Below are 131,870 nucleotides of genomic sequence, written 5' to 3'. Positions count from 1 at the left end.
TTGTTTTTTGTGATGGCCGCTGACTTAAGAGAAGAGCTTGCGACTGTGAAATCTTGCTTCCTGTTTGGGGAAAAGGCTGCAGAAAGTGCTGTGATCTTGAACACGGCTTAAAAGGACAGCACTGTGGGGAACACGCAGTATAAGAGTGGTTTTCTTGTTTCAGAAAAGGTGAAATGTCGATTGATGACAAACCTTATTCTGGATGCCCGTCAATTTCCAAAATGGACAAAAATGTCGACTCGTGGGGCATCAGTAGTTCATTCCACCAGGTCAGACTGGTAATCACGCTTTCTATTTAGAAGTTCTGAAAAGATAGCATGACTCTGTGCAACCAAAAAGGCTTGCTTCATGGCACATCCAGGACTGGCTTGCCACCACAACAATGCACCTGATCCTGCAGCCATCTCAGTGTGCTAGTTTTGGACCAAAAAGCAGCATGCCTCTCGCCCCACACACTTGACTCACCTGACCTCACTTCGTGTGATTTCTTTTTGTTTTCGAGAATGAAGAGGAGCATGAAAGGACAGTGATTTGACGACATGGAAAAGGTGAGGGGAAAGAAACAAAAAGACGAAGGAGGGGCTGTCAACCCTCCAAATAGATGAGTTTGAAAACGTTTCCGAGACTGGAACCACAGATTTGACAAAGGTATTAAAGATAATGGAGAGTACTTTGAAGGTGATAAGGTTGTTTTGTGAAAATAGATTTAAATACATAGTCTTGAAAAAAATCTGGGTTGGTGGGGGGGGGTACCTTTTTGTAAATCACAAACACACAGATGCGCCCAAGAACAGGTGACGTGCACACAGAGTCCTGAAGTTAGCAAAGCACTTCCAACCTGCAGTAGGCAAAATGACCCCCCCAAGGTGCACATTGTTTAATCCCTGGCAAAATTAATGCTATGTTACAGAAGATATAATTAAGGTTGTTGTGAGCATGAGTAGGTATTTGGAGTAGCTCAAGATGGCTTGTAAGTGTCCTGGCTCCAGCCAAGAGCTGACTCCCACTCCTAACAGCCCTGAGCATCCGATGGAAACTGAATTCACTCTTCAGATGGACATCACCAGGCCTGAAAGAGCTCAGCTATGGGTGCGCTTGAACCTCCAGCCTTTATGTTAGAAACTGACTGCATTAATTGCTTATACCATCATGATTTCCTACTTACATTGTGCTCTAATTGGTGGCTCTTCTTTTGAATATAAGTTTATATCCTCCATGGCAGTGGTTCTCAACCTTCCCGGTGCCACGACCCTTTAATACTTTTCCTCACATTGTGGTGACCCCAACCATAAAATTATTTTCATTGCTACTTCATAACTGTCATTTTGCTACAGTTATGAATCAGTCAACCCCTGGGAAAGGGTCATACGGCCCCCAAAGGGGGAGCAACCTTCAGGTTGAGAACTGCTGTTCTATGGGCTTAGTTCATTCAATGAATTTCTTAAGGCCAAAGACACATGGCTTACGACATAGAAAAGCAGGTACTAGGGTCAGCCCTAACTCCAAAGACCTTTCTTTGCCCGTGTGCTGCCACATTCAAACCCTTCAGCAGCACATAGGGGGAGTCTGCTCTGACTTTCACAGGCGCCCAGTGCTCATGGCACTGTTAAAACTCCCTGCTCTCCTCTGGAAGAGTTTCTTATTTGCTTGTTTGTTTGGCAATGACGACTTTTAAAACAAGAAGTTATTTATCAATGGCCCTCCAACCTCACCTTTGTCTGAAGTCCAGTATTATGGATTGGCTTTCAATACGCCAGTCGAGTTCCCATGGTGCTTGGGTGGCAGCGAGGAGAGAACTGCTAGAGGCCTGAGGGAGAAGGCAGGAGCGCGCTGGAGATTGGTCGTGCCTGTGTGATGTCACAAGGGCTGAAGAGGAATGGAGCGTGGAGAACAGCCCCTCCCTCCCTAGAGGAGCCAACTCGGTCTTTCTACCTGAAATTCTTCTTGACTCAGCCTTTTATTTACTTAAATTAAACATTTGTCTCTAGAAGGCACCTATTAAGTTGTCTATTCAGTAAACATTGAGTGCACCCAGCCATGATTCCTAAACTCCTGAGAGAACAGGAGCCTGTCGGGGTATCTTTTAAGACTAAGGATCTTCAATGTGAAAAATACATACACGTGCAAAGTTTTAATATAATGTCAAGGATTTCATGGACCTATGCGAAAGAATACCTTGCTAAACTCATGCCATGGCTCCTGCTAGATGTCAGACAAGTGGCTCGCTGCTCTAGGAGGTCTCACCGCTTAGAGGAAGAAATGTCAATGGAGAAAACAGTCGAATCAAATGAGCCCCAGAGCGACATGGTTGAAGCAGGTGTTGTTCCCAGTTTGCAGGGATAAAAACAACACGCAGGAAGTCAGGAGCTTAATCAAAGGTTACCTAAGATTCAGAGCACAGATACCCTTGAGATGGAGACAGAACAATTGTCAGGAGACAATTCCATTTAACAACAAGAACCTGGATCCTTCATTCCTCTTTTCTATCCTTCTTCCCCAGCCCCCCAGCCCCACCCCATTGTTCCCGAACAAGAATGCTTTGAAAGCATCAGATCCAGTGCCACCCCAGTCCCTCCTCCCCGCCATCCTGCTGAGCTCATGCGCTCCCTGCAGGAAGGGCTCACACCTGGCTCTGTGCTGCACTGACGTTAGAGGCTGGCTGCACTGTCCAGCCAGGGATTTACACATCTACCTCCTTTTCAAGAAAGAAAACCCTGAGAGAGCACAAAACACATCCGTTGCTGCCTTGTGTAGCAGATTGTATTTCAACAGACTCGCTGATGTTGTTTTTTATCACCGTTATTTCTAGTCACCCAGAGATCTTTCCCCATGTGGGTAGCTAATGTGGTCTTGAGTTTATTTGTCTCTTTTTAGTTTCAATACACTAAATAAACTAAGAACAAATAAAACTATGGAAGAATGCCCCACCCATCTGCCATTATGTCATAGCGGCAGCTTGCTGTTCCCATGACGCTGGAAGCTAGGTCATTAGTAACTCAGATATCAGCACAATCACCACGGTGAACAGGTTCCAGTGGAGTTTCTAGACGAAGAGTGAGAAGAAAGGCCTAAGGATCTCCTTACAAAAAAATAGCCCACTAAAAGCCTTACGGGTCACAACAGAACACGGTCCAATTTTCTTGCTTTGGACACTAGGGGAAGTGTCCATAAAGATCAAATGCTGAAGGTATCAATCATGCTCTTCAAAGTAACATTCTCACTTTCAAATACTCTAAAGAGGCCTGTGCAGCATATCTTCCCAGCGCAGCTCTGCTTCTGATCTCTTCCCTGCTGCTTCCATGAGCATGGATTGTGGATCCAAGCAAGATGAAATCCTTGACAACTTCAGCTTTTTCGCCATTTATCAGGATGTTATCTATTGGTCCAGTTGTGTGGACTTTGGTCTTCCTTATGTTAAGTCGTAATCCACACTGAAGGCTGCAATCCTTGTTCTTCGTCAGCAAGTGCCTCAAATCCTCCTCACTTTCAGGAAGCAAGGTTGTATCATCCACTTAGCACAGGTTGTTGATAAGCCTTCCTCCAATCCAGATACTGAATTCTTCTTCATAGAATCCAGCTTCTCTGACGATGTGCTCAGCATACAGATTGAATAAGTATGGTGAGAGGATACAACCCTCTTGTGCACTTTCCCTGATTTTAAACTATGCAGTATTCCCGTATTCCATTCTCACATCTGCCTCTTGATCCGTGTGCAATTTCCTCAGGAGTACCATGAAGGGTTCTGGAATTCCCATTCTTCACAAGGGTATCCATTGGTTGTTATGATCCACACTGTTGGATGCCGTGGCAGAGTCACAAGAACACAAGCAAATCTCTTTCTTGTCTTCTCTGCTTTGAGCCAAGGTTCGTCTGACATCAGCAATGATACCCTTGTTCCTTGTCCTCTTCTGAATCCAGCCTGAACCTCTGACAGCTCCCTGCCAATGTACCACGGCAACATTTGTTGGATGGTCTCAGCAAAAGTTTACTTGCATGTGATATCAGTGATGTTGTTCTATAATCTGTGTATTCTGTTGGGTCACTTTTCTTTGGAATAGGTACAAATATAGATCTATTCCAGTCTGCTGGCCAATAGCTGTCTTCCAAGTTTCCTGGCATAGAAGAGTGCTCCCAGTGCTGCATTGGCTTCTTAACCACCAACTGCTGTAGCCTTGTTTGTGGCTAGTGCTTTCAGCGTGACTTGATCGTCTTCCTTCAGCACCATTGGCTCCAGTTGTGTCATCAGCTTGTTGAAACATTTCAGTTAGGATTCCACCAATTCCTGGGGCCTTGCATTTGGCTAACGTTTTCATTGCAGCTTGAACTTCTTCCTTTAGCCTCCCAGCCAGGGAAAGGATGGAGGGAACCAACAAACCCAGGGAGAAGGGAACAACAAGCGACACAACATTGATGGCAAGGAGGACGTAGGGTTTGATCAAGTGCAATGTAGTTGAGAGGAATTACTGTGAGAATGAAGGTCGAACGATAGTGGGAATGATAGTGGGACAGGAGGAAAGTAAAAGGAAATAGAGAAAGAACTAAGAGGCAAAAGACATTTCTAGAAGTATAAATATGGGCACGTACATATGTAAATATATTTATATATAACTATAGGGATTTGGGCCTATGTACATATATTTATATGTTAAGCACTACGGTAACATTGGGCCTCTTCTCAAGTAATCCCTCAATGCAAGAACACTTTGTTCTAATAACCTGCCATTCAGTTATGCTCACTGTGTTAATCTAGGTATTTTAGAGAAACAAATCCACAGAAAATCATATGTAGAAGAGAGACTTTTATATAAAGGGTAAGGGGACATCAAGAAAACATTCCAACCCAGTGCTGCCAAGCCCACAAGTCCAACATTAACCCATATGTCTGACACCAATCCACAAAGTCCTTCATTTCACTCAACACATGCAATGATGCCGACTACAGGAGGAAAGCGAATCAATGTGTGTGTAAGCATCACGGCATTGCCAGGAGTCTCCACACGGCTGCTCCAGCACCCAGGGCAAGTTGTTCTCCAGTCTTATGGAGAGGATTACATAACAAGGAATTAAGAGCAGACTCTGGCCAGCAAGCAGTGAGGAGGTGAGGGTGACAGTCCCCGGGCTGTAGGAAGCTCACCCTAACAAAGACCATGTGGCTAGGAATGCCCTGTGCTCACAGTCTTGAGATGGCAGCATTTAGTTGATCGACACTTGAGTGCAGCCTGTGAAAGACCCAGTGACTCTGAGCTCAGATGAGGGGCTGCAAAAACTGCAACATAACATGCAGACCGAGAAGGCTAAGGGGGGATGAGGAATAAGGAATGTCTAGAAATAGACTGGTGGTTGTGGCCTAAAAGAAGCAAGAGAAGATGGCGATCAGAATTCCAAAAGGAAAATATGATCTATTTGCAAGAACTTAACCTTCACCCCTCCCCTATTCACACTGCTAATGGGATGAAAGAGCATGAGGTGCAAGGATAAACTAGGAGGAGATTTGATTCATACTTTAAGATATTGAACGCAAAGTTCATGGCATGAAATGTAAACCTCCACCTAATTTATCATATATATTTTATTTATTTATTTAATGAGAGAGAGAGAGAGAGAGAGAGAGAACGGTAGGTGTTACCTCGTGGTCACCTTGATTAAACAGAGTGTCACCAGGAAAGCACTGCGTAAGTGAAGAGGTGTACCTGGCAAAACTGGAGTTTGAGTCTATGATGCTCACCTTCCCAACACAATCGCTGAAGAAAACGTGGGTGTATAAGCAAGTGTGGTGAAGAAAGCTGATGGTGCCCGGCTAACAAAAGATATAGCATCTGGGGTCTTAAAGATTTGAAGATAAATAAGCAGCCATCTAGCTGAGAAGCAACAAAGCCCACGTGGAGGAAGCACACCAGCCTGTGTGATCATGAGGTGTCAAAGGGATCAGTGATCAGGCATCAAAAAACAAAAAAAAATCATATTATTGTGAATGAGGGGGAGTGCAGAGTAGAGACCCAAAGCCCATCTGTAGGCAACTGGACATCCCCTTACAGAAGGGTCCAGGGAAGAGAGGAGCCAGTCAGGGTGCAGGGTAGCAACGTTGAAATATATAACTTTCCTCTAGTTCTTAAATGCTCCCCCACCACCACCACCACCACTCTCATGATCACAATTCTACCTTACAAATCTGGCTAGACCAGAGGACATATACTGGTACAGATAGGAACTGGAAACACAGGGAATCCAGGGCAGATTTTCTCTTCAGGACCAGTGATGAGAGTGGTGATAACCAGGAGGGGGAAGGGGAAGGCGGGGGAGAAAGGGGAAACCGATCAAAAGGATCTACATATAACCTCTCCCTGGAAGATGGGCAATAGAAAAGTGGGTGAAAGGAGACATCAGACAGTGTATGACATAACAAAAATAATAATAATTTATAAATTATCAAGGGTTCATGAAGGAGCAGGGAGGGACGGGGGAAATAATGAGGAGCTGATACCTAGGGCTCAAGTAAAAAGCAAATGTTTTGAGAATCATGAGGGCAGCAAATGTACAAATGTGTTTGACACAATGGATGGATGGAGTGTGATAAGAGTTGTACGAGCCCCCAATAAAATAACTTAAAAAAAACAAAACTGGAGCGTGGTAACCAGTAGCACCTCCCCACCATCCCTGCATCTCAGTTGAGCCCAGGGCTGGAAAACAGTCATCCACATCTAGCACTAGCCACAATGACAGGGGGAAAAGACTTTATATGGTTCACAGAATGTTCGGTACATCTTTAAAGAAGGAGGCAAGGAAAGCAATTGTAACTGCAGTAGGCCAGTCCCATCAGGCTGTGCCCCTACAGTCTAAAACCCCTGCCTGAATGACCAGTTGCCTGGGGTGCCCTTGACTCTTCGCACAAAACCCCATTACCATGAGCCTGTGTATTTCGCTTTGCACATTGTCCTTCCTTCCCATGTGTAGCAGATTGAAAAAAATCATCACAATCTTTCTCCCCTCCCTGTATCCATGGCCCCTGGGCAAGGTCGCGCCTTGTCGTGCTTCTCACCAAGAGGAAGAATCTACCTCCCCAACTCCTGGAATCTAGGCTTAATGTATAACTGAAGGCTCACAGAATGTGGCAGGAACAATGCGCTTCCATTTCTGAGGCTTTGCAGCCCTTGGAGTCCTGTAGCAGCCATGTGACCACTCAGAGATTGGACGGTTGCGGTGGGAAAGCACACAGAGCAGAAGAGCCCCTGAGCTGAGGTGTCCTGAGGCAGCCAGTCCCAGCCACTTCAGCAGCTGACCAGGGACCTACAAGTGAGCTCATAGGAGGCCAGAAGCTCCCAGAGAGCCTCAGCTCAGTCTGCTGACCGGTAGAAGCAGGAGCTGAGACTACATATGCTGGTTTTCCTAGCCTCCTTCGCATGCAGGGCACGAACACAGGCAAGGCTCCTGTATAGCCAGCAGCTAAGTGCATGGTGTATCTGGATTAGTGTGCGGACGCACGGTGCATGTGACCCTAGAAACCTACTGCCACACAGACTCTGCGTAGGAAGCTCGCCACCCGCAGAGCCAGCAGCTCCGCCAGTCTCCCCAGCCAGCCTGACAACAGCATCACAGCGCTGAGCCGCAGACGCCTCCCCGCCAGAGCTAGCGTTCACCACGGTTTATGGGCTTTGTTCCCATCTGTGTGGCATTCAAGGCAGTTTCCTGGTCTCTCTAAAATTCCTGTGAACTCCCTAAAAGCTTTCCCTAGGTTCACTTTCTGCTCAAATGACCTCCACTGGGATTGTCTTTGTGCTCTATGGCTCAGAAATGCACGCTCCCCACACCCCCTACCCCCCATCCTGAGGTTCAGATCCGTGAAGAATTGGATAGTCCAGCTTGAACCACCAGCCCCTGGCACTGTGAGCCTTACTCGTGGATGCTGAGCACGCAGGAACGCAGTGGGGTGGGGGAGTTCCCAAACCAGAAAGAGGAAGCCATCCATCGTCTGAGATGTGGCAGACCGTGTGAGAGAGACTCGGGGTGTGAGGGAGGCGGCAGAATAAGGATCCGGAGCCACACAACATGGCATCGGGACACTGATGTCTCCTAGCCCTTCAGCCTTCAGTGTGCTGCCGGGAGAAGTCACGCCCCATCTTTGCTGTCAACAGAACGACCGGTTCTTTTCTGGACTGGCCTTTTGTTTGTCTGCCCTCGGTAAGTGGTAAGTGCTGCTGCCACGCCAGCACACTGGCTGGGCCCTTCGGGAGGAAAACACCCCAGGAGCGTGGCTGCGGTGGGACTGGCCCCAGTCCCTCCTTCCCCATCTTGGCCTGCCCTTTGTTCTTTGTCTGGCTCATTCCCTGTCACTGCAGCTCTAGCTGATCTCTCTCTCTCTCTCTCTCTCTCTCTCTCTCTCTCTCTCTCTCTCTCTCTCTCTCTCTCTCTCTCTCTCTCTCTCTCACACACACACACACACACACACACACACACACCGAAAGAATGCCTGTTGGCTGGCTGTGGACAGCCACATGGTTGGACCGTTTAACCTGCCTTGGGACCAAAAGGCCTTGCCACCTTCCCTGTGGGTGCTTGTTGCGGCTGCACTTCTCTTTCCTGCCGCTGGATGGCAGTATGGAAACACAGATCCTCAGACACCTGCTGGGCAGCCCCAGGCTGTGTCTCAATGCTCATCTGTCTCAGCCCACGCTTCACGGAGGGCTCTGGAAAAAATATGTACACCAGCTTCTTGGTCATGCCTCAATGCAGCACCTAATAAATCCCGGGTCTCTCCTCAGCTAAACCATGTCCCTCATACTTTGAAAATCAGATTTTACAATAGGCCTCTTCCTGGGGAAGTTGCTGAATTAAATTAAGGGCTTTATGTCCAGTCGTTTATGTTTTACTCCATTTGCTTAAAAACATCACATACCTATAAAGGTATTTGCCAGGTGCAAAGTAAAGTTATGCCTTTCTTGTGCTTAACATGAACACAAATCCTTCTAAATATAGCATCTGTCACACAGGAAGCTACCAGGAAGGGTTGTTGTGGCAGCTGATCTCCTCGCTAATTCCACGGAGAATCTGCAGCGCTACATGAAATCACAGAGGCGTTTTCTCCCAACCGCCTCGTTTCCTACAGGGAGAGGGCAAGACCCAGGGAGGTGAGAGGATTTAGGCAGGATGGTACAATCCCCCTACAGAACAACTGAGGAGAAGGCGGGTCTGCACACTTCCCATCAGTGCTTCCTCTGAGACACCAGGGCTCCTCCGGTGCACCTCCTTTTTAGGTTTCAGCAAATTTCACCATAAACCAAAAGAGGAAATAGTTCCGGGGCGATTGATTGAAAGCAGCTCCCTGAGCTCCCTGGATTCATCAAGATGCTGTTGAAGTTCAAACCGTAGGACCCCTTCATTGCCTCCCTCTTCCAAGGCCTTACTGTCATCACCATGTATTTTTCCCAAATACGACTCCCAAAGTATATAAGCTTCACACACCCAGGCAACCTGGCTGAGGTACTTAGTTTATTGTGCCAACCTGGCCGATAAACGCATGTGGGGTTAATTGAAGGGCAGAGAGATAAATAGCTCAGTGAGCCTCGCCTTTCTAGTTCTCGGGTCTCTTGCTTTCCCGTGGTTGGACCAGGGTGCAGCTACCTTAGCCAGTTCCCTGCTTTAGCTGGCAAGGCTCACTTCCTGCAAGACATCCCTGAGGAGAAGTCGCATGGACCTACCCCTATGCAGCTCTGGGTGCTGGAGCAGCTGTGTAGAGACCCCTGCCAGTGCTGATGCTTACACGTTCACTGACTCAGCTTTCCTCCTGCCATCTGCAACTTTACATCTGTTTTGTGAGATGGAGGAGGACTTTGTGGACTGGTGTTGGACATATGGGTAAATGGGTTAATGTTGGACTTGTGGACTTGGGCAGCACTGGGTTGAGATGTTTTTTGATGTGCACTTACCCTTTATATAAAACTTTCTCTTATTCATGAGTTTCTGTGGATTTGTTTCTCATAAAGTATCCAGACTAACACTGACTCTGCCTCTGAACTTTGGGGGATAGAGAAAGAAACTATCCAGTCAGAGGCAAGGCACTGGGGACAGTTAATGAGTCGATCAGGACAGGTGTCATCCCTATCAGAGCCTGTCTGCCTGGTAATGGTTCTCCCTTCCCTAATACCTTGCCTGCCTCCATGAGCTACCAGTGGCAGCTCCGGCAGGAATCTGGACGGTTTCTGCTTTTGACCCTTCTCCTTCCCTAACCTTGCTCCAGCACCTAGAGAATTCTCCCTCCTCTCGAAACTGTTCCTCTGACATCTGTCGTCAACAAGCCCTCTTCCTTTCCAATTACCGTTATTAAGCAATTGACACTGACCTTTTTTAATGATTTGCCCTAGCATATTTGGGTATAAGAGGGGAAAAGAGGAGTCCCAAAGATTCTGATACAGTTTCTGTGTGTGAAACAAGGGATAATATCTGTTTCACTAAAGAGAACCACTAGGAAATGTCATAGAAGCTGTGAAACAGCGTTGGTCAAGAAAACAACTCTGATCGGTTATTGTCGCCACCTTCTACTGAGGACTGACCGTGTGTGGTGCTGAGTTGTGCTAAGGGATGACAAGCTCACAAGACCTCACTGAAGCTGACATTCAAGAGGTTTAAATAACAGCTGAAGTCATGCAGCTAACAAACGCCTTTGTCCCATCCCGGAGCATGGCCGGGCGCTTTGATGAGCCGATGAAACAAATGGCCATTTGCTTGAGGTGCTCCGTGAGGGCGTGAGATTGCTGTTGGAGCAGGGTCAGGAGAATGGAGAAGACAGACAGCAGTCTGTGGGCTCCTCGACCCAGGCCATGGCCTCCTTGATGAGAGCCCTGACAAGAGTTGCGTAGATGAATTCAAGGAACCTCTTGGAGGAAGAGGGTGAGAGTAGTGCTTCCTTGGCGACACCGTCATAGACAACACTGGCTGTAGGAGAGGGACACATACCTTGCCTCTGCAGAGGCCTCACAGCTGAGCTGCCTCTCCAGGGCTGTTGGCTTGGTGGACAGGGAGAGAAGGAAGGTCTCTCTGTGGCTTCACAGACGGTGGATATCCCCATTAGGAGGAAAATCAATGGCATGGCATGGACAGAAGCCTATAGTGTGGCCTGTGAGCGTGTGAGACATTCCAGAGTCAGGAAGCATCAGTGGAACAGGCTTGGTGCCATCAATGCATCCTTAAGGATAGAAGCTCTTTCCTGCATTGGGGGCTGCATGTCATTCAGCATAAGGGATGCTGTCAACCTCTAAATAATTTACACACCTCTTTTAGGGAGAAGGAGCTAGAAGGAAGGCAAACTCCTCTGGACCCGAGTTCTCGCTCTCCTTCCTTCCAGCTCAAGGGACCCAGCCCGCAATGAAACAGGGAAGGGGGAGAAGCTGGTCCGGGGTTGGCCCTGCCCCCTGGCACTCCCTCTCTCTAATTTGATTCTCACACTAACCTACCCTCCCACCCCATTACACCTTTATCCAGAAGAGCCTCTTCTCTCTTCGCCTGCATCGAATTGGCCACACTTGGACATTGTCAACATGTTTAATGTGTAGACTTCCATGTCTATTTCCAGTCTGTGGATAAAATCTCACAATTCCAAAGACATGTTTAAGGGTATTTGCTGGAAGAATGAAGATTTAGAAACAACTTAAGTGTTCATCAAACAGGGAGCACATAAAAAGACTACAACGGAGCTGTGCTATTGAATACCACGTGGCAAGGTGAAAAAGAGGCTCCAAGACCTTGCTGTTAATGACAGGCATAAACCGAGTAATAAGACATACCTCGTGATAAACTATAAGGTTATTTTAAATTATTCTATATGTACATATGTGAATACCTGTCTACACACATATAGATATGTATGTTCATACATAAGTATATGCAAATATCTATGCATGTGTATACATGTGTTTGTATGCATACAAATGTATTTTTTAAGGCTCCCAAACGGGGGAAAGTCTTGGTTAAAGAAATGGGGGTAAAGAGCGATTTTTACTTGGTGCACTACATAATTATGTGTCATGTTCTATGTCGGCAGTTGGAAACCACGAGCTGGTCCTTGAGAGAAAGACAAGGCATTCTACTCCCATGAAGAGTTAGTCTCAGAAACTCACAGGGGCCTTGGCTATCGGGTTGCTATGAGTTGGCAATGACTTGATGGCAGTGAGTGTGAAGGTTTGAATCTAAATATTCTCACATTTTCTAGGAGCTGACACAAGTCACAAGAGCAAGCTGTACATGTCTGTGCCTTGCGTTCCATGTTCCCAAGGATACGCCAAATGAAACGAGGTGGTAGTGGAGTGAAGGGCACAAGAGGGAGGGTCTGTTTCCTCATGGGCAGCTCAGATGACTCTCACAAAGGCACAGGGAGCAGGTGGAGCTCAGCAGGTGACAGACCAGGACTCAATGTACCACTGAGACCCTGGCAGAGTTGCCCTCCCCTACAAATAGCCTTTTCTCCTCCAGAAAGCCATCCTCCTGATACTGGATGGAGCTCCTATGTTGGCATCGCTACCATTCAAGTATGATAGAATCCAAAGCAGAAGACACTTAAGAAATGAATGTGGACTGGAAGGCAACATGGATGGGAGAATCAATGTATGCAGTAACTTCTAAGCACTAAAAGTATATAATCATGTAAAATTTCATTTGAAATATTTTTAAACTGGCAATTTTTATTCGTTTGTTTTTAACTTATATGACCCTTTGCTTTTCTGCTTTTGTATTACACAATGAATTATACTTGGTTTGCTTACAGAACTTCTCTATCCAGCTGAACTGAATGCATGCTAGATACAAGATAGCTGAAGAACCTGTTTGCTATGGCCTGCCAATGAGGTCACTAATGAAATCCATGAAAATCTCAATAAACAGCCATCAAAACCATGAATGGCCACAGGTATTCCCCTACAGATAAGCTAGCTAGTTGGTTGGCCGTGGCTATAAGGATGCTGACAGAAGACACAGACTCTTCGCTCAGAGAAAAGAACTTTATTACTCAGCGTAATCACGGTAGCCAGACCACCACCAGCTCCCTAAGTCCTAATTCCTCCATGTTTTCACAAAGAGGAACTGGTATTGACGACATGTGTGGCGTGTTGGTTACAAGAAAAGACCGTTGAGCTTAGGTAGCCTAAAACTTTGCTCATAGACAGGAACGTGCGGACCGCCCCTTTTTCCTGAGGAAATATTTTTATGCTGCTTGTCTTCTGATCTACTAAGGAGGAGACATTTTCTCTTCCAAAGCTGGAAGCAAACCTACCCTTTACTATGAAGAGGTGCACCACCTCTGTCCCTTAAGGCTCTTTGCCATCCAAACCCTCTTGAAAGGACAGTCCAGGAAAAGTGACCGTCAGTGCCTCACTCACAAGACACACCGAGACTCAAAAGACCTTCAGAGCACCTTTCTTCTCAGTCCACCTCTACTTCCCCAACTGGGTTTCCTTTGGATGTGCCCCAGGGTGGGGTTTCTTCTTCGAAAGCTGAAGGTGTTGGGATGCTGTTGTAACAAAAAGAAACAGAAGTGTGGATTCTCTGGTAGGTTCCAAATGGTTCCCAATGACCCCCATCTGTATTCCTACCCTATGTATCCCTCTCCCTTGACGTGTGGGCTGGAACTAGTGACTTGCTTCTAATGATTAGAATGCAAACAACAGATCTTGGGAAGTCACTTTCCAGACTAGGTTATGAAAGTGTCCTGCCACCACTCCTCTCTGGCTCTTTGTCCTAGCCACTAATGAAGCCAGCTACCACCTTGTGATCTGCCCAGTGGAGTGGTCCATGTGACGGGGAGCTGAAAGTGGCCACTGGCCAACAGCTGGGGGGGGGGGGAAGCCCTTGAATCGAGCAACACATGAGGAATGCATCGTGCCAGCAGCCACATGAGTGACCTTGACAGCAGACCCCTCCCACTTTGGCTGTATCTGGTAAGAGACTCGAGGGTCTTGCCAAGCCGGGACAGACACAAATTCCTGACTGACAGAAACCAGTGATTGACTTCTAGTGATTAGAACACAGAGATAAAAAATATTTTTATTTAAAACGATTAAGTCTTGGAATAATTTTATAGATAATAACTTGCAATACAGAGAATACCTCACAATAGATAGCTAAAACAATGATTGAAAAAAGTAAGAGGGAAAATGACAGCACATACTCAGTAGTAAAGTACGGAGAATCCTTTCTGTTTCCTAACATCTGAGTGTTAAAAGAAACCCACAGTTTTTACTTGGATGATAGTGAAAAGGAACCTAAACTTAATGTGATTTATAGAAACATTGGCCAAAGCTAAGTGGGTTGTTCTCCATATGGAAATTAAAAGGATGACAGTAATTTAAGACCAACTACCATCCTTCTTGCCTAACTACTGTAATATTTAGAGACCGCACCATTTGGACACAGGCAAGAGCTTCGTGGAAGAGCAATTCTGAGTAACACTTGTGTAATGAACATTTGGGCTACAAGACAGATAATAAAACTTTACTTCTCCAGAAATAGCAACCAACAGGCTTTTTTGGTTTTTTCCTTTAAGCATACACCATTTTCTAAGGCTTAGAAACTCAGACCTTTACTGACTGAATCTCTTCACTTTTGAGAGAGAAACGATGCTATCGAAACCATTCCGCTCCCTCCGGATGCACAGCTCCCTGGCTGCCGTCACTTTCTGGGGGACAGCACTGTTCATAATGCCACGAAAAGCCAGGATTCCACCAGGCCGCTTTCCATTGACCATTGGCACCGGCTCACACATTCTCCTTGTCAAATTCACATATGAAATACATGGTGATGTGGCAAGCCACGTCGTTCCAGCCCCCGGAGGCCACCATTTCCACACAGTCCTCCTCATCGTAGGCATTGTTGGGCTCGCCATTCCGCCACTTGCTGAAGGTCTGCATGGGGGACCGGTCAGAATAAACAAAAGTGCCCTCTTTTTCCAGGTCATTGATCCCAACGAACACGCGGGCGAGGCCTGCTTGTGTGATGTACGTGGCAAGCAAGCCATTGGAGGTCTCATCTTTGGGCATGCTCAGCGTCCCTCCTCGCCCTTGGCAGGACAGCTGGGCATCCACATACCTTTTCTCCTCCTTCACCAGCAGATAGATCTTATTATCTGTCTCTCGCACACCAGCGACAGCTGCAGGGGAGGGCAGTGCTGAAAAGTGAGCACTTGCATTTCTATAAACAAACTCAATGCACACCACATCCAAAAACAGACACAGATATCGGAGAGGTGGGTAATACGGAAAGATCATTTAGGATACATTATCGGCGGGGGGGGGGGGGGGGGGGGGGGGGGGGGACGGGACTAGGGTGCGGGGAAGGCAGGCACTAAGGGGAAAAGGGGAAAGCACTGCAGAGAACATACCATTTTTTATGAATTGTAACTCGGTTGTCAGTTGAGTGACCTGGTTATCCATCTCCCCAATGGCCTTCCTCAGCTGGCTGCACTCACACGGGATCCCTGTGAACATCAGGGTCGTTGTCGCATAAAATGGAACCAAGGAATGGGTTTCACGAAGAAGTCGATACCTCTTCCCAGAATGTATACATTTTATTCAAGATAACATGCAGATCTTTCAGGCCATGATGATGGATTTGGGAATTTATCCTAAAAGCAAGGAGAAGCTATGACTATGAGAAATTACATAGATTTTTTATTTTAAAGAATCTTTCGGCTAGCAGTGTAAAGAATGAATGGAGGTTCAGGGACAAGAAAGGGCAGACAGACATCACCTGAGGAATTCTTAAAGTAATTGAGACAGTAGTGTTAATAGCTTGCATTAGAGTAGAACTGGAGAGGGAGTAAACTCAGAACTGTTTATAAAAATGATGATGTAGAGTCCGCATGATTCTATGATTGTTTTGAGTCAGGAGGTGAATTGAAAGAAGTTGAAGACACCCTAGTATGTGTTTGAGTAACTCAGTGGAAGGTGGTACCATTTATGTGTAGTGGCTTGGGGAAGAGGATGATGTTGAGCTAAAACTCACTAGGAAACACCCAAATGGGGAATTTGAAATGACCAACTGTGGGGCTCTGTATGAGAGCTGGGGCCGGAAATGGACACCAAGCTGAAGCTAGTGCAAACAGTGCTGCTGCGTGAGGGGACACTTGACTGTCTGGTCTCTTCCCAATGACTGTTCCTGGGAATAGAGGTGCTATTCCCAGGAAATGTCTCCCTCCTCACTGAACCCCGTGGTGTAGCACTGTGTCTGTACCGAGCCCCGTGGTGTAACACTGTGTCTGTTCTAAGCCCCGTGGTGTAACACTGCGTCTGTACCGAGCCCCGTGGTGTAACACTGCGTTTGTACCGAGCCCCGTGGTGTAGCACTGCGTCTGTACCGAGCCCCGTGGTGTAGCACTGCGTCTGTATATCCTATAGAAAGTACTTGTCCTTGCCCTTTGTAAACTATATTTGAACTAAGCTAAGACTAAGGAGAGGACTGGGTCCTTGAGGAAATGTGCCCCATTTCTGGGAAGAAAACTAGACACCAATGAACACCAAGCACATGGGAGAGCGAAGGGACACCATGGGACGGGAGGAGGGGGAGACAGGGTCGCCAAGAGGTGGGTAAGTCCAGACTCCAGCCAGTCCTGAGGTAGGCACTGCTTCAAGTGCTCTTTTTAGAAAAAGAAGAAAATCAAACAACAGGGTGGGCAGGGGCGGGTGTCCCATTTATAGACAACATTGTAAGCATACACGGTTTACAATGCATGTGCTTCCGTCTGATATTTGCATGTGTGTCTGTCTGTCTAGTTGGTCTTAGGACTGGATCTCAGAAACTTTACTCTCCCATTACTCCACCGACTGCCGCGCCTCTGGAACAGCTGGCAGGACTGGGTCTGAGCCATGTGGATGTGAGAATGTGCATGTATGTACGTGAGAAGTCTGCAAAAAATCAATATATTGGGGTTTTATTGGGCTATATGTGTGAACAAATGAGACGAGACCATTTAAAGCAGCCCCTGCAATGCTCCACAGTCACCCTGATTGAGTGGATACTGCTACACAGGTGTTCAGCCATCCAGTGAACATGCATGGCCAAGGGGACTGGGGGAGTTGTCTGTGTTTAAGAAGATGATTTCACTTCTGCCAGAGGCTAAGGGAAGAGGCTTGGCCTTGGAGAACGCACTTGACATGTATTTTTATGGAACCCCAAGACGGAGAACATAGTACACCCCATACTATATAGTTATTTTTAACCAAATTCCTTTTCAAGCATTGTTGACCCAAGTCCAATACTATCTGAACTTTGGATTTAGTCTTCTTCAAGTGTGCTGCTGTGACACAGGCCGCATCAGAAGGACCTGAGTCAGAAAAGGACTAAGTGAGCCACCCTTCCCTAACCACCTGTTGCAGATTAAAGGAGCTGATATATTCCTTGGGAGTGATCGCTGAGAGAAGAGAAAGAGGACTGCTAACCCCCAGGTCATGGATTTGGAAGTCATTGGACTTTCGTTCAGACCTCTTGCTCTTGAGGTTGTCTAATAATAAGCAACTTAAGACTACCATATGCTGCCACTTTCACATTTTCTTCATTTTTAAGACAAGTCTTAGTTCTGTAGACATAGTTCTGCCATAATGAGTATTATTGAAATATATGTCCTGTACCTAATCCTCACTGTTTGCTTAAACAGGATTCAGTCACTAAAGTTGTTAAATATGTATAAGTGATCATCCCACGTATTTTAGTCTCAAAAGCTTTCCAATATATGAATATTGCCCTTATCGCAATAGTATTTTAAATCCTATTTCATTGATTAGTTTAATGATACTATTATTAAAATTACCAAAGATCCTGTAGCTACTTACATTCTCTCTCTAAAAGCTGATTAACCTCCACTAAAGCATCAGAGCTTTATATATATATATCTTAGATCGGTGAATGATTTTGAGCTTGACCATAAGCCCTAACCCAAGAACAATCATTCTTATAATGTGGTCTTGCTTGATACTTATTCTCATGAAGGGATCGTTGAAGGTATGGAATGGTAGAACAAAATGTGGTGAAGGAACTAGATGGTTGGTGCCCAGTTACCAGAAAGAATAGAGTCTAGAGTCTTAAAAATGTGTCTTTAAAAAGCAGCCACCTAAGGAAAGTGCCGGCTAAAACCCACAAGGAAGAAACAAAGCAGCCTGTGTGAGCCAAGGATTGTAAACCATAAGCTCTCAGATCAGAGGAGGGAATTGTATTTCAGCTTAAATTCTGAGAACCCAGTTTGCAGAAGGCTAGGGATGTGAGTGAAAGCCAAAATTCCATTTGGCAGCAACCCCACAAGGATTAACCCTTCATTGAACTACTCCAGGCCATTTATCAGAGATGCAAATAGCTTTGTCCTATCACAAGTGAATGAATGCAAGTATGATTAGGTCAAAATTTAACACCATTTGTTTCTCCTTTCGACCCATTTAAAATTTATTCTATTGTTTATTATATTCTACTTTCTTTTGGATCAAGACTTTTTTCCTGTTTTATTATGTAACTATATCTACAGTAGTCCACTTTCTAATGCCCTCTGAAGTGACAGCAAAGCTCTTCACATCCCTTGACTATGGTCAGAGGGAATTCACCCGAGGCTTGATATCCGTGTCAAACATGCAAATAAATTTTGGATTTCCACTGTCGTCCATAGTCTTCTGCAAAGCTGGTGTTCACAATTTAAGCTCTGACACCATTCCCTCCTTCAAATTTGAAATATATTATTTACAATTCTTGGATCACACCGCCTTAAAGACCACAAACAGTATTCTGTCTGATAGCCAGGCAACATCTAGTTTCCTCACCAAATTTTGCTGTAGCACCCATATCTTCCAGGATCTCTTCATGAGGGTGCATATCAAGCAGGCCCATCATATTTCCTTTTAAATAAAAAATAAAGCAGCGCAGAGAATAACACCAACATACAACGGGTGAAGAATGGGCCGGTGATGACATTAAGGGAATGGGGAATAAGTGGTATCATATAAACCAAGAAGGGAGCAAGTCTCAGGAAGGTAGAGAGGATTTAGTCCACAATACTAACTGCTATTGAAAGTCAAGTAAGAAGGAAACTGAATACTTCCATTTGGTTTGGCCACAGAGAAGTCACTAGGACTTTTCAGCAAGAGCCATTTCAGTGAAGCGGTAGGGCAGAATCCAGTAGCAAAGGGGCAGACAGAGACACTGAGTAAGCCCGCACTCCTGAAATCTATATATGAAGCAGAGAACAGGTGTGAAAGTAAATGGCTTAATTGGTTCTGCCCATGGTTTTTTAATTCCCACCAAATGATTGGATGGGAACTCACAAATAGGGTGTGTGAAACGCTAATAGAGGGAATGAACCAGTTTTGCCATTCCTCTGTGCATAAGAGAGCCACCTCAGAAAAAGAATCCTGGGCCAATCAAGAAAGAACCGCCACCAGTAGAGTACATGTGAGATCCTGAGCTGAACCAGCAGAAGCCCTAGAGGCCACAACGTTGAGACCAGAGACCATGAGCCTGGAAGGTAAATCACCAGGCAAGTTTCCTGGCCCACAGAGGCTAAGGACAGAAGTGACATGCCTGACAATATGACTGAGAAGAGATGCTGTGGACCAAATGACTGTATCACTACTATTTTAAAACCTGTTCGTTTCCCTAATACACCCGCTTTATCATGGGTTCAATTTGGTCTTTACAATGAATTATCAGACCCAGAAGAGAGTGCCATGGGAGGGGTGGTTTGTAAGAGTGAGGTAAGGAGGAATTGAGGCTGGAGGCATGTCTGTAAGATTAAGGTAAGAAAGAACTGAGGCTGGAGGCATGGCTGACTCTGTTTTGTGACCATCCATTATTCAGAGGCCAAAGCATATCCCTCACTGCCCACACATAGGGATTTTCTTTTCCTATTTGCACATTTGAAACTTTTTGTCACTTGGAATTTTTAAAAATTATTTCAGTAAAAATTTTACCTGATTTAAATTTTCCAAAATATATTTCATCATCCGATTCACTGAGCTTTGACACGGAGAGAGGTTTTCTGGAGAGGCTCCCTCCAAATAAAGAGCAGTGGCATTGTTTCCTCATTTTCCTTTTGAACTTTCTGACATCAATTGGCCTGACAGACCCCCTCACGACTAGTAATGGACTCTTATAAAAGGAGCTCCCTCTCCCGGCCATGACCTTAACCTGACACTGAGTTCTTGCAGACAGAGAGAGATCTCTAGACTTTCCCTCATTTATTCTGCCTTGCTAAGTATCTCAAGATGGTCCCAAATGAATGATGCTCTGTCATCTCCGGTGACTAATGGGCTGATTTTTAGTCATATTTTGCATTAAAAGAGACTCATAAATGAAATCCAAGGGCCAATGATAATTCCAGTGTCACCATTCCTCCTCATCATCTCGATGGTGCATTATAGAACTCTTTAATTAGAGAGTATTTTATTCAGAAATATAATGACGCTTCTGGCTGGTTGTCCAATTATTGAATCTTTGTCAAGGAGCACTTTTGTAGTGGTACTATTAAAATTAATCCACCACTTGTCTGTCAGGTTGTCGTACTGTAGTGGCTTGTGCATTGCTGTGATGCTGAAAGCTATGCTCCCAGTATTTCAGATACCAGCTGACTCCCCCCACGTGAACAGGTTTCAGCAGAGCTTCCAGAATAATAATGGACTATGGAAGAAGGAACCAGCTGTTCACTTCTGAAGAACTGGCCCCCCCTGAAACCCTATGGACAGCATCAAAGCATTGTCAGTTACTGGAAACCTAATGAATAGAAGCAAAACAGTGTCAGAGAGAGTGGCAGAAGATGTGCCCTCCAGGTCAGAATGCAATCAAAGTATGACTGGGGAGCAGGGGCCACTTCAAGGCCTTCTCAAAGGACTCGGAGCACAGGCCACCATGTGGAGCAGAGCCTTCTGGACCTCCATCTGCCAATGGGGAGCAAATGAGAAGGAAAGGTTGCAAGCACCAATTAACAAGTGCAACATGGAATGTATGAAGTATGACTAAAAAATCGGAAGTCATCAAAAATGAAATGGAATGCATCAAGCTTGAATCCTAGACATTAGTGAGCTGAAATGGACTGGTATAGGCCATTTTCAATCAGAAAATCATATGGATTACTATACTGTAAATGAAACAATCAAGAGAAATGACATTGCTTTAATTGTGAAAAAGGGTATTTCAAGATAATGAAGTACAGTGCCATCTGTGACAGAATAATATCTATCTGCCTTCAAGGAAATCCAATAACAAAACTATTATTTAAATTTATGAACCAACCACTAAAGCTAGTAATGAGGTAATTGAAGAATTCTACCAATGTCTTCAGTCTGAAATTGACCAAATATGCAATCAAGATGCATTGACAATTATTGGCAATGGGAAGGCTAAGGTGGAGAACAAAGTGAAGGGAACAGTAGTTGGTTGAAGATATCGTTTTCATGATAGAAAAGAAGCTGGTGATCAGATAATAGAACTTTGGAAGACTAATGAATTGTTCACAACAAATACCACTTTTCAACAACACAAGTGGCAGCTATACAAAAGGACTTCTCTAGATGGAATAGACAGAAATCAAACTGAATATCTGTGGGAAGAGACTATTGAGAAGTTCTTCAATATCAGCAGATAAAACCAGGTCAGAGGCCAATTATGGAACCATCAATTGCTCATCTGTAAGCTCAGGGTAAAACTAAAGAAAGTTAAAGCAAGTCCATGAGAACCAAAATATGACCGTCAGCATATCTCACCCGAATTTCAAGAACAGATTTGAAACATCAAACACTAATTTAAAAAGACCTGATGAAGTATGGCAGGCCCTCAAAAACAACATACATGAAGAAAGCAGTCATTAAAAGGACAAGAAAGAAAGAAAAGATCAAGGTGGATGTCAGAAGAGACTCTGAAACGTGTCCTTAACCATGGCATACTTAAAGCAAATGGATAAAATGAGGAAGTCAAAGAGCTGACTATGTCCAACAGCAGCTCAAGCAGATAAAATTAAATATTATAATGAAACGTGCAAAGACCTGAGATGCAAACCCAAAAGGGAGAACAGGCTCCACAGGTTTTAGACTGAACTAAACTCAAAATTCGCTTCAAGTTGTAATATTGAAAGGATCAATGAAGAAAAAAAAAGATTCATGTACAAAATATTGAATGATTCGGGAAGTATCAAAAGAAGATGGGAAGAATGCACAGAGCCACTGTAGCAAAAGGCACTCGTGGACTTTCGGGAAGAAGTTCAGCTGCAGTCCAGCTGTACTGAAAAGATTAGCCAAAAACGGAACTCCAGGATTTGATGGAATACCAATTCAGGTGGTTCAAAAAGCTAGAGCAGTACTGAAACCCTCACTGGTCTATGCCAGGAAATGTAGAAAACAACTACTTGGAAAACTGACTGGAAGAGATCCAGATTTGTACCCATTCTAAATAAACGCTACCCTATAGGATATGCAAATTATACATCATTGATAACCACATGCAAGTGATGTTTTGCTGAAGATTATCCAACAAAGTTTCCAGCAGTTGTTCCAACTGGATTCAAAAGAGATGTTGGAACAAGAATATCATTGCTGATGTTAGATGGATCTTGGCTGAAAACAGAAAATACCAGAAAGCTGTTCACTTGTGCTTCATTGACAATGCAGAGGCATTCCACTGTGTGCATCATAACAACCTGTGGCTAGCGTGGAGAAGAATGGGAATTACAGATGCTTCATTGTGCTCCTGGAGAACTTGCTCATGGAACAAGAGGCAGTTGAGCGAATGGAACAAGGGAATATTGCATGGTTTAAAACAGAAATTGTGTATCTTCTCACCATATTCAATCTGTATATGCTGAGAAAATAATCCCAAAAGTTGGATTATATTTTAAAAATGCAGTATTAGGATTGGAGGAAGACTTCTTAACAACCTACCCTATACAGATAACACAACTTTGCTTGCTAAAATTGAGGAGTATTTGAAGCACTTGCTGATGTGGAGCAAGAATTGCAGGCTTTTATATGAATTACAACTCATTGTAAACAAAAGTAAATTCTCACAACTGGACCAATAGGCAAAATCATGAAAAACAGAGGAGAGATTAAAGTTTCTTAGGATTTTGCTTGCTTGGGTCCACCATGAATGCTCCTGGAAGGAGCAGCCAAGAAATCAAATGGTGCGTTGCATTAGATAAACCTGCTGCACAGGGCCTCTTTAAAAGGGTTGAAGAGCAAGGATGTTACTTTGAAGACTAAGGTGCACCCAACCCAAGCCATGGTGTTCTCAATCTCATATGCATGTGAAAATTGGACATTAAATCAGAGAGACCAAAGAAAAGTCAATGCATTTGAACTATGGTGTTGGTGGAGAATATTGAAAGAACCATGGACTACCAAAGAACAGACAGATCTGTCTTAGAAGAAATAAAGTCCTAATGCTCCCTAGAGGCAAGGATGAAGAAACTTCATCCCACGTATTTTGGACATGTTTTCAGGCAAGAGGAGTCCATGGAGAAGGACACGATGCTTGGTAAAGCGGAGGGACAGTGAAAAAGAGGAAGGGCCTCAAGGAGATAGATTGACACAGTGGCTGCAACAATTGGCTCAAATGTAAGAACAATTCTAAGGATGAAAATGACACAAGACTGGGCAGTATTTTGTCCTGTTGTACACAGGGTCACTATGATTTGGAACCAAATTGATGGCCCCTAACAAGAGCAACATAAAAATGAATAAGATCAAACTAAAATACAATATGTAAGAGATAGATTAATGTTAGCAAGTACAATGCAGGATGTTTTCCACAGGCACATCAATCTAGTTATAGGAAAAGGATCAATAACTAGCTACCCATTGGAAACATTGGATTTAACTGATTTTCTGCTGGACCCTAACTGGTGAACTTATTAGTTGATGGTGGAAAGGAAGGTTGGCATATGAACAAAAGAGTATTCTAGTTACATAAACATGATATCTTGTGATTCAATTTAGTATACTCAATTGTCTTTTGTGGTCTATCTTCAGTATGGTCACCTAAAAAATAAGTGACATAAACGCTGAAGACGAATGTGTGCATAAGTAAGTGTGGTGAAGAAGGCTGATGCTGCCCGGCTATTGAGAGATATAGCATCTAGGGACTTAAAAGCTTGAAAGTAAACAAGCCGCCATCTAGCCCAGAAGCAACAAAAGCCCACATGGAAGCAGCACACCAACATGTGTGATCATGAAGGGCCAAGGGGACCAGGTTTCAGGCAACAAAGGCAGGGGGAAAAAATCATATCATCGTGAATGAGGGGAGCGTATGATGGGGACCCAATGCCCATCTGTAGACAACTGGACATACCTTGCAGAGGGGTAGGGGGGAGGAGATGAGTCACTCAGGGTTCAGTGTAGCAACAATGAAACTCAAAACCTCCCTCTAGTTCTTAAATGCTTCTTCCCCCACCCTACCCCACCCCCAATTATCATGATCCCAATTCTACCTTGCAAACCTGGTTAGACCAGAGGATACACAGTGGTACATTTGGGATCTGGAAACACATGGAATCTAGGACAGATGAACCCCTCAGGACCAGTGGCGAGAGTGGCGATACCGGGAGGGAAGGGGGTGTAGAAAGGGGGAACCGATCACAGGGATCTACATATAACCTCCTGTCTGGGGGATAGGTAACAGGAAAGTGGGTGAAGGGAGACACCTGACAGTATAAGATAAGATAAAATGATAATTTATAAATTATTAAGGGTTCATGAGGGAGTGGGGAGCAGGGAGGGAGGGGAAGGGAAAAAGGAAAAGTGAGCTGATTCCAGGAACCCAAGTAGAAGGTGAATTTTGAAAATGATGAGGGCAACGAATGTAAAAGGGTGCTTTACTCAATTGATGTATGTATGGATTGTGATAAAGTTGTATGAACCCCAATAAAATGATTAATAAAATAAATAAGTGACATGTACAATTGGACTTCTCTTCATAGAAAATTCAAGTACACCTCCGAGATAATTTTGAAATCTATTTTCTAATGTTACTTTATTAACCCAGGTCTTCTTGGATTGTGCTATCATGTTCCACTAGAAAGTAGTCCCAGTGATAAGACTAGTATGTGGCCTTAGGATGATGGATCTAGGGGAAAGTATGCATGGGTTCTAGTTCTGAAAAAAATCACTGACTGGATTAATTATTTTGTCACTCATCCTTCTAGCATCCTCCTTAGTTAATAAATATGCTCATATAGTTGTTTAAATATGTTCATATAGTTTTATTTAACTGTTGCTAAATAAAAATGTACATTTTGTACTATTACGAACACATTTGAGTATCTACTATGCACATAGTTTTTTATTAAATCATTTAATGATATTTGAATCTCTTAACCCATTATGTGATACAAGTGAAACCACATGGCCACATTGTTAAAGACATCATTCAGTCCTTCAGAGCATTCTTTTACCGCCAGACATGTGCTAGAAGCAAGTGATAAAGGCATACTGGTAAATAAAATATAGATCCTGTCTACAAGGAGGTCACGGTCAAGTTGAAGGGTTTTTATGTCACACTTGACCATCACTTTACGAAGCCCTGGTGGTGTTGAAGGTTAGGAGTTGGGCTGCTAACCACAAGGCCAGCAGTGGAACCCCCCAACTTCCCTTCAGGGGAAAAAGAGGCAGTCATCTGCTGCCATGAAGAAGGGAGCACTAACGTATTCTGAGTCAGAAGAGCCCTGGCAGCAGGAGGTGTGGTGCAGGGCTACATTCATAGTTTAGAAAACTTGCACATCCATTATCCCATTTGCTCTCTCCCCAGAAACCTGCCAGAAGTTCAAACCACCATTAGGTAAGGCACAAGAACTTAACCATTGTGGAGATAGATTACCTGGATTCAAAGCCTGGCCATTCTATTCATCTTGGGCAAATTGCCTCACTAGTTTAAAACTCAGATTTCTTATCTGCAAAATGGAATGGTAATAGTTCTCTCAAACAATTGTGGAGAGAATTACATCCGTCAAAGACCTACCTGTAAGACACTTCAATTCATGGTTCCCAGTTCTGGCTAAAACTAGAATCACTTTAGGAGCTTTAAAAAATACATGCTCAGACCTAGGCCCACACTACCCCCACCCCCACTCCCCAAAAATATCCCAAATTAATTGTTCTGTATCAGCAGCTTAACCAAGCCCATAAGTACCAATGACTCTACTGTACAGTCAGAATTGAGGAAATATCTGGTACATGATAAATATCAACAAATATCATTAGAGATGGAGTAATAGGGAAAATGTATTGTAAAATGAAGAAGCGTTAGAGTATGATTTAATAATCTGCCTGAGACAAAGTGAGAGCCTGAATCAAGGAGGAGATGGTGGAGATACGGGGGGAAAGGATAGAGTTGAGAGATATTTTAGTAGGGTTAGCAAGATAGCTGAGGCCGAGAAGGAAGAGTCCTCAGTAGAGCCTCACTTTTGTGTATAGGAAAGGAAAGTGCCAATGTGGAAATGTGGGACATTGGGGTCCAGGGGTCTGGGGAGAAAGAGGAGGACTAGTAGTCCTCCTGATGCAAATGCCATCAGATAAATAGGTCTGTGAGATGGGTGTTCACAAGGAGAAATGAGCTAGCAAGAGCCATATAGGCTTCCACCACATGAAGATGATGGCTAAAGCCAAGAGAACGGGCTATTATATATATGAGGAAAAGGAAAGAGCTGCAGACTAAACTTTGCAAAGAAAGGAAGAGAACAGAAAGGAGACAGAAAGAGCAGCCAGCAGCGAGAATGAGGAACTCCACAAGCATCCTAGTCACATCAACATCAGGAAGGGCTGTCAAGTAAGACAAGCAGTCAGAAAAATGGCTGTAGCAAACCTGAACAAGAGAACCTGTGCTAAGTCCATTTGAGATGACTTAAGAGGTGACCAAGGAGGGACAGAAGCTTAAGTGGAAGGGTCACAAGGAGAGTCCAGCCAGAAGGATGTAACATGAGTTTAAAATTCCAAAAGCATTGTGGTAAAGATTGTACAACTCCTTTGATATAACTGGACTATACAACTCTATGTGGAATGGTGCCAATGAAACTGGTTTTTTTTTAATCTGCAGGTGCTAGACCATAGGGCAACCCCATTTTGAGACAAGACATCCCTCACTGACCCATATCGCTACCGGGGACAACACTGGAAACACACTGTGGGAACTGTGCCGAATCTGACCCCACCACACTGAGGTGAGACACTAAGGGTGTGCAACAGAACAGCAAGGGGAACAGAGCAATGAAGTACCCAGGGAATACCAAAAATAGACTTTGGGGCCAGGGTGTGGCACCCCATCAACTCAATCGGAAAATACTCCTAAAGGTCAACAAACAGACCTTGAACTATTTACAAGCTTTTCTTTTTTTGTCATAACTTTTTTCTTGTGGGTTTGTTTTGCTCTGTCTTCATTTTTGTGCATATTATTATCTCTGCAGGTCTATCTAGAAAAGTTAGACTAGATAAACAATCTGGAGGAGAAAACAACTAACTTATGGTTCTGGGGGGACATGGGAGAGGGAGAGGATGGGGAAAGAAAGTGGATGTTAACAAACCCAGGGACAAGGGAACAACAAGTGATCCAAAATCAATGGCAAGGAGGGTGTAGGAGGCCTGGTAGGGCTTGATCAAGGACAATGTAACCAAGAGGAATTACTGAAACACAAATGAAGGCTGAGCATGATAGTGGGACAGGAGGAAAGTCAAAGGAAATAGAAGAAAGAACTAGGAGGCAAGGGCAGTTATAGAGGTTTAAATATAGGCGGGTATATATGTAAATATATATATATATGGATAGGGAAATAGATCTTGGTGCATATATTAATAGGTATAGTATTAAAGTAGCAGATGGTAAGTGGAGAGCAAATGCTTTGAGAATGATTGGGGCAGGGAATGTGCGGATGTGCTTTATACAATTGATGTATGTATATGTATGGATTGTGATGAGTTGTATGAGCCCCTAATAAAATGTAAAAAAAGAAAAGGGGAAAAAAAGAAAATGATTAGGGCAAAGAATGTACAGATGTGCTTTATACAATTGATGTATGTATATGTATGGATTGTGATAAGAGTTGTATGAGCCCCTAATAAAATGTTTAAAAATAAATAAAAAATAAAGTAGCAGATGGACATTGGACCTCTACTCAAGTACTCCCTCAACGCAAGAACACTTTGTTCTATTAAACTGGAATTCCATGATGCTCACCTTCCCAATCATAATCGCTGAAGACAAAGCAGGTACATAAGCAAATGTGGTGAAGAAAGTTGATGGTGGCCGGCTATCAAAAGATATAGCATCTGGGGTCTTAAAGGCTTGAAGACAAGCCCATCTAGCTGAGAAGCAACAAACCCACATGGAAAAAGCACACCAGCCTGTGTGATCACGGGGTATTGATAAGAACAGGTATCAGGCATCAAAGATCCAGAACAAAAAAATCATATCATTGTGAATGAGGGGGAGTGCGGAGTGGGAACCCAAATCCCATCTGTAGGCAACTGGACATCCCCTAACAGAAGGGTCTCAGGGAGGACACATGCAGTACAGCACCAATGAAACATACAACTTTCCTCTAGTTCTTTAATGCTTCCTCCCCTCCCACTATCATGACCCCAATTCTACCTTACAAATCTGGCTAGACCAGAGCATGTACATGGGTCTAGATAAGAGCTGGAAACACAGGGACTCCAGGACAAATAAACCCCTCAGGACCAATATCGAGAGTAGCATTACCAGGAAGGGAAGGGGAAGGTGGAAGGGAGATAGGAGTAACTGATCACAATGATCTACATATAACCTCCTTCCAGGGGGATGGACAACAGAAAGTAGGTGAAGAGACACTGATCAGAGTAAGATAGAAAAAATAATAATAATTTATAAATTATCAAGGGTTCATGAGGGAGAGGGGAGGAAAGGAGAGGGAGGGGAAAAAAGAGAAACTGATATCAAGGGGAAAGAAAATGTTTTGCATATGATGTTTGCAACAAATGTACCAATGTGCTTAACACAATGGATGGATGGATTGTGATAAGAGCTGTACGAGCCCCCAATAAAATGATTCTTTAAGTAATAAATAAATACAGATATATTAAGATATAGTAGTCAAACAGACTATAATCTTAAGATCATCAAGGGTGTATTTCAGTTCCTTAAATCTGCTGCAGGTAAGTTTAAGGTAAAGTCTAGTTCATTTAGTGGGGTTTCTGATTAAGATCCCTATTTGTATCTTATTGATATTAGCTTATGGAACTAGTATATAATGATTTACACTTTTTAAAAAGTAAAGTGTTTAATACTAAAGAGTGTCTTAATGTTTGCCCTCTCTATGTTATACCTGGCTCTCCATTAGGACCAGGGGGTCCTATGTCACCAGAATCTCCTTTTTCACCTGAAAAAGAAAAGCAACATGAACGTTACCATGTGGGGGTCATCATGCTCTATTGGTTGAAAGATGTCAAGGTTAAAAATGTTCATTATATTAATATCCTAGGGTTACTCCTAAGCCTTATTGGCTCAGAATCATAGAGGATTGTGTCCCATACAGAATCATTCTGGATAAGCTTAGATGATAAATGCATATCATTGAATTTTGGGGATTAGCAGATGATCGATCATAAATTACTTCTGAAAAGTCTGCTGTACTTCATAGGACACTATAGATATCATCTCATGCATGAATTTTTTAAATCATGAGAGAAGTGGCCACTAATTCTGATGACAGCTCTACATGCCCCTCGTCACAGTGGAAAATTCAAGCTGGGACGGATGTTAGAGATTATTTAATGCAAAGCTAGTCACCATGTTTATAGTATCACGCTGAGATCAAAGTCCTTTTTAACCTAACTCTTAGAAACAGCATGGCTTACTAGAAAGTTCCCACACTGGGGAGACCGGAGTTCTGTCCTGCCATTAGACCCAGCCACCTGTTCAACAGAATCCTATCCCTCATTTTTCTCAACCTATAAAATTAAGAGATCGAATGAAGCCAACAAAGCTTTCTACTTACTCCAAGACTAAACCACAAATATATACATATATTTAAGTCACCATGAAAACATTATTTTTCTTCTCAGTGAGAGAACCTAAATCTCTCAACCAACATGAGATCGTGAATGGACAAACAAGACCACATCTGTGGGTTCATACTTTATTTACCAAATTAAATGATTTTCACCTAACTGGTTCCTTTATGCTCTTGTTGTTCTCCCTTTTCCCAAATGTTATTTTCTTGTTGAGTATATACACAGCAAAACATACACAGATTCAACAGTTTCTACATGTACAATTTAATGACTGATCATATGCTCATCTTTTCCCAAGTTTCCTCCTCATTAACATAAAATTACTGGACCTAAGGCTACTATCTACCCCTTTGAGATGCTGCTGTCAACTTTCTCCCATACAGATAGTTCTTGAAAGAGGACAATGCGCATGGCACGCTTTTTACTAATTGTCATGGATTGGTGTTGGAAGAAACAGTGTTGGATTTTATATAATGCTTTCTTTTCCATCCATAGAGATGATCTTATGGGTCTTTTCCTTTGTGCTAGTGATTGATTTTAATATATTCAACCATCCTTGCTTTCCTGGAATACATCACACTTGGTCCTGACATGTGACTCTTTTAATAAGCTCTTGAATCCTGTTTGTAAATATTTTGTTGAAGATTTGTGCATCTAGCTTCATGAGAGAGCTTGGCCTGTGGTTTTCTCTTCTTGTGGTGTCTGTGTGTGGATTTGGTATCGGGGCTATGTTCGCTTTATAGAATGAATTAGGGAATACTTCTTCTCCACCTTTTGGAAGTGGTTAAACAGTACTCATGTTGGCTCTTCTCTAAACATTTGATAGAATCTTCCATTGTGGCCATCTGAGCCACGATTGTTGCAAGAGTTTTGTTCATGTTACAATAGCCTCACTTGGCATAGATCTGTTCAGACTTTCTAGTCCCCCTTGAATTGATTTGGGTAGATTCTTTCATGTTCTTTTTTCACTAACTTTGGTGACTTGAGAAATTATTGGAAGTCTAGCTTAACAAAGTCAATGACAACTCATAGTCACCGTGTAGGACAGGGTAGAACTGCCCACGTGAGTTTCCAAGACTAACTCATTATGGGAGTAGTAAGCCCATCTTTCTCCCACAGCAAATCAAATATGGATCTTCTTAGCAAGTTTCACTTCAGTAAATATTTAAATTTATCCAGAGCATATGTTTCAAATTAAATGTATAAGTATCTTATTTCAACATGAAAATTCACATGTACGTTTAATATATCCATGCATCAGGAGGAGAGTTGGTTCATTCTGATTTCCCAGGCAAGAGACATGTTTCAGTTGATCTGATCACACTCAGAGTCAGCTCTTTAATTATAGAACTCTTGCTGCCAGGTGGGACCAAGGTGCAATTGAATTCTGTCGCCATGGAACAGCACAAATGAACTGAATTCATTCATAGGCCAAACTATGACCTTGGTGAAACAGCTCCTGGGTGAACCTACTCGATGGCAGATTAATCGAGTGTAAAGAACCTAGGCACCAGCATCAGGTAGAGGCAAAGTCCACGTCCGCTTCCAATTTTCAGGGTAACTTTGTACCAATTTCTAATCTTTTCCAGAAGTAGCTTCCTAATTTCTAATACCCATAAACAATTTTTTAACAATTGCCATCAAGTGAATTCTGACTCATGGTGAAAACTTAAGTTTCACAACAGAGTGCTTCCATAGGTTTTTCAATGGCTGTGACCTTCCGGAAGTAATTTGCCAAGACTTTCTTCCAAAGCTTCATTATAATGAATTCAAACTGCCATGCATTTCAGTTTGTGCATCACTCGTGGGCATTTGCGGTGTGTTTATTATAATACTTATACTTGTGAGGAAGTTTTAATAAGGTAATTTATTATGAATTTGGTGATTCCCGGTTCATTGCCTTCCTTAGCACCTCACTGTGTGGTCATCATTCTAGAATCTATCACAGGTAAGGAAAAACCAGGTCTTCAGAAACTGCCTGTTGATTGGATCATGAGGAGAGGCGCATAAGAGCATTGCAATTTTGAGCAATCCCTGAAGTATCCAGCGCCTAAAACTTCATCAAAGGAATAACAGGCCTCACCAATAATACAGCAACCATCTCGTCACCTCACCAATAATACAGCAACCATCTCGTCACCTCACCAATAATACAGCAACCATCTCGTCACCTCACCAATAATACAGCAACCATCTCGTCACCTCACCAATAATACAGCAACCATCTCGTCACCTCACCAATAATACAGCAACCATCTCGTCACCTCACCAATAATACAGCAACCATCTCGTCACCTCACCAATAATACAGCAACCATCTCGTCAAAGGTCGGACAAGTCAAATCAAGTAGCACAGATGAAAACAATCTGAAAGCCTCAGGAAGTAGCTGAATCCAGGCTACTGTCGAGCCTAGTGAGGCCGCTTACAGGCTTGTTGCTGCCAACCTGTTTCCTATTCTCGTGGAAAATCCTGCTCTCTCCTCAGAATGTCTAAGAAAAAAGCTGGAGATCAACACAGTGCTTCTTGTGCGGGCTTTATCAGTTACTTAAATGAGGCTCTAATTATGTTATTACACTTGTTAAAGAAATTGTAGTTGCAAAGTCAAAGTCTTCCTCAAGCTCCCCAGGGAAGTCCTCAGTTTACAGCTCCTGACCTCAGGCCCTGTGGGTCTATGTACGCCTCTCCTGAATTGGGATCACTTTTGTTCCACTTTAATGGGAACAAAGCGAACAGCTAACTCTGATAATTCACAAAATGCAAACACTGTCACAGAATTAATCATATATATTGCACATGCAAAATATAATTAAATAAAAACACCAGAGACTTTGGCTTGGTTTTCCATTATTTTTCCCCCAGAGTATCCTGAGAAGTAATATAAGGCAAGAATTGAATCACAGATACCTTTAGAACCAATGGGACCAATTTTTCCATGGCGACCCACACTGCCTTTCTGTCCTTTGTCGCCCATGTCCCCTGTAGAAAATAAAAGTTAATTAATGCACCTTTTTTTACACCATACATGCATGCATACATAAATAAGGAGGGGCAGACACAGCACATGTTGATGAGACTGTGGGGAGATTAGAATGCTTATCCATGGTACTTTCTCAAAAAGAAAAAAGAAATGGAGCTACCCAAAGTTTCAGCACTCCTACTTCTAGGTAAAAGCCCTCAAAAACCAAAACCAAACTCACTGCCATCAAGTTGATTCCAACTCCTAATGACGCTGGGACATAGAGCTATCCCCATGTATTTCCACGGCTCTAGCTTTTATGGGAGCACAGTCTCATCCTTCTCCCCGCAGAGTGGGTCCCATTTACTTGCAATATGGAAGAAATAAAATGTCCATCGACAGACGCATGGATAAGCAAATTGGTACGTACATATAGTGGATTACTGAACAATCATAAAGAAACATGATGTTCAAAAAACATCATGCCCGAGTGGACCTGGGGGGCATAAGGCTAAATAAAATAAAAGTTCCATACCAAATGAATATTGCATGCTTCCTCATAAGATGACAAGAAAAGACAAATAGAGCTAATGTTCACTGATAATAGAAACATGACTGGGTGGTAAATGTATAGCATATAGAGACTAGTTATTTTTTGGTGATGGAAACAGTGGCCCTGATTCTGGGTATAGTGAGTATAGAGAAGTAATAAGGAGTGGGTCCATATGGATAAGATAAGGAAATTTGGCATGTGGAGATATAGATATACATATATATTCATATGTATATATGAATAAACATTCTTTATCACTCACTGCTATCAAGTTGATGCCAACTCATAGAACAGGGTAGAATTGCACCAGTGAGTTTCTGAGAGTGTGGCTGTCAACAGGAATAGAAAGCCCTATCTACTGCAGAGTGGCCAGTGGATCACAGCCCCGGGAAAAACCACTATACGACCAGTGATCCAGCGTATAGCTACTTAAAAGTATCTACAGGTACATGTGAATACAAATAAATTAGTACAGGCACATAGGATACAGATATTCTTCAGACATAAACACCTTGGTTTTCTGGGTTGGAAACTTGAGATCACAGTCTCATGTGGAAACTTAGTCAATGTACATAAAGCAATTCATAAAAGTCATGGTCTCCATCTTACTGCTGTAGGGTTTTAAGAGCTTGTGAACAGCTAGCACACAGTACAGAAATCCATGTCTAGGAACAAAGGAGTAAAAAGGTAACCAAAAGCACAGGGAAGAAAAAAATCTACAAGACCCACAACTTCAGCTACCTTGAGGCCAGAACTAGACGGTACCCCACTACTACCACCACTGACCTATTCTGATGGGGTCCAAAATAGTTAGTCCCAGATAAAATAGGATAAAGTATAAAGGATTCACTTTTTTATTTAAAAAAAATATAGAGAATAGCGGGTCCCTCCCACCACTGACTACTGCCCTGAGACACTCTTTAAACCTAGACCTAGTATATCCCCTGAGATCACCTTTAAGTGAAATTGCAGTTGCACAAATATACACCCACTGCTCACTATTGACAAAATTCTAAATACCAACTCATCATTGTGAAAGTTGGCATTCTGCAAAAATGGCAAATAATCACATCAGATCACAAAATGGAGAATAACAACAATGTAATACAATTGTCACATTATTACAACACTTACAAATCACTGAGAATTCTGGCCTTGTCAAGTTGACACAAAATTCATAACCTTCATCATCATTGCCAGGGCATTGTACTTGCCTCACACATTGGCATTCACTACTATACATATGCATTGTTTTGTGTTGTTTTTTAATTTTTAATATTTTATTGAGAGATGCATTGTTAATGTACAAAATAGTGAGATAGCAGAATTTTCATAATTGTCATAAATGTCAGATAATGAGAGGTAGTAGGAGTGGCCATACCTGTAAGATTGGTACTTAGACCTTCAGTATGAGATCAAAAAGCTATACATTTCTGAAAAGCAAAGATGTTAAAAAATAAGGAGACAGAGAAGTAAGGTACTAGAAAGGAAAAGAAAAAAAATTTAAGACAATAATGACTCATCATGAATATTGAGCAATTTAAGATTGTAAAATTGTCGAATGAAACCTAACTTGCTGTGTAAACTTTCATAAAAAAACAATAAACATTTTTAAAGAGAAATTTACAAGTTAGCAGATGAGTAATGGACTAAGATAGATGTCAAGACACTTGGAGAGCACCAAGCCACCATGAAGCAGAAGCGGAACAGACAAGGACTCTCCTTCAGACCCAACAAAGACTCCCCATAGTGTGGGTACCATGAATTCATACTTCTCACCTGAAACTGAGAAATGATATTGCTTAAAAAAAATCATTCCCTTGTAGTAGCTTTGCTAGAGCAGCAAAAGATAACAACGACACACCTCCAGTGTTTGTACTAGTTGCTAAAGCAATCCATCTTTATTTCCTCTAATTATTAGAAAGGTGTTCCTTCATGGACTTAAGAGAAATCAGTAGCTTACACTCTAGTTTCACACAAAACTCCTGGTTTTGCACTTTGGAGTGCAGTGAAGTAAAATTACTTGGTATGACGCTTCCTTTTTAAAATCATTTTATGGGGGGCTCTTACAACTCTTATCACAATTCATACATACATTGTGTAGAGCACATTTGTACATGTGTTACCCTTATCATTCTCAAATCACTTGCTTTCCACTTAAGCCCCTGGCATCAGCTCATTTTCCCCCCTCCCTCCCCACTTCTCCCTCCCTCATGAGTCCTTGATAATTTATAAATTATTATTGTGTCATATCTTACACTGTCCGATGTCCCCCTTGACCCACTTTTCTGTTGTCCATTCCCCAGGGAGGAGGTTATATGTAGATTCTTGTCATCGGTTCCCCCTTTCCACCCCACCTTCCCTCCTCCCTCCCAATATCGCCACTTTCACCACTGGTCCTGAAGGGATCATCTGTCCTAGATTCCCTGTGCTTCCAGTTCCTATCTGTACCAGTGTACATCCTCTGGTCTAGCCAGATTTGTAAGATAGAATTGGGATGATGATAGTGGGGGTGGAGGGGGAGGAAGCATTTAGGAACTAGAGGAAAGTTGTTATGCTTCATCATTGCTACAGTGCACCCTGACTGACTCATCTCCACCCCACGACCCTTCCATAAGGGGATATCCAGTTGTCTACAGATGGGCTTTGGGACCCCACTCCAAACTACCCCTCATTCACAATGATATGATTTTTTGTTCTTTGATGCCTGATAACTGAACCCTTCAACACCTCATGATCTCACAGGCTGGTGTGCTTCTTCCATATGGGATTTGTTGCTTCTGAGCTAGATGGCCGCTTGTTTACCTTCAAGCCTTTAAAGACCCCAGATGCTATGTCTTTTGATAGCTGGGCTCCATCAGCTTTCTTCATCACTTTTGCTTATGCACCCATTCCATTTGTCTTCAGCGATTGTACCAGGAATGTGGGCATCATGGAAAGCCAGTTTAATAAAACAAAGTATTCTTGCATTGATGGAGTACTTGAGTGAAGGCCCAATGTCCATTGCCTACCTTAATACTAAACCTATAAATATATGCACATAGATCAAAATCCCCATATATATACATACATACATACATACATACATATATGCATGCCTTTATTTAGAACTCTATAAATGCCCTTTGCCTCCTAGTTCTTTCCTCTATTTCCTTTCACTTTCCTCTTGTCCCACTATCATGCTCAGCCTTCATTTGGGTTTCAGTAATTCCTCTCGGTTACATTACCCTTGATCACGCCCCACTAGACCTCCTACACCCTCCTCACCTCCAATTTGGATCACTTGTTGTTTCTTTTTCCCTGGGTTTGTTAACACCATTTCCTTCCCCCCCACCTCCCTCTCTCCCATGCCCCCCCGCCCCAGAACTCATTGTTTTCTCCTACAGAGTGTTCATCCAGCCTATCTTATTTAGACAGACCTGCGGAGATAATAACATGCACAAAACAAGACAAAGCAAAACCAAGCAACAAAAGAATACAGAGCAACAACAATAACAAAAAGCCAATGACAAAAAACAACAACAACAAAAAAGAAAAGGCTGTTCAAGGTCTGTTTGTTGGCTTTTCGGGGTGTTTTCCAGTCGAATCTGATGGGGTGCCAAGCCCTGGCCCCAAAGTCTACTTTTGGTATTCCCTGGGGACTTTGTTGCTCTGTTCCTCTTGTTCTGTTGCATGCCCTTAGTGGTTCACCTCGGTGCGGTGGGATCAGATTGGGAGGAATTCCCACACTGTGTCTTCAGTGTAGTCCCCCACAGGGCTATGGATCAGTGAAGGATGTGGTGTCTCATAGTGGGGCTGGCCATATGGTCTTCTCTGTGGATTAGCTGCGCTGAGCAGGAATATCATCCTCAAGGATTGGTGAGCCAGGATGTGCTCCACTCTCTCTTCCTCTCCCTTCATTTGCTCCCGTATGCTCTGATCAGACATGACCCTCTCCCTGAGGTGCAGCTTCAGTGCTGTACTCTGAAAAAAATTCTTCTTGGGAGAGGGGCAGGTGTTCACATAGTTAGGATTGGACCTGGCCCTTCAGACCCCTCCACTGGTTCCCTACTCCATGCCGGCATGTTGCATTCACATCTTGGGGCACTGGGTTGAAGTCTAGTCCCTCTTCCCTGTGAAGAAATAAACAATATACTCTCCCCTTAGGTGGGTTAGTGCCCTGTTCCCCCATACCTATTTCTTTTTGTTTTTCCTTGCCTCTTAATGTTTAGTTGGCTAACATATGTATCCCTGGACTTGGTCTGGCCCCTGCCATACTACCTGGTCTTCACCCCAGGAATGTTCTATGCAGTCTTTGTAACTACCAAATGACTGGGTAGCCTAGTGTAAATAAGATATAGAAGACTGTAAACAAGAGGACTCGTCAGTTTTGCTGTTTCACTGAGTATAAGCGAGCCATGTATGAGCAGGAAAGGAAATCACATGATCATGAAGAAGAGCCACCAGTGGAGTGTGTGTGAAGTTCCTGTCTGAAGAGGCAGAGACACCAGAGGCTGCAGTGCCAAGACCGTGAAATACAACATAGGAGCTACACTGAGACCATCAGACCAAGCAGTGGGTTTCCTAGCCTATGGGGCCAGTGAACCTCCATGCCCTTGGCAGGTAGCTTGGTTGCAGATCGTGTGCCTTTGGCTACTCATCAGCTTTAAAGAGCTTTGTGACACCTGCCACAGGAAAGGAGCGGCAAAGGGGCCTGTGGCTGAGAGACTGTGTACCTGCTGGCCCCACCGAAGAGGTCCTGCAGATGCAGGGACTGCATGCTTAATGTTTTCTGACCCTGACTTGTGGTAACTTGTTCATCTCCTGAGTAAAACCCCCAAATTATGAGTGCTCTGTGTTCATGCAGCTGATCATTGAATCCAACAGAGAAGTTGAAGGAGAGTTGTGTCAGGATAGGGTAAAAAAAGGATAAGGAATGGAGGTATGTCTGATTTCTGCCTTGTAGTAATCATCTTAGACATATATGGAATTGGATTCTCTTTCCTATTCTGGCCAGAGGAGGTCAGATATGCCCCCCAAGCCATTTCCTCACAGAGCTAGTTGGATCTGCCTTCTACAAGGCGATATTCTAATATCTTAGGGGTCTTATGAGTTGGAATTGACTCAATGACATTGAGTTTTTGTTTATTTATCTCTGAAATCTTCCCTTCCCCTGGCTAAAATCCCATACTCACTTTCCCATTCTGCCTGCCATTTCCTCTGGGCATCATCCAATCTGCTCTTCTGAAGGAATGAGATCCAACCTACTCTGAATGCCCCAGTCAGTTTGGCCACCAATCCTCCTTTATTCTGGACCTCTTCTGTCTATGAATGTGGTCTGAAGATAAAAGATTCTTATAGTACTTCTACCTACCGCAGGGGTCAAAATCCATCCTTAATGGACGTAAAAAGTGGTTATTGTTGTTTAGTGCCATTGAGTTCGTTCTGACCCATAGCAACCTTGACAGCAGAATGAAATATCACCTTGTCCTGACCATCCTCACAATTGTTCTTATGTTTGAGCCCATCATTGCAGCCACTGTGTCAATACATCTTGTCAAAGGCCTTCCTCTTTTGGGCCTCTGCTCCACTATACCTAGCATGATGTCCTTCTCTAGGGAGTGGTCTATCCTGATACATGTCTAAGTACACGAGACGAAGTCTCACCAGACTTGCAGCCCAGGTACTTTCTTGCTGTACTTCTACCAAGACAGATCCATTTGTTCTTTGGGCAGCCCATGGTACTTTCAATACTCCTCACTGACACCATAGTTCAAATGCATTCGTTTTTCTTTGGTTTTCCTTATTCACTGTCAAACTTTCACATGAATTTGAGGCAACTGAAAATATCTTGGCTTGGGTCAAGTATGCCTTAATTCTTAAAGTAACCTCCTTGCTTTTCAAGACTTCAAAGAGATCTTGTGCAGCAGATTTACCCAATGCAATGTGTCCCATGATTTCTGACTCTTCCTGTAATTCTGATTTCCCTCCACTGCCTACAGTAGCCCCCTCACATAGATCCTGAGGAGTGGAGCATTACTAGTGAACATTCTGACAGCTAAGATGGGGCATCGCCTCAGTGCTTGATGCTTTTCTTACTGTTGCTAGTAGTGCCATTGAGCAGACTCCGGCTCGCAGCCGCCCATGAGCAGAAAGAGACCTTGGCCAGGGCTGCCCCCCCATGTATCACTAGTTTTCTCGAGTCTGTTATTAAGGCTATTACATATTTTGAGTGCCTTTCAGTCAAGGGGTCATCTTCGTCCAGCACCGCATTGGACAATACCCTGTGGTCCGTCAGGCTGTCACTGCTTGAGTTTCGGAAGTTAACCACCAGGACGTTGTCTCCCAAGTTTATCCCAGTGGAAGCTTCATTGAAGCATGTCGTCATGGGCAACCCTGTTGGTATTTTACATAGTGGTGGTTTATGACACCGTGTCCTAACATGGAAACCACGGCAGAACAGATGGCAGTTCGTATGTTCATGTCTCCTCACAACTTGTGGTGTGTTTGCTTATTTTAACGCTGCTCACTCATTGATCAACTGACAGTCTGCTGTGACACTGCTGAATGGTGTCCTCTTCCCCCAAGACAGCTTACATGAAACAAATACCCAATCTAGCACTTTCACAAAATCAGTGAACCTGCAGGAGAAGAGGAGGCGGTGTTAGAGACCATATAATTACCCATGCTTCAAAAGGGATACCCAATGGTCAGCGAAACGGACTTATTCACATTCCTGCAGCTTCTTTCTGTCAGCGCTGGTACTCAGAGCCATCCTCGCCCTGTCCCGGCCGGCCCCTGGTGTTCTACAATCACAGTGCCCTGCAGCAGCTCTCTGAGGCTAAACTAACTGGTGCTTCCCAGCACCTCCCCTGAGAAGCATAATTGTGTGAGTCACCATTACCCCAGATACTGATGGATTATCAAACCGGCCGAGGAAAGGGCCCAGAGCCTCGAAAGTGAATGCCAAAAGTTCTACCCTATGACTACTGCCTCTCTTTGCAAAAGCCTAGGTACTACGGGACTCTGAGAAGCTCCTTGAATGAGATCTGATTTAATCTGATCAGGGACCCATCATTTGAGGCTATTTGCTGAGAATATTCCACGGGAAAAGATGCAACCATTTACAGAGCCCCCTACCACCCTGAGATGCTAACAGAGACTGCGGACTTGTTTGAGAACTGAGGTGAAGAGAAACAGGGCAGAGAACCCTGCAGAGAGGACTCAAAACAGATCCCTGCCCTTTCTTGCCCTGCTCTCCCATGCAGACAGCTCCTCGCTGGAGGGAAAGACCTGGCCCCAGACAGACAAGCAGACAGAGAATAATGAGACCATAGAGGAAACTGTTGAGGAGAAACACCTGCAATCATGAATATAATTGGTAAGGCGTGGGGCTTTTTCCCCTCAAATAAGATTTCCCACCTTAACAGAACTATTAATTAATGATTCATTCCATCAGCTGAAGGATCCGGGAAGAGTCTAGCACACATCCTGCTGTTGTTAAATAAGTTATAACCTGAAGATGATTTGAGAGCACTTGGCTTTTGGCCCATCTCTAACATTTTCACAGCTAAGCGTTCATACTAATTCAAGGTTGTTGCTGACACCGAGACCTGTCTGTGCCCTTAATCTGTCTTTTTGGAGTGGCAATCACCAGCCAGGAACTGTGCACTGCTCCTGCTCTTGGAGAAGCATCGGGCCTCATATTTATCTTAAGATGGTCTGAGAAATCCAACATAGGAGAATTCCATATAATATAAGACAATCAGCAACTCATCTAGGGTTTTATGGGCCAGTGATTTCTGAACCCAGAGGAAGCAAACAGTGCCAAGTGGGTTAATTAATCTAGGAGAGCCGCTCTCTCACTCGGGAGAGCATCAGAATTCCCAGAGGTAGTTTGTGGAAGCATAAATGTGGGCCCTGCCCACAGAGGCTACGAATCAGTAGGTCTGGGGTGAGACATCTCTCAAAAATTCCCAAGTGATACTGATGCTGACAGTTGAAAAGCCATACTTGAGAGTCGTTGCAGTTTGCAATATAAGGAGATTGAAGGAACTAAGAGGACATATGCACGAAAGACAGGGCTTTGGAAGGTCTAGGTTTAAATCACAGCTCTGGTCTTGAAGAGCTAAGTGATCTTGGGTGAGCTATTGAAGCTCTAGGTGCTCAGTTTGCTCATCTATCAAAAATGTATCCTAGGGTAAAGGGCCTCATGAGATGGCCTGCTGTATGTAGATGAAGGTCTCCCACATAGTCCTTGCTTCACTCCGGGGCTACGGCTTCTCTATGACTTCAGGCTCAGAATGCTGCTTTGCCCTACCCCCAACGAAGCAGCAGTAAAGCCTGGGGTTCAGTGCACAGACCCTGGGTTCCATGTTTACTCATGTAGCTGTGAGACTTCTGTGCCTAAATAGTGTCACCTCAATAGGTTGCTGTGGAAAATACATGGCAGCCATTCAGGGCAGTGCCTGACACATAGGGGGTGGCACGTGTGTTTTTGGTTTCTTGTTTTGTTATTTTTTTTTTGGCACATGTATTCTATTTGCTATCACTGTTATTATTAAGACAGGAACACTCAGAGTTGGGACCGATCTACGGCTTCAAGTGTAATCCTATAAAACCGGAAAATAGACATTTCCTGGGTGCTGAAACTCGGTGGACATGCAGAACCTTGGGCCTCATCCCACAGTTAGAGAATCAGAATCTACATTTAAACACACTCCCTGGTTGACTATCACGTGCAGGGAAGCACCAGTCTGAATTCTACAGAACCTAATTGAAACCATTTGGTTAAGAATATGCCATGGAGTTAAAGGGCAATTCTGCTAGTGTCTCCATCTTCCAGCTTGAGATTAACACTTCATTGTGCCACAAAAGCACTTTAATATTTATTCATTGATGTCAGCCTTACAATGCTATTCCAAGAGAAGCAGGAATTCAGAGAGGGGAAGTGATCTGCCCCAGCTAACACAAATAGGAAACATATACTATCTAGGATCTAGTTTTCCAGCGCTACCATCATAAAACGCCACAGGGAGAGATTTTAACAAATGAATGAAGTTCCTTCCACTTCAGGAGGTCCCAGGTTTTCTTTCTCTTTTGACTCTGGAGAAAGGCCTTTGCCACTTCTGAGTTTCTGCTCCTGTGTGATCTTCATGTGGCTTCGCATCGGTCTCCCCTCATATCCACTCTTCCCTTGTTTCGTCCTTTTTTGGCTCAAAAGAGATGGACTCGCACATGCTACACTAATCCTGTCTCATTCAGAGAACAAATACAATTCCCAAATAGGTCTACAGCTACAAGTATGCCAAGATTTACAATACATTTTGGGGGAGACATAATACAATTCACATCATCAAATGATATGTCTCTGCCCAAATCGCCAAAATATCCACCTTTGTAACCTTGGACAAAACACAATTTTTCTAAGCCTCAGTTTCCTCCTCTGCAAAATGACATGAGAATGTTTACTTCAGGAGTTAGAAGGACTAACTAGCATGCTAAATATAAAAATCAGACCACAGGGCTCGCACACAATAATGGGGATTTGGTTTAAGCCTAGCTCACCTGAATTGGGAGTCAAAGATTCCAACTCCTACCCATCAGCTATGGAATAATGGACTGCCGCGAGTCTCTGTTGCCTCTTTGCGGGTCTTGGGTTTTGGTGGCTCTAGTAGTATTACCATCAAAAAACAATTCTCCATAAATTCAGGGACAGTGCAGGATTATCTAGTGAGTCGATACTTACAGAAAGACACGCATGCCCCCTCCTGCAACCCAGAAGACAGGTAGCTGGCGGTGAATATCAGGTAAGGAAAAGCATTCACACCAGTCAGAGTCCCACGGAGTCTGCTTACCTCGTTGGCAATAATTAGGTCACTTTGGTCAGTGGTGAGCGGAGAAGGTGGTGGGGTCGCTGCACTTTCCTAATCCCTTCTCATTCACTGCCATCGCGGTTTCCGTCTTTGAACCCCACTCCACAGCCCGTACAAGAAATGAGAAGACATGCTCCACGTCCTCCCATTGTCCACAAGAAAGCCCTTTGTGAGGAAGAATGTGGGCACTGCAGACAGCGGGGCCTGGGAGAGCTGCATGGAGATTCCATCCACTAAGGAAAGCGCCTCCCTCTTCACAGCTCCCACCTCGTGACAGTCCTACTGATCCAGCTGCCATGCTTGGTGCGAGGCAACACACACACATACATATACTATTGCACACATACATATGTGCCTATGCTACATACACAAATATACATATACTACAAAAACACATATACATATGCCTATAGACATATACTATATACACACACAAGGCAATATACACACACAGGCATAACAAGATTAGTGGGGAAATTCTGTCATGGATTGAATTGGGGTCTCCGAAAATGTGTGTCAACTTGACTGGATCATGATTCGTCGTAGTTTGGCAGTTTTTTTATGATCCCCATGACGGGTTTGGATGTGATAAACCAGGATGAGGATGGGAGGAGAGGGCATGGAGCCCGGGTGGTCCTGCGGCACGGTACTGAGCTGGTAAGCACAGGCGAGGCAGAGAAAATCCACTAGCCACTCTAAGGGAGAAAAATGAGATTGTCTGTGCCTGTAAAGAGTCCGTCTCAGAAACCTTATATGAAGTTGCTATGAGTCTGAATAAATAGGAATCAACTCCATGGCGATGGCAGTGGTTAGGCAACATCCTTAATCCCATCAGAGCCCTGATCTGATGTAAGGAGAGTTTCCTTGGGTGTGTCTGCAACACCGTTTCTATTACAAACCGTAAAAGACGAGAAAGGGGGACAAAGAGGGCTCTATTATCACCAAGAAGAGCCAGAAGAGCAATAAGGACACAAAGACCAATCACAAGAGCTGACAAAGAAACAAATTAAAATGTTGACAGAGAACTAACAAAGAAAGGTCCTTCCCCTAGAGTTGGCTCATTAATTGGACTTCTAGCCTCATGAATGGTGAGAGAATAAATTGTTACAGCCACTCGCTTGTGATATCTCTGCGACAGCAGCATGAAGTAGCTAAGACAAGTGCCATTATCTTTCTATTCCATTTTCCATGAACGTTTTGAAGCCCCCTTGTGTGGATATCTGTGGATACGTCCTTCTTACCCTGCTACCACTCAACCTTGTGTGGATATCTGTGGATACGTCCTTCTTACCCTCCTACCGCTCGACCTTGTGTGGATATCTGTGGATACGTCCTTCTTAACCTCCTACCGCTCGACCTTGTGTGGATATCTGTGGATACGTCCTTCTTACCCTCCTACCACTCAAGGTTGTAAAGCTGATGATGTGGGAGAGCAGGGTTTGAACCTAGGTGAATTACTCGGTTGTCCTGCTATTTTTGTGAGCTATTGTTTAATAGAAGTAGTACAGCTTTTAAGTGTGTTGGGTAGAAGAAAAGAGTGAGAGTCGTTAAAACAGATCAAGCTTGTCGATATAATCTCTACTGTATTGGGTAGTAAACTGGATTTAACTTGAAGACATTTCTTGGAAACAACCCTTGGGCAAAAAAAAAAGTAATGTTCCTAACCCAGAACTCCTCCAAGAAGGGGGATTAAAACAAGAGATCTATTATCTATTTTCTATTTCCAAGAAGGTCTTTTTTCTCCTCCAAATGGCAATAAACATTTGGCAAAAGGCAAACAAATCTTCCTCCCCCTGATTTTATGAGATGATTGGAAAATGCACTAGAAACAATTATACCCTTTCCCTTTAAGTTTTAAAGAGCTTTTGGTTGAGGCACCCCAGAGTGCTCTGAGCTGATCTAATATACCATCCTCACATTCCATTACACTAATGAGAAGCGGTGAAAGGCTTACATTTGTCCTCTAGACACGCACAAGGAGCATGAGCAACTCACAGCAGGAATGTAATTCTTATTAATTTTAATGAAGATATCATACAGTCCTTTAAAGTAGAGAAGGGGCAAAAAGAGGCACTTGAAATTCAGCTTCCTCAGCGATTTTTAATGAAGGGTAATGGGCACATTATAAAGCCTAGAAATCCCATCACTGAAGTTAACAGTAACCCTCCACCTTCCCGTGCCAGGAGAATCCCAGCCTTCTGTGATGTAGGCACCCCGGCAGTGTTTCTCCTCTTGTCTCGGCGGTATGTTCAGGGGACTATGTGCCTAGAAAGCTGAGATGACACACTTTGAGTTAGTCATGTCAGCAAAGGCCTTCTCTGTACTATTTTTCAGCCAGCAGTGTAGGTGGGAAATATGGAAATTACTCTTATTTCAATAAAGGACAAAGGAGAGCAGGATATATCTGCTGGACCCGTTTGTTTATCTACCATTATTTCAGAAAAAGCAGTCCAGCGAGCGTCGTGCGTGCTTTCTCCTACAGCTGTTTGAGTTCCCCCAGTAGGGGGGCTGTTTGGTTTGCCAACTGGAGACCCCATACACACCAGGCATTAGCCAATTAGCATTGCCTCCCACCTGCAAACCAGGTTCCATGTGGACACAGGTTGTGTTTTGCTGACACTGAGGCAAGAAGAGCACCTGGATGGAGCATGTCTAGATCTTTGGGACCCAACATGTGGTCTGCAGACCAGCACCATCAGCATCACCTGGGAGCTTATTGTTAGAAATGCAGAATCTCAGGCCCGCCCTTGAATCACAATCTGCATTTTAGCAAAATCCTAACATGATTCATGTGCACATTGCTGTTTGAGAAGAGTCGGTGTAGGCAAAGCTTTCAATTCAGTCAGACAAACAGCGACTGAAACTGAGCTTGGCATGGCTGAAAGTCTTAGGCCCACAGTCCTATTCTTAAAAACAGGGGAAGTAGCTCCCTTGTGGAAGGATCTGCATGTATATAGGTGACCTGGAGCCTCCCAGCAGTCAACAGAAAACACCTACAGATTTCAAAGATGTGTTTCACAGAATTAAGGGCTTTCCATGTGTCAGGTCCTGTGCATACCTTTCCCGGTTTGAAGCATGCAATATTCCCTTGTTCTGTTCAAGATGCAAAGGTGTTGGAGCTGCAAAGACAAGAATGCCATGACCTCTGCCCCAAAATTGGCTACAGTTTGGCAGGAGAGGAAATATATAAATAAATGGGGACAATGTGCCAACTACCATGAGCCTTCAGCCCTTCTGTTACAGTTATGCATTAAAGGCCACGGTTTGCTGCAGTGTCTGCGTCTCAAAGGCCCAAGGAGAAAAGTCTCTCTGGCCTCAGTGCCAGGAACAGCTCTGTGTCCTAGGCACAGATGAATTCTGAGTCCAGTAACCTGGAGGATTTCAAATCCCATGCTCTTCAAAGCCCGACTTGTGCAAGGAGGCTCAGAGGGGGTCAGGAGGTGGCAGGGAGAGGAAGGCTCCATAGATGACTATAGGCACACTACTGTGTGTTTCAGCAATAGTAGTGCCGTTTTTATCAATTTTGTGTACATATGGCTTCTAATAAGAATACTAGAAATTATTAGAAATGTTTTACTGACTATGCCAAGGCATTAGGCTTCGGATCATAACTTTGGACAGCCTTGAGAAGAATGGGAATTCCAGATCGCTTCATTGTGCTCTTGCAGAACCTGTACACAGATCAAGAAGCAGCTGTGCAAACAGAACAAAGCACTACGGCATGGTTTCAAATCAGGACAGGTGTGCATCAAGGTTGCATCCTCTCACCATACTTACTCAATCTGTATGCTGAGCAATTCATTTAAAAAGCTGGATGATATGAAGATGGTGGCATCAGGCCTGGAGAAAGGCTTCTTAACAGCCTACAATATGCAGATGACACAACCCTAATTGCTGAAAGTGAGGAGGGCTTGAAGTATTTGCTGATGAAATTAAGCATTGCAGCCTTCAATATGGATTACAACTCAATGAAAACAGAGACTAAAATTGATGTGGGGGTGATTGTACAATTCTCTTGATGTGATTGAATGAGGGAACTATTGAATTATGTGATATACAAATAACTTTCCAATAAAATTATTGGGAAAAAATAATTTTTTTAAAAAACAGCAAGGATGTTACTTGGAAAACCAAAAAGAGAAAGAAAGAAAGAAAGAAAACATCCTCACAACTGGACCAATAGGTAACATCATGATAAATGGAGAAAAGGTTGAAGTTGTCGAGGATTTTGTCTTGCTTGGAACCACAATCAATGTTCATGGAAATAGCAGTCAAATGATCACTAAAGACAAAGCGAGTGCATAAGCAAATGCGGTGAAGAAAGCTGATGATGCCCAGCTATCAAAAGACATAGTATCTGAAATCTTAAAGGCTTGAAGGTGAACAAGCGGCCATCTAGCTTAGAAGCAACAAAACCCACATGGAAGAAGCACACTAGCCTGTGTGATCACAAGGTATTGATGCAATCAGGCATCAAAGAACAAAAAATCATATCATTGTGAATGAAGGGGAGAGCTGAGTGGAGACCCAAAACCCATCTGTAAGCAACTGGACATCCCATACAGAAGGGTTACAGGGAGGAGTCAACCCAGTCAGGGTGAAGTATAGCACCGATGAAACATACAACTTTCCTCTAGTTCTTTAATGCCTCCTCCCCCACTCACTATAATGGTCCCAATTCTATATTACAAATCTGGCTAGATCAGAGGATGTATACTGGTACAGATAAGAGCTGGAAACACAGGGAATCCAGGACAGATAAACCCTCAGGACCAATAATGAGAGTAGCTAAATCAAGAGGAGAGGCAAAGGTGGGAGAGAAAGGGGGAAACCTATCACAATGATCTACATATAACCCCCTCCCAGGGAAGCAGACAACAAAAAAGTGGGTATAGGGAGACATCAGACCATGTAAGACACTAAAAAATAATAATTTATAAATGATCAACAACAGTTCATGAGAGAGGAGGGTTGGGGAGGGAAGGGGATAAAAATGAGGAGCTGATACCAAGGGCTTAAGTAGAAAGCAACTGTTTTGAGAATGGTGATGGCAACAAATGTACAAATGTGCTTCACACAATGGATGGATGTATGGATTGTGATGAGTTGTACGAGCCCCCAATAAAATTTAATTTTAAAAAAGAAGGAAGTAGCAGTCAAAAGATCAAAAGATATATTTCATTAGGAAAATCTGCTGCTGCACAGACCTCTTTAAGTGAATAAGGACGTTCCTTTGAGGACTAAGGTGCGCCTGATCCAAGCTATGGTATTTTCCATTGCTTCATATGCATGTGAGTGTTGGACATTGAATAAGGAAGACTATAGGGGAATTGGTGGATTTGAACTGTGGTACTGGGGAAGAGTATTGAAAATACCAGGTACTGTTAAAAAAGGACAAACATATATGTCTTGGAAGAAGTACAGCCAGAGTGTTCTTTAGAGGCAAAGATAAGGAGAATTCATCTTACATATTCTGGATATGTTGTCAGGAGAGACGAGTCCCTGGAGAAGGACATCATGCTTGATGAAGTAGAAAGTCAGAGAAAAAGAGGAAGGCGCCTGATGAAATGGATTGATACAGTGACTGTAGCAATGGGATCGAGCAAAGAAACAAGTACGAGGGTGGCCCAGGACTGAGTAGTGTTTCATTCTGTTGAGGATAGGGTTGTTGTGAATCAGAACCAACTCGATGGCCTCTAACAGCAGGGATTCTAAGAAGGAGCCCTGGTGGTGTTCGGCTTATGAGTTGGGCTGCATTGGGAGGTCAGCACTTGGAAACTACCAGCCACACCTTCGGAGAACGATGAGGCTTTCTACTGTCATAAAGTTCCAGTTTCAGAAATCCACAGGGGAAGTTTTACTCTGCCGTCTAAGGTCATGGTGGGTTGGAATTGACATGATGGTAGTAAGTTTTAAATTTCAATGGCTTCTACTACATAAAAAAAAATTTTACAAATCACTGACAACTATTTTCTTTCTATAAGTGAGAGCTCAAAGTCACTTTAATAGATCACCCCAACCAAGTGGGCAGATATCTTTCATTTAAATAAGTATAGAATTCCCTTTTTTATATAGATTCTTTCTTCTACTCAAAATTGTCTGAGTTGAATGCAATTTGTAGCATTTTAAACAGAGCAAGGGGGAAGAGAATGAGAGCTGGAGGTAGAGAGAGATGCAGGGAGAGAAGGGAGAGCAGGGGGTTGCCGGAATGTGGAAGCAAACGGAAATCAAAGCAGCCATGGACGACAGTGGAGGCACCAGGAGGAAAGGTGCAGCTGTGCTTGGGAGAGTCAGCTAAGAACAGGTAAATCTTCAGAGCAGGAGTGGGGAGGGAGGAGGTAGAGGAAATCTGTGCTTTCTGCAGGCGTCCTGTTGGTGCCATGCATTAAACACTATGTTGCTTATCAGTGATTCACACCCGCTAACGGCTGCTCTGTGGGAGAAAGATGGGTTAGAAACAAATTGGTGGCCATGATTCTGGTACATTCCACACGTTTTGTCTGTCAGCCTGAGATGGCTTTAGAATACAAAGTGTTTTTTAAAGGATAATTAGAAGCTGGAGATAAACTTAACTATAAATTTGATTCTTTTGCAGCTGTTAAAGAAGATGAAGCAAAGATAGGACAGCCTCAAAAGCCACTCGTGAGCTAACTGGTTGATGCTATGTCAGCATGAGAACCTATTTAAGAATGGAGTAGAAGAATCCACTGCCTACTCGCTCGGGATCATGCACCTCTAACCCGAGATGAAGAATGATCTCGGGATATACGGAATCCAAACTGGGTAAGTGTCAAGTCTGAGGGGTAGTTTCAGAACAGAGATTCTTAAGTAAAACTGTGCATCCATATAACAGGAAGTCTGGGATGATCCAGGGTCATATTTGCTAACAGAAAACATGGCATTCTGGCCCCTTAATGCTGAACTCCAGGGCATTCTGCCCTGTGCATTGGAGAGCTCATCAGGCATTAAGCTCACACAGCTGCAGCCTGTTTAAAACTGCTGCAAGGACGTGCGTTTGGGGCACCCAAATAGCTGTGACAATCAGCCCTTCCCTTCGTCGTCCCCAGAGATGGGTGCGTGTTGAAAAGAGCAATCAGTGGTAACCACAAGGCACCCAGCACCACAACAAGCAGGGTTTGGAGCAGAGTATTCTATGATTAGGAACTTCCTTGAGGGAACATGAATATCGAATCGGGAAGAGAGAAGCACAGCAGTGGATGTTTGAAAAAGAGTCAACACAGAGGAAACTGAAATGTGTAGAAATTGAGAGATTTGAAGCTGATGAGAAATTGTGACAATAGAGCAATCTAGAAATATCTGAAGGGAATTTCTCTACTTTGCTCATAAACTAGCAAAAGGAGCAACTAATTTATTTCATAATAAGTATAACTGGTAGAAATACCAAATAAAATCAGACTGAGTGAAATTTTGCCACTAATTCAAAATTAATGGAAGAATTGTCTCTTGCAAATTCAGGGGGTGAGGGGAGTGGGAAGTTACCAAAAAATTAAATCTGATGGAAATAATGACACAAAAGAAAACTTAGAACGGCCGAAGCTATCATTAGTAAAATTCGATTTAAAGTAAAAAATCTGCTTGATGAATCAGGTAAAAAACACAGGGAAAAATTATTCCAGTGGAAATAATTTAAAAAGAAATATTTACAAGTATCCATTGTTACCTACAGGTAAACATAAACATGATTAAGGATTTCGGTTAGCTTCATGTAATTTGCTGAAGAAAATATCAAAACATCCTTCATGTCTACATGATCACTTCGAAGAGATTTTCAGGTAACTTTAATGTGTGCCTTTGGTTAGAGACCACGGATTGAAAGTGTGTGAGGGAACCCAAGTTTGTGTGTACTCTCAAACTCAAACTGAAGATAGGGGAAAGATGAACCTGGGTAAAATGAAGCAATAAAAGAACGGGGAAGACGGCATGATCGCTGAAGACAAATGGGTGCATAAGCAAATGTGGTGAAGAAAACTGATGGTGCCCAGCTATCAAAAGATATGGCATCTGGGCTCTCAAAGGCTTGAAGGAAAACAAGCGGCCATCTAGCTACAGAAGCAACAAAGCCCACATGGAAGAAGCAGACCAGCCTGTGTGATCAGGAGGTGTCGAAGGGATAAGGTATCAGGCATCAAAGAACAAAAAATCATTGTGAATGAGGAGGAGTGCAGACTGGGGACCAAATTAGGCAACTGGACATCACCTTACAGAAGGGTCTCAGGGAGGAGATGAGTCAGTCAGGATGCAGTGCAGCAACAATGAAACACAACTTTCCTCTAGTTCCTAAAGCTTCCTCCCCACCCACTATCATGATCCCAATTCTACCTTACAAATCTGGCTAGACCAGAGGATGTACACTGGTACAGATAGGAACTGGAAACACAGGGAATCCAGGACGGATGATCCCTTCAGGACCAGTGGTGAGAGTGGTGATACCAGAAGGGTGGAGGGAGAGTGGGGTAGAGAGGGGGAACCGATTATAAGGATCTACATATAACCTCCTCCCTGGGAGATGGACAACAGAAAAGTAGATGAAGGAAGACATCAGACATTGTAAGATATAACAAATAATAATTTATAAATTATCAAAGGTTCATAAGGGAGGGGGAAGGATAGGAAGGGGAAAAAATAAGGAGCTGATGCCAGGGGCTTGGGTGGAGAGCAAATATTTTGAGAATGATGAGGGTAACAAATGTACAAATGTGTTTTATACAATTGATGTATGTATGGATTGTGATAAGAGTTGTATGAGCCCCTAATAAAATGATTTTTTTAAAAAGGAAAGGGGAAGAAAAACAACTAATATTTACTCAGCACCTCTTATGCACCAAGCTTACCATACCTATTTATCCTTTAATTAATATAGTAGACAATAATACTTAATAAATACAAGGGTGTTGTGGTAGTCACCTAATGTGGTGTCAATTTGAGGATTAAGGGTGTAGGGGGTGGAGTCTAGCCTGTCAATCTGGAGATAGCCAATGAGACCTCTGTGTGGGTATAGCCTTCTCCTGAGAATTCTGGGGAATCGGGTACTTCCTCTTTGGAAGTAGGAGACATTCTCTCTCTGACACTCCCTGAGAGACATAGCAGCTGACAAGACACATGGACCCACCCTGATGGAGAGACCCCTGCCAGCGCTGAGATGTTTCCAATGCCACTGGATCCAAAACTTTTCTATCCACTGCCCTGTGATCTTCTACATTCTGTGTCATTACATGTGTTTCATGAGTCTGAAGAGGACTTTATAGATTGGTATCAGACATATGGGCTAATATCGGATTTATGGACTTGATCTGAACTGGGCTGGGATGTTTTCTTAATGTACAATTAACCTTTATATAAAACTCTCTCTTATATACATATGCATGTTTATGAATTTGTTTCTCTAGTCTGCCCAGACTAACACAGGTATTTTAGAAAGTCTGAGAAAATAGAATTCAAAGAAATTTTTCCACAAATTGTTAACCCTTTTGCTTATTATTTGGGTTTTAGGGAAACTGTGGCTTAGAGCAGTGAGAGCTGATAAGTGTCAAGAGTTGCATTTTAACGAGCGCTTCAACCCGGTTCACTCCAGTCCTCCCTGCCCTTGCCCCACCCACACACCCTGAGAACATGCATTTCCACCCCAGATCTCCTGGATCAGAATCCACATTTTTAACAAGGTCCTCAGTCACATGGTGTGATCCGTTCACTACATTTGGGATGGAAATTCAAATTCTCAGCAGGAAGTTGGACTAGAAAAAACTCACTTGGAACTTTGGTGGCCTGTAAGGTAAGATTGTGGCTTCTAACATCAGTGTCAACAGTTCAGAACCACTAGCCAGTCACTCCTCAGAAGAGAGCTGAAGCTGTCTGCTCCCATAAATACATACAGCCTTGAAAATCCCACATGGGGTCGCCCTGAGGTGGATCCAATTCCATGGCTTAGAGGTCTTCAGACCCCTGCCCTTTCAGCTCACGGGCCTGGCCTTTTCCTCAGAGACTTCTCTTCAGAAAGCACTTTGACATACACCCAGATTCACCCCACTGTCTCATCAGTGAAAATGGAATCACCTTTCCCAGTTTGCTAAATCTGAGAGGGCTCCCTGGAAGCCAAAATCAGGAGAGACTTGGTCCCCCAAGGTCCTGTAACCATCCTCGTTCACCATGTGCAGTCTCGGCTGGAGCACAGTGGTTTGGAAGCTACAGCTGCCGTGATTGAATGTAATCTCACCAGAGAACAGGTGCACCTGTGAAATTGCTGCAGTCAGCTAAAATGCACCATGCGGAGCTAGCAACGGGCCTCTGTGGGAAAGAGGGAAAGCAGGGATGATGGGCTGGGAGGAGTGCAGAGGAGAAATCTGAATCACTGAAGGTTTCCAGCTCAATGCTGCAGAGAGACATTCCTGTGAGAATCTTCGGCAGGTCAATGTTGTGCTAAGGTCGAGTTTCCCAGCACATCTGAGCTCAGACCACAATTGGTCCAGGCACCACTTACAGTGCTGACCTACAAGGCAAGCGGCACAATTGCAGAGAATGAACTCGGAGGCACGGTGGGGAGTGTGCCGGGCACATGCGAGTCTGAATGTCCAGCCGAAAATGTCTGTGGAGCTCAGTCTGGTGAGTCTCATCGCATCACTGGGCTTGAAATAAAAGTTATAAATTACTCCCATAAATATCACATAATCCATAAACATATTACATTCTCTCTGTATGACCTGCTGTCCTTGAGAATAAACATCCAGGATAGAGCTCTTATCATTAATAGCTAAGTGACAAAAAGAGCTATTATCAGAACAAGTGACTATGGAATCCAGGAAATCATGCTATTCTTCCATGAGTTCTCCATGTGCAATAGCAACCGTCAAGTAACCCACTACAATCAAGTTTATTCCAACTCTTAGTAACCCAATACAGGGGGTTTGCAGCTATGAATCAATATGTGATTAGAAAACCTCAGGTTTCTCCGGAGAAGCAGATAGAGAGTTTGAACAACCAACCTTGCAGTTAGCAGGCCAATGTTTACTGAATGAACCGCACCACCAGGGATCATTAACCCTCAAATCTCAAAATTATAAAATATTTGCACAAGTTTTCCTATATGTGAATAATACATAACAGGAACTGCCACAGACTGAACAGCTGCCGAGTCAACAACATTTTCCAAGTGTTCCCTTACTAAATCTGCCAATATTCCTTTGAGGTAGGTAGTACCCCCCAATTAACAGATAAGTTAAAATGGAAGTACAAAAGGATTAAGACATTTGAATAAATTTGGGGAGCTGGCAGACAGTGGAACTAAGATTCCAATCCAGACCTTTCTGGTTTTGAACCCTTATGCTTTTTAGAACCCCATTCAAGACAGTGACCATATCCTTCAGTCTCCATTTTCTCACTCACTGTGTGACCATCGGCATGGAAGGGGGCTTATTATCTTCCTTCCAGATGCAGGTGAGACAGCCTTGCTGAGTGTGGACTTGAAGGACATGCTGATGAAGATCAAGCATTGCAGCCTTCAGTGTGGATTACAACTCCATGTAAAGAAAACAAACATCCTCACAAGTGAACAATAGTAACATCATGATCCTGGAGAAAAGATCGAAGTTGTCAAAGATTTTTGTCTTGCTTGGGTCCACAATCGAGGCTCATGGAAGCAGTGGTCAAGAGATTGAATCATGTATTGCATTGGGTAAATCTGCTCGACAAGACCTCTTTACAGTGTTGAAAAGCAAGGATGTTACTTTGAAGATGGAGGTGCTCCTGAACCAAGCCATGCTATTTTTCAATTACCTCACATGCATGTAAAAGTCGGATAGTGAATAAGGAAGAAGGAAGAGTCAATGCATTTGAATTGTGGTGCTGGAGAAGAATATTGAAAATACCTTGGGTGGCCCAAAGGACAAACAAATGTCTCAGAAGTACAACCAAAATGCTCCTTGAAAGCAAGGAGGGCAAGACTTCACCTCACATACTTTGGATGAGTTATCAAGAGAGACCAATCTGTGGAGAAGCACACCATGCTGGATAAAGTAGAGGGGCAGAGAGAAAGAGGAAGGCTCTCGAGGAGCTGATTAACACAGTGGGCTGGGTCATAACAATTTTGCAAAGCGTGCAGGACCAGGCAATGTTGTGTTCTGTTGTTGGAATCCTCAACAGCACATCACAACCCATGGCCATGGGCCAGGGGGTCACTTAACCTTACTGAGCCTTAGGTTCCAAGTAAACAAAAGGTGAAGCCCCAGCTTGGTCAGTCTATGAATCTGTTTCCATCCACACAGAACATCTACAGCTGCAGAGTTCTGGTCAGAAGTTGCTGTAACTTACTTCACTGTTGAATGAAGTCAGAACAATCCCCACTTGATGACAGAAAAATTGATGTGCGTGTTCGTAAGCGCAGTCAGAAAGTGGCCGAGTCTAGGTCCTCCGTGTGAAAAGTGAGTTGCCATCAATTCAATGAAACTACAGTTAACCCCACGTGTGCCAACCTAGGACTATACTTCTAGGGTTTTCAGCGACTGTTTATTCAGAAGTACATGTTGCCAGACCTTTCCACCACAGCATCTCTCAGTGCACAACCAGCCTTTCAGTTAGCAGCCAAAATCGAGTATTAGCTATTGCCTCGCCCAAGGACTCCCCTGTGCTCTTAAATCCAATGATATTCGACCTGAATGTCTGAGTGCAAGTCTCTCTTACATGTTCCATGATGGAAATGTCTTCCCTGACTTTTTGAATGTCGATGGGGGCCTTTTCTTTCTTACCCATTACTTGTGATTTTTTCCCAACAGTTTTATTGGCAAGTAACTTACATATCATATAATTCAATAGCTCAAACATTCAATCATATCATGGAGAATTGTACTACCAGCCCCACATCAATTTTAGAGCATTCCCGCCCCCCACTGATCCCCTTAAGATGATTTATGCAGGTAGTGGGGCAGGAGGAAAGTCAAGGGAGATGGAGGAAAGAGCAAGGAGTCAAAAGGCATTTATAGAGGTCTAGACAAAGACACGTACATGCAAATATATATATGAGGATGGGGAAATAGATCTATGTGTCTATATTTATAGGTTTAGTATTAAGGTGGCGGAAGGACCTTGGGCCTCTACTCAAGCACTCCCTCAATGCATGAATACTTTTTTTTATTAAATTGGCACTCTACAATGCTCACCCTCCTGACACAACTGCTGAAGCCAAAGCGGGTGAACAAGTAAATGTGGCGAAGAAAGCTGATGGTGCCCAGCTATCAAAACAGATAGTGTCTGGGGTCTTAAAGGCTTGAAGATAAACAAGCGGCCATCTAGCTCAGAAGCAACAAAGCCCACATGGATGAACACACCAGCCTGTGTGATCACGAGGTCCCAAAGGGATCAGGCATCAAAGAACAAAAAAATCATATCATTGGCTGCACACCTCCATTACACGATCGCCAAAGACAAACGGGTGCATAAGCAAATTTGGCGAAGAAAGCTGATGGTGCCCGGCTATCAAAAGAGATAGTGCCTGGGGTCTTAAAGACTTGAAGGTGAATCAGCAGCCATCTAGCTCAGAAGCAACAAAGCCCACATGGAAGTAGCACACCAGCCTGTGTGATCACGAGGTGCTAAAGGGACCAGGTATAAGGCATCATGCAAATATATATATATATATACCATAGTGAATGAAGGGGAAGTGCAGAGTGGAGACCCAAAGCCCATTTGTCGGCCACTGGAGATCCCCTCATAGTGGGGTTTAGGAGAGGAGATGGGTCAGTCAGGGTGCGATATAGTACCAATGAAGAACACAGCTTTCGCCCAGATCCTGGATGCTTCCTCCCCCCCAACTACCATGATCCGAATTCTACCTTGCAGGACTGGATAGGGCAGAGGTTGTACACTGGTGCATATGGGAGCTGGAGGCACAGGGAATCCAGGGTGGATGATACCTTCAGGACCAGGGGTGTGAGGGGCGATACTGGGAGAGTAGAGGGTGAGTGGGTTGGAAAGGGGGAACCGATTACAAGGATCCACATGTAACCTCCTCCCTGGGAGACAGACGGCAGAGAAGGGGGGGAAGGGAGACTCTGGATAGGGCAATATATGACAAAATAACAATCTATAAATTATCAAGGGCTCATGAGGGAGGGGGAAGCGGGGAGGGAGGGGGAAAAAAAGAGGACCTGATGCAAAGGGCTTAAGTGGAGAGCAAATGTTTTGAAAATGATTAGGGCAAAGATTGTACAGATGTGCTTTATACAATTGATGTATGTATATGTATGGATTGTGATAAGAGTTGTATGAGCCCCTAATAAAATGTAAAAAAAAAAAAAGATTTATGCAATCACAATCCGTTCTAGTGCCCCCTCCCCTCTGCTGCCTTCATTGGTTACCCCTGAAATCCCCTTTCCCTCCCTATCTTCCACCCCACCCCCATCTCTGTATTCCCTTTATCCCTTTTTAGCCATTACTATTATGTATCCACCCTTCCTGTGCTTCACAGCTGGGAGACCCAATAAAAAACAAAATCGTGCTAAAGTGGTAAGGGTAACAACATAATATTATACAGACAAAAATACTAATATGGCATATGAAGGGAAAGACCATCAACAATAATCAAAAAGCCAGGGAAGAAATTTTTGCCATGGAACCAATAATAAATACTTGTACACAGAACAAATTCAAGTCCTGTCTATAGGTTGGTCAACTAAGCAAGTGTTGAGCTCAATCCAGCATAATCAGCATTACAATGGTCTCTACCTGGTAGTAAGGCTGATGGAGACTCTTGCCTGTTGCTAGAGTGGTCATTATTTTAATTTTGGCCTTTATATTATTATTACTTTATCTTTACCACCTTATTTCTATTTTGTTTTTATTGTTTCTGTTGGTTCCAGTGTGTAATATACAGTAATAATAACTGATAACGGGTTGATAGGAGATGCAGGGGTAGGGGTGAGTGGTAGGGAGGGAAAGGGGATTTCAGGAATTAAAAAGGAAGGCAGGAGTGGGAAGGGAGCACTAGAACTGACTGAGATTGCACAACCCATTTTAAAGGCGTTTTAAACCCGGGTGGGGGGAGATGTTCTAAAATTGATAATTATCACACAATTCTCCTTGATATGATTGAACTATTGAATTGTATGATATGTAATGTAAATTATGTGCCAATAAAACTGTTCTTAAAATTCAAATGATATTTCCACTCACCAAAGCTGGCTGCTGCATTGTCAAAAGCCACATTTACAAGTGCCTCTTAAACTTTCCATGTCCCACCCTATTTCAGAAACCTGGAACAGACCAGCAACCTCTTAAACCCTTGCTTCAGGCTGAGGCTCTGACCCTACACCAGTGGTACTCAACCTCCTAATGCCATGACCCTTTGATACAGTTTATGTTGTGGCGACCCCCAACCATAACATTATCTTCATTGCTACTTCATCACTGTCATTTTGTACTGTTATGAATCGTGAGACCCCTGTAAAAGGGTCGTTCCACCCCCCAAAGGGATCGCGACCCTCAGGTTGAGAACCGCTGCCCTACCCTACCACGGAGCTGTAGGGAAGCTCTCTTGGACAGGTGCTCTCTGCCACATCCTGCACTTGGGCCCACTGTCTGTGTCTGCTCCTCAAAACAGCACCCCTCCGCAGGGCCCTGCGGGCCTCCCAGAAGAATGTGAAGTCCTGCCCCACACTAGATCCCAGGACTGACCAGGCCTGCCTGTCAGCCTGCCCTTACAAGTGTAAATTGGCCGCAGTCCCTTCTTTTGAGCCCCGTGATTCCTGCAAAAAAACGGATCGGCTGGGCTGCAGGGCCTGAAGGTAACACTACTCCCCCAGCGCCAGCATTGGAGGATGAAGATGGAAGGAGGCGGGACGCAGAAATGTCTTCACAACAAAAGCCTTAGTTGACAGTCTCATAATAAACCTCTTCAGTGTCAATATTCCTGGAGGGGGTCTCCTCTTTAGTGTAGCCATCCAAAGTCAATGACTCCCTAAGTGTAACAGAGTCACATTTCATGCAAACTTGAATTATGCAAATTTGTGTATAATGCAAAAACATTAGTAAAATCCTATTAACTGGGTGAAGCCTTCCCATGTAAACCATTTGTTAATTATTACTCGCTACATTATTTCAAAGCTGGTGGGCCCAGATTACATTTATACCATAGCCACAGGCAGCACCACGGTGACAGGGTACAGAGAGAGTCTCCTCCACCCTCTGCCAGGAGAGAGGCTGCTGTGTGGCTGCGGCCGCACCCAGGGTGTCTGCCAGTGGCTGGTTTCCCAGCACCCCCAGGTTGTGAGTGGGAATCTCTCCAAACTATGTCTTTAAGTAGAATTTGTAGGTGAGTCAGAGCAGGTGCATGCAGTGCTTATGTGGACTATTTTAGTGCCTAGCAGGTGAAAGAAGGGACTTTCTACTCCCATAAAGCATCAGAGTCTCAGAAACTCACAGGGGCAGTTTTACCTGGCCCTATAGGGTAGCTGTGTTAGTCCAGGTAGACTAGAGAAAAAAATCCATAGAAACTCATATGTGTATAAGAAAGAGTTTTATATAAAGGGCAATTGTACATTAAGAAAGCATCTCAACCCAGTCCAGTCCAAGCCCATAAATCTGTTATTAGCCCATATATCCGATACCAATCTATGAAGTCCTCTTCAGACTCACAAAACACATGCAATGATGCCGAATGCAGGAAGATCACACGGGTCAGTGGGTAAAAAGTCTTTGGAGCCGGTGGTGTTATAACCATCTCAGCGCTGGCAGGGGTCTCGAGGTGGCTTCTCCAGCTTCAAAGGTCTGGTTGCATCAGGGTAGGTCCATGTGGCTTCTCCAGCTCAGGGCACTAGAGTAGTTCCATGTGTTTTGTCAGCTGCATTTTCTCCCAGGGAGTGAGCAGAGCGAGAGGGTGGTATCTCCTGCCTCCAAGGAGGAAATACCAGAGTTCCCAGAAGTCTCAGGAGAAGGCCATCGCCACACAGAGGTCTCATTGGCTATGACCCGATTGACAGACTAGACCCCACGCCTGCATTCTTAATCCTCTGAAGTCCCAAATTGACACTGTTAGGTAGCTTAGTCTAGGGAATTGGGAAGTCCATTTACGCATGCCCAGGAGAGCCAGCAAAAGACAAAAGCTGGATTTTCCTGCCGGTGGGCTTGGATGGGCGTTACATCTGGAGCAGCCCACCTGGGCCGGGTGATTGCAATTCAGCCAATGGGATCGACCTGGGGTCGTTCACCACACCTCCCCCAGGAACCCTTGAAAAGGCAGGGACCGGAAGGGAGAGGGGCTCTTGGGCTCTTGGTCTTGGCTTGCTTGTGCGGTCTGGTGGTCTTCGTGGGAGGGGAGAGATCCTTGCGTGACCCGGAGCAGTCTCTGCCAGGCCGCATGGTCAAAAGAATCCTATGGGTGCCGCGTAAAACCTGATGCTTCTTTGAGCTTTCATTAAATTCACTTGGATCACGAGCCCGGCTTCAGCGTGAAATCTTTCCCGCGCAGAGCCAAGGACGGAGGCTGAGATTTAGGCCGGAGAGAGAGAAACCTAACAACACCACATTATGTAACTACCGCAGTCACCATGGGTCAGAACCGACTCAATGGCAGGAAGTTTGGTTTATTTGGGTATGTTTCGTTTCATTTCATTTCATTTGTTTTAGTGCCTAGGTTCCCAAATGTAGCTGATCATTAGAATCACCTGGACATTTGGTTAAAACTATAGATCCATAGGCTCCTCCCCATAGAAATGCTAATTCATTAGGTTGAAAATAGAATTCAGAGAATTGTAGTTTTGCCAAACCCTTAGGTGATTCTAATAATCAGCCAAGTTTGGAAAAGTTGGCTTTGGTGCAAGGCTCAAAGCCCTTTCAATGATTTTAAAGCTGCATGTGCAGCAATGAAGGTGGTGGTGGTAAAGAATTTGTTGTGGGGGAGGGAGCACTCTCTAGAACTGATTACACAATTCATTTTAAAAGTGATTTAACCATAGGGTAGGATGGGAGAGAATTTGTTGCTAGTCCAGGTTCAGTCAATCATTTCAAACCAAATATCAGAAACCAAACCCATGGCCTCTGATCAGATTCCACCTCATAGCTACCTGATAAGACTAAGTAGAACTGTTCCTTAGTGTTTGAGATGATAAATCTTGATGGAGCAGCCTATTTCTCTTCCTCAGAGCAGCTGGTAAATCAGAACCACTAACCTTGAGGTTAGTCACCCAATGCTTAACCCACTGCACCACCAGTGTTCATACTAATTTCCAAGTGAGTGCAAATGACCTTAGCATTAAAAGGTAAGTTGGTAATTCTATCCCCAATCTATGAAAAAGTAGTTCCGTTTTTTTAAAATTAGTTTTTATAACACGGCCCTATTCAATGCTCCCCTCATGAAGAGCTCACTGAAGACACAGGTGTATAGCGAAAAACCAAATGGTGCCCAGCTGTCAGAAAGAATAGCCCCTGAGGTCTTAATGGTTTGTCTTAAAACAAGCAGCCATCTAAGTGAAGCATCAACTAAGTACACATGGAAGAAGCGCACCAATTTGTGTGGCCCAACGATTGTAAATAAAACCCATAACGTAAAACCTAAAGGAGGAAATGGTATGAGAGCTTAACTTGTAACCAGCTGGTTTGACAAAGCCTACGGGTGGCAGTGGAAGCCCAAAATCCATTCACAGAGCCTCCATGTGGATTCAGTCTGGCAAATCCCCGCCGACCATAGTCCAGAGATGTGAATGGCCTTGCGATCAGACGAGGAGCATTATGGTCAGGTGAGTTATGGCTATATCACTTCATCTCTGTTTTGACTCACTGTAAAGTTCTTTCAGTTTTAAATATTTTCTGTTTTCTCTTTGAAAGCTTTCTGTGGGGTTTTTTTTCTAGTCATTGTTGGGTTTGTTTGCTTCTCATTTTGTATGGTGTGTGTGTGTGTGTTAGTCTGGGCAGACTAGAGAAGCAAATTCATAGACACTAATATGTGCATGAGAGAGAACTTTATATCAAAGAGCAATTGTACATTAAGAAAGCATCCCAGCCCAGTCCAAGTTAAGTCCATAAATCCGTTATTAGCCCATATGTCCATTACTAGTCTATATTTTTTTCTTTAGACTCACACAGCACATGCAATGACACCGAATGCAGGAGGAAAGGTCACAGAGCAGTGGGTAGAAAGTCTTGTGGATCCCATGGCAATGGAAGCATCTCAGTGCTGGTGTGGGTCTCCACATGGCTCCTCTGTCAATGTAGCACATCTGGCTTGTCAGCAGGAAGACAAAGCAGGGAGCGTGTCTGATCTCCAGTGAGCTAGTTTATCTCCTTCCACCTCCATATGAGATCATCAAGCTGCTACCTGATTAAGAGGCTAGACTCCACCCCTTCACAAGTTGACAGGAGATTATGTAACTACCAGTGTGGTAATAATTTTTTTATAAGCATATGACCAAAATGGTCCCAAGAATTTGGAAATTGAAACAGTCCAATAGTCCAATACTTGCAAGCCCAATACTGCTCCATATTTCTCCCACTCCTCCCCTGAATATATTCCCTCTCATCTCTGGGTTCTGCAAATCACTGCGGTGTCCCACAAAGCTCACACTAGTTCAGGGAAATGGCTCACACGGCGGTGGGTGGAGTTCGTACAAAGTTTGGCCCTGGACTGCATCTTATATATGTACATATTACCGAGGGCCTCTTGCACGTGGTTTCCAGTAGACATTGGCCTCCGATTAATCTTAATCAGCCAGGTTTTTCCCAAGCCACAACAGAAACCATTTTCTTTCTCCTCTCAGCTGGAGCATATAATTATTTACATCCATTGTAAGTAATAGGATCTAAGACAACTATTAAACAAAGAATGTGGTCTGATACACACCCTCTACTAAGGCCAGAACTCAATCTCATCCTATTCCTGTTTGCTACCAGATAAGGCCCTCCAAAATCATGGCCATAGGCGTACGGATTGCAGAATTATATGTCACATAAAGGACTGCGGCTGGAAGGCCATGTTAATTAAGTATAACTCATATGCTTTTCTATAGATCACATCTAGGATAGGTAGATATTTCGACAGCACTGGAAAAGGGTGTGCAAGGGGAAGATGGAGGACAAATTGGGAGCTAATAACAATGAGCTTGAGAAGAAAATGTTCTGAAATTGATTGTGTTGATGATTGCACAAATCTTAATATGATTGAATGATTACATTGTATGATACATAAAGTATATGCCATAAAAACCATTTTTTTGTTTTGTGGGGCGGGTTTTGTTTTTTAATCACTTTATTGGGGCTCGCACAGCTCTTATCACAATCCATACATATGCCCAATGTGCCAAGCTCATTTGTACATTTGTTGTCCTCATCATCCTCAAAACATTTGCTTTCTGCTTGAGGCCCTAGCATTGGCGCCTCGTATTTTCCCCCTCCCTCCCTGGTCCCCCCTCCTTCATGAACCCTTGATAATTTATAAACTATTTTTCATGTCTTACACTGTCCAATGTCTCCCTTCATCCATTTTTCTGTTGTCCATCCCCCAGGGAGGAGGTTATATGTAGATCCTTGTAATCAATTCCCCTCTTCTCCCGGTATTGACACTCTCACCACTGGTCCTGAAGGCATCATCTGTCCTGGATTATCAGTGTACGTCCTCTGGTCTAGCCGGATTTGTAAGGTAGAATTGGGATCATGATAGTGGGGGAGAGGAAGCATTTAAGAACTAGAGGAAAGTTGTATGTGTCTTTGTTTCTACACTGCCCCCTGATTGGCTCATCTCCTTCCCAAGACTCTTCTGTAAGGGGATGTCCAGTTGCCTACAGATGGGCTTTGGGTCCCCACTCTGTACTTCCCTCATTCACAATGGTATGATTTTTTTGTTCTTTGATGCCTGATACCTGATCCCTTTGACACCTCGTGACCACACAGGCTGGTGTGCTTCTTCCATGTGGGCTTTGTGCTTCTGAGCTTGATGGCTGCTTCTTTACCTTCAAGCCTTTAAGACCCCAGATGCTATTTCTTTTGATAGCCAGGCACCATCAAGTTTCTTCACCACATTTGCTTATGTACCCGTTTGTCTTCAGTAAGCATAATGGGAAGGTGAGCACACAATGGTATGCTTTTTTGTTCTTTGATGCCTGATAACTGATCCCTTCAACACCTTGTGATCACACAGGCTGGTGGGCTTCTTCCTTGTGGGCTGTGTTGCTTCTCAGCTACATGGCCGCTTGTTTACCTTCAAGCCTTTAAGACCCCAGACACTATAACTTTTGATAGTCGGGCACCATCAGCTTTCTTCACCACATTTGCTTTTGCCATTTTTCTTCAGTGATCATGTCAGGAAGATGAGCATCAAGAAATGCCAGTTTAATAGAACAAAATGTTCTTGCATTGAGTGAGCACATTAGTGGAGACTCAATGTCCATCTGGTACCTTAATTCTAAACCTATAAATATATACACATAGATCTATTTCCCCATCCTCATATATAAATATATTTACATATGTGCATGGCTGTATTTAGACCTCTATAAATGCCCTTTGTCTCCTAGTTCTTTCCTCTATTTCCTTTTACTTTCCTCTTGTCCCACTATCATGCTCAGCCTTCATTTGGGTTTCAATAATTCCTTCCTCTCGGTTACATTGCCCTTGATCAATCCCTACAAGGCCTCTTATACCCTTCTCCCCTCTGATTTTGGATCACTTGTTGTTTCCTTGTCCCGGGGTTGGTTAATACCACTTCCTTTTCCCCACCAACCCTTCTCCCATGTCCCCCTGGAACCATCAGTCCCGCTGTTTTCTCCTCCAGATGGTTCATCCAGCCTTTCTTATCTAGATAGATCTGCAGAGATAATAATATGCACCCAAAAAAAACCAAAACAGAGCAAAACAAAGTGACAAAAGAAAGCAAAACAACGACAACATCAAAAAATGACCAAAAAAAAGGAAGAAAAGCCTGTAAATAGTTCCAGGTCTGTTTGTTGACCTTTAGGAGTGTTTTCTGGTCGAGTCTGGTGGGGCTCCATGCCTTGGTCCCAAAGTCTATTTTTGGTATTCCCTTGAGACTTCCTTGCTCTGCTCCCAATGAAATTCTGTTGCACGCCCCTAGTGTTTTGCCTCGGTGTGGTGGCGTCAGATCGGGCACAATTCCCACACTGTGTCTCCAGTGTTGTCCCTTGTAGAGATATGCTTCAGTGAGAGATGTCATATCTCATAGTAAGGCCAGCCACATGGCCCTCTCTGTGCATTGGCTGCTCTGAGCAGGGATAGCATAATGAAAGGTTGGTGGGCCAGGATGTGCTCCACTCTCTCTTCCTCCCTCTTCATTTGCTCCCATGTGCTCTGATCAGACATGTCCCTCTCCCTGAGCTGTAGTTTCAGTGCTGTGCTCTGAAGTAAATTCTTCTGGGGTAGCTGTCCACGTAGTTAGGATTGGGCATGGCCCCTCAGACCTCTCTACTAAAACCATTTCTTAAAGGCAAACTGGAGTTGTCTATAAGGTGGACATCTTAACCCAGGCTGCCTGTAAATCTACATTAATTCCTCTATTATCCATGCAGTCTTAAATGTTGGCGTCCCTATCAGTAGGGTTGGAAAAACACACTCCAAATTCAGTGGCTTTAGATTAGAAGTTAGATATGATTTTTAATGTCATTTTATTGGAGGCTCTTACAACTCTTATATAATCCATACATCAATTATATCGAGCATATTTATACAGATGTTGCCATCATTATTTTCTAAACATGTACTTTCTATTTGAGCCCTTGGTATCAGCTCCTCATTTTCCCCTCTCCTCCCCTCCCAAACATTCAGAGATGACTTTGTGTGGACTGAACTGACCTGCAAGGATAAGTAGAATTTGTCAAAACTGGGGCAAAAGACAGGAAGCACCTGATGTGAGGAAACAATAAAACAAAGAATAACATCGAGGGATCAAAGTATAGGACAGTCCCAAGAACAAACAGCGGTTCATTAATTCACTGGGCCAAAAGTTCCTGTGTCCAGCACTAGGCTTCTCATTAGAATACAATCAGTAAATGAGACATTAGCCTAGATGGATTTTTTTAATGGAGCTAAGGTGTAAGATTTGATCAAATGAATTAATAGGAAAAGGTAAGCTACACAGAATAGAAATAAGCCCCTAATCTACTTTCAATTTTATAAGCGTGAAGATCCATTTCAATAAGCACTCATGAGGAGAAGCCTTCCAGCTGAAGACAGAAGATGAGTGAAGGTAGATCAGGGAACCCCAAGGGGGACAGCTGGTGAGCCAAGGGACTAATGAAGAAAAACTATCGTTCATATCATCGTGTTAAGTAAAAATATCCTTGTTGTTGCTGCTTCTGCTATTGCTGTTAGAGGCCAGCAAGTGAGTTCCAACTCTGGACAACAAAACAAAACCTTGCATAGTTCTGCCCCATCCTCACAATTGTGTTGGAGCCAATTGTTGCAGCCACTGTGTCAATTCGTTCCTCTGAGCAGCAGCTTCTTTTGCACTTTACCAAGTGTGATGGCTCTCATGTCACCACAGACCAGGAGGCAGTAGCACCATCAGAAGAGGGAGTACTGTTTTCTTCTGCTGTAAATAGGATCGCTATGAGTTGGAAGACACTGAACAGCACCTATCAACAACATTGACTTCCCAGAGAGCTCTCAGGGTCAACCACAGGGTCAGCAGTTGGAAAGCACCAGCCACTCCATAAGAGAAAGATAGAGCTTTCTACTCCCACAGTTGGTCTTGAAAACCCACAGGGGCAGTTCTACCCTGTCCTTATGAGTCTTATTAACTCATTGGCAGTGAGTGCTTTGTTGTTGTTTATTACCATTCCAAATAAATCTCCATAATTGTGTTTTGTCGGTGAGTTCGGTGTGGACACTGCAATGAATTATCAAACCCAGCAGAGAAGGAGAGGAAGAGTTTGTCAGATCAATAAAGAAGGATGGAGTTGGAGGCATGTCTGATTTCTGCACCATGACAATAGAAAGCCTAGGAGATCAGATATGGTCACTCCCATACTGTCTACTGCAGAATGAGATAGGAACGTTTGTCCCCCCAGGAGGCTAGTGATCTGAAGCCTCCATCTGTCCCATCCTACCTTCCCTCTCTTTGACCTCTGTGTCCTGAGCTCTTTTCTACCTCTTGATCAAATATACTTCACTTCTCTCCGGGCACATCACAACACCCTGTTGCTTAAAGATAGATATCCCTCTGGAGAGGAACACAGAGATGCGATAGACCAGGTCAAGAATAGACTCCTTGATTCTCACTCAATCCTCAATGTGTTTGTTTATTCATATATGTGTAGAAAATGGAAAGACACTATTCACTTATAGAGGGAAAATTGACTAGCATTAATAAATATGTATCAACAGCCTTTCTAAAAGTTTATAATTCTACTTCCAGAAATTTATACTAAGGAAATATTCAGAGCTAAGTAAAGAAAATATAAGTTTCAAAAAATGAAATATCCAGACAAAAAGGGCACAACAATAAAAGATAAATACAAATGACTTTTAACCACATGGGGGAAAAATGATCTTACCACATTCATAATAAGAGAAAAACAAGGGGAATGCACATGGACAAAGCATTTTCCTACAATCAGATTGACAACTTCTATGTCAGCAAGGGTGTGGGGAAGCAGGCATTTTTTTGTATTGCCAGTGAGAGGGTAAATTGATTCAATCTTTTTGGAGGGCAATTTGGCAATATATACCAAAATTCAAATGTACACACATTTTGATCTAGCAATTACACTGCTAGGAATTTATCTCCACACTATACTCATACACATAAAAATGACATACATACAAGGTTATTCACTGCAGCAAATGACTGGGAAAATTTAAATCTCCCATAATAGGAGACCAGTTAGATAAATCATGAAATGCTCCTGCTTTGGAACACTAAATCACTGTAAAAAGGGGTGAGTAAAATCTTTTATGGCTTTGTGGGGAAATGAACTGCAAGATACATTGTTTAAAATGAAAGAACAAAATGCAGAAAATATGTATATAATGTAACTGTACCAAACGGGGAAGAACAACATATTATACAGTTGCTTGCCAATTCACAAAGATACATTTTAAGATTAGCCATGGTTTTCTGTGGGGAAGGGAGCTGGATGGCTGAAGGACAAGGGTAGGCAGGAGACTATCACCACAGATCTTTTTCACATCTTTTGAAATTGCAGCCATGTGAACATACTATTTATTTTTAAAACACCAGAAGATATTGTTTAATGTTCTAAGTCAGGTGGGCACATCTGTGAAGGCTTTTGAATTATAGACTTTAGGTTAGGAACATAAATTATACTCAAAAAAAATTTTTTTTAAACATACATATATGTGATGACATTTATCTGTGTTGTTACAAGTTTTTGAAGCACATAAACTGGAACAACTATTCAATGTGCTAAGATTGGAGGATTGCCTAGATCAGGAGCCAGCAAACTTTTGAGATGGAAGAGCCAATCCTGTCTCTCACAATTTAATAATTGTTCCAGAACCATAAATATATTTTTACAAACAAATGAAATCAGGATTATCTAGAAATATGTAGTAGAAGTTTTCAATTTGACTTCAGAGTCACAAGTACCTATATGGCTCTCAAGCCACAGTTTACCGATCCCTGGGCTAGATAAATTGCAATATATGAATATATCCTTATAGAATAATGCACATACTATACCCCAAAAAAGCATGTATAGTTTTAATAACTGAATAAAGTGATAAAATAGTTTTAAAAAGAAATAGATATCAATGCTAATAGTAAGTACTATTTATTGAACACATACCATTAACTGGTTATTTTAGCCAAACCAAAATTATTGCCCTCAGGTCGGGTCCCACAAACAGTGGACCTATAGAACAGAGAAGAACTTCACCCATAGGTTTCCAAGGCTATAGATCTTTACAGAAGCAGCCTGCCACATCTTCCCCCCCACTAAAGAGCCGGTGGGTTTGAATCACTAAACCTCTCAGATCGCAGCTGAGAACTTCAACCATAGTGAAGCAAGGGCTCTTCTATCTCTCTGAGCCTCAGCACAATCGTATGTGATGGGGAGAATTGTACCACTTAATAATGAGTAAATAGATTCAAAGTGTCTAGAGTCAGTTTAAACCCAGGCATTCTTCACTAAACTCTACATTTTTCTTTTTGTCCTATCACCTTCATATTTAGAACATAACCCTACTTATAAGATAATTAGAATAAGAGCTAAGCCTTATGTAACGCTTGAGAGTGTTAAGCAAGCACTTATTTCATGCTCACAGACATCTTCAATACTGTGCGTCGCATTTTGCCGGAGAATCTTATATAGGTTAAGTAGCTGTTCAGATACTCAGGTCATAAGTGGCTGAGCCAGACTGACGCAGGCTCCATGTATATAACCACTAAATTATATCCTGCCTGCCAAAATAAATTCACTTCTTGGACCCACTACAGAATGTTGTAAGGAGCACAAATGAAAGCTCACTCTCTCTTGCCTGTTTTGCCAGACATACTTGGCTCCCGCCGCTCCGCCCCCCCCCCACCCCACCCCACCCCACCCCAGCAGCTTTTCTGAGATCTGCCTAGAAGCCACACTCTCCTGGAGGCAGAAGCACTTCCTCTCTCATCTTATCCCATTCTTATCTTTTCTTCCCTGCCATTCTGGTAAAAATAATATTTCCTGTGTTTAGGGTGAAAGGTCACACAATTTTCCTTTCTTTTTTTAAAATAAATCATTTTACTGGGGGCTCTTATAACAAACATACATCAATTGTGTCAAGCACATTTGTACATATGATGCCATCATCATTTCTAAAATATTTCTTTCTACTTGAGCCCTTCGCATCAGCTCCTATTTTGTTCCATCCCTCCCCCACTCTCCCACCCTAATGACCCCTTCATAATTTATAAATTATTTTATTTTCATATTTAATATCATCCAATGTCTCCCTTCACCCAAGTTTCTGTGTTCACCCTCCTGTGGAGGTGGGGAGGAGAGGGCAGGGGTATGTTGATCATTGCAATCGGTTCTCCCCTCCTCCCCCATCTCGCCCCACCTTCCTTCTACCCTCATGGCATCACTACTGTCATTATTGGTCCTGGGGGGTTCTCTGTCCTGGATTCTGTGTGTTGAGAGATCTTATCAGTATCGGTCATGACAGTAGTAGGGAGGAAGCATTAAAGAACTAGAGGAATGTTGTATGTTTCATCAGTGTTATACGGCACCCTGTCTGGCTTGTCCCTTCCTTGTGACCCTTCTGTGAGGGGATGTGCAATTGGGCTTTAGGTCTCCATTCTAACTTCCCACACTTGCATCAAAATGGTTGTTTGTTTGTTTGGGGTCTTCTGATGCCTGAGATCTGATCCTGTCGACACTCCTGATCACACAGATCGGTCACACAACTTTCCTACTGTTCTTACAGAAGCTCACTTGGAAGGGGTGCAGCTATTTACAGAACAGAGAGGGTTGAGGAGGGACAGGTTCCCACAGGACCTGAGGGACCACGTGTACCTTTTTCTCCCGGAGGACCAACTCTTCCAGGCCGTCCTGGGGAACCTTTCTCTCCCTTTTCGCCAGCGTCCCCTGTGGAAGAAATGACATGCATTTAGGGATTAGTGGCCAGGACCAGGGGGTTAAATATGAAATAATAAAAATTAGAAAAAAGGAAAGCACTCCTAAAGGTCAACAAACAGATCTTGAACTCTTGATAGGCTTTCCTTTCTTTTTTTTTGTCATCAGCAATCAGCATTTTGTTGTTGTTTTTGTTATTTTGTTTTCTTTTGTCTTGTTTTTGTGCTTATTATTGTCTCTGCATATTTATCTAGATAAGATAGGCAGTATAAACAATCTGGAGGAGAAAATGATGGAATCAACAGCTGAGGGGGGAACATGGGAGAGGGGGAGGCAGGGGAAAGGAAGTGGGTGTTTAAAAACCCAGGGACAAGGGAACAACAAGTGATCTGAAATCAATGGTGAGGAGGTTGTAAGATGCCTAGCAGGGCTTGATCAAGGGCAATGTATCCAAAAGGAATTACTGAAACCTGAATGAAGGCTGAACATGATAGTGGGACATGAGGAGAGTAAAAGGAAATCAAGGAAAGAGCTACGAGGCAAAGGGCATTTATAGAGGGCTAAATACAGGCGTGTACATATGTAAACATATTTATATATAAAATGGGTAAATAGATCTATATATTTAAAAGTTTAGTATTAAGATAACAGATGGATAGTGGACCTCTACTCAAGTACTCCCTCAAGGCCAGAACTGGCATTCCATGATGCTCACCTTCCCAACACTATCACTGAAGAAAAAGCGGGTGTATAAGCTGATGGTGAAGAAAGCTGATGGTGCCTGGCTATCAAAAGATATAGTGTCTGGGGTCTTAAAGGCTTGAAGGTAAACAAGTGGCCATGTAGCTGAGAAGCAACAAGCCCACATGGAAGACGCACACCAGCCTGTGTAATCACAAGGTATTGATGGGATCAGGTATCAGTCATCAAAGAACAAAAAAAATCAAATCATTGTTAATGACGGGGAGTGCAGATTGGAGACCCAAGACACATCTGTAGGAAAGTGGGCATCCTCTTACAGAAGGAGTCACAGGGAGGAGATGAGCGAGTCAGGGTTCAGTATCGCAATGATGAAATATACAACCTTCCTCTGGTTCCTAAATGCTTCCTCTACTCCCCTCTCCCTCCACCACCACCACCAACTACTATACTGATCCCAATCTACCTTACAAATCTGGCTAGACCAGAGGATGTACACTGGTACAGATAGGAATTGGAAACACAGGGAATCCAGGGCAGATGATCCCTTCAGGACCAGTGGCGAGAGGAGCGATACTGGGAGGGTGGAGGGCAGGTGGGGTGGAAAGGGGAAACCTATGGCAAGGATCTACATATAATCTCCTCCCCAGGGGACAGACAACAGAAAAGTGGGTGAAGGGAGTGGGTAAAGATATAACAAAATAATAATAATTTATAAATTATCAATGGCTCATGAGGGATGGGGCAGTGGGGAGAGAGGGGAAAATGAGGAGCTGATACCAGAGGCTCAAGTGGAAACTGAATATTTTTGAGAATGATGAGGGCAACAAATGTACAAATGTGCTTGACATAATGGGTGTATGTATGGATTGTGATAAGAGTTGTATGAACCCCCAACAAGTGATTTTTTAAATTCCTTTTTCTATTTGTTTAAAATTATTTTATTGGGACTTCATACAATCCTTTTTTTAAATCATTTTATTGAGGGTTCATACAACCCTTATCATAATCCATATATACATCCATTGTGCCAAGCACAATTGTACATGTGTTGCCTTCATCATTCTCAAAATATTCACTTTCCACTAAGCCCCTGGTATCAGCTCCTCATTTTACCCCTCTCCCCTTTCTCCCCCTCCCTCATGAACCCTTGATATTTTATGAATTATTATTTTATCATATCTTATACAGTCTAATGTCTCCCTTCACCCACTTTTCTGTTGTCCATCCTCCAAGGAGGAGTTTATATGTAGATCCTTATAAGCAGTTCCCCCTTTTTACCCCACCTTCCCTCCACCCTCCCAGTATCACCACTGTCACCACTGGTCCTGAAGGGATCATCTGTCCAGGATTCCCTGTGTTTGCAGTTCCTACTTGTACCAGTGTACATCCTCTGATCTAGCCAGATTTGTAAGGTAGAATTGGGATCATGATAGTAGATGGGGCGAAGGACAGGGGGAGGAAGCATTTAAGAACTAGAGGAAAGTTGTATATTTCATCGTTTCTACACTGCAACCTGACTGGCTCGTCTTCTCCCTGGGACACTTCTATAAAGGAGAAAAAGGAATTTTTGACGCTAGGTTTTTTGTCCAATCTGTTCCACTAATGGGGTCAGTTGCCCTTCTTCCTGTTTCATCGCCGTGTGCCACTTGACTCCTGGCTTCTACCCTGACAGCCTCTCCTTCCTTGGCCTCTGTGTACAGTCCATTATAAGTTCTCAGTGTCTCCATTTATGTCTTCACCTCTTCCTGACCCACTACATAGGTAAGCCCCACATTTTTAGGATTGTCTCATGCATATACCAATCTAACTTCTTCTGCTGCACCTTAATTTCCACCTACATTGCTACCTTCATTTCAATATAAAGGTAAGGGTCTTGAAGTTCCTTGTACAATAGAGACTGTAATTAGTGTGTGATGGAATGGAATGTCTTAATACATACACTTTTTGTACCCAAGTCTCTGCAGCTCCCTCCAAATGAGTAGGTGGGACTTTGAAAATTGGGGTATGTTACATGAATAGAAAGGATCGGTCAGTTTTTCCTGAAGCCCCACTGGCTTTACAGATGAGCCATCTTTGATGCAGCTGCATAGGGAGAATGTCCAGGGCCTCTGGAGGAGCACGTTCTATATCTTCCTCTCCTGTGGCAGAGGCGACTGAGACACAATGCAGGAGAGACTGGCACAGAGTCAGAGCAGCCACACAGAGTCCAGGGGGTCACTTCTCTCCCCCTGAGCAAGAAACAAGGTTTTCCACGCCCACAAAACTTCACAGTCTCAGAAATTAACAGGGGAAATTTTACCCTGTCCTAAAGGGTGCCCTGAGTTGGAATCAACTCAATGGCAGTGAGCTTCATTTTTGGGTATCTTTTCATCTGGCCCAAGACTATGGGGTTGTGAGACAGGGCAAAAGGCAGACTGGCTTCCTGGACCATGAACACAAAGGCCAGAGAGCCACATAGCTGAGGAACTGAGGCCTGGATTAAGACTTGGCTGCTGGCTGAGCGGCGGTGTTGCTGTGGACCAATGACTATATTCCCAACCACTGTAACTGCAGCTGTAATCCCATGTGGGAATAGACTTTCTTTTTATGTTAATCAGGCCAGATCAGTGTAGGGTGTTTTGTAATCCATCACTTTTGCGATACAAAAAGAACAGACTTGAAAAAAAGTGCAGATGAGGGGAAACAGGTGCCAGCCCACATGAAGATCACCTAAGAAACACGGATCAGAGATAAGGGCCTTCCCCTCCAAACTGGCAGATAAAGCCTTCCCATGAGCCTGTGCCTTGCGGTCAGATTTCTAGCTCCCTAAACTGTGAAAAAGAATGAATTTCTGTTCATTCAATGCGCCATTCCAAGTGGCAGCAAAGGTAACTAAGACCCCCGCACAGAGCACACTCACCCTGCTCCTCCAGATGGCCTCCCACAGCGGGTGATGCCTCTGAGCAGGTGAAGACCACTGGTTCTGAGGGCCACTCTCCAAGTCCCTTGAGTTCTCACACGAAACTGAATCCGCCTACTGAGTCTTTATCATCAATACTGATTGTATGTAAGCACCGATCTACTATCATTTGCTTTAGTCATCAATTGGTTGAGAACTGAGTGGGTAGAAAGAGGGGATATTTATTGAGTCTTCTCAGAAACCCTGTACTTGTGATATACACAATCCACCTATCCCTTCTTCCTCAGAAGCTAGTCTATGTTGCTGACTTTCCTGTTGTATGACATGGCCCTTGAATCTGAGCATAGTTTTCAAATTTTATCCCTCGTCTTTTTAAAAGAAAGAAAACTTTAATAACAATGCTTGGAGAAGCATTGACAGCATTGCTTTGGATTGTCTGGTAAGTAATACCAATTAACAAGATAAGCTCACCATCACAAGTCAGCAGACGTTTTAGAAGCACCAACATCACAGAAGAGCAATCACAATAGAAGAAACTGAACTCCTGGAACAACCAAAATATTACCCTGAAATACATACATTTAATCCCCTCATAAAGACAGAGAATACTGTATCTATCAGTAAGCCTGAACAATAGAAAAGAACAAACGAGGAATCTTGTAAATGGGCTTGATTTTTGAAATAGATCCCTCAATAGATAGGATGACTAACAAAACAGAGCAATGATAAAGAGCTAATTAATAAACAAGATTGACATGAAAGGATTTATTCACAATGGAGCACAAAGAGAAAAGAAACTAGAAAGTTTGTTTTATTCTTAAATTGAGAGTTGAAGGAAAAAAATAAGCTCCAATATCCAGTTTAGAGGAATTCTATAAAAAGGGAACAGACATTTGAAGACTTAGTAGCTGTGAAGATTTAATAGCTGTGAAAGTCCTAGTACCAAAGAAAGACATGAAAGAACACTGTGAAGGTGCCCGCAGAGTACCAAACAGGGGAAATAACTTCGACATGTCAGAGTGGCATTTCAGAAGATCAAGAATAAAGAGAAAATTCTATATGCTACACAAAAAGAAAAATAGTTATTTAAAGACTGTATCACGAGAACTAGAATCCGATTGGCATGATTATCCTCATTACCAACACAAAATACAAGACTGAAACAAAGCACTAGCCTCAACAAAAGAGACATAACTTAGATTGGGGAATCTGAAAAGTCCTCCCCAAAGATGTGGCTTTTAAGCTAAGGCTTGCTGAATGACTAGGATTTTGAAGGAGAATGGAAAACAGCATTCGAGGGAACAACTGAGGCAAAGCTATGTGAGAAAGTGACTGGTCCATTAAAGGAAAACCAGTGTAGCATGAGCTCATGCCACCGGAGAGATATAGCTGGAACTGTAGACAGCACTGGGATGTTATTCATAAGGAGCATGCGAATTCATGAACAACTCTGTGTAGGGAAACAATAGGATCCCATTTATGCATCCAGGAAGCACGGCAGCAGGGAAGCTGTAGGTGAGAGTACACTGTTGTAGTAATCCAGCCAAAGACGACCCCGGCTGCGACAAAGACAGACTGTTTTCTCCTTAGACTCATTACCACTCCCTATTAGAGTCATCTGCCATCCCAGCTCCTCTCTTCTATTGGACTAAAATCTCCTTGGATGTAGAGTTTGCATCTTATCCAACGATAGGTCTTTCAGACCTACGTGCTCAATCAATACTCATGGAAAATTAATACTAAATGTATTTAGTATCATTTTTATGAATTGAGATAATTCCTAAAGTTTACAAACTGCCTTAATTTATTTTATGTAACTTATCCCCCAAATCAACCATTGAGGCAGGTATTCTGTTCATACTATTTATGTCGATAAGAGACAAACTCAGCTCAGAGAGTTCATACAGCTGACCCTCCAACTTGAATCTTTTCACTATACCTGTGAAAGTTATGTTTTGTGTCGACATTGCAATCTCTCACCCAGATCACAACCTGATGGCCTCTCCTTGATAGTGTAGCCTGTTGGTTATCTCTAAAGAGATGTTTCTAAGAACCTTCGTCTTCATAATGGCTTGGATCCTGCATCTGGCTTCCATGTGGCCTGCTGACCATGGGGAGCTATCATCCCTGCCTTGGATCCACTTGACTCTGTCTCCACCAGCCGGTGGTTTTCGTGCCACCTGCTTTATTTTCCTGGTTCATCAGTCAGTAGCTGTGTGAGTTGGGAAGGGTCTCCAGCTAGCATTTGACCCATGAATTAGAGTTGGATTGGGCTCCCCTCACTCTGTGGCTGTGTGGGCTGCTCTCTTGATATAAATGCCTTTCTTATACATATGAGTGCCAGGGTTTTATTTCTTTAGAAAACCCAACCTAAATGTAGCCAAGAGAAAGTACTGAGAGTCAAAGGAAGGTCCACCATGATAGCGGGACAGGAGGAAAGTTAAAAAAAAATTAAAAATAGAGGAAAGCGGGAGGAGGCAAAAGACATTTATAGAGGTATAAATATAGGCATGCACATATAAAAATATATTAATATATAACAATAGGTAGATAAACTTCAGTACTTATATTTAAATGTTCAGTGTTAAGGTAGCAGATGGGCACTGGGTCTCTACTCAAGCACTCCCACAATGCAAGAACACTTTGTTCTATTAACATGGCATTCTGCTCACCTTCCCATCATGGTTGCTAAAGTCAAAATGGGTCGATAAGCAAATGTGAAGAAAGCTGAGGGTTCCTGGCCATTAAAAGATCCAGTGCCTGGAGTCTCAACTCAATTCAGATGATGGGAGTTCAAGTGGAGACCCAAAGCCCATCTGTAGACAATTGGACAGTCCCTCACAAAAAGGTGACAAGGAAAGAATGAGATAGTCAGGGTGCAGCACAGCACCAACAGAACACACAACATTCTTCTTTAATGCTTCCTTCCCCCACTCCCTCCCCCCACCCCCAAGTTCTACCTTACAAATCCGGCTAGACCAGAGCATGTACACTGTTACAAATAAGAGCTCTTGACACACAGAATCCAGGACAGACAGGCCCCCCAGGAACAGTAATAGGAGTAGTGATACCATGAGGTAGGGGTAAGGTGAGAAGAGAAGGGGGAGAGGCGGGGAACTGACTACAATAATCAGAATATAACTCCCTGCCTCCCGCCCCCAGGGGGGACAAACAGGAGCCAGTGTAAGATATGAAAATAATAATCATTTATCAGGGGTCCATGAGAGTGGAAGGGTGAAAGAGGGAGAGGAAAAAAGAGGAGCTGATTCCAAGGGCTCAAACAAAAAGAAAATATTTTGAAAACGATGATGGCAACATATATACAAATGTGCTTGATACAATTGATGTATGGATTGTTATAAGAGCTCTAAGAACCCCCAATAAAGTGATTTATTAAAAAAAGAAAGAAAACCCAGCCTAACACACCTTCCTATTACCCCAAAATATCAATTAGAATAACATTAACTTGCATTATTATTTAGTCTACTTTACCCTCCTCTGTAAGAGAAAGCAGCAAATTCTGACAATCTCACCCTGTTTCTACATGTCTATCTCGAATCAGATTTTTTCAATTTAATTGAAGATATATATAACTAACAACCTATTTGCCACTTTTCCAATTTTCAATTGTTTTTCAAACTGTTCACAACAATGCGGAGGCACTGAAAAATCCTAAAACAGTACTGAGGCAGGAAAGATCCATAGGAAGTCGTCAAAACAAAAAGATACTTTAAAGAGTGGAATCTAAAATTATAGATAGATAGATACATCATAATCTGAAAACTCATGTTGGCACAGTGCTCCAAGGATTCTGCTTCATTGACATTTTGACCAGATGCAGAGTGTGTCCTGGTAGCCTAGTGTTTACATGTTGGGCTGCTAATCACAAGGTGAGCAGTTTGAAACCACCAACTGCTCTGTCAAAGAAAGATGAGGCTTTCCGTTTCTGTAAATAGTTATAGTCTCAGACACCTACATGGGCAGTTCTGCCCTGTCTTCCAGGCTCCTTATTAGGAGTTCACATTGACTCGCTGGCAGTGAGCTTGGTTGGGTAGCTGCATGAATAGCAGTTACCCTGAACTTCTCACGTTCTGTATAGAATAGATGGATTCCAGAATCTGGAGTCAGAAAATTAGATTCAAATCCAAGTTTTTTACATACTGGCTGGGCTTCTTAAACTTTCCGAGTCTATATTTCCTTGGCTTTGCTGAGAATTCAGTGATGTTGCAATTACAAAATTATTTTCCCTCATTCTCCATTGAAATCTCTTGTTCTAAAAAGCAACGTCAAAGAAGAGACCGATCTTTTATGGTAGATATGCCTCTTGGTTCTGTTCGCTCCTTGTTGCCTTGCTCCTTGGAGGGAATCCTTTGTGCTTCTTAAAATAAAGGAGTGTTTTCAAGCATTGTTCATAAATAAGTAGGGTTTGAAATGCTCATTAACCACTACTCTCGGAGGATATAAAATATATGCCCCTGCTGGTAATGAATCTAGTACAATAAACCTCTCCACTCAGAAATTGCATGTGTTCTATAATGCATGCCCAGGGAGTACAATAGCATGTTTCCCACATCCTTTTCTTTATCAAGTATTGATTTAGCACTAATTTACTGCATAGAGTTCTAATAATAACTTATTTCTTTACCAAGAAAAAGTAACATTTCAACTATCTAACTTATTTGGGGGACATTATTAAAAATACTCATTTCAACCAGACTTCAACCCAGTGCTCCAAGATGTGAATGTAACACACTGGCATGAAGCAGGGAACCAATAGAGAGGTCTGAGGGGCCATCCCAATCCCATCTATGTGGGAAGCCACCACCCCACCCCACCCTGCCCCCTAGAAGAATTTTCTTTAGAGGACAGCACTGAAGCTACAGCTCAGGGAGAGGGACAAATGAAGGTGGAGGAAGAGAGAGTGGAGCACATCAAACCTTGAGGACAATATTCCCACTCAGAGCAGCCAATGCACACAGAGGACCATAGGGCTGGCCCCACTATGAGACACAACATCCCTCACTGAACCATAGCCCCACAGGGAACAACACTGAAGACACAGTGTGGGAATTGTGCCCAATCTGACCCCACCACACTGAGGCAAAACAATAAGGGCATGCAACAGAACAGCAAGGGGAGCAGAGCAATGAAGTCCCAAGGGAAAACCAAAAATAGACTTTGGGGCCAGGGCGTAGAACCCCATTAGACTCAACTGGTAAACGCTCCTAAAGGTCAACAAACAGACCTTGAACTAATTACAGGCTTTTTTTGGTCATTGGATTTTGTTGTTGTTGTTCTGTTTGCTTTTTTCATTTTGTTTTGTTCTGTCTTGGGGTGTTTTGTTTGTTTGTTTTTGCATATTATTATCTCTGCAGGTCTATCTAGGTAAGATAGGCTGGATAAAGAATCTGGAGGAGAAAACAACAGGACAAATGGTTCCAAGGGGACATGGGAGAGGAGAAGGAGGGGGAAAGGAAGTGAGTGTTAACAAACCCAGGGACAAGGAAACAGCAAGTGATCCAAAATCGATGGTGAGAAGTTTGTAGGAGGCCTGGTAGGACTTGATCAAGGACAATGTAACAGAGAGGAAATACTGAAACACAAGTGAAGGCTGAGCATGATAATAGGACAAGATGAAAGTAAAAGGAAATAGAGGAAGAAGTAGGAGACAAAGGGCAATTATAGGGGCCTAAAGACAGGTGTGTACATATGTAAATATATTTAGATATGAGGATGGGGAAATATATCTATGTGCATATATTTATAGGTTTAGTATTAAGGTAGCAGATAGACATTGGGCCTTACTCAAGTACTCCGTCAATGCAAAAATATTTTATTCTATTAAACTGGCATTCCATGACTTCAACTTCCTGATACTATTGCTGAAGACATATGGGCACATAAGTAAATGTGGTGAAGAAAGCTGATGGTGCCTGACTATCAAATGATATAGTAACTTGGGTCTTAAAGGCTTGAAGGTAAACAAGCGGCCATCAAGCTCAGAAGCAACAAAGCCCACATGGAAGAAGCATACCAGCCCGTGTGATCACGAGGTGTCGAAGGGATCAAGTATCAGGCATCAAAGAACAAAAAAATCTTATCATTGTGAAGGAGGGGGAGTGCAGATTGGGGACTATCTGTAGGCAACTGGACATCCCTTTAGAGAGGGGTTACGGGGAGGAGACAAGTGCCATTGAAACATACAACTTTCAATACCAAGGACTCAAGAAGAAACCAAATGTTTTGAGAATGAGGATGGCAACCAATGGACAAACGTGCTTGACAGAATGGATGGATTTATGGATGTGATAAGAGTTATATGAGCCCCAAATAAAATGATTTTTTTAAAAAAAGAAACATACAACATTCCTCTAGTTCTTTAATGCTTCCTCTCTCCCACCCAACCCCCCAATATCATGATCCCAATTCTACCCTACTAATCCGGCTAGACCAGAGAATGTACACTGACTGGTTCAGATCAGATCAGGAGACACAGGGAATCCAGAACAGATAAACCCCTCAGGACCAATAATGAGAGTAGCAATACCAGGTGGGTAAGGGGACGATGGGGTAGAAAGGGGAAACTGATCACAAGGAACTACATATAACCCTTCCCTTGGGGACGGGCAACAGAAAAGTTGGTGAAAGGAGACGTCGGAGAGTCTAAGGCAAGACAAAATAATAATAATTTACAAATTAACAAGGGTTTGTGAGGGAAGGGGGCAGGGATGGAGGGGGGAAATGAAGAGCTGATACCAAGGGCTCAAGTAGAAAGCAAATGTTTTGAGAATGATCGTGGTAACAAATGTACAAATGTGCTTTACACAATGGGTGGATGGATTGTGATAATAGTTGTACGAACTCCCAATAAAATGATTTTTTAAATACTCCTCTCTCCTCCCTCAAGGAAATAAAGAAAGGGTGGTCAGTGTTTAATGCCTGCTTGCCTCTTTGCAAAAAACTTCTGACTAGGTTGCATTTGGAGTCATTCTTGGCCCAACCAGGAAGGCGCACATCAGTTAATTTAATGCAGAACCTGAGATACTTTGGTGTCGTAGATGATTATTATAACCACTTCTACAATTGAACACACACATCTGTGAGCACCCTTCCTCTCCGCCCGGCAGCCTGCACATCAATGTCCTGGCACCACAGAACAATGGAATGGAAGGCAGAGCGAGAAGACACCTCTGAGAGTTTAGTACAACTGGTACATCTGAAAGGAGGAGCAGACCCATCAAGCAGTACCGTGTTACTGGAGAGCTAAATTCCTAGACAGAATGTGTGTACTATTCAGGCCACATCATTTACTGTGTCAAGTAAACATAAAAGATACATCATCTTGTAAAAGATAATAGTTGATGGTTTTCAAAGAAATTTGACCAGAACTATAAAAACCAACTTTGAACAAGCATCCTAATACAAACAAATGCTGTCCAGTCCATCATTAAAGTTCGCTGTTTCAGAAAAAGACTCTTTGTGCCATCCAAATAGTTATTCTCTTCAAATAAGAAGATAATTTATTATTATTAGATATCTATAAATTTTAAATCAAGTACCAACACTCATCACTACCTGGTATATTATGTTGAGAACAATTGTGAAGATAAGTTTAGATTCAGCAGAAAAACTACTACATTCCAGGGGAGAAAGGAAGAGACGTGCATGGTCTATACTTGCAAATCATATACCGATGTCCAAATTCTGGGATTAAATGGAACATCTTTAATTAAACATGCATAACACTGACCCTGGCTCCAAACAAAACCAAACATATTGCCATAGAAGGGATTATGACTCACAGGGATTCTGTAGGACAGAGGAGAACTGCTGCCTAGGTTTTCTGAGCCTGTAACTTGGCTTGTTTTTTAATCATTTTATTGGGGGTTCATACAACTCTTATCCCAATCCATACATACACCCATTGTGTCAAGCACATTTGTACATTCAGTGCCCTCATCATTCTCAAAACATTTGCTCTCTACTTGAGCCCTTTGTATCAGCTCCTCTTAGTCCCTTCCCTCCCCGCTCCTCCCTCCCTCATGAACACTTGATAATTAATAAACTATTATTATTTGTCATGCCTTACACTGTCTCACATCTCCCTTCACCCACTTCTCTGCTGTCCATCCCCCAGGGAGGAGGTCATATGTAGATCGTTGTAATCGGTTTCCCCGTTCTACCCCACCTTCCCTCTGCCCTCCGGTATCGCCACTCTCACCACTGGTCCTGAAGGGATCATCTTTCCCGGATTCCCTGTGCTTCTAATTCCTATCTGTATGATTGTACATCCTCTGGTCTAGCCAGATTTGTAAGAATTGAGATCAAGATAGTGGAATGTGGGGAAGAAGCATTTAAGAACTAGAGTAAAGTTGTATATATCATTGTTGCTACACTGCACACTGACTGGATCATCTCCTACCTGATACCCTTCTGTATAGGAATGTCCAGTTGCCTACAAATGGGCTTTGGGTCCCCAACCTGCAATCCCCCTCATTCACAATTATATAATTTTTTGTTTTTTGATACCTGGTACCTGATCCCGTTGACACCTCGTGATCACACAGGCTGGTGTGCTTCTTCCATGTGGGCTTTTTTGCTTCTGAGCTAGATGGCCACTTGTTTACCTTCAAGTCTTTAAGACCCCAGATGCTATATCTTTTGATAGTCAGGCACCATCAGCTTTCTTCACCACATTTGCTTATGTGCCCATTTGTCTTCAGTGATAGTATTGGGAAAGTGAGCATCATGGAATGCCAGTTTAATAGAACAAAGTGTTTTTGCATTGAGGGAGTACTTGAGTGGAGGCCCAATGTCCATCTGCTCCCTTAATACTAAACATGCAAATATATGCACATAGATCATCATATATGAATATATTTACATGTGTACATGCCTGTATTTAGACCTCAATTAATGCCCTTTGCCTCCGAGTTCTTTCCTCTATTTCCTTTTACTTTCCTCTTTTCCCAATATCATGTTGGGAAGTAATTGGTGGTAGTAATTCCTTTCAGTTATATTGCCCTTTACAATCCCAACTGGGCCTCTTACACCCCCTTCGCCACTGATTTTGGATCACTTGTTGTTCCCTTGTCCCTGGGTTGGCTAACACCACTTCCTTTTCCCCACGTCTCCCTCTTCCAAGTCCTCCTGGAACCATGGGTCCCATTGTTTTCTCCTCCAGATTGTTTATGCAACATATCTTATCTAGATAGACCTGCAGAGATAATAATATTCACACACAAAAAAAGAACAAGACAAAGTGACAAAAGAAAACAAAACAACGACAATCATAAAAAACAATGACCAAAAAAAAAGAAAAGTCTGTAAATAGTTCCAGGTCTGTTTGTTGGCCTTTAGGAGTGTTTTTTAGTCAAGTCTGATGGGGTGCCATGCCCTGTCTACTTTTGATACTCTCACCTAGAGAGTAATAAGAGAGCCCACAGACTGGGAAAACATCTTTAGCAATGACACCTCAGACAAAGCTGTAAGCTTTTAATGGACAGAAAGTTGCATCTTTCTGCTGTGGAGCATTGGTGGGGTCCAACTGTTTGCAATTCAACTCACATCCCACTAAGCCACCAGTCCAACCCACAGCCCACTAAACCACCAGTCCAACCCTCAGCTCACTAAACCACCAGTCCAACTCATAGCCCACTAATCCACCAGTCTAACTCACAGCCCACTAAACCACCAGTCCAACCCACAGCCCACTAAACCACCAGTCTAACTCATAGCCCACTAAACCACCAGTCCAACTCACAGCCCACTAAACCACCAGTCCAACTCACAGCCCACTAAAACCACCAATCCAACTCATAGCCACTAAACCACCAGTCCAACTCACAGCCCACTAATCCACCAGTCCAACTCACAGCCCACTAAACCACCAGTCCAACTCACAGCCCACTAAACCACCAGTTCAACTCACAGCCACTAAACCACCAGTCCAACTCATAGCCCACTAAACCACCAGTCCAACTCACAGCCCACTAAACCACCAGTCCAACTCATAGCCACTAAACCACCAGTCCAACTCATAGCCACTAAGCCACCAGTCTAACCCACAGCCCACTAAAACCACCAGTCCAACTCACAGCCCACTAAACCACCAACCCAACTCATAGGCCACTAAGCCACCTGATATACTGCCTTAGCAGGTCCTTAGTAAGCATATTTCCAGTAAATGAATTGTTGCCATTTATGTACCTATTTCCACTTTAAAGAACTCTATTGGGACAAAAGTTAAGTAGCCTGCTGTTAACTCAGAAAAAAACTAAAATGTTGGTTCAAACATACCAAGCTGCTTTGCAGAAGAAAGACCTGGCAAACTGATTCCTTAAAGATCATCCATCGCCTGTGAAACAGCTCTATCATGCATTGTCATTATGAATCAGAGTCAATTCAACAGCACCCAACATTTTCCTCAGATTAGGGACTGTATTGTATCTGTAGTTTTAATCTCTATTAAATAATGCAATTCCTGACACACAGGATCCTTTTAAAATCTACTCCCCTCCTGTGCATATTTCTCACCTGAAAATTCTCATTAGTCATACGCTGGATTGAGATGACAGAGATGTTTATCTGTTCCCTTGGTTTAGTGCATTTTTAGTGACTTAGAAGTCACCTGGCCAGGAGCAGTGAAGGGACTGATTCACCACATCTGTGTACCAGCACTGCAGAGAACACGGCGTGAAGATAGATTGGATGAATGTACCACATAATACTAAATTTCCCCAGATTTTTATGGAAAGAATTTGGAACAATCTACAATTGAGACATTCTTACATTTCTATGCTACAGGTTTCACTTGCTTTTGCTTCCATTTATACTACATCATTTATACTATGTCTTGTAAACCATATTATGCAATGAATAAATATTCAGAGAGTGCGGTGAGCATTCATTCAGGCAATAAACACAAGGTGAACAACTGGGGGCCAGACAATGAGATAGCTGCTCACCTAAGATTATGTCTAGAGAGTGGCAAGACAAGAAGACATTGGGTTTGGACTGTTTCTATCAACCTGCCTTAGTTTTCTCCAACTGCTCCAACAGAATAATGACCAGCAAGAGGATTTGAACAAACCAAAATGTATTTTCTTAGTTTAGAAGCTACCAATCCACATTTGGAGCACTTGTTCCAGAGGAAGACTTCCTTACAGTGCTGGCGCTAAGGGCCAGTGCTTGTCCTCTTCCACTTCTGCTTCTCCTTTCTTGGAGAACTCCCTGGGGCTTAGCATCAAGTCCGCCCCACCTCTGCTCTGCTTCCTTGTTCAATATCTTCTATATCTCAAACGAGATTGACCCAAGATACCCTACAATAGTCACACCTCATTAACAAAAAGACAGGCTGTTTCCAAATAGGAGTATAACCCCAAGACTGGGTGGTGTTTTATTCTTTTGTACATCGGGTTGCTGTGAGTCAAAACCAATTTGACAGCATCTAAAAACAGTCAAACAAACATGAGGATTTACATACAGAGTTTGGAAGGACATAATTCAGTCCAGAACTCTGCGCTACTGGAAGGCCACGGGCCCCTTCTGAGCCATAGAAAAAAGACATACAGATTCAAAAGAAGGGATTCTTTTCTTATGACATCTGGTTTGGGTTTGTTTTGTTTTCAATCAGTTTACAAAAAATCTAAAACGTATTGCTTGGAAACCCCAGGCTTGCATTTTTGCAATAAATTTCACCTCACTCTCTCTTCTCCCGGTTGCCTACTTTACACATCAGAATAATAAAATTCTTTCCTTGAAATAAAGTGGGTTCTGATTGTAATATGCATACACATGATCACTCACAAAAAAGAACTCGTGTTGTCCCCTGGTTTCTATCATCAGAATAGTACATCCAGATTTTAAAGGTTTTACTACTAGGGGGTCTGTAAAAAGTTTGTAGAAAATGTAATTAAAAGATAATAGAATTTTTTCCATGAGGCTTAATTCCCCTCATAAACATATTAAAAAGTTTCTTTACTAGAATTGTCCCTTTAATATTGACAGTGTATAATCTGTCTTATGAATTCATCTGCTACCTAAATCTGCGTATTCCAACAACTCATTTAGCAATAAGGCTATGTTCCAAACACCAGGTCATTATACAAAAATCATCATAATCCAAAAATGAAGGATGACCACATCATATCAAAAAATGAAGATATATAATTACATAACAGCCAAACCACTGAGATTCATGACCCAGACAAGTTGATACATAACAATCAACATTACTCTTACCTCACACCACTGTGTTCATTACTAGAAGACATACACCATTAATGTAAAACACAAATGGATAGATATTTTTACTATTGTCATTCATGTTAAATGTCAGATCACAACATAGGGAATAATTGACGAGTAGGTGTGTATCTATAGTGCATAGCAATACATCTATCTATACTTTGCCCATAACACTTAAGGGTTTCTCACTCATGTCCTCTTTCACCAGGTAGACTATCAGCCCTCAGAAAGCAAGATTCAATAGAGGAAACAAGAAGGAGGTCAAGGGCATACATGGAGGCCTAAATACAGGCATATACATTTGTAAATATATTTATGATTATGGGGGAAATACATCTATGTGTATATATTTATAGGTTTAGTAGTAGGGTAGCAGATGGACATTGGGCCTCCACTCAAGTACTCCCTCATTGCAAGAATACTTTCTTCTATTAAATTGGCATTCTATAATTCTCACCTTCCCAACACAAACACTGAAGACAAAGTGCGTGAATAAGCAAATGTAGTGAAGAAAGCTGATGGTGTCCTGTTATCAAAAGATATAGCGTCTGGGGCCTTAAAGACTTGAAAGTAAACAAGCGGCCATCTAGCTCAGAAGCAACAAAGCCCACATGGAAGAAGCATACCAGCCTGTGTGATCATGAGGTGTTGAAGGGATCAGGTAGCAGACACCAAAGAACAAAAACCATCATTGTGCACTCACCTTCCCCATATAAACGCTGAAGACAAATGTGTGCATAAGTGTGGTGAAGAAGGCTTAAGCTTCCCGGCTATTGAGACATATCGCATCTGGGATCTTAAAGGCTTGAAGGTAAACAAGCAGTCATCTAGCTCAGAAGAAACAAAACTCACATGGAAGAAGCACACCAGCCTGTGTTATCATGAGGGGTCAAAGGGACCAGGTATCAGGCACCAAAAAAAAAAAATCATATCATCGTGAATGAGAGGGAGTGCAGGATGGGGACCCAATGCCCATCTGTAGACAATTGGACATCTCTTGCAGAGGGGTAGTGGGGAGGGGATGAGTCACTCAGGGTGTACTGTAGCATTGATGAAACACACAACTTTCCTCTAGTTCTTAAATGCTTCCTCCCCCCACTCCCCACCCCCACTATCATGATCCCAATTCTACCTTACAAACCTGGTTAGACTAGAGTATGTGCAGTAGTGCAAATAGGAATTGGAAACACAGGGAATCCAGGACGGATGTTCCCTTCAGGACCAATGGTGAGAGTGGTGATACCAGGTGGGAGGATGGAGGGGGTTAGGTAGTGAGGGGGAATCGATTATAAGGATCTACATATAACCTCCTCCCTGGCGGATGCACAACAGAAAAATGGGTGAAGGGAGACATTGGTCAGTGTATGATATGACAAATAATAATTTATAAATTATCAAGTGTTCAGGAGGGAGCGGGGAACGGGGAAGGAGAGAGAAAAAAAAAGAAAATAATAAATGAGGAGCTGATTCCAATAGCCCAAGCAGAGAGCAAATGTTTTGAGAATGATGAGGGTAACGAATGTATGCGTGCTTTACACAATTGACAAATGTATGGATTGTGATAAGACTTGTATAAGCCCCAATAAAATGATTTTTAAAAGGAAAAGAAAGCAAGATTCATGTGTAATCTCCCATTTAAAAAGTCTCATTGCCATCAACTCAGTCTTGCCTCTTAGTGACCCTGTAGGGAAGAGCAGAACTGCCGTTCAGGTTCACAAGGCCATCCTCTTTACGGAAGCAGACCACCACCTCTTTCTCCTGAGAAGATGTTCGCGGACTTAAACCATCAACCTTTCAGTCAACAGTCAACTACTTAAGCACTAAGCCTGAAGGACACCATGATTTATCATTTGGACCCGTTAAGGAGCCCAGGAGGTATGGTGGTTTCTGAGTTGGGTTGCTAATCACAAGGTCAGCAGTTTGAAACACCAGCCACTCAAAGATTTAGGGTCTCGGAAACCCAGAGGGGCAATTCTACCCTGTCCTAGATGTTCCCCCGGAGTTGGAATCCACTAGGTAGCAGTGAGTGAGGTGAGTGTGAAAGAACGTACATCATGTCTTGTTCATTGTAATGGTGAGTAAACATGTATTACACTGAATTGTGCATGTTAAAATTGTTGAATTGGAGTGTGTTTGTTATGGATTAACTTGTGTCACAAAAATATGTGTTGTAAATCCTAACCTTTAGGCCTATGGTTAGACTCCATTTGGGAATGAATTGCCTTTGTTATGCTAATAAACCCAGATTATTTTTTAATCATTTTATCGGGGGTTCATACAACTCTTATCACAATCCATACATACATCAATTGTATGAAGCACATTTGTACATTCGATACCCTCATCATGCTCAAAACATTTGCTCTCCATGTAAGCCCCTGGCATCAGCTCCTCATTTCCCCCCTCTCTCCCCACTCCCTCCTCCTTCATGTAACCCTCTATAATTTATAAATTATTATTTGTCATATCTTACACTGTCTGACATCTCCCCTCACCCACCTTTCTGTTGTCCATCCCTCAGGGAGGAGGTTATATGTAGATCCTTATAATTGGTTCCCCCTCTCTACCCCACCCTCCCAGTATTGCCACTCTCACCACTAGTCCTGAAGGGAACATCCGCCCTGGATCCCCTGTGTTCCCAGTTCCTATCTGTACCAATGTACATCCTCCGGTCTAGCCAGATTTGTAAGTTAGAATTGGGATCATGATAGTGGGGGGAGGAAGCATTTAGGAACAAGAGGAAAGTTATATGTTTCATTGTTGCTACACTGCACCCTGACTGGCTCGTCTCCTCCCCACAATCCTTCTGTAAGGGATATCCAGTTGCCTACAGATGGGCTTTAGGTCCCCACGCCACACTCCCCCTCATTCACAATGATATGATTTTTTGTTCTTTGATGCCTGATAACTGATCCCTTCAACACCTCATGATCACACAGGCTGGTGTGCTTCTTCCACGTGATGCCCAGATTATTTTAAAGAGCATCTTGAGTCAATCCTTTTTATAAAGATACCTTTTTGTTAGGTATTGTCAAGTCAGTTCCAACCCACGGCGATCCTAGGTGCAATAGAACAGAAACTGCCCAGTGATGCACCACCCACACAGTCGCTGTTATGCCTGAACCTGCTGTAACACTCATGGTGTCCGTCGATCTTGTCAAGAGTCTTCCTCTCTTTCAATGACACTCGAACTTTACCAAGCACAATTTCTTCCTCAAGGGCTGTCACCTCCTCATAACATGACAGGCATCCTCATTTTTCTTCCTCTGAGCAGCTAGTAGGTTTGAACAGCTGACCTGTGGTTCCCAGCCTAATGCTCACCTAACAGTGTCACTAGGGCTCCATAAAATAAAATTAGGGATGAGAGGCTGTGCAGCTGTAGAATAGACTGAGTCATTCGGCAATCATAAGTATATATTTAAACTGCTGTGTGCTTTCTAATAGTAACATTTAGTGTGTTTCCCAGGCTATGAAAGAGTTATATCCAGAGCTTTGCGCTCAGACCCCAGATAAGCTCAGAAAACAAACAACTACACAGATCCCAGTACGACCCACAGAACCCTACTGTGCGCAGTGATGTGTCTTAGCTCCGACAGTGCGTCAGGCCATTGGACCTTTGCTCTAAAATATGAGCATAATTTCATTTTCTCCAAAACCCTGCGTTATTCTTCCCAGTTTCACAAATGAGGACACTGAGATGATGGGGGATGTTCCTCATTTCTAAACATCCTCGTTTCCTAACAAGGAAAGGTATTTCACCAGCACAACAAACAAAAAACAAGGTGATGAGACCTGGAATCCTTCCCCATTTCTCCCATTACTGTGAGTGGGCTGGATATCTTCAGAATCACTCACTCTTGAATGTCAGATATGGAAAGATTGCTCAGAGCCTTTGGCGAGTCCAGAGACCTAGTTCAGGGAAATCACTTCTACAAACAGAAAGTTCAAATTTTCCAGTTGTAAAATGAAAGGTACTGATGGCAAACCCACACCAATCTTCTTTTTTTTTTTTAATATTTTGATAATCATCATGAACTTGACTGAGTGAGTCAAAATAGCTCACTCAGCAAAACTACTGAGTACATGTGAAACAGCACCAATTTCTTCAAACAGTCGAAACTTTTAAAAATAATTGGCATGGGCACTCTAATTTTTAAGAGAGTACGCCAACCTTGAAACTAGAAGAACCAGCTATCACTACCAACTGCTCTAAAAAGGGTCATTCAATAAAATGAGCGTTTAACTTTTTTTTAATCTAAAACTAGATCAGTTAAAAAAAGGATGATAGTAGAAGGCACTAGGCAGAGGGGTAGAAAAAGATGAAACCGAACTCAAAATTGTGAGACAAGGCTTATTGGCTGGAGAGATACTGATGAAACTCCCAAGACCAGGACCCTCACTTACCCTCCAAATCTGCAACTGAACCTCACCCCCATGTTAGAATAATTGAGCATTTAAGAACAAAAGGACAGCATTTGCCCAAGGACAAAGTTCAAAGAGTCAGGAAAAAAGGAGGTACAGAAAACCCAGAGAGACAGTGCCATCAGTGATGGAACATTGCGGGGGTTGCAACGGATGAGTTGGATGAACGGTTGGATGTACAACTGATGATCTACTCGGTAAACCTCCCCCTGATTCATAATTAAAAGTACTTTGTATTTGTAATACAATAAAAAGCAAGTGATCTCTGCAGGATTGCAGCATTGTCTTCATGGCTGCTACTGAGCACAATGAAAGCAGACAAGAGAAAAGAACCTTCCCAGACACGCTCGCTTCGTGGAGCATTTCCTGGCTGGAGGAGGACTTTCTGCTTTCCTGGTGCTGGTGCTGGTTGCCCTCCTCATCACATAAAAAGTGAGAAGTCTCTGTTGGGACCTCAGAGGACCCACCATGTCTGGCCGGCACTGCCTCACCCTCCGTCCTACACTCACTGAGGTCGCTGAACTTGGCTAGCCTCAGCTGGATACAATCATTGATGGTCAGTGTGCCCATAAGGGGCCTGCTCTCTTTCATTTATGCAACCAGGGATACTTGGGGCTCATCTTTTGTGGTGGTGCGTTCGGTCGTGGGTTTGGCAGCCCCTAAATATAAAACTATAACTTTTCTCCCTTTCGATAAAAAAGAAGAAGAAGAACCTATAGCCTTATCACAAAAGGCATGTTTTGGCAGAGCCCTGGGTATAGGAGCTCTGGTGTGCCGTGGGTGTGTGCTTGGCTGCGCCAAAAAGGTGGGCAACTTGAACCCAGCTGTGGTGATCTACTTCTGTGAAGATTACAGCCTATCGCGTGGATCCGCTCTCTCCTTCAGGGGCTGCTGTGACTTGATTTCAACCACAAAAGGTCTGGATTTTGTTTGTTCACTTTCAAAGGTGTCAATATTAATCCTTATAAGGATGAAAAAGAAGCAAAATTAAATTTGGGAATTCAAAACTTAAATTTATGTCTCCCTTCGTACACTACATGGTGTAGATAAAGTTCTCTGAGTCATGAGTCACAGGTTATACTCTTGTTCAAAGTCCATCTTGTTCCTCTCTTGCATTCAGAAACAAAGCCAGCGTCTTTCAATGTGACCTCTGCAGTCACAGCAGGACCCAACTTAGAACGCCCACCCTGGTCTGCGGCTCCGCTAGCGTCATCTTGGAACCCTTAATCTGTTAGCCAAGAGCCCCACATATTCACTTTTTGCTCTGGGGCCCACAGTTAGAAGGGACCCTGCTTAGGAATTACAAGGTTTTGGAATCTGTTGCTTAGGCTGATTTCCTTAAAGAAGATGCCGCTCTGAAGACTTCTGAGACTGTAGCCTTGGGTACTTTTTTCATAAATTGTTGCTATCCCTTTCCTGATCTACAGAACTCTCTCTATTTGGAAATCACTTATATCCCAGGGAATAAGAAAAATAAATTAAACTTCTTACAGGAAAGAATAAAAAGCTCTCAGGAACCAGCGTAGATGACACACGGGCTTAGAGCTATGCAACTTTAGGCAATTGGCTATGTTTCTCTGAGTCACAAGTTTCCTTGCCTAGAAAGTGGGATCAAATTAGCTAATCTCGTTCTGAGGGTTGCATGCTGCCCAGAAAAGAGGGTGCTATCTTCAGAATTAAAGAATCCAGAAATTAACAAAAATTCAGACATTAAGTAGTCAAGTTGCTTGATTTTTACAAATAGGTATAAACTAAGACCCAAAAGAGTTGAGGGTATTTGCTCAAGATCATAGCCTTCATCACAGAGCTGGAATTGGCACCCAGCTTCTGCTCTTTTCTGTAGGGCGGGGACCTGGGTTAACTGCAGAATAGCTTCTGCAGAAGGTGGTCACAGACGGTGAGTGAGCTTCCCCAGGGTGGTTACTGCTCATCATGGTCCAGCTGACAAGGACGCCTCGCCAGAAGCTGCCTGGCTCAGAATCAAGAGAGAGGAGAGTTGTAAGTCCTACCTTTCAGGCCAGGGACAAGAATCTGCATGGAGCAGGCCTCCTCGGCAGTCTGTTGAGGATAAACAGATCGGAGCAGCGACAGGAAGGCGAGGCTAATTAGGGTGCCCAGAAAAGCCAGATCTCTCTTCATAATGAATCCTTGAAGGTCATTGACTCCTAAATAAAAGAAGAAATAAACAGTGACAGGAATTCAGGAAACTTGGAACAGCGCGTGACAATGTGCAGGGCCACAGACCCAGGATCACAATCCAACATCCTGTGGGACCAGGAAGATCAAGGACCGTGAGAGCATCCAGACCTCAGTAGAGCACTGACTGCCTACACAGAGCCTCACACCACTGCTTCCCTTTCCAATGAGCCCTCCGCCTTTCCAAAGGCAGTAATACACTCGATTTCATGTGCCTTTGTTTTTCTTTGGGATAATGCTTATTATGCTAGGCATGTGTTGGCTCACTCACTCACTCACTCACTCACTCACTCACTGGTGTATCCATGAATCAGTCCTCACTGAGAGAAGTCCATAGCCTCACTGAGAGTGCATTTAGAAAAATGTAATTCCAGCCCTTGTTTAATAAATATGTATTAAATTCCCATTACAGTTGGGCCCTGGAGTCACATTTGGAATACGAACAAAATAAAGTTCCTTTCTCCCCCCACAACCCCCAAGAAGCCCACATGCTACGTGCTAGCATTGGCCACTCCCACACAGAGTGAACGCAGAGGGGCTCTGTGCAGCACATCGGGGAGGCCTCGTGGAGCACCTGACACAGAACTGTGGGAGAAAGAAGGGAGCCTGCGGAGGGGGAGCAGGGGGAATAAGAGAGTCTGGGGGTGGGGAGAGAGGAGAGGAGTCCGGAGGAAGGTTAACTGGTGTTTAGGAGGATATGACTCAGGCATGTTAAAAAACACAAAACTGAGAAAAAATGATTAGGGCAAAGACTGTACAGATGTGCTTTATACAATTGATGTATGTATATGTATGAACTGTGATAAGAATTGTATGAGCCCCTAATAAATTGTTAAAATTTAAAAAAACCAAAAAAAAAAAACACAAAACTACTTGAAGGTAAACAAGCGGCCATCTAGCCCAGAAGCAACAAAGCCCACATGGAAGAAGCACACCAGCCTGTGCGATCACGAGGTGTCAAAGGGATCAGCTCTCAGACATCAAAGAACAAAAAATCATATCATTTTGAATGAGGGGGTGTGCAGATTGGGGACCCAAGGGTCGGCTGTAGAAAACTGGACATCCCTTCACAGAGGGGTCATGGGGAGGAGACAAGCCAGTCAGGGTGCAGTGTAGCATCAATGAAACACACAACTTTCCTCTAGTTCTTTAATGCTTCCTCCTGTCCCCACTCCCCCACGCCCCACTATCATCATTCCAATTCTACCTTACAAATCTGGCTAAACCAGAACACGTGCACTGGTACACAGAGATAGGAACTGGAAACACAGAGAATCCAGGACAGATGATCCCTTCAGGACTAGTGGTGAGAGTGGTGATACCGGGGGTGGGTGGAGGGGTGGAGGGAAGGTGGGGGTTGAAAGGGGGAACCAATTACAAGGATCTACATATAACCTCCTCCCTGGGGGATGGACAACAGAAAAGTGGGTGAAGGGAGATATCGGGCAGTATAAGATATGATAAAATAATAATAAATTATCAAGGGTTCTTGAGGGAGAGGGGAATGGGGAGATAGAGGGGGAAATGAGGAGCTGTTACCAAGGGCTCAAGTAGAAAGCAAATGTTTTGAGAAGGATGATGGCAACAAATGTACAAATGTGCTGACACAATGGATGTATATATGGATTGCGATAAGCATTGTACGAGCCCCCAATAAAATGAATTTTAAAGATAAAAGAATCCACTGAGCTACTTGTTAACATAATAAAGTCCTTCCTTTTGTTATTAAAAAAAACACAAAAATTAAAACTGTTTTAAAATCAATTTCATCTCATGGCAATGCCATATTTTAAAAACAAAACTGCTCCAGGGATTTCATGGCCATAATCTCTAGGGAACCTGCCACCAGGCCTTTCTTGTGCAGCCTTCCCAGGTATGTCAGCATTGCCAACCTTCTTTAGGTTAAGAAAGAGTACCAACTATCGGCATCACTCAGTGACCAAGCACGTGATATGAGCTTCCATTAGCAAAGGAGATGGAAACAACCAACATGCCCATCGGTGGAAGAACAGAGGAATAAACTTTCTTATGTAAGCACAATGGAAAGCTGTGCATTGCTAAAGAAGAATCATGAAACAGCTCATGACATGGATGATTTGGAGGACATCATGCTGAGTGAAGTTAGTCAAACACAAAAGAGCAAATATACTGATGGTTACTGGGGTGAAAAGGGAGGGAAGGGAAAGTTAGAGGGTAGACAGGCATCAACTTTGTGAAAAGGAGGATAATAAACAACAAAAGGGAGATGGAGGGGGGGATGGTGCGGTGGCGGGCGGCTTTCTGGGCAAGCTAACGGGAGGGGTGGTTAAGTTGCTAAAGATGTAGAATACAAAAATGATCTGATATGTAAACCCCCAACTAAATCACCATTAAAAAAAGGATGAGCTTTGTATGTAGCCATTTGATTCAGAGACAAGAAATCCACGGTGAGATGACTACATGCAAATGTCTGAAGTGGGTCATTCCTGGTTCTTAGTGAGGCCTGTGCTCCTGTGTCACCCCACACGGAGGGCCACCAAGGCAAAGGACACTGAGAGCAGGACAGGCATAGCAGCCATCCTGAAGTGGCTAAAGGAAAAACAGGAATCCCATCCTACCCAGGAAAGTGGAGGGAGGGACTTACTGGAAGGCAATTCTTGACCATCCATTGAAGCCATCTCTGAGAGAGTCCTAAAATTGAACCCCAAAATTTCATCAGTTTCAAGACTTTTCCAAGAAGGGCCTGTTATTTGTGGCCTACCTTATTTTCTTATGATTCCATTGAAACTTTGGAAACAAAAGGGCAGCGAGACTCAAGACTTGAAGAAATAGAGATCAACAAGGTAGAGAGGAGCCAAGGAGAAGAGAAAAGAGAGCAGACAATTCTGAGGCACAACAAAGAAAGGTCAGGGTTAGGGCGTACCCCTGCCACTGCGCAGTAAGAAGAAAATGCTCTTGGCAAGGTGTCCTGGCCCCTTCAATGTATTAACATCTACATAGAGCCATTTCACTTATCCGTTCATTCAGCAATGTGTACAGATGCCCACCATATTCTCAGAGCCCTAGTGGTGCGTGGCTAAAGTGCTGAGCTGTTGATTTAAAGGTTGGTATTTCAAACCCACCAGCCTCTCTGTGAGACACGGGGGGACAGTCTGTTTCTGTGAAGATGTCCAGCCTTGGAAGCCCTGTGGAGAAGTTCTACTCTTGGGTCCTATCGGGTCCCTATGGGTCAGAATCAACAGGAAAGCAGGGAATTTGTTTGGGGTTTACCATAAGCCCTTATGTATAAAACGTTTGTGTGTTTGGCAGCTTATCAAAAGTTTGGCAGTTTGAACTCACCCAGGGACTCCATAGGACAAATATCTGGCAATCTTCCTCCATAAAGTGCATAGCCAAGGAAGCCAAATGGGCGGGGCTGCTTGTCATATAGCATCACCGGGAGGTAAAAATGACACGACAGCACCTACCAGCAACAATGATATGCCTAGGGAGTCCTGTGTGGCACAAACAGTTCAGTGTGAGACTTCCAATTGAAAAGTTGGCAGTCCAAACCCACCTAGAGGCACCTTGGGGAAAAGGCCTGATGATGTAATCCCAAAAGCTCACAGCCTTAAAGACCCTATGGAACAGTTCTCCCGGAAACACATGGGTTTTCCATGAGCCTAAATAACTTGATGGCTAGATAATGTCTGTGCGTTTGTGTGGGTTTTACTGTATGCCCGTCTTTGGGTGATTCAAGTGGTTACTACACTTAGCTGCTAACTAAAATGGGTAAAGATTTGAGTTCACCCAGAAGCACCTCAGAATAAAGGCCTGGCAACCTACTTTCACAAAAAGCTCTACTTCGACACACATGGAATCACCTCATGGTAACTGGTACTCTATAGCAGGCACTATTCCAGGCACAAGAAAAACAGCAATGAACAAAACAAAATGCCTGATCTCATTAAGAGCCAAACAATCAAAAAGAGATCATAGCAACTGGTGGTGAGAGCTGTAATAATCCCAAGTGAAAGGTGCTGCTGTCTTCGCTGCCTCATTATTGCGCTGGACGAAGATGCAGCCATAGGATGAGCATTCCAAAATGCAACCTCGCCGTCATCCAATCAATCTAGCTCAAAGGGGAGGTGGAAAGGGGGAACTGATTACAAGGATCTACATATGACCTCCTCCCTGGGGGATGGACAACAGAAAAGTGGGTGAAAGGAGATGTTGGACTGTGTAAGATATGATAAAATAACAATTTATAAATTATCAAGGGTTCATGAGAGAGGGAGGAGGGGGGAGGGAGGGAAAAAATGAAAAATTATTAGCTGATTCCAAGAGCCCAAGCAGAAAGCAAATATTTTGAGAATGATGAGGGCAACAAATGTACAAATGTGCTTTACACAATTGATACGTGTATGGATTGTGATGTATGAGCCCCCAATAAAATGATTTTTTTAAAAAGAATGTTACCCATGCTACAAAAATAATCAATCTAGCACATAGGTATCTTGTCGGCAAAATAAGAACTGCCTCAGTGGGTTTCCCTGGCTCTAAACTTTACAGGAACAGAAAGTCTCATCTTTCTCCCCACAGAGAAGCTAGTGATTCGATCTGCTGACCTTGGGGGTGGCAGCCCAACATTTAACTGCTTGGACCCCAGAGCTCCAGGTTGAGCATTTTTTAGGGCGAGGAAACATTCATCTCAAAGCCCTGACGCTGGAGGATGCTTGGAGAACTTGAAGATAACAGGTAGGCTAGTGAGGTAGGACCCGAGGACCACTGTGCACGCGACCTTCCTTGCAGGTCATGGTAACAGCTTTGGGGGGTCTTTTGGTTTTTTCCTAACTTTTCCCCTGATTCTGATCAGGAAAGTGACATTATAAAATTTCCTCTGACTTTTCTTACTAAACTAGCCTGGAGAGGAATAAAAAGGGATTCCATGAAACCAAACAGAAGGTGATCCAACCAAAATAAATAAACGCCAGCACGCCGATGCTGACTCAGTGAGTAAGAGAGCCCATTGGTGATGCGGACTGCAATGATGAGATGACATGGCTGGGACTGCTGGTGCAGATGAAGAGCAATGGAAAGCGCTCAGGTTTGGAAACTGAAAGGCCGTGCGAATTAATTCTATGTAAAAAAATTAGAGAAGAATCAAAGATGAGTGCGGGTTTGGGGCGTGAGGAACAGGAGAATGGTGTAGCTAATTACTGAGGGGAAAAGACAGAGGCAAGGAAGAGACTTTCAGGCAGGTTCAAGATCTGATTTTAGACATTTTGAATCAGAAATGCCTCAAAGACACTAAAGTGGAAACGATGAGTGAGTATTTAGGTCTAAACATACTACTGAGCAATGGTTTGGTGTGTGGAGACAAGAGTTCAATGTTAAGGAGCCACTACATTTTCTCCCCATAAACTCGGGACTAGAAAGCTCTCTCACAGCGGAAAGGAAGGGGGTGTTAGCTATTGGAGAAAGGCAGTCTGAGGCAGGGGACTTCCTGAATCAAGAGATTTGCTGAGGCCTTCACTGCTCACTTGCCCTGCACAAACGATGGTGCAGTGGGAGTGAGGAGAGGTTAAAATAGATGGCATTTAATATCCCATCAAATGGGATCCCATCAAATCTTGTGATCTTATGACCTCCTTCTAAGCAAGGCTCTGGAGTCTGGAGAGAAAACCTGACCTCCGACTTTTTGACTAACACACATCCTGGGACCTGTAACACACATCCAAGAACCCTCTTCAAAATTTCCAAAACTGTCAAGCCATCCAAGGAAATCTGTCATGGACATTCCTTAGCATCAGATATTTCAAAACATGACATCCTGTGATCTAGTCTTTGCACTTCTGTGAGAAACTACTCTAAACTACCCCAAAATGCCAGTTCACTGTCACCAAATGGATTCTGACTAAGAGTGACCCTATGGAGCATCTGGTGGGTTTGAACTGCTAATCTTGTGGTTAGCAGTCCAATGCTTAGCTGACAGCCTGTAATCCTGAAACGTATGCCCCACCAGTGGTAATCAAAGAGCAATTATGTGGAGATTGATATTTAACATTACTAGTTATGAACATTAAATATTAAATGTTCACATACATTTAAGGAAATGGCTAATGAAAAAACGGCAAAAGAAAAAGGGAAAAGAGATTGAGCAAGGCAAACTATTAACCTGAAAGTGTAAAGAGTTTCACTTAGTGGGGAATGTAAGTTTGAAGAAAACTGGTCTATTGCTGTTGGGTGCCCTGGAGTCGATTTCAACTCAAGGAGCAGAGTGGAGCTCTCCTGGAGGGCTCCGGGGCTGAAGTCTGTGTGGGAACAGATCTTCAGGTTTTTTTCTCCCATGCAGCCTCTGGTGGGTTTAAACCACAATCTGTAGGTTAGCAAGCAACCACTTAACCATTGCATCACTATGGCTCCTTAGTAAAAGCTTAACTTACCACAATTTATAAAATAAAAACTAAAAAATGTGAAATACAAAGCCATTATTCCCCCCTTACATCCTGAAATGGCTGTAGGGGGGAGGGGTAACATATTTTAAAGCTCAAAATAATACAAAGAAAATGGGGTGAGCCAAAAGTGCACTATACTCAACGTATCAGTGTTGGAATCTCCTGATTTAAATACTGAGTCTGTTCACTGAGGATTTTCCTGTTCAAAGACTGTGCTCTTGTTATTCATTCCTTCTACCTGGGTGCTTTTGATAACATGATGAGGTTTTTCTCTCTGCACGAAATGGGGAGAGTAGTGGAAAATGGAAAAACTCATGGAGAGCGAGAAGTTAATTAACAATGCCAACTACCCCCCACTTTTTACTCAACTGTTCAAAAGCAGTGACAAATCAAAAATACAGATCACTCCATGAAAGTAGATAAGGGCTTACAGGGAAGTAAGCAGGAAAATATTAAGTTGGAGAACAAAGAGGGACATGTACTGGGTTTTCACTTTTCAGGGGACAAAAAAATTAAAACCAAAATAAAAGTCTATAAAAGTAAATTCTGAATCAGAATTAGAAGGTGGGGAGAGAAGGGAGAGGATCTGAGCTACAGAAACAGTTGTTGCTGAGGAAGGGAGAAGTGGTCCAATGGTGCCCTGAAGCCCCCCCTCAAAAAGACCCATGAGGAGTGAGCACAGGTGCTGACTGAGAAAGAACAGAGTTGAACACACAGCCCTAGCACAGAGGTGCTACCTGTCTTGTCCACCACTACCCTCCTGCACTTACAGCCATCTCAATAACATCATGCACAGTATTTTCATAGTGAGAGTTTTTATGTTTAACCTTTATGATGAAAATTTTCTATTATACACAAAACTGGTGTAACTAATGTAGTCATCAGCCAGTCTTAACAATGAATATTTTGTGAAGTGGTATTTTGAATTCTCCTGAAGTTCTTTATTAACCTGTAGTATATACAAAAGTATAAACAAGAGGGCTTCAAAAAGTTTGTGGGAATAGTCCATAATATTTTAATTCCATTTTTCCATGAATTTTTGAAATCCGCTCATATTATATATATGGTATATGAAAATTCTGAGTGTAACTGTCAAACAAAAATTTGTGAGCCCACACAGTTTAAGAAATAAAATACTGGGGACTTCTGGGAAGATGGCGGACCAGGGGACCCACATAATCTGAGGGTTCTTTGGAACAAAGCAGGTTTGGTGTCCAGGGAGCCGAGTGGTAGGAGTCTGGTGAGTGAAATATCCCCCCAGGACAGCACCCCACCCCCACCCCATGCATTTGTCCGACCAGGGACTCGGTGATCCAGGACCTGATTCATGGGACATCTCAGGTCAGTAGGCTGCCGCCATCAAAGCCGTGACTAGCTCTAGCCCCACTCCATCACCAGACCAGGACCCTGAGCCCAGAGTCGCTTGGTTGCTCTGCCAAGACACACACAGCAGTGGTGGGACCCCTTACAGTGGCTGCCCACTCAAGGGACCCCACTAGGAGAGAAGCTTCCCTTTCCCATGATTCCCCTTTCCCCAAGTGGCAGCAATCTGCCCTTGGACCGGCATCCTCCCTGCATTCATCCAAGGCCCAGGTAACTGACCTGCAGGCTACCCCGGGCTGCCTGGGCAACCCCACGGGGGACCATCCACCCCCATTGCTGCCTGGGACCTCTCTACCAGCACCCCGTTTTCCCAGCCGCCCACCCCTGTCAGCTTAACACCCGCTCCACTCCCTGTCCAGGAACCTGCTCTGAACACTTCCCGCAGGCTCAGCCTGCAGCTGGAGCCCATCCCGCTTCTATCCCCAACACTGCGTTTCTGCAGGAGCCACTTCAGGCGTGACCGTGGAGCCCTGTGCCCGTGGCCCGGGGCACTAGACCTGCCTGCCGTAGGTCCCCTTCCAACATAGACAGCCCCTGGTGCAACAGCAGGCACCCTTGCCTACTGGGAGAGCAAGCGACAGGGCTTTGCACTCCTGGTCAGAGCAGCGTTGCCCTCCCTAATGCGCTGCGGGATTTGCAACAGCTGGTGGCTCCGAGTGGGGTACCAGTACCATTGCCCACTGTTTCCCGCCAGAGACTCCGCTGTCCGAACTGGCTCGGACCACATCGCTCAGGCACCTGCACCACCCACGGGCCGGCGGCTTCAGCGATAAGCATCTCCGCCTGCTAGGGAGCCTAGTACACAGCTTTGCAGTCCCCACCAGAGCTGTCTGTGCACTCCTGCTGGCTCTCACCACCGCGGTGGCCTGCGGGATCCCCAGCGCCAGCTCCTAAACCTGCCCTAGTCCTTCCCAGGTGGCATAGGAGGCGGGAGCTGCGGCCTGTGCCTCTCTCAGCACCCCTGCAGACCCAGATTTTTCCGCCGGTGCAAGAGGCCCACCCCTGTGGGGCTGCTCTGCCTGTGTAGCCTCTCCCCACAGGCTCAACTCAGCAAGCTTGCAGGGACCTGGGACTGCTTGTTGATCTGAAGAGCAGTTTCACCCCACATTGCCCAGCTCCAGAGCCAGATCAGCACCACGTCCCATGGCAGTGAGGCCTCGCTCACCTCAGCCTTCTATTAGGCATCACTAGAACTTGGAGGGAAAAGAAAGGGGGGGAGGGGATTTAACTAGATAGAGAGATAGAGATGTAGATCTATATATGGATATATTATCTTTTATCTCGTGCTTGCTCTTCTCTTTTCTTTCTTACTTTTTGTTTTCTTCTTTCTTCTTCCTCCTTTTTCATTATTGCTAGTACTTCTCTTCAGCCCCTTTTCTATAGGTTTTCCTTCTATCTCTTTTTTTCTCCTTCCACTTCCAATATTACCAGTTCTTTTCTCTCCTCTTTTATAGCTTCTCCTTCTTCCTCTCTCTCCATTTTTTCTTTTTCACCAAAAAATTGTGTTAAAAATTATTTTTTAATGTTTAACCTTTTAAATTCTTCTTTTATATTGCTAAACCAAAAAAGGGATGCTAAGGGTACCCTGACAGACCAGATCAAAGCAGCCTGTGGGCACTCACTGAGGCTCCAGCCCCCACTCCAGTCGCTGAAATATCTCACCACTGCGGGTCACTAAGCCTTCGGGGAACTCTGCCTACACAGAAGTCTGACCCACACTTACAGTAGGTCATAGGCAGTTGCCTGAAAGAATCCTTAACAGTAACACAGATAAGGTTCCCCTGGCCTCCCAAAAGCATGGGGACTATGAAAGGATCGAGGAAAAATCAACAGACCACATCACTCCCAACCAAAAAAAACAGAGAGACAAAACATAATAGAGCTAACGTCTCTCATAGAAGATACATATACAGATCTGCCACAGAAGGAAATCTTCAGAAGTATGCTCCAAGTAATACAGGAGCTGAGGGAAGCAACACAAAATAAGGATGCAAGATAGAGGAGATGAAGTCCACAATAGAGGGGATGAAATCCACCCACCAAAGGGAACTGCAGGAGCTAACAGAGGAGGTAGCAGAAGCCACACACAAGGTCACAGAATTTACAATTAGGCCTGAGGAGGCAGAGAACCATATCAGTGGTCAAGAGGACACTCAAACAGACCTAAGCAAGCGAGAAAGATAGTCAGATAGGAAAATTAAAGAAACAGAAGATAGCCTGAGATCAAAGACAGATGCTCTGAAGAGGAATAATATTTGAATAATCGGTCTACTGGAGCACAACACAACACACAAGTCGACAGCCAAGATAGCAAAGGAATTTCTGAAAGAAAACTTTCCCACTCTAACAAGGGAGAACCAGGCACTCATACAGAAAGCAGAAAGGATGCCAGCTAGTCTAATTCCCAAGACGAACACGCCAAGACATATAATAGTAAAAATATCCAATTTAGAGGAAAAAGAGAAAATTTTACGAGCAGCAAGAGAAAGGAAGACAGTCACATACAAAGGAGCACAGATAAAAATATTCTCAGACCTATCAGCAGATACCATCAAAAAGAGGAGAAAATGGAGCAACATCTTCCAAAAGCTGAAAGAAAAAAATGCCTCCCCTAGAATCCTGTAACCTGCCAAGTTATCCATTAAGACAGAAGGTGAGATAAGGGTCTTCCAGGACAAGGAAAGACTCAAAGAATATGCTGCAAGATGCCCGACCCTGTGAAAGATACTGGCTGACTCACTATGGCCAGAGGATCAACCTCCACCAAGAACAAACAGGAGACCACCATATAGCCCATCTCCATCTAGAAGCCAACATGCCAGCAACAATTACCAGGACAACAGGGTCTCAGATGGAAAAGAGGTCAAGATAGAAACTCTCCACTCCAACACAGCACACTGATATGAAGTGATATAGGTAAAGACCCAAAACACAAAACAGGGTGTGACAACTATGAATCCACAGATAGTGATAATAACTCTGAATTCCAATGGACTCAATTCGTACACTAAAAGAAAAAGGCTTGAGGACTGGCTCAGAAAACATAATCCATCAACCTGTTTCCTGCAAGAGACACATCTTAAGCACACAGACAAGAATTTGCTAAGAATAATGGGTTGGCAGAAAGTTTACCAATCGAATGGTAACTCCAAAAAGGCAGTGTGGCTATCTTAATCTCCAACAAAATGGACCTCAAGATCCAAACCATAAAAAGAGACAAAGAGGAACACTACATAATGCTCAAAAGTTCAGTAAACCAAGAAGCACTTAGCATATTGAATATTTACAATCCTAATAATGGTGTGGTGAATTTCACCAAATTATTAAAAAGATGAAAACAGGGATCATGGACTCAGCAATCATAGTAGGTGACTTTAACACTCCACTATCAGAGAAAGACAGATCACTGGGAAAGAAGCTCAGCAAAGAGGCTGTAGAGATAAACAATGCTAATTAGGCAACAGGGCCTAATAGACATTTATAGAGCTTTCCATCCAAACGCAAAGGAGTTCACATTCTTTTCAAGTCCACATGGATCTTTTTCAAGAATAGATCACATGCTGGGACACAAGTCCAGCCTGAGTAAATTCAAACACATAGATATTATCCAGACATCTTTCTCAGATCATCATGCCATAAAGCTGGAGATTAATTAGAGGACGTCCAGAAAAGCAAGGGCAACCAGTTGGAGCATGAACAATGATCTCCTGTGACATGAATGGTTACAGGTCCAGATCAGAGAGGATATTAGGAAGTTTCTAGAAACTAACAAGAATTAAAATACAACATATCAAAACTTATGGGACACTGGGAAGGCAGTTATCAGAGGTAGATTGATAACATTAAATGCATATATGAAAAAAGAAGAGAGGCATATGACAGATGTTAACACAAAACCTCCAAGAACTAGAACAGAGTCAGCATAACAACCCTTCCAATGGCAAGAGAAAAGAAATTATAAAATCAGGGGGGAGTTAAACCAGTTGGAAGAAAAGAGAACAATGCAAAAGATAAATGCATTTAAAAGCTGGTTCTATGAAAGAATTTTAAAAAGTTGACAATCCTCTGGCAAAACTTACCAAGGATGGAAAGGAGAAAACATCAATAGCCAGGATGAGGGAATGAATCATGGGGCAATAAAAACAGACCCCAATGATAGTGAAAGAATAATCACAAAGTACTATGAAGGTCTGTATTCTAATGAATTCAGAAACATGGAAGACATGGATAAATATTTGGAAAAACAGTCTCTCCCTAGATTATCTCAGACAGAGATCAAGAAACTCAACAAACCCATAGCAAAAGAAGAAATAGAGAGAGTCATCAAAAACCTACCAACAAAAAAAGCCCCAGGGCCAGACGGTTTCACAGCAGAATTCTGCCAAGCATTCAGGGAAGAGTTGACACCAATCTTCCACAAAGTGTTCCATAACATAGAAGAGGATGGCAAACTCCCAAATTCTTTTTTCAAAGCCAGAATTACTTTAATACCAAAACAGGGCAAAAAAAACCCCAGGTATATAGAATTACAGACCACTATCTCTAATGAACATAGATGCAAAAATCCTTAACAAAATATTGGTCAATAGAATACAAAAGTATATAAAACATGGTTTAACATCCAAAAATCCATCAATATCATACACCACATTGAGAAGAAAAAGGATAAAAACCATATGATAATATCGATGGATGCAGAAAAAGCATTTGACAACATCCAACACCCTTTCCTAATCAAGACACTCGTGAAGATAGGATGGGAAGGTTAGTCCCTCAATCTTAAACAAGCTGTCTATGAAAGACCAACAGCCAACATCATAGTCAATGGAGAAAAGACAAAAACAATCCCAGTGAAAAAGGGTACAAGACAAGGATGCCCCCTGCCCCCACTTATATTCAATATCATTTTGGAGACAGAGGAAGGACATCAAAGGGATCCAACTGGGAGAGGAGGAGGTGAAACTATTGCTATTTGCATATGACATGATCCTGTACATTGAAAGACCCCAAATCTCCACAGCTGGCGTACTTACAGCAATAGAGGGATATGGAAAAGTAGCAAGATACAAGATCAATAAACAGAAGTCGGTAGGTTTTCCATGCACATCGGATTGGACCATGGAAGAGGATATTAAGAAGAAAGTACCCTTCACAGTAGCTAAGAACAAATTGAAATACCTAGGAATATATTTAACAAAAAATAATAAAGACCTATACAAGAAAAACTATAAGCCCCTACTACAGGAAATCAAAAGCAAGCTCCACAAATGGAAGAACATCCCCTGCTCGTGGACTGGGAGGCTTAATATTGTAAAGACGTCAGTCCTACCTAAAGCACTTTACAAATTCAATGCTATACCAATCCAAATACCATCAACCTTCTTCAAAAGATTGGAAAAACTGACCACTAATTTAATATGAAGAGGGAAGAAACCCAGAATTAGCAGAGAACTGCTCAAGAAGAAGGATACAGTTGGAGGACTCGCCTTACCCGATTTTAATGCCTATTACACAGCTACAGTGGTTAAAACAGTGAGGTACTGCCACAACGACTGGCACTCAGACCAGTGGAAAAGAATAGAAACCCCAAGAATAAAACCATCAACATATAGACAGCTGATCTTCGACAAGGGTCCCAAAACCATCAAGTGGGAAGTGGGTGCCCTTTTTAACAAGTGGTGCTGGAAACAATGGATATCCACATGTAGAAAGATGACACAAGACATTTACCTCACCCCATGCACAAGAATAAACTCAAGGTGGATCACAGACCTAGAAGTTAAACCCCAAACCATCAGGACCATCAAGGAGGGAATTGGGACTAGTCTCAGAACACTGGCCCAGGGAGCTCATAGGGTCACTGCAATAGGGAAGGGTACACACAGGTGAACTGTAAATTGACAAATGGGATTTAATAAGAATAAAGCACCTGTGCATGTCGAAAGACTTCACCAAGAGGCTAACAAGACAACCCACAGACTGGGAGAGGATTTTTAGTAATGACGCATCGGACAATGGGCTCATTACTAACATCTACAACACCATCATGACCTGCAAAAAGAGGAAAACAGTTAACCCCTAAGGAAGTGGGCAAAATGACTTCCACTAGGGAGGAGACCCATATGGCCAATAAGCATATGAGAAAGTGTTCCAGGTCCTTAGCCATAAGAGAAATGCAAATCAAAACAACCATGAGATACCACCTAACACCCCTGAGGCTAGCCCAAATCAGCAAATCAGAGAACAATAATTGTTGGAGGGGCTGCAGTGAAGTAGGAACCCTCCTCCACTGCTGGTGGTCGTGTAGATTTGTACAGCCACTGTGGAAAGCAATCTGGAGATATTTAAAGAGAATGGAAACTGATCTACCTTATGACCCAGCCATCCCTCTACTGGGCATATACCCGGTGGAAGCAGCAAATAAAACACGACCAGTCATATGTGCTCCAATGTTTATTGTGGCACAATTCACAATAGCAAAGACTTGGAAACAGCCTAAGTTTCCATCGATAGATGAATGGATTAGTAAACTCTGACACATACACACAATGGAGTACTATACAGCACTGAAAAACACGGATGATCACATGAAACATGTTGTTTCATGGGAAGAGCTGGAAGGAATTATGTTAAGCAAGGTAAGAAAAACTCAAACGGACAGGTATAACATGAGTGCTCTGAGGTAAGTAAAATCAGCATGCCAGAAATAGAAGAATAAACACCTATCTCGCAATAAACAGGTGGAAGCATAGATAGTTGAAGGGAGGGCAGATCACACCTATGGAGGTACATGAGAGTCCAACATAAAGAAGGGGAAGGGGCAGGTGGAAGGAGAAGCGGGATGGGGAGAAACTGAGTGGATGGCACAGGGGGAACAGGACACTAACCCACCCACGGGGAGAGTATTGGCTGTGTCCCCAGAGAAATGGAACATGCATACATACCCCACCATGTCACGCCAAACCAGGAGGGCAACAGAACATGTGGAGGAATCTACAAAGAGACTGGACCATACGCTGGTTCTAACCACAATTAGCACGACCCCCACCATCAAAGGGAGTACCACAGAAAATGAAAATAGATTATGGTGCGGGAAAGGAACTGACCTACCACACCACACCCAGAAGGAAGCTGAAGCACAGGAAGGAGGAAGAACGGAGCAGAGCACACCTGGGCCCACCAAGCTCAGAGGAGGATAGCCCAGCTCAAAGGGCTCATTGTACAGAGGACCATATAGCCGAACCCATGGCAAGATACGACATCCTGCACTGACCCGTGGCCCTACACAGGACAGCACGGGAGACACAGTGGGGGATGTGCGACTGAGCTGACCCCACCACACTGAGGCAAAACACTGAGGGCGTGCAATGGAGCGGTGGAGGAAGCAGAGCAAGGAGGTCCCAAGCGTGTATAAAGGATGGACTTTGGGGCCAGGACGTGGCACCCCATCAGACTTATCTGGAAAACACTCCTAAAGGTCAAAGAACAGACCTTGAACTACTAGCAGGGTTTTTTGGGTTTTTTTGCTGCCTTTTCATTTTTGTTTTTTTTCTTTTTTTCTCTTCATTTAAATTTTGTATGTCAGTGGCTTTTTTGCTTGTTAGCTTGTCCATGTTGCTGCCATCGACGCCATGTTCTTATGTGCCACTTTGGAGCTGTCAAAGTCATCCACTATTTTATGCACATATTACTATATCGCAGGTCCACCTAGATAAGATAGGCTGGACAAACAATGTGAGAAGAAAATAACAGGACCAAAGAGTGTGGGAGGTAGGGGAAGGGAGGAGGTGTTGGCCATCCCAGGGACAAGGAGGGAACAAGTGGTTCAAAACCAGTGGGGGGAGGGGATAGGAAGACTGGTAGGGAGTGACCAAGGGCAAGGTAACTGAGAGGAATTACTGAAACCAGAATGAAGGCTGAACATGGTAGTGGGACAGGAGGAAAGCATAAGGAAATAGAGGAAAGGAGGCAAAGAGCATACATAGTAGCCTAAATACAGACATGTACATATGTAAATATATTTATGATTATGGGGGAAATACACCTATGTGCATATATTTGTAGGTTCAGTAGTAGGGTAGCAGGTGGACATTGGGCCTTCTTGTGCACATTCCCTCAATATAAGAGCACCTTGCTCAGCTAAACGGTCATTTCAAGTTACCCACCTTCCTGACATGATCGCTGAAGACAGACATGTGCATAAGCAAACGTGGTGAAGAAAGCTGATGGTGCCAAGCTATCAAAAGATATAACATCTGGGGTCTTAAAGGCTTGAAGGCAAACAAGCGGCCATCTAGCTCAGAAGCAACAAAGCCCACAGAGAAGAAGCACACAAGCCTATGTGAACACGAGGTGTTGAAGGGATCAGGTAGCAGATACCAAAGAACAAAAACCATCATTGTGTGATCTCCTTCCTCACATAAACACAGAAGACGGATGTGTGCATAAATAAGTGTGGTGAAGAAGGCTGACGGTGCCCGGCTATCGAGAGATATAGCATCTGGGGACTTGAAGGCTTGAAAGTAAACAAGCGGCCATCTAGCCCAGAAGCAACAAAGCCCACATGGAAGCAGCACACCAACATGTGTGATCATGAAGGGCCAAGGGGACCAGGTTTCAAGAACCAAAGGCGGTGGGTGTGGGGGGAAATCATATCATCCTGAATGAGGGGAGCGCATGATGGGGACCCGATGCCCATCTGTAGACAACTGGACATCCCTTGCAGAGGGGTCATGGGGAAGAGATGAATCACTCAGGGTTCAGTGTAGCAATAATGAAACTCACAACCTTCCTCTAGTTCTTAAATGCTTCCTCCCCCTAACTATCATGATCCCAATTCTACCTTGCAAACCTGGTTATACCAGAGGATGCACAGCAGTACAGATGGAATCTGGAAACACAGGGGATCTAGAACAGATGAACTCCTCAGGACCAATGGTGAAAGTGGTGATACCAGAAGGGAAGGGGGTGTAGAAAGGGGAGCCAATCACAGGGATCTACATGTAACCTCCTCTCTAGGGGATGGGCAACAGAAAAGTGGGTGAAGGGATACCCCTGGCAGTGTAAAATAAGATAAAAATAATAATTTGTAAATTTTTAAGGGTTCATGGGGGAGAGGGAAGTGGGGAGAGAGTGGGGGGAAGGAAAATGAGGAGCTGATTCCAGGAACCCAAGCAGAAGGAAAATTTTGAGAATAACGAGGGCAACAAATGTCTGAGTGTGCTTTACATAATTGGTGTATGTATGGATTCTGATAAGAGTTGTATTAGCCCCAATAAAATGATTTAAAACACACAAAAAGAAATAAAACATTGCCAATACTAAGATCCCTGAGTCCTCCACTCATCTCAGCTCTCTGACCTGCTACAGAGGAACTATTTTCATAGATTATGAATCTGTCGTTTTCTTGATGCTTGTTGTTGTGGTTGTTGTGGTTGTTTTAAGATGACTGCAATATATTGTATGTAGTCTGTAACCTACCTTGTTTACTCAACCTTACTCTCCAGGGTTTATCCCTAAAGTTGCACATGACTGTACTTTATTCATTTTCTAGTTATATTCATGTAGAGAGGATCAGTCACTACTGTGGGTTGAGACAGGGATAAAACTTAGAAGGGATAGCGGGATGCAGGTCATCTTACTGAGCTCATCTTAATATATGTGGGGAGCATGTCAATTCTTGCTTCCATGTGCTGTTGAGGAAGTCAATAATGAGCCACCTAAAACTTTAATATCTATATTCCATAATATTTAAGAGAAAATTATGACTGCTCTACCACTCACCAGTACCTTAACCAAATTGTATAACCTTTATAACCCTGTTTCTTCATCTTAAAATGAAGATAGGAGCCTTCTAGGGATATTTTTAAGAATAAATATAATAATGTACATGGAGCTCTTAGCACAGTACCTGACACATGGCAAGTGCTCACTAAATGAGTTATTGATATAATTACATAAAACCAGTTAGCCCTGAATTATAGCACAGAGGCCCACAGTTAAGAATAAGATATTAGACAAATGAAAAAGCCAGAAGCCAGGTTTTATAAGAATGTTCTATGCTCATGTTTAGTCAATTTTCTCTGAAATGGTCACAAGAAAAATTTGTTTCCATTCAGTACCATTTGATATTTTTATACACCAAATGAGAACCTGACTTCCTTACATATCATCACTTACAGAATTGACAGTGTAAAAGAACAAGGAATGGATTGGAGAAAAGGACAACTCCGAGGTCTGTCTAAATAAGATAGGCTGGATGAACAATCTGGAGGAGAAAACAGTGGGACTGACAGTTCCAGGGGGACATGGGAGAGGGGGAGGTGGGGGAAAGGAAGTGATGTTAACAAACCCAGGGACAAGGGAACAACAAGAAATCCAAATCGGTGGTAAGGAGGGTGTAGGAGACCTGGTATGGCGTGATCAAGGATAATGTAATCAAAAGGAATTACTGAAACCCAAATGAAGGCTGAACATGATCATGGGGCAAGAGGAAAGTAAAAGGAAATAGAGGAAAGAACTAGGAGGCAAAGGGCATTTATAGAGGTCTAAATACAGGCATGTACAGATGTAAATATATTTAGATATGAGAATGGAGGGATAGATCTATGTGCACACATTTATAGGTTTCATATTAAGGTAGCAGATGGACATTGGGCCTCCACTCAAAAACACCCTCAATGCAAGAACACTTTGTTCTATTAAACTGGCATTCCATGATGCTCACCTTCCCGACACAATCGCTGAAGACAAAGTGGGTGCATAAGCAAATGTGATGAAGGAAGCTGATGGTGGCCAGGTATCAAAAGATTTAGCATCTGGGGTCTTAAAAGCTTGAAGGTAAACAAGCGGCCATCTAGCTCAGAAGCAACAAAGCCCACATGGAAGAACATACTAGCCTTTGTGAACATGAGGTGCCAAAGGGACCAGTTATCAGGCATCAAAGAACAAAAAATCCTATCATTGGGTGGGCATCTCCATGATACTATTGCTGAAGACAAATGGGTGCATAAGCAAATGGGGTGAAGAAAGCTGATGATGTTCAACTATCAAAAGATATAGCATCTGGGGTCTTAAAGGCTTGAAGGTAAACAAGTGGCCATCTAGCTCAGAAGCAACAAAGCCCACATGGAAGAAGCACACCAGCCTGTGTGATCATGAGGTGTCGAAGGGGTCAGGTATAAGGCATCAAAGAACAAAAAATCAAATCATTGTGAATGAGGGGGAGTACAGAGTGGGGACCCAAGACCCATCTGTAGGCAACAGGACATCCCCTTACATAATGGTTGCAGAGAGAAGATAAGCCAGTCAGGGTGCAGTCTAGAAACGATGAAGCACACAAATTTCCTCTAGTTCCTAAATGCTTCCTCCCTCCCCCACCCCCCACTATCATGATCCCAATTCTACCTTACAAATCTGGCTAGACCAGAGGATGTACAATGGTACAGATAGGAATTGGATACACAGGGAATCCAGGGCAGATGATCCCTTCAGGACCAGTGCTGACAGTGGCAATACTTGGAGAGTGGGGTGGAAAGGGGGAACCAATTACAAGGATCTACATATAACCTCCCCCCTGGGGGATGGACAACAGAAAAGTGGGTGAAAGGAGACATTGGACAGTGCAAGCTATGACAAAATAATAATAATTTGTAAATTATCAAGGGTTCATGAGGGAGTGGGGTGTGGGGAAGGAGGGGAAAAATGAGGAGATGATACCAAGGGCTCAAGCAGAAAGCAAATGTTTTGAAAGAGTGATGATGGCAACAAATGTGCTTGACACAATAGATGTATGTATGGATTGTGATAAGAGTTTATGAGTCCCCGATAAAATGATTTTAAAAAATAACAACTCCACAGTGATTCAGACTGTTATTAACACAGATTAAGTAATCAAAGATTAAAGAAATTAAATAATATGCCCATTGTTACACAGCTAGTAAGTACTTGCGATGGGATTGAAATCTGGGTCTTCTCACTCTTCGCTTCTTAATTGTTTAATTGTCAGCTTTCTGTGCATCTTGGGACCATATTGCTAGGTATTAGGTAATACCTAAACAGCTAGTTATTCAGTTATTTATTTATATATTTGTGTCTACAGAAGTGCACCTCTTTCTGATATGAAAAGAACCAATATTTATTAACATCAAATGTGAACACATATATCTTATTTGGTGCTCAAAACAACCTTGTGAAGTTTTTAGGAGTTCTCATTTTAAAGATAGAGAAGTGAAACACAGGGAGACTGAACAACGTGTCTCAAATCTCACACATAGGCTTTCCGACCAGGTGTCTCTTACTCCAGCCGAGTGCAGCTTTTCACCCTGGTGCTGGAGCCAACCATGCAACGTCTTCACTTGTGTTCACATCAATGGGAAAACAGTAGGACACAATCAAAAGGAGAAGCACAATTTCACTCACAGCCAAGAATCCTTATCAGTTTAACTTTACTCCTTTCCCCAGTCCCTTAACATTTGGGTCCATGTGGAAATCATTTCTATTTGAAGCAAGTTGAGCTATGTAACTTATAAGAAGTTCTGACGAGCTCGCACGCCTAGCACTTAGCAGAAACAAAGCTGAGTGGATACGTGAGTGAAGTTCACCATGCAATAGAGACACTGTTTGATACTATTGTTCTATAATTTTCCTATATTCCCATAATGTTTAATGGCCATGCAGTGTTTCCTTAGCCTACTTCTCGGGTCACCAGGTCTGCATTTAGAAGGCCCTTAAACTTGGTTTGTTGCTCTTCTGTCACCAACTTGAAATCCCAATAATCCCCTCTCTTTTTTTTAACAATTTTATTGGAACATAACTTACATATCATACAATTGAATAGCTCGATCGTTCCATCATGTCAAGGGGAAATTGTACAATCACCACCACATTCATCCTAGAGCATTCCCTCCCAAAGTTCCAGTGCTCCCTCCCTCTCCCTCCTTCTTATTTACTCCCAAACTCCCTTCCCCTCCCTAGTGCCCACCCCTCTCCCTGACATTCCCTGTAGTACACTGTATCAGTTCCTAATAATTTTTTTTAAGGAGCACTGCAAAGCAAAGCCAAACCTTATTATTCCCTCAGAGTTAGTCTGGGAAACTCTCAAGGCCCACCTTGTCCTATAGGTCTCTAAGAGTCAACATTGATTCGAAGGCAGTTCGTGGGTTTTCTTAATTTGATTATTCCATGGTGTTCTCAACTATAATGTAATTAATCACTGTCTAGTAGTAAATATTTTGGGATACTTTCATTATGCAGTCATTAAAAATAATGATGAAAACTCATTTCACCTACTCTTATGATTAGGCCTATGGGTATACTTGCTTCTTGGTATTTGTTGAATGCAAGCTAGGTTTATATTTTTTAAATATCTCAGATGTCAATAACACACAGGCATTTCCTTTTTAGCCACAAATTTTCTGTCAAGAGATAAATATGTGACTCAGAATGCTTTTTATTGTTCTCACTCTCTGAAAGTTTCCAGAGTGATTCCATAAAAGACTAGTTGCAACTTGCAAGAAAAGAGGTAAGTAGTGAGAGTTAGTAAGTAACCCAAACAGATTAAACTCAGGATTCTTCATTAACTCATTAATCCATCCACCATTCACTTCCTCATATTTATCTACTCACCTATCCACTCATTTAAATATCCGCTAGTTAATTAGGATGCTTCTAAATATTAGAGAGACAAGACAAGGACACAGTCTCTGCCCTTGAGGAGCTCTGTCGCTGGTCGAGACTCAGCAGGTCATCCTACCAGAAATTGGGGAATAGAGGCTGAGGGAGAGGCACCCCCATGCCCTAAACAAAAGCCAAAGCCAAACCCACAGCCATTGAGTTGATTTTTACTTTAACCTATAGGAAGTCCAGGAGACAGAGTAGAACTGATCCTTGTAAGTTCTGAGACTACCAATATTTACAAAAGCTGAGAGCCTCCTCTTTCTCCAGTGGAGTGGCTAGTGGTTTTGAACCACCAGTTTTGCAGTTACCAGCCCAGCCCCTAACCTACTGCACCATCGGGGCTCCAACAGTCACAAAGGAGCCCTTCTCCCCAGATTTCTTGCTTTCTGAGTGCCTTCTTAGAAGAGGAATTTCATGTTATAAACGAAAAAGCCAAAGCTACCTCCAGGATCTCTTCAAGAACAACATCCTTATCTCCAAAAGGCTTAGGCCCCCACTGCATTCAAAGAGGCCCATCTTACAAAAGGAGGGGAAAGGATTAAGTTTGGAATTCTCTAATGAAATACTTTATAAGAACAAAATAGACAAGGAGATAGGTACAATATGACTTAGTTGCCAAGTATAAAATTCTGTATTTTCATTAAATATATATTGCAGGACAGAGCATTTCATAGCAACTATAAATATATTACCAAGAAATACATCCACAGCAGCATGAAGGAGCCCATTTCACAGAAAAACTAACAACTCCCTCACTCCTGGCCACTGCCCCTCCAACAGACAAAGAAGCACCCACTACTTTATCTCCTTTTTAAAAAAATCTTTTACTACTTTATTTCCTATTGTTCCTTTGGCTGGCGAAACAGATTTCCACCCCAATAGCACAAGTCTTCTTCTCATGACCAAGATCACAAAATAAGAAAGAGCCTTTTTTCCTGTTGTCTATCTCTAGTTTTAAACAAGTCATTAGCATATAGGAGTTTTGTAATTGTAAAGATTTCCAAATAATAAAAATCTATTAACTGTGAAAGATTGGGGCCTGCTCTGCCTAACATCAGCATTCAATTGACTAGCCACAGTCCTGAACTTTATCATGTAAAAGTGTATCTTTTAAACCTAGAAGTCTATCATCTCAACTCTGACAAGACATCTAGTTCCTACAAACGAGCAATGGAGTCAGGGGGCGGCCATCCCTGCTGTCTTTACTAAATGCAATTGTTGGAGATGACTCCTACCCTATCTATCCACATAAGACTGTTTTGCTCTCATTTTCCCCTTCGCCTGACATTTCCATTACTGAATCCAAACCATAGCTACTAGTCAATGAATTAAAAGTTAGTGACTTTCTTCCATGTTGCCAAACCTTCAGACAGTTCGGCCAAACTTGGAACCCTGCACTTAGAAATAATCAATTGGGTTCTGCAGCCATTTATGACCCTATTGCTTGGAATCAGGATGTAAAAAGATATATTGCCTCTCTGGATCTCAGGTTCTTTAAGGCTTATGTAAACCAAGAGAGCTTGATTTAATCATCAAAGAACTCTAATAAATTCAAATATATCTCATCAATAGATTCCAGGCATTTTCTACTCACTACCTTGAATTCATCAAAGTTTTGGAATTCTAGTGAGGAATATATTTGAAAGGTTAATTCTTTTCCTGATTCCAAAAACAAATTTCTCTTTCCCCCTTTAATTCCTTCCTATAGTCCTAGTGGGAATCTTGCCTTCTTTCTCAACACCTTCCCACTGCTTAAACCAGCAGTTCTGGTCTCGGCTGAAAGCGGCTGGACATTGTTTCCTACCTGAAGGCGGCACACGAGGCAGAGGGGGCGTCCTGACTGTCGCTGGCCTGTGAGGACACTGTTCTCAGGAGTCTCATGGCTGCTATTTACAGAAACTGGCCTACAGTCCACCAGTCGGAGAGAAAGCTGCTGCGGTGGGCCATCAGGCAGCCCAGCAAATCAGCCTGGACAGCTGTACTGTTATCAGCAAAGAGCTTCCTGTTTGAAATACATCAGCTGTCTTGCTGGTCTCTAATAAAGTGTGGGAAAGCTGAAAAACATTTGCAATGTTAGTGTTCTCCTCTGGGAAATATGTGGGACACTTCCTAAGTACCCCTTTAACACTTTAACCCAACCAGCTAAGTCCTTCCTATTAATTTCACCTCTATTCTTTTTCCTTCATTTGAAAAAAAAATAAGAGTATTTTGAAAATTCAGAAAAGTATAAAGAGTGACCACAAACACTAGATCTGAAAAGAGACATATAAATATGGCTAATGCATAAAAATCTGAACACACATCGTATTTTTGTCCCTGTGGGGCTTTATAGGAGCCCTGGTGACATAGTGACTATGAATTGGGCAGCTAACCAAAAGGTCAGCAGTTCAAAACACCAGCCACTATTCAGGAGAAAGATGGGGCTTTCTACATTCAAAATGAGTTGCAGCCTTGGAAACTCACAGGGTCAGTTCTACAATGTCCTATAGGGTCAATATGAGGCTACATTGACTTGAAGGCAGTGAGAGACGGGGCTTCATTTCAAAAAATAACTGCAGAACTACTGCTTGTTTAGACTCAACCCATGGTAAGACCCAATATTTATTCCATTCATGTTTCACTAAATAGGTGAGTCAAAAGTATTGCTACAAAATCATAAAACTCTTTATTGAATAAAAATATGAGGGGTCTTCAAAAAGCTCATGAGCCAATGAGACTAAAAGATGGTGGAATTTTCCCACAGACATTTGAAGTCCCCTCGTGCTGAATGAGCTGGTGTCTACACTTGCGCAGCCAGAGGCAGAGCCCTGGTGGTCTAGTTGATGAGTTGCATGCTGGGCTGCTAACAGCAAAGCCACTGGCTACTCCATGGGAGAACGAGGCTTCTACTCCCTTCAGGAGTGATGATTGGTGGCTGAGAATGAGTTCATGAAGAGGACGAAGTGAAGCAAATCTTGCAGAAATTGTAGGACGGGTGGATCAGTTCTATTCATTTCAAGACTCGTGGTGTTGAGAATGCTGGGAGAAAGCAACAGGATGTGCGAGAGGACACAGAGAAGACCCTGTGGCGGATGGCGGGAACAATGGGCTCTGCTCAAGGAAAGACCCGTATTCTGATGCGAACCAGGAAGGCACTGGATGTGACTCCGCACTAGAGCTTTCAGACTGAGGAGCTTCGCTCAAAGGCTTAAAGCTGGAGCCTCAGTAGAGACCAGCAAGACCTCAGTGCCTATGACCAAGCAGAGAAAGTCAACAGGACAGTTTCTATCAAACCTGACTTTCATCTAAACAGGGCAAAGCTACATAAATCTGAGGAGAGCTTCACGGAGGCCCTGGAGGCGCCTGGCTGGCCAGAGTCCCGGCAACGAGGACAACAGCTCCTGGCATTCCTGGATCCACTAGCCAGCCTCCTTGAGAGCAAGGGAACAGGAAAGACCAAAAAGTTGCCGAGCACTCTTGCGCCCAGCACACCTAGGCCCTTCTGGTGATGATGGGCGCATCAGGCAGCCTCTGAGCAGAAGGGGAGCTTGAGCCCAAGCAGCCTGGTTTCGTCCAGGGAAAGACGGTGTTGAACTTCACCACAGCAGCTTTCCACGTGGCTGGGCAGATCCAGATGGACTTTGCTCTGCAGTCATGGTGTGTAACGTAGTACAGCGCTAGGGCGTGCTCATTGAGGACATTGTGGCCATCCTGAGCCCAACCTTCAATTTCACCAAATTCAGCACAAGGGAAAGGACGACTCCTTTCCTGGTGTTCTTGTGGAGATGCCCCTCCTGCTAGTGGTGAATGGGCAGCGTGAGGGCTCCGACAGCCAGGCTGCTGCTGTGGCAGCCCCAGTGCAAATGACCTGCCCTGAGTCACAGGCTAAAGCGGAAGTGGCGGCCAGGAGGGCAGCTCAAGGGACATACAGTGCCTCAACCAGGATGGGGGTGAGGATGTTCTGATTTGCCCTTCCTCTGCACTCACAGGCACTGTCCCTTCTTTACCTGGCTCTGTCACTTGAGCACTCTCCAGGGCCAAATACACCCCTGCTGTGACCCTCCTGCCTCCTTCTTGACTCTGCTTTAGGCACAGAGCACTGAATTGGTGCAGGTGTTAGGCTCTTTCTGTGAGACAGAGCCCTCAGGATTATTCTTCTTAGTTCCTTCCTCAGCCTCATGTGATTTATTAGTTCAGCATTTATTGCTAACGGAGTGTAATGTTTTCATAATTTGGATTTACTTCAATTACTACTTTTAATTTTTATTTCCCATCATTGGGATGGGAGCGGAATTAAGTGAATTTGGACAAAAACAAAGAAAAAAAGTAAACAGTCTTGGAAACCTACAAGGGGCATTCAACCCCATCCTATGGGTCTCTATGAATTGGAATAGATTCTATAGCAGTGAGTTTGAATTTCAGTAACCTTCCTGGGAAGAATTCTGTATCTTTGATTTACACATCAAAACAGCAGTTTCTGAGTTTCTGAGTCCTTCAGGGACTCACACCGTGTTCCTTTTAAATATTCTGTTAGTATTAAGAACAAAAAGAACTCTGGAGGGACAAGACCAGGATTTAGGGTGGATGGGGTAAAGGTTCTTAATGAAATTCTTCATGAAATTTGCTATCCTCCAAAGAATGAGCAGGTGTATTTTCACTATGGGAAAAAAAATTTTTTCCTTAGTTCAACTCTTCTGTTTTTTTCTCAGTGAAATGTAGTTTTCAATTTTCTTAAAACTATTTTGAGCATGATAGCAATATGTGTATAATTTGCTTGATACAATTCGTGTATGGATTGTAATAAGAGCTGTAAGAGTCCCCAATAAAATGATTTATTTAAAAAAATAAACTATTTAAACAAGGAGTCAACTAAGTCCACACAGAAGAACCATACCAGCTTGTGTGATCCAAAGATGACAATTACAAAACTCAAATATGGTGAAAAGTATCAGAGCAAAAATCATGAACACCCAATTTGGAGAAGGCTATGGAGGACAGTGAGATCCCCAAGCCCTCTGCAGAGTATCTAGTCAGACCAAGCTGCTGGCAGATCCGCTCTAGCCAAAGGCAAGAGTCCCGACAGTCTTACTACCAAGGCAGAGGCCACTGCAATCCTGGTGATGCCGGATTGAACTCTGTACCAGGCCAGCTGTCCTCCCTATAGACACGACCTGAGTTAGTAGTGGGTGCGAGTGTCTCCTAGATTTCCCATGACAGAAATTTTCACTGGCCTTTTGAACATCGATGGAGTCTTCTCCCTCTGCCACATCATTTGTATTTGGAGCTTTTTAGTAAAATGATCTTAGACTTACCACCTTTAAAAAAAACTATTTCATAAGTCCCCATGATTATCTTGTGTCCTTCAAGAAAATCAATCAAAATGGCCCCTTGGGAGTCCTCAAGTAATAGGGCATCATAACTTTTTAAAAAAACTTTTGAAATGTTAATTTAGTACTAAGGTATAAAAAGAGCCTTTAAATAAAAATTCTCACACAAACTTATTGCCATCTACTTGTGACTTATAGAAACCCTACAGGGCAGGGTAGAACTGTAAACCTTTACAGGAATAGAGAGCCCCTCCCCCCCATCTTTCTCTTGCATTAAAAATTAGGGTTAAAGTTACAAAAACATAAACACCAATTGTACACTGTGGTCCTGAGACAGTCCATACCCCTTTCATGGTGTAGCGACACCGGCACAATTACTTGTCTATTAGAAACATGGGTTACCAGGCAAATGGTGCTGCAGTCTTCGGTGTTCCAGTTAGCACAAAGCTCTAACCTAGTTTGGTGCATTTTTTCCCCCCAATGTACCAAGGGAGCCAAATGAACCGCCTGGTCCAACAGTACTCAGGAGTTTTTTTGCCCCAAAATTCTGCTGGTTGTTTCTGTCATGGACATTTTCTTTCTTTTCTTATTAACATTTTGCTGTGACTTGGGTGAAAGTTTATGGAGCAAATCAGTTTTTCATTCAATCATTCATACACACTTTGTTTCATGTCGTTGCTTGATTGCTGTCCCCTCTATGGAACAGTATTTATTCCACTGCGTCTCCTCTTCCTGTTCCTCCTTCTGCCCTAACCCTGCCTTCTACACCTTGTCCCACAGCAAATGCTTCCCTTTTGATCTCAAATGAGTGATTGTTCTCAGAAGTGCTCACTTCACTCGTGCTGTCCCTCTTACAGACCTATTATGTTCTGAAAATTACACTACTGGGGTGAGTTCAATATCAAACCTGAATGGCAACCCAGGACCATAGTCTTGGGGGTTCCAGCAGTCTATACTTAACCAATCACTGTAGTCTTTTTTAGTAATTTGGGGTTTTGTTCCACATATTGCTCTCACTGTACCCAGAGTCTTCTAATGAGCAGTTGGTAGGAGTAGCCAAGTACCACCTAGTTTTTCTAGTCTCAGGGTCACAGAATCTGAGGTTTGCGGGGTCCATTCGTCTTTTTGCCTAATTATTCCCAGATGTCTTTAACACTATTCCCTCGTCTTTGTTCCAGGCAGAAAGAGAACAATGGGGAGAGACCAGCAGTTGCACATGAGATAGCTGTTCACAAGCTGGAAGACTCCAGTCACTGCGCCATAGAAAGATGTAAAACATTTTCTTTGAGAATCATTTTTGTCCAGTTGACCTTGATGTTTCCCAAGTCTATGGTCTTGAGATCCTTGTCCGGTACTTCATTCCTCAAGGGGTTAGCTATAGCTAAGAAGTTTCTGAACTTTGTCTCTGTCATCGCCACTGTATTCATGGGTATTTTGAAGGCTATAAAAATTCACATGTAAACATATCTTCTACAAACCTTAGATATATTCATGAGTATAGTCCATTCTCCTTCCACATCTATTCAGCTTTTACATATCTCCAGTCATACATTATTATCAGTATTAGTATTGCAGAATTGTGTTAATAGTACTTACTTCAATTAACTCTGTACTCTCAATATCTTACTTTGTCTTGAGCGATTTTTGCTTACCTTCCCGTCATTGTATATTGCCTTCCTCTTCATTTCCATAGCCTTCTAAGCTGGCCTCTCTACCTTGAATTAAATGGCCCAGCAGATCTCCTCGGAACCCAGTATTTTTATGGGACCATTTGCTTGAAGGCACTCTAATGAGGCTAAGACAAGTATATTGTTGCAAGAACTTGTCTATAGCCATTCACTGGACACAGACTTTTTTAAACACGTTTTTCAGAATAACCCATACATGTATAAACTGGAACTTAATAGCAATATGTTTTGATTTATCCTCATAGATTATGCAAGAAAATGTGAAATCATAAAACTTTTGGAAGATATAGGATAAAATCTAGGGCTAGACAAATATTCTTCAACTTAAAACCAAAAGTATAATATATAAAAGTAAAAAATAAACAAACTCTCCTACATCAAAACTGAAAATGTATGAAAGATCCTCATGAGTTATTCTTACACTAGGAAGGCTAAGATTTTTTAAAGTACAGAAAATAAAAGAAAATATTGACAAAGATTTGGAGAAATTGGTAGGTGTGAGGAAATTCTCTCCATTGCTGACAGAAATGTAAAATGGCACCACTGTTGTACCATTTTCAACAATGTGATAGCTCCCCATAAAGCAAAAATAGAACTCCCATATTACCCACTGATTCCACTACCAGGTATATGCCTAACACATTTGAAACCAAAGACTTAAACAGAAACGTGTACATCAATGATCAAGGTGTAAACAACCTATATGCTCATCAATATATGAATGGATAAACAAAATTTGTTGAATATATACAATGGAGTATTATTTGGTATGGATGGAGCTTGAAGATTTTTTTAATGCAAATATACAGAGACCAAAGTGTACTAGTGGTTGCCAAGGACAGGAAAAAACAGAGAAAGCAGAGGTCACTGTTTATATAGTATTTAATTTGTTTACAGTGATGGAAAGATGAATTGATTAAAGGCAGAGATGTTTAACTGGTTCTTATAAGTGATGTCAATGAGTATAAAAATTCATTTCCTTGTAAAAAGTGGAATTGGAAAAGCTATATATTTACAACAATAAAAAATACTACCTGTTAAGGCTGCTTATGTACAACCAAAACCCTTAAAGGACTTTATTCATTGGTTTGTATATTTAAAGTTATGATTTCATGAAACCAATCCCCACTCATCACCCCACCACCACCACCCAAAAAAATTCTTTGCTACCAAGTCTATTCCAACACATAGTGACCCTATAGGACAGAGGAGATATGCACCTGGAGGTTTTTTACTATAATTGTTTTTATAAGAGTAGAAAGCCACATCTTTTTCCCCTACCAAAGCAGCTGGTGGATTCAGTGAATTCAAACTGCTGACCTTTTGGTTAGCAGCTCAATGAGTAACCCATGCCCCTAGCTGTTGAGCTGCTAATGTACAACCAAAAACTTTGTAAGATTTTGTTCCTTGGTGTATTAGTCTGGGTACACTAGAGAAACAATTCTAGAGAGACTCATGTGCAAGAGATAACTTTATATCAAAGACCAATTGTATATATATTTTTAAATCTCCTGTAACCCAGGCAGGGACGGAGCATGATAGTGGGGAAGGAGGAAAGTCAGGGAAATAGAGGAAAGAGCTAGGAGACAAAGGGCATTTATAGAGGTCTAGACAAAGACATGTGCATATGCAAATATAAACATATATATATTTATGGATGGGGAAATAGATCGATGTGCCTATATTATAGGTTTAGTATTAAGGTGGTGGAAGGACCTTGGGCCTCTACTCAAGCACTCCCTCAATGCATGAATAGTTCCTTCTATTAAATTGGCATTCTATGATGCTCACCCTCCCAACACAACCGTTGAAGCCAAAGCGGGTGAACAAGTAAATGTGGTGAAGAAAGCTGATGGTGCCCGGCTATCAAAAGAGACAGCGTCTGCGGTCTTAAAGGCTTGAAGATAAACAAGTGGCCATCTAGCTCAGAAGCAACATAGTCCACATGGAAGAACACACCAGCCTGTGTGATCACGTGGTGCCAAAGGGATCAGTTATAAGGCATCAAAGAACAAAAACATCACATCATTGGGTGCACACCTCCATGATACAATCACTGAGGACAAACGGGTGCATAAGCAAATGTGGCGAAGAAAGCTGATGGTGCCTGGATATCAAAAGAGACAGTGTCTGGGGTCTTGAAGGCTTGAAGATGAATAAGTGGCCATCTAGCTCAGAAGCAACAAAGCCCACATGGAAGAAGCACACCAGCCTACGCAATCACGTGGTGTCGAAGGGATCAGGTATGAGGCATCATCAGAAAAAAAAATCTTACCATAGTGAATGAAGGGGGAAGTGCAGAGTGGAGACCCAAAGCCCATTTGTCGGCCACTGGAGATACCTTCACAGAGGGGTCTAGGGGAGGAGATGAGTCAGTCAGGGTGCAATGTAGCACCGATAAAGAATACAGCTTTCCTCCAGTTCCTAAATTCTTCCTCCCCCTTCCCCCTCAACTACCATGATCCGAAGTCTACCTTACAAGTCTGGATAGAGCAGAGGATGCACAGTGGTGCAGATAAGAGCTGGAGGCACAGGGAATTCAGGGCGGATGATCCCATCAGGACCAGGGGTGTGAGGGGCGATACTGGGAGGGTAGAGGGTGAGTGGGTTGGAAAGAGGGAACCGATTACAAGGATCTACATGTGACCTCCTCCCTGGGAGACGGACACAGAAAAGGGGGTGAAGGGAGATGCTGGACAGGGCAAGTAATGACAAAATAATAATTTATAAATTATCAAGGGCTCATGAGGGAGGGGGGAGAAGGGAGGGAGGGGGAAAATAGAGGACTTGATGCAAAGGGCTTAAGTGGAGAGCAAATGCTTTGAAAGTGATTAGGGCAAAGAATGTACAGATGTGCTTTATACAATTGATGTATGGATGGATTGTGATAAGAGTTGTATGAGTCCCTAATAAAATGTTAAAATAAATAAAAATTAAAAATGCCAGCCTAGTCTAGATCAAGTCCATAAGTCTGATATTAGCCCATATGTTCAATACCAGTCTGTAAGTTCCTCTCCAGATTCACACAACACATGCAATGATGCCAGATGAAGGAATATCACAGACTAGTGAGTGGAAAGTCTTGTGGATCCAGTGGCAGTACAAACATCTCAACACTGGCAGGGGTCTCCACATGGCTCCTCCAGCTCCTGGGCTCTAGAACAGCTCCATGTGTCTTTTCAGGAGGAATGTCTCCAGGGAGTGAGCCTGAGTCCTGCCTTAGAGCAAGCTATTTGTTTCCTTATTGCCTCCAAATAAGGTCATCAAGCTGTGACCTGATTGACAAGCTAAACCCCACTCCCTCCCTCTTAAGTCTCAAATTGACAACAGATTATGTAACTACCAAACTTGGTTTAGATGTTTAAGTCATCAAATCCCACTTCTACGCTGTGTTTCCTTTACCCATCCCCCTTCTTTCTAGTGATCTGAAATTTGTCCTTGGATAAATGTTGCCCTTTTGACCTTAAAAGACTGATTATTCTAATAGGGGATAAATTCAGCTCCAGATCTGAAGGGTAATCAAGGACCGTAATCTTGGGGATTCTACCAGTCTCTGTCTGACCAGCAAACCTACTCCTTTTATGATTTGGGGTTTGGGCTGCACATTTCACCCCTTCTCTATCCAGGACCCTCTAATGTGATCCCTTTCAGAGGGTTCTCTCTTCTGATCTCATAATCAAGGAAAATGACATTTGTCATCCATTGTTGATCCACTAATCTATTGGACTGAATGTTTCCATATGCTTTTCCATTTCCATCACTCTTCTTCCTTCCAAACAGGGAAAGACCAATATTCACACAATAGATGATTGATCACAAATAGGGTGTGCAGCCTTGTCTTCATGAACTATACGATACCAATTGAACTTGGTGTCCCCCAAGACTATGTTCCTGATCTCCCTAGGCCCATAAATTCATATTCTTTTTTTATCGTTTTATTAGGGGCTCATACAACACTTATCACAATCCATACAGGCATCAATTGTGTAAAGCACTTTTGTACATTCCTTGCCCTCATCATTCTCAAAACATTTGCTCTCAACCTAAGCACCTGGAATCAGCTCATTTTTCCCTCCCCACTCCCCCTCCTTCATGAACCCTTGATAATTTATAAATTATTATTTTGTCATATCTTGCCCTGTCCAACCTCTCACTTCACCCACTTTTCTGTTGTCCATCCCCCAGGGAGGTGGTCACATGTAGATCCTTGTACTCGGTTCCCCCTTGCCAACCCACCCTCCCTCTACGCTCCCAGTATCGCCACTCACACTACTGGTCCTGAAGGGATCATTCACCCTGGATTCTCTGCATTTCCAGTTCGTCTCTGTACCGGTGTACATCCTCTGGTCTAGCCAGATTTGTAAGGTAGAATGGGGATCATGATAGTGGGAAAGGAGGAAGCATTTAGGAACTAGAGGAAAGTTGTATGTTTCATCGTTGCTACACTGCAGCCTGACTAGCTCGTCTCCTCCCTGAGACCCTCTTGTAAGGGGATGTCCAGTGGCCTGCAAAAGGGTTTTGGGTCTCCACTCCACACTCATTCACTACGATAAGAGTTTTTGTTCTGATGATGCCTGATACCTGATCCCTTCGACACCTCGTGATCACACAGGCTGGTGTGTTTCTTCCATGTGGGCTTTGTTGCTTCTGAGCTAAATGGCCACTTGTTTACCTTCAAGCCTTTAAGACCCCAGGCGCTATATCGTTTTATAGCCAGCACCATCAGCTTTCTTCGCCACATTTTTTTGCACCCATTTGTCTTCAGCAATTTTATCATGGAGGTGAGCACACAATGATATGATTTTTGGTTCTTTGATGCCTGATAACTGATCCCTTCAGCACCTTGTGATCACACAGGCTAGTGTGCTTCTTCCGTGTGGGCTTTGTTGCTTCTGAGCTAGATGGCCGCTTGTTTACCTTCAAGCCTTTAAGACCCCAGATGCTAAATCTTTTGATAGCCAGGCACCATCATCATCATCATCATATTTGCTTATTCATCCACTTGTGTTTTCAGCGGTTGTGTCAGGAAGGTGAGCATCATAGAATGCCAATTTAATAGAAGAAAGTATTCTTACATTGAGGAAGTACTGGAGTGGAGGCCCAATGTCCATCTGCTACTTTAATACTAAACCTATAAATATATGCACATAGATCTATTTCCCCATTCTCATATATAAACATATTTGAATATGTACATGCCTTTATTTAGACCTCTATAAATGCCCTTTGCCTCACAGCTCTTTCCTCTATTTCCTTTGACTTTCCTCTTGTCCCACTATCATGCTCAGTCTTCTTTTGGGTTTCAGTAATTCCTCTTGGTTACAATACCCTTGATCACATCCTACCAGGTCTCCTACACCCTCCTCACCACTAATTTGGATCACTTGTTTTTACCTTGCCCCTGGGTTTATTAACACCACTACCTTTCCCCCCACCTCGCCCTCTCCCATGTCCCCCGGAACTGTTGGTTCCATTGTTATCTCCTCCAGATTTTTCATTCAGCCTATCTTATTTAGACAGACCTGTGGAGATAATAACATGCACAAAAACAAGACAGAGCAAAACCAAGCAACAATATACAACAAAACATCAACAACAACAAACCAATAACAAAAAATGCACAATAAGAAAGAAAAGCTTGTAGTTAGTTCAAGGACTATTTTCCGGTCCAGTCTGTTGGGGCACCATGCCCTGGCCCCACAGTCCACCTTCAGCATTCCCTGGGGACCTCGCTGTTCTGTTCCCTTGCTATTCTGTTGCACTCACTTAGTGTTTTGCTTTGGTGTGGCAATATCAGATCAGCACAATTCCCACACTGTATCTCCAGTGTTGTCCCCTCTAGGGCTATGGGTCAGTAAGGGATGTCATGTCTCATAGTGGGGCTATCCACGTGGTCCTCTCTGTGGACTGGCTGCTCTAATCGGGAACATCATCCTCAAGGTCTCGTGGACCAGGATGTCCTCCACTCTCTCTTGCTCCCCCTTCATTTGCTCCCGTGTGCTCTGATCAGATATGTCCCTCTCCCGGAGCTGCAGATTCAATACCATTCTTTGAAATAAATTCTTGTTGGGGGAGGGGCAGCTATCCATGTAGTAGTTTTTAAACGCTTTCTCTCCCCACCCCGACCCCCAACTGTTATGATCCCAACTCTACCTTCAAAACCTGGTTAGACCAAAGGATGCACAGCAGTACAGTTGGAATCTGGAAACACAGGGAATCTAGGACAGATGAACCCCTCAGGACCAATGGTGAGAGTGCAAAACCAGGAGGAAAGAGGGGGTAGAAACGGGGAACCAATCTCGGGGATCTACATATAACCTCCTCACTGGGGGATTGGCAACAGGAAAGTGGGTGAAGGGAGATGCCAGGCAGTGTAGGATAAGATAAAATAATAATTTATAAATTATTAAGGGTTCATGAGGGAAGGGAATCGGGGAGGGAGAGGGAGGGAAAAAAAGGAAAATGAGCTGATTTCAGGAACCCAAGTGGAAAGCAAATTTTGAGAATGATGAAGGCAACGAATGTATAAGAGTGCTTTACTCAATTGATGTGTGTATGGATTGTGATAAGAGTTGTATGAGTCCCAATAAAATTATTTTTAAAAATAAATAAATGCAAATATATAATTGTATATATAATAAATGCAAATATATATATTAGATTGAGAGTTGTTTTGCGGGGTTTTTCCCCTCCAGGACTCTGTATATATCACTTCATTGTCTTCCTGACTGTATGGGTTTCTGCTGAGAAATATGAGGTTATTCTAATTTCTGACTTTTTGTATGTAATTGTTCTTTTTTTCTCTGGTAGTTCTTAGAATGATTTTCTTGTCCTAGATGTTAGATGTTTTGACTACAATATGCCAGGAAGTTCGCCTTTAAAATCTCTCTTGATTTGGGTTCTTTCAGCTTCCAGAATAATTATCTTTTCATCTTTTAGGCATTCAGGAAATTTTTCTTGCAATTCTTGGAGTATTCTCTGCGTGGACTTTTTTTGTTTCTTCCTCTTTTGGAATCCTTATCAATAGGTTGTTCCTCTTTATTGTCTCCCACAGTGTTCTCAAGCTGTGATCAGCCTCTTGCGTTTTTTATTATTTGTTCTCTTCATGTAGATTGGAATTATAGATTTGTTTTCTAGCTCACTAATTCATGTTTTCTTCTCTTCAATTCTGTTTCTCTGTTCTATCATAGTGTTGTTTAATTCTGCTATTGTAGTCCTTGACTTTTGTGTTTCTGTTTGGAATTTTTCTTCTGCATCGTGCAGTGAGGGTACTAGCTTTTCTATGATTTCACTTTTCCTCTCAGACTCTTCTTCCTTCAAATGTTGTCTGAGTGCAATCATCACTCTTTTAAATTATTTTTCTGGTAATTCCATAGTCTGTTCAATTTCAAGCATTTCATCTAGGTCTCATTGGTATTCAGTAATTTGTATATCTTTTTTGTGCATGTGAACCAATACTTTCTGTTGTTTTCTTGACATTGTGTAGCTATTAGGAGTATTATGGGGGTGGTGTAGTATATTAAGTATCTGGGGGAGAGTGTAAAATAGATGTTTTAGGGGAGATCAAAAAGTGGAAGACGAGAATGTTAGAGGAGGAATAAAGAAAGGAAAGTAAGCTAAAAAGTCAGAGATCAGGTAGTGTTATTTGGTAGGTGTAGTAGTTACATAATCTGGTATCAATTTGTGAAGGGGCAGAATCTAGCCTGTCAATCAGGTTGCAGCTTGATGACCTCATTTTGGAGGCACTACAGTGATCAATAGCTCACTGGAGGAAAAAAAACAAAAAACAGCTCACCGGAGGCCAGATACACTGATTCCCTGAGAGACATTGCTGACAACGAGCCTGATGGAGCTACCATGCTGCGGCCAGAGCAGCCCTGAAGCTGGAAGAGCCAGGTGGAGACCTATGCCAGTGCAGAGATGCATTCACTGGCACTGGATCCACAAGAATTCCCACCCAGTGGCCTGTGATCTTCCTGCATTCAGCATCCTTGCATGTGTTTCATGAGTCTGAAGAGAAATTTATAGATTAGTATCAAACATACGGCCTACTATCGGACTTATGGACTTGATCTGGATTGGGCTGGGATGTTTTCTTAATGTGCAAGTACTCTTTATATAAAGCTCTTTCCTACACACATATCAGTGTCCATGAATTTGTTTCTCTAGTCTACCCTGACTAACACAGAGGTTAAAAGAAAGGAAACTAGATCCATCCCCCCAAAGTGCCTGTTTTTCAATAAGAAGGAATAGGTAATAATATTTTATATAAAAAATGTAAAAGTAGAAGAGGTCTGAGGGGCCGGCCCCAATACCAACTACATTGCCGCCTGCACCTCCCCCCAAAGGAATTTATTTCTGAAGACAGAACTAAAGCTGCAGCTCAGGGGGAGGGACGTGTCTGATGAGAGCATATGGGAGCAAATGAAGGGGGAGGAAGAGAGAGTGGAGCACATCCTGGCCCACCGAGCCTTGACGATGATCTTTCCACTCAGAGCAGCCAATCCACAAAGACCATATGGCTGACCCCACTATGAAACATGACATCCCTCAATGACCCATAGCCCTAAAGGAGAGAACACTGGAGACACAGTGGGGGAATTGTACCCGATCTGAACCCACCACATCAAGGCAAAACGCTAAGGGCATGCAACAGAACAGCAAGGGGAACAGAGCAACAAAGTCCCCAGGAAATACCAAAAATAGACTTTGGGGCCAGAGCATGGCACACTATCAGAATCAATGGGAAAACACTTCTAAAGACCAACAAACAGTCCTTAACCTAACTATAAGCTTTTCTTTCTTGTTGTTGTTGTTGTTATTGTATTATCATTGATTTTTTGTTGGTGGTGTTGTTTTGGTTCTTTTGTTACTTGGTTTTGCTCTGTCTTGTTTTTGTGCATGTTATTATCTCCAGAGGTCTGTCTAAATAAGATAGGCTGGATGAACAATCTGGAGGAGAAAACAATGTGACTGAAAGTTTTAGGGGCACATGGGAGAGGAGGAGGTGGGGGAAAAGGAAGTGGTGTAAACAAACCCAGGGAAAAGGGAACAGCAAGTGATCCAAATCAGTGGTGAGGAGGGTGTAGGAGGCCTGACTGACAGTGTGTGTTCAAGGGTAATGTAACCAAGAAGAATTACTGAAACCCAAATGAAGGCTGAGCATGATAGTGGGACAAGAGAAAAGTCAAAGGAAATAGAGGAAAGAGCTATGAGGCAAAGAGCATTTATAGAGGGCTAAATAAAGGCATGTACATATGTAAATATATTTAGATATACGGATGGGGAAATATATCTATGTGCACGCATTTATAAGTTTAGAATTAAGGTAACAGATGGACATTAGGTCTCCACTCCAGTACTCCCTCAATGCAAGGATACTTTGTTCTATTAAACTGGCATTCCATGATGTTCACCTTCACAACGTGTCACTGAAGACAAAGCAGGTGCATAAGCAAATGTGGTGAAGAAAGCTGATGGAGCCCGGCTATCAAAAGATATAGCATCTAGGGTCTTAAATACTTGAAGGTAAACAAGCAGTCATCTAGCTGAGAAGCAACAAAGTCCACATGGAAGAAGCACACCAGTCTGTGTGATCACGAGGTGACAAAGAGATCACTTATCAAAGAAGAAAAAACCATATCATTGTGTACTTACCTCCCCAATATGATTGCTGAAGACAAATGGGTGCATAAGCAAATGTACTGAAGAAAGCTGATGATGTCCAGCTATCAAAAGATATAGTGTCTGGTGTCTTAAAGACTTGAAGGTAAACAAGTGACCATCTAGCTCAGAAGCAACAAAGCCCACATGGAAGAAGCACACCAGCCTGTGTGATCACAAGATGTCGAAGGGATGAGGTATCAGACATCAAAGAACAAAAAATCATATCATTGTGAATGAGGGGGAGTGCAGAGTGGGGACCCAAAGCCCATCTGTAGGCAACTGGATATCCCCTTATGGAAGGGTCATGGGGAGGAGACGAATCAGTCAGGGTGCAGTTTAGCAATGATGAAACATACAACTTTCCTCTAGTTCCCAAATGCTTCTTCTATCCACCCACTCTCTCTAT

General features: G+C 43.0%; 1 protein-coding gene and 1 pseudogene across 1 annotated transcript; one reads left to right on the top strand and one right to left on the bottom strand.

Moving 5' to 3' along the window:
• Positions 1-14,092: 14,092 nt before the first annotated feature.
• COLEC11 (collectin subfamily member 11) lies at positions 14,093-93,296 on the bottom strand. Its single transcript, XM_075555674.1, has 6 exons — positions 93,142-93,296; positions 70,801-70,872; positions 32,881-32,952; positions 29,288-29,341; positions 15,359-15,454; positions 14,093-15,127 (listed from the first exon to the last, which is right to left on the bottom strand). Exons 1-6 carry the CDS (start codon positions 93,269-93,271, stop codon positions 14,736-14,738), a joined length of 816 nt encoding a protein of 271 aa, XP_075411789.1. The 5' UTR covers positions 93,272-93,296; the 3' UTR covers positions 14,093-14,735.
• A 14,499-nt stretch (positions 93,297-107,795) lies between these two features.
• LOC142455397 (tetratricopeptide repeat protein 5 pseudogene) lies at positions 107,796-118,748 on the top strand (annotated as a pseudogene).
• Positions 118,749-131,870: the final 13,122 nt, after the last annotated feature.

This window comes from Tenrec ecaudatus, chromosome 8, assembly GCF_050624435.1.
Source record: "Tenrec ecaudatus isolate mTenEca1 chromosome 8, mTenEca1.hap1, whole genome shotgun sequence".
NCBI classification, from domain to species: domain Eukaryota; kingdom Metazoa; phylum Chordata; class Mammalia; order Afrosoricida; family Tenrecidae; genus Tenrec; species Tenrec ecaudatus.
Note: the sequence above shows the minus strand (reverse complement) of the source record. Positions and strands in the feature narration are given on the sequence as shown.

Coding starts and splice junctions, on each gene's coding strand:
- COLEC11 (XM_075555674.1), bottom strand. CDS start 93,271: ATGAAGAGAGATCTGGCTTTTCTGGGCACCCTAATTAGCCTCGCCTTC. Junction 29,342..32,880: donor TGGTCCCATTGGTTCTAAAG/GTATCTGTGATT, acceptor TTTCTTTTTCAG/GTGAAAAAGGAGATTCTGGT. Junction 15,455..29,287: donor TGGTCCTAATGGAGAGCCAG/GTATAACATAGA, acceptor TGATGTTCACAG/GGATCCCGTGTGAGTGCAGC.